The sequence below is a fragment of the Eretmochelys imbricata genome, chromosome 26, assembly GCF_965152235.1.
Source record: "Eretmochelys imbricata isolate rEreImb1 chromosome 26, rEreImb1.hap1, whole genome shotgun sequence".
NCBI lineage: Eukaryota > Metazoa > Chordata > Testudines > Cheloniidae > Eretmochelys > Eretmochelys imbricata.
In genome coordinates, this window is record NC_135597.1 from 1,794,119 (window position 1) to 1,910,693 (window position 116,575).

The 116,575-nt window shown below is 52.7% G+C and overlaps 1 protein-coding gene across 4 annotated transcripts; it reads left to right on the forward strand.

The window, feature by feature from the left end:
• Positions 1-38,286: 38,286 nt before the first annotated feature.
• FGFR1 (fibroblast growth factor receptor 1) lies at positions 38,287-92,999 on the forward strand. 4 transcript variants are annotated; one of them, XM_077805590.1, is made up of 19 exons: positions 38,287-38,377; positions 41,733-41,743; positions 47,776-47,779; positions 58,314-58,565; positions 62,282-62,371; positions 64,093-64,265; positions 69,909-70,032; positions 74,825-75,015; positions 77,163-77,307; positions 80,216-80,412; positions 82,388-82,533; positions 83,549-83,670; positions 84,802-84,912; positions 86,030-86,220; positions 87,107-87,229; positions 87,990-88,060; positions 89,222-89,359; positions 91,049-91,154; positions 92,823-92,999. In XM_077805590.1, exons 1-19 carry the CDS (start codon positions 38,287-38,289, stop codon positions 92,997-92,999), a joined length of 2,463 nt encoding a protein of 820 aa, XP_077661716.1. The 4 variants fall into 4 exon arrangements, with proteins under 4 accessions (XP_077661716.1, XP_077661717.1, XP_077661715.1 ...); XM_077805591.1 differs by having other exon boundaries at positions 62,282-62,365; positions 64,090-64,265; XM_077805589.1 differs by lacking the exons at positions 41,733-41,743; positions 47,776-47,779 and having other exon boundaries at positions 58,302-58,565; positions 62,282-62,365; positions 64,090-64,265.
• The last annotated feature ends 23,576 nt before the right edge of the window (positions 93,000-116,575 follow it).

Sequence of the window (116,575 nt, forward strand, 5' to 3'; positions counted from 1 at the left end):
CGCTGGGCCTGCCAGCCTCTCAGGAAAGGCAGCCCCGATGACAAGTCAAGGCTACGGTCACCAAAAGAAACGTTCAGCATTCCTGGGCTGGCTGGCCTGGCTATCGAGTGACAGACAGCAGCTCGTCTGTCATTCCCAGGTGCAGCCGATCCTGGGCACTTGCTGCAGAGCCTGTTCCTGGGCTGCAGCTTGGGTTACGTTGGACAAGGGAACGCACGGTCCCTGGAGCATGGCACCTGAAATGCTCTGACTCCAGCCGATGGAAGGAAGCCAGGTGGCAGCAGGGCACCCAGCGGCAGGCTGCGAGCCAGGAAAGAGAGCATTCAGTAGCACAGTGGGTCCCGCTCTGGGGAAGGCAGCTCCTGAGTCCAGGCATGGCCGGGAGAGTCTCCCCAGCAATGGGCCCAGGATGCAGACTCATGTGCGTGGCTGGTGGAGGGGCGTGGGAGCCTGTGAGGGAGACATTCTTCCCCAGCGTGTTGGAAATAAATCACCGAGCTCCCTGGCAGCATCTGCCATGGCTGAGCCCCTCAGCTGTTGGCTGTGAGATGCCACGTATCACAGCAGTGTCTGCCATCTGGTCTGATAGGGACCCCTTGTCTCTAGAGCGGCTGGGAAGGAGGGGCCATCCCCAGTGATGGGCAGACCTCCAGGGGCTCAGCTGGTGTAAGGGGCAGGCTAAACTGCGAAGCAAGGGGAGGGAAAAGAAGAAAAGCAAAGAGAGACTTGCCAAGAGGGCGGAGGAAGAGAGAAAGAAACACGCTAATAGCAAAATCAACAGCTCCTCCACAGCTATAACCTGGGCACACTCTGCCAGCCTGGCTTTCAGGATGACAGGCTGAACTACCCCCCCGGCCCTGAGCCCCCCCTTTGCAGCTGGGCACCCTAATGCCAGTGTTGCCACTGCCCCTCTTGGCCCCTGAGGGCTCCACAATGGGCTCTCTGGCCTCAGACACAACCCTCCTTGGGGCTGGTTTATTACAAAACAAAACAAAAACTAGTGCCAAGATTCCATAAGGAAATTCCCAGGCATTGTCCATTTCTCACCCTCTGCACCTAGTCCTTAACGTCGCACGGCATCTGGTCCATGGCATAGCACGGACCACACTCCAGCAGCTCTCCCCCACGTTCAGCTTCAGTCAGAGAGCAGCCAACCCAGCCCTTCCCAACAGGAACAGCACCAACCTCACCTCTGGCAGTTCATCCTCCCCAGGGGAGCATCCCTCATGCCCCCTGTTCCATCTCAGACGGGACCCCAGGTGGGCCCTGCCACTGTTCCCCGGCCTTCAGCCCTCTCTGGGCCTCTGGCTCCAGCTCAGAGACATCAGCGGATAAGCCTCTCTGCTGCTCGCCTGCCTTCAGCCCTGTCTCGGGGAGGTTAACTAGCAAACCCCTGTACTGCTCTCAGACTTGCACCACATACCTCCTTCCGCTTTCTTCCCAGACCTCACCTCCTCCTCTCTGACTCATCCTGATCCTTTATAGCTGCAGGTGCTGCCCATCCTCTTAACTGGCCAAACTGGCAGCACCTGTTCTGGCATGGGGGAGCCGGACCTGCTTCATTTAAATGGGTCAGCCACCCCGTAACAGGGACCTTCCTATCCCCCCGCACAGCCCCAGACCCGTTCATCCCCATATGCAGGGCAGGCTGCCCCCAAAGCTGGTGGAGTGTTCGTTTCCCTGGCATTCTCCTTCGGGAGAAAAATCAGCTAAAATTCACTCACCCTTGTTTTGCAAACCCCCAAACTAGTGAGATCAATTTGCAAAACCCCATCTTCATGCACCCTGGCCTGGCTCCTTTTCCAGCTCTGGCTCCACCTCATCGATTCGCCATTGTGGTCCAAATGCCTCCTGGAAACCCGACTTGCTTCCCTTGGTCTCTGCATTTCTCTGTCCCTCAGATCAAGCCATAAAATCCAGAACCAGAATGGGCTGCATGGGTTGCCCAGAGCCAGCGGATTTAGTTCAGACCCATATTAACTGTGCACTCGTCTAGGGCTCAATCCCGCTTCCATTGAAAACGGTGGCAAAGCTCCCATTGACTCCCAGGGTGCAGGACAGAGGCTGCAAACCTCAGACTCTGTAAAGCACATTGTAGGAAAGGCTTTATGCAGCAGCAGCTGTCGGGGATCCTGCGGAGTGGGGCGACTGGCCTGGCATTCAGCAGTAGAGGAGGCAAATGGCCATGCCATACTTGGAAAAAAAGAGGGCAGCTAATTCCCAGGCCCAGTCCAGGGTGGTGCTGAGCACCCAGAGTTCTGAGATTTGGAAGCTGATCTGCAGCATTAGCGATGATCCCCTGCCTTCCCATCACCCACTGTGCTGGCAGGAGCATGCATTCGGGGAGGGCTCAGCACAGCACTGGCCAAGATCTGGCCCCTAAGTGGCAAGAATGGGGCAGGGGCTGGGTGGGGGACACAGGAGGCTGAGGGGGGCAGCAGGCGCAGTTGACATATCAAAGCAGATTCCAGTCGGGAGGGGGCAGGTTTAGTCATCAGCTGCAGTTTGCTTCACATTCCTCCTCCTCCCGTTTCCAGCATGTGGGAGGCATCTTCGTTCCGGCCTCACCAGGGTCATGTGGGTTTGGCAAAACAAACGGGCAAACTCTCTGCTCTCCTCTCTAAATACAGCGGGCTCTTTGGTGCTGTCTAGACAGGAAGGGAGGCTGTGACCGGGAGAAAACTCTCATTGTCAAATGGGCCAGGCAGCCAGTGCTGGGAACCCAGAGAAAATCAGCTACCAATATTTACAGATGTGCCTGATAAGTTCCCTTTTAAAGGGGACATAGACAGCGAGAGAGGCTGATCAGAGTGCCACACGGCCGGGTGCAGCAGAGCCTGGGGCAGGGAGAGCCGGCGAACCTTGGGGAAGTGGAATGGAACAGAGCTCAGCCTGTGAGGACGGAAAGCAGTGAGGGACAAGGCAGGGCTGAGCCCCCGGGGACAAGGCAGGGCTGAGGGGGGAGCAGGGGAGCTCCTGTAATGCGGGACAGGGCTGAGCCAGAGCTTCAGAGTGAGTGTGAGCACTGGGGACGTCACAGTGCAGCAGTAGGTCCTGCCACCCCCTTCCATTAAGTGCCCTGCTCCCGGTCTTAATTTTTCATGAAAGAGGGGCCAGGGCTAAAGCAATTTTTTTTACTTTCACAACTGATGTGGCAAGCCCAGAGGTGCGGGGCTATGAACTGCCAGGCCCAGAGGTGCGGGGCTCTGAACTGCCAGGCTCAGAGGTCAGGGGCTCAGCCCTGGCAAGCCCTGGCACAAATTAAGCACTGGCTGCTTCCATTGTTTTCTCTCTCTCTCTCCCACTTTCCCCTCTGTCTTTCAATTCCATCTTCCCTCCTGTGCCTCGGTTTTCAGGACTTGTCTGTGACTGGAGGCCGGCTCTGAATTCTGACACTGGGGGCTGGGCAGTTGGTCTCATACCATGGCCTTGTCCACCAGGGACACACGAGGGCTCTGGGGCTCCTGGTCACACCCCCACACTTTCCCTTTAACTTCATTTGAGAACTGCCGAAGTGTCCAGCATTAAGCTCCTGGCTTCCAAACCCAAATGTCCCCTTACTTATTAGTTACCAGCAGGGCTCTACAATCAATGGAGAGGAGGCTCAAAGCCGGAGCCACCCGGTGACCTCCATGCCCTTGGGATCAGCTCCTCTTTTGCCAGTTGCTAATGTGCATTGAAATCTACATTTGCCGTGGGGGAGAGGTCAGATCGATTGGCCTCTGCTTGAGAACATCAGGGGCCTGTTGAATCCCCAGCGGGCCAGGAGCCTTTGTAGCAAACACAAGTGGCTCAGTAACGAAGCAGCAGAAGGAAAACCAGAAGGTGCCAGCGAGCGGCAGGTCCCCCGGCTGCTGCCGCCCTGCCTGAGTCAGCTCTTTTCACTGCAGTCATTTTCATTACTGATCCTCTTTGCAGCAGAATGCATCTGGTGACCCTTCCTGATCTGAGACAGGACCGTGTTCCCCACTCCCCTGCCTGAGCTCTGCTGCCCTAGGATCAGCTCTCCTGTATAGCCACAGCGTGGCCAGGAGCACTGGCCTGGCTCTCCGCAGCACGCTGCCAGGTTTGAGACATGCTACAGGGAGCCATGGACACGGGGCACGTCCCTGGGGTGATGCCCGGCCTTCACTGCTCCTGTGTATCCCACCCTGGGAGCCAGGCTGCTGACAGCAGGGTCACTTCCCGTTTCATCCCCAGTGGGACCCTGTGTGCTGTACTGCCCACTGGGCAACGAGGACGGATGGTACATAAGACCTGCCCAGACTCCTCCATCCCTGCCAGGTGGTGAGAGCCATTGGGAGGAGGGGTCCATGCAGCTTCCTTCTCCCCCTTGTCAGCTGCCTCCATCTGCAGTGCAAGGTTCCCCAGCTCACCTGGCGGCTCCTGTAACGCTGCAGGGGTGCAGCTGAGCCAGGAGAGGGGGCGCAGCAGGGGAGAATGGCTCATCCAAGCCCGGCAGGCCCCACCGGAGTTCCCATCTGTGCGGTACCAGGGAGCTGTGACTGTTTTCCAGCCACAGCAGGAGACTCACATTATGGGGATGCTACGGCTCCCCCCCACACCAATGCACCCTCCCTCTATCCGTCCTTCTCCAGTGCTTCCCGCTCGCCAGCTCCGTCGCACAGGTGACAGCTAAGGTGCTGTTACACAATGCACCAGACGGGTCGCGGGGAAACGTCCTTTCCGAGCCCTGGGCCAGTCCTGAACCCTGGAGCACGAGTTTCGATTGCTCTTAGCTCATGCACCATAAACCTCCTATCATCCAGCCCCTTTTAGACTCCAGCACTGGACTCTCTGTCTTCCTGGGGCTCCCGTCATCTCCCTGAGCTACTTTACGTTTACCTGCCATCAGCTTGGCCCAGCGACCCCTCCTGTGGGACCGGCAGGTCTCTGCTCTCCGCAGCGAACTTTGCTTCTGCTCTGGCCAGGCTCTCCAGTAGCTTCCTGGCAGAGACAAGCGTCCGCAGCTTCTTGCCAGCACATTACGCTCCATTGTGCAGCCCTGGCCTCGGGAAAACCCGTGACCTCCCCCGAATACCGGCAGCACCAGCAGCAGAGCAGACAGGCGGGCACTGCCAGGGGCCCATCAGGCTCCTGAGTCTCACACATCCGCTTTCCAAACCGTGGGAGCCTAGCAGCAAGTGGCCCAAAGGGCTCCAGAACTTTTCTGCTCCTCGGGCCTGATCTAGAGCCCACTGAAGCCGCTGTGGGTTTTGGATCAGGCCCTTACCCCTTGCTGCAAGGCTTGTCTGGACGCTCTGCCGGCTGGTGGGAGGATGTTGTCCAGGGGACTCCCCTCCACATCAGTAACTTTAAAAGCCTCGGAGACAGGATCGTGGAAATGGGGAGTGAGTGTCAGGCAGGGGCAAGATTTACAGACCAGGACTAGGATCTTGAATCTGAGGCAAGAAGGTGAATGTAACGTGGCTACCCCATGAAGAATCTGCATCCCTGAGTGGTTCCATCAGTCCCGCTCCCAGCCTCTCTCTCCAATGGCCTGGGGCTGCCCCTGCTGGCAGGCTGTTCTGCATACAAAACACACTGCACAGTGCAGTCCGTCCCGTATGGCAGTAGATCCAGGGACATGATCCACTAGGTTCCTGTCTAACCTGGAGCCCGGAAAGCATCCCAAAGGCCCAGTAATATTGAAACCAATTCCTAGGCACAAAGGGTCACCTGCCCTCCTTGTCAGACTTCAGAGCTGTTCTCTGTTTGCTTTGTGTTGCTTTCATTTTAGGTCCTTAAAGGAGAATGACCTCCTTCCTGGTGTTTTTGTTGCTTGGTTGTGGCTTTTCACCGTGAATATCAGAGGGTTGCTTGATAGAAGAAAGAAAGCCAGCTCTAGGTAGTGGGAGAGAAACCATAGCCCATGCATGGGTAATGACACATAATTATAGTCTTTCTCCTGATGAAAGAAGCTGCCGTGGAACTCCTCAGTGACAGTGTGCAGAAAATGCTGTTATCAGATTATCTGCGTGGTGGAATCTCTGCAATGACAAGAAAGCAGAAAGTTGAGATCCTCTGGATTCCAGAGATAAACGCCAGGTCCAGGGCCCCTCCTGAGTGGAACGGCAGCCAGCCCTGCTAATGCCAAGCCTCTGGGAATGTGGAGCCAAAGGGAGCGTGGCTGCAGGAGTGGGCAGGATTCTTGGAGTGTTAGGTGTCCCTTGGCTTCCTCGAGTGGAAGGGATTGCTCTGAGCAGCCCGGGTTTTTCTTTTCTCTTGGCAAGTTGCGCAGTCCTAAAAGAATCTGACAGGTTTCAGAGTAGCAGCCGTGTTAGCCTGTATCCACAAAAAGAAAAGGAGGACTTGTGGCACCTTAGAGAGGAACCAATTTATTTGAGCATAAGCTTTCGTGAGCTACTGCTCACTTCATTCAGTGGATGCATCCGATGAAGTGAGCTGTAGCTCATGAAAGCTTATGCTCAGATAAATTTGTTCCTCTCTAAGGTGCCACAGTCCTCCTTTTCTTTTTAAAAGAATCTGAGTGCCTTAGTCCAAATTCTAGCCCAGTAAACACAGTTCTGCAAACCTGCTGCTCTTTAAAGACAAGGCCAAGAGGAACTCGGTTCTTAATGATATGGGAAGAAGCTTCCCCAAACTGGCTGAGCTGAGCAAACGGCAGATAAGAGCAGCCTAATATCACAAGGAGAAACAGATGTTCGGTCGGACCAACGACCCTGCCATCCCAGCCTGCTGCCAGCCTGGTACGCGCTTTGTGCTGCCTTTCCCAGTGGAGAGTCCCCGAGCAAACCGAGCGCAGCCAACAAGCCCGGGTCAGAGCTGCATGTGATGGCAGCTGGCCTGCACCTTCCGGGGGTGCCCAGGGAGGCTGGGACCTGCAGGGACTCTCTGCACAGCTCAGCTCTGCACTAGAGAGGGCAGCTGCAGGCCTAATGGGCTGGGCTTGGCCTGGCGGCCACACTTGGTCACTGCATCAATAGCTGTTAGGGAACTGGGATCTGGTCCCACCCTCCTGGGCCCTGCTTTCCTTGACAGCTCTGGGATAAGCGTTCGGGTCTGTTCCACAGCCCATGGAAGTCAATGGAAAGACTCCCCCTGGCTACGCTTCATCGCCTGAGAACTGGAAGCAGGCCTGAAACAGCGCTGTGTGCTTCTGCAGTGCTTGCTACATGCATCTCACCAGCCTGGCCAAGCTCTATCCCCCCAGCAGCTGGTGAAACCGAAGCACAAAGAGGGGAAAGTATGTGCCCAAGGTCACACAGCGAGTAGGTGGCAAAGCCAGCATTAGCTCTTCTGATTCCCACTTTGAACCCACGGGAATCCCATGGCTCCTGGTAGTGTCTGAGAGCTGCCCCAAGACGCACCGGACAGCAGTTTGCTAAATTACCCGGCTCTCAGTGAGAGCTCTTAGCAACATCTCAAGTCCCAGTCAGCAGAGTTTGAACCACCCCTGAAGTAGCCTGAGAGCCCTGGAGCTGCTGTGCATGAACTTTGTTCCCTGTGCCCCCCAGCCAACCACTGAAAAGCTCTTATGCAAAGCCCCCCTCTACCTGTGTCCCCCCAAGGGTCATTTATTAATATAAGATGAGAGAAACGTCCCAGGACTGGAAAAGCAATGGGAGTTCAGATCCACGGGCCAGTCTATCCAACCTCGAAAATTCCGAGGGTGTTTAGTGTAAACGACTTTGGTCGGCTTCATCAGCTTATTCACCTGGCTCCCCAGGAGCAGTGTGGCAAGTTCCTTTCCATCTCCACTTTTATTAATGCCTGTTCTGTATGAGCAAGTCACGGTGTCGCAGGATACGGGAGAAGGCGGCTTTGCATAAAAGCTTCCGAGTTAATCAAAGTGGGAGCCTGTGTTTACACGCTGCTCATTTCCAGAGCAAATGCAATCTATTTATAATCCAACGCATGGAGCCTTTTCCTACTTGTGCGGGGGGAGGATTGCATCTGAGACCAGGGAAACATCCAGGTTTTTTTTGCTCCTTATACCATCACATAATGCAAGAAAAGATCCTGGAGCCTGAACTTAGCTGGGGAGTCTGATCATGAGCAAGGCAGGGTAGAAGCCAGTTAATTCTCCTGCAGCTAGACTGGCTTCTCCTGGGGAGGAGTCACAGGATCAGCTGTGTGCTCCATTGAGGGGCCGGTGCCGGACTGCCCCTTAGAGCCTAGTGTACAGCTCTTCTTCCAATGCAGCCCCTCCCACACAGCAAACATCCTCCCCAGGTGAACGGCTCTTTCCATTTCAATCTCAGTAGTTCTCCCCCAGCCAGGGCAGGTCTCTCTCTCCCTCATGCATAGCAAAGTACAGTCAGCAGGAGGCAGCTCGGTGGCTTTCAGAGCAACTCAGCCGCAGAGCAGATGCCTCAAAGGAGACAGTCAGGGCAGCATCACTGCAGAGCCTGAACTGTGAGGTGAGGTACAGAGCAAGGATCTGTCTACAGGACAGACGCGACAGCCACCACGTAGCACAGTGACACGGGGGGTTCTGTTTCTGGGATTATTCCACCCCCTCGAGTGGTGAGAGCTAGATTGATGGAGGAATTCTTCTGTCAACTTATACCCTATACCAAGGCTTAACTTCGTCTCTCGGGGGGGAGACATAGCTAGGGCAACCTACGCTTTAGGTGTAGACCAGGCCTTCATGGGAATGGCATGGTGGACAGGAAAACTCGGGGTATAAAGAGAGGAGCAGGGGGAGGGTCTGGACATGAAAGTGCAGGGTGTGGCAGTAGGAGGGGGCAAGTCTGGCTAGCCTTCTCTGCTCTTCTTTACAAAGCAGAGGAATCACCAGCCTGGATCAGAGCCGAGGTCCCTCTAGCCCTGTATCTGGACTGTGACAGTGGCCAGAACCAGGCACCTCAGAGGAAGGTGTGAGAACCGGGCAGATGTGGGATAATCAGCTCCCCCGCAAGAAAGTGAAGTTTGTTTCCGAAGATACCCCAAAACATTTCTTCAGCCTGCAGTGTGGCTCTGGGAGGCCTGCGTTTCCCCCAGCGGGCCTGCAGTTTCCCCAAGGTCAGCAGACAGCAGGTGCTGAGCAGGCCTGGCACAGCCCTTGCAGCAAAAGACCATTTTGCTGGCACTGGACAAAATCCAGTCCAGGTGCCTACGTTCTGCTTCCTTGAGTTCCACCACCCATATTCTTCATTTCCTGTCCTAATGCACAGTTGTGTTCAACCCCAAAGCTGGCTGTGGTTTAGTGGTGAGTAAAGGGATCCCTGCGGAGAGAGAGGTGAATTCTGTGCTGAGCTACGTACCCTCCAACTCCACGGACTTCACTTCAGAGTCAGTGCAGAACTTGCTCCATAGCTATTTCCGATCCTGCCTTCGCTCACGTATCTGGGCAGAGTTCCTCTGGGCGGTGTCCGCTGGCTCCCTTGACACCTTCGAGGGGCAGTGGGCGCTGTCCGGGGTTCTCTGCTCAGTGTCCCCATCAGGTTCCCTTTGCTTGACCCTGTGACCTTCACACCTGCCCTGTTACATTTTTGGTTGTCCCCCGTAATTATTTGAGTTCCGGGACTTTGTGGATCCTCCCATAAGGCTGGGGGAGGGTCCTTCAGCTTGTGCCTGCCCACTTCCCGGAAGCCCGTCGGACCAGCGTGAATGCCGAAGATCCTTTGGGTCCTTCTGAATGGGGGCAGGCTCCTGCACATTCACAGTGCTCGGCGGGAGGGCAGACAGGCTCTTTGGTGAAGGAGCCACCTGCTTTTCCCTCACTAGCAGTGACAGGTGACAGTCTCCATTCGTGTGGCACTCACCGCCTCAAGACTTGGACAACAGACAGAGCTGTTAGTTGCGTTGGAATGTGCCGTGTCCTGCGGGGGGGTTGATTTAGCAGCCCCCGACAGTGGATTGATCAGAGACAGCTGGAGAGGGGCACCTGTCCAGATTCCGCTACGCGGACTCCTCTGGTGTAGTGCCTTACTCCGCTCTAAATTCGGTGGGACTATGCGCAGAGCACGGTGCCCTGCATGCAAACAAGGGCCTCGAATCTGCCCTCGCGCTAAGCCTCTGTGCATGCCCAGTGTCCACGAGATGCTTCCAGTGTCCGGCTGAGTGGAGTGTGAGTGCAGCTAATGAAAAGTGCTGGGTGTCTCTGCTGAGTGCGTCTGGAACATTACAGCCCCGCCAAGAGCAACTGGGACGGCATGACACTCAGGCATCAGGCTCGGCTTCCAGATGAGAGAGAGAAGGGGATGTCAAGCAAACAGAATTGATTCTCTTCTGCAAATCAATCAGAGGCCAGAAGTCAAATGTGCCTCATGCCGAAAATACACTGCAGTGAATGATTGTCCCCAAGGAGGCGTTCCGCAGAGCGCATTTCTAAGGGTGCACTGTTAACCTCGGAGCAAATTAAAGAGACTCTTTGTGGCCTGAGGGCTGAGGAGCTGAGACAAGTGTTCAGACCCCTCAAAGCTGATTATCTGTTACAGTAAATTACAGTCAGGTTCATGGGAGAGCTGCCCGGCTCCTGGTGCTGGCTCTCGTTCCGAGGGCTGGAAGTTGCTGAGATGTTCACGCAGGTTGCATGGATCCCAGCAGGTCCTGGATGCCACGCACCTCAGTCCTCGTGCAATCTCACTGTAAGGTTTGAGATACTTTCCGTTAGAATTCTGGGAGAATAATCTGGAGGCAGAGCAATCAGGGAGTGACCAGCAATCCCACGTCCGACTGTTCTGCAAAGGCACCAGGCATGTGCCTCTCACCCGGGAGACCCCACGGGGCTGGTTTGCAGAAGAGACTGGTGCCCATTTAGGCACCACCTTTAATAACCAGATTTTTTATAGCGCTCCATGCGATGGGTGAATGGCGGGTGCTGGGCGCTGCTGGAAAACTGGCCCTTACTTCATGCCGAAATGGGAGCCAAGCTCCTTTGAAAGTCTGCCCCAGGTGCCAGCTGCCAGCCACAGGGAGCAGCAGCAGGTCGCTTGTGTCAGGCTAATGTGTCTCTTCTGGGCACGGCCTCTCTTTGTCTATCTCCCTCCCTGACTGCCAGCTCCTCAGTCTGTTACCTGAGTAGGACACTGGCACAGCCTCCTCCGACGTCTCTGCCAACAACCCTCCATGACACGCTGAGGCCCCGTGGTAGCAGGGACGCATGTGTAGGCGGGTGGAGGGCGCTTACCCTGCCGTTGCCCGCACATGCTCTGCGGTCTCAGGAGGACTCTGGGACCACCACGCAAGGCTGCCAACCCAGTGCTTTTCACTGGCATGACAGTCACTAAAGAAGCCGAAGGAGGAGCCCAGCCATTCCCCAGGTGCTGGAGCCCCACTCAGAGGCGCTGTATATTCGGGGGAAGCTCCCAGTGAAGGTTATTCCCAAGCAGTCCCTGTTTTTATGTGATGGCTTCAACAGGCAGCCATTTCCATCTGCCTCCAGCATGGGCCTCCACCACCTTCCGAAGTCACCGAAGCCCCTGAGCCATCACTCAGGTAACACGGTGCAGTGGAGATTTCAGCTGAAAACTTGGGAGGCCAATTTAGCAGCAGGCCTGATGGCTTGTACCTGAATTCACTCACCGCCACAAAGGGTGCGGCTAGTGCTGCAACCTGGATCTTTCCTGCTGGTGCACTCTAAAGGCAGCACCAGAGGCTGTGGATAACTATGTAGGTCTGGGGTAGATTTCTAGTTGCAAGCACAGGGTAATGAAACCTAACTGTCCCTTGGAGCTGCTGTGCAGCTGTGAAACATTCAGGGGAATGCTTGTTTCTCCTGGTTTCTGCCTGGGGCAGGTACTGGACAGACCCAAATGCAATGAGAAAGGCAGATCTGGATAGGAGCGAAAGTGGTGGTCCCAGGGAGCTCACCGGAAAGCCAGTTTGCATGAGATTTCCAAATGGCTCCACAGTCTTGAGATGCTGGAATTGTTCAGAGGAACACCCTGAACCACAGCGGCCTCCTGCCAGTGGCTGTCACCTCTGCTCAGAGGAGTACCGTTCTCTTTGTGAAATCAATGTAGAGTCTCACTGGGGACTGATCCATGTCTACAACTCACCAGAGCAGGCAGGTCTCATCCCCATCCTTCCCTCGCAGGATCTGCCATTCAGATCAGAGCTTGGTGTCACCTTGTCACAACACATTATGCACGTGCTTGATCCGAGGTGCAGAGACTTCCACGGAATAAACAAAGTGGGCTGCAGGTCTGCCTTGCGCAATGGCCTCTGGAGAGCGTGGATCGCAGGGGTCACCAAAGCAGCTCCTCTTACCCGCCCTGCCTGCCCCAGATGAGTCCCTTCACACCTAGTCACTGCCTTTATGGATCATGCACACCAAGCACTGCTCAGGAGGAGAAAACAGCAGGGTAACGAGTGGCTCCCCTCTAGGTCCCTCAGAGTACATTAACTGTTGGTCTGGCTGCAAACACCACAGTGTAACTGTCTGGCCCAATTGTTCTCTGCAGACAATAAAATACCACGTGATGTCTTAATGAGCTCCTTGGTATTTGACAATTGCAGGGTAGCTGGCCTCTCTCCTGTGGTGGGGGCATTTGCACCTCGGCTCCCTGCACTTCCTTCCACGTCTCCTTAACTAAGCGCTTTGAAGAGGTCCATTGCTCAGGATCTGGAATACACAATGAGCTGCCCACACCTCTCTGGCCACGTCCCCTTCCTGCCTCAGCCCAGCTCCCCACCGCCTTGAACAGCCTCATCCAGCTTGATCTGGCCGATGGTACACCCTGAAATAACAGCAGCAGAGGGACAGAGAAGCTACGAAGGTGGGGGGAGGGAGAGAGATTTCCTTCGTGGAGCACAGTCTGAGATTTCAAAATTCAGGCTCATCCCAAGCTGGGATGAAAAGTTGCTATCTTGGAATTTTTCAGGAAACAAAATATTCCAAAGTATTTCATTTCAACCTTACCAAAAGGATAAGGGCGGAACACTTTGTTGGACTTGATCATTTTGACATTTATATTGTTATATTATATTATATTATCAAAATGAAATGAAGCATTTTGATAATTTCCCATGAAAATGTCAATGAAATTGCTACATGCCTGCAAAACGCTTCAGTTCCCTTGACACAGCATTTTCCGATGGAAACCTGCTCCACTGGAGAAGAAAAATTCCAACCAGCTCTCTATTGCTAGGCTGAGGGAGCGCCAAGCAAAGCCTCCGGGATTGATAGGGGCTTATTGAATCCATGTGCTGGTTCAGGTAGCCAAGGGGAGGGGATGTCTAAGTTTTCCAGAGACACCTGACCCATCCCTACCCCCAGTGTCTATCAGAGCCCAGTAATGAAAGATCATTGCTGCTCCACCAGCACAGCACTGGGGGCCCTGGTTCTGAGGGTGAAGGCCAAATCTGTGGGAGTTTGCATGGGGATGAGAGGAGGTTTTCCTCGCCAGAGGTGGTGGCAAGGGAGATTGGTCTCCTCTGACTGGAGACATGCCAAAGCTGCTGTTTCCTGTTTCCACTCAGTGATCGGGCAACTCAGGGTCCTGAGCCAACCAGACTCCTGCCCTACATCCACATCCTGGAAGGCAATGTCTCCTAACTTCTGTGGCTTCTCTGGGCCGTGTGTGAGCCAGATGTGTCTCGGGATGAATCAGAAAGTGTTTGAGCCCCTGATCGCTTGTGGATCAGCCCAGACAAGTACTCACTCTGCAGAGAGGCGGATTCACCCCAGCTTAGAGACAGGGACCACACCCTGCTCTGGGTTACACTCTGGGGCGCTTCAAAGTCAGTGCTGTCATGCCACACTCACAGCAGTGTGACTGAGAACAGACTCAGGGCCAGGGATCCTTGCAAAGGCCCCCATGCTAACTGGGTATTGAATTCAAATCCACAGCTGTTGCTGAAACATGCACTGCCTTTAGCTGGCTCTGGGCTGCTCACTGTGGTAGCAAAGAGATTTGGTTCATTGCTCAACCCTCAGATATTGTTATTGCCTAGTCACAAGCCTTGGATCTCAGTGTATGTTCTGTTCCTTCAGTGGTTTATTCTCCTGTCCCCTCCGGTTTGGCTTCCAGGGTTTGGTATCATTGACAGGGCCCATTAAATCAGTTTCCTAGTCTCCCAGCTGCCAAAATGGCCAATCCTCTCAATGCTGGGTCTGTGGGTTAACCCACAATGAATCATGTGGGTACCCTGGTTGGACTTCTCCATCTCTTCTTCCATGGGCAGCCAAAATGATGCCCTCACTGCTCAGTGGAGATGGCATCTGATGGATCGGTTTCCCTTAATTATCAGCAGATAAACAGCTAAGTGGCTGCAGCTGGGGGATGTTGTTATGCTTTTGAGATGCAGCCAAGGGGGAAAAAATGGGTTTTGGTCGATGCTCAATACAGAGCAAATGTCGGTGTGAGGTTGTAGCTTTGGAAGCAACACACCAGCAGCACAAATCAGGAATCCAGAGCCTAGGTCTTGCCAATACAAAGGGTTTGCCCTGGCACAGCTACACCACATGCCAGGCTGCCACTCCCTCCTGCTGCGTAATGTAGAATCATCGAATCCTAGAAGATCAGGGTTGGAAGGGACCTCAGGAGGTCATCTAGTCGAACCCCCTGCTCAAAGCAGGACCAATCCCCAACTAAATCATCCCAGCCAGCTTTGTCAAGCCTGACCTTAAAAAAACGTCAAGTGATGTTTAAAAATGTACCAGTGACATGATGTAAAACGCAGCGACATGATGTAAAACGCAGACATGCTGCTGCCTCAGATACCTGCTGGGTTCCCCTGGAAGCTTGGCAGAGTGAGAAGGAAACGCCCCGCTCCAGAAGAGTAGAGCATGCTTTCAAATGCAGCCACACCCAGTGCTCCATGTACCTGCCCAGGGCCATGATGCCCCAAAACAGGCAAAGTACCAGCACCAATTCCAAGAGGCAGCTGCAAGCTGGGAGTACCCTCTCCTGCAGCAGGCCTGCCCAGGAGCCCTGTGAGGTAGGGGTCAGTGCTGCTTGGAGGTGACTTGTCTGGAGAGAGCTGCTTTTCTTTCAAAGGCTTTAAGTAACTCTGTCATGGCCCCTGCACTCAAACACCCAGGCAAGTGGCTGTATCAGGGATCACAGCTGCAGAGTACTGCAGCCTCCTGTTCAGCTCATGGCTTTGGGTCCTGGAGATCCCAGAAGGGGCCACGTAGCCAGTGGGCTCCCAGCAGCACCCAAAGTGAAGATGAGTGCAGGAGTGCCTGGAGCTCGGCTACCCAGACCCCTCCGATTGCTCTATTGAGTTAGAGCGGAGAAGCAGCAGAGGGCTCTTTCTGGAAACCGCTGCCATTCGTTTCTAAATCATGCCCGGCAGCTAATGTTTTATTCTTGGTGTTGCTGACTATCAAATGTCACGTCTCCCGAGGGAAGCCAGTGGCTTGTGCGTCTCCTTGCCAGTCTCTGCAGCCTCTCTGTTCCCCTTGGGGAGGAGGGGTTAGGGCTCTGCTCTCATTCATTGCTAGCTTAGGGACCCAGCATTCTTCTTTTAAAATGTGTTTGACTTGCTGTTGGTTTATACAAAATCCTGCCTTGCTCTAAACTCCCAGCTCTGCCAGGGAACTTGGCTCTGAAATCCGTTAACCTTGGAACAGCTTCACTCAGTCACATGCTAGTTACTCAGGGGTTCCAGCTCAAGGAGACACGGCAAATCACCAAGTTATAATGATACAGGGCACCGGGGGGGGGGGCGATCTCTGAGCACTTTACAAATGTCCATCAGCAAAGCTGGTGATGGAGAGACGTACGAGCCCCATTTTACAGATGGAGAAACTGAGGCACAGAGAGGTTAACTGACTTGGTCATAGTCACACAGTGAGTCAATGAGGAATCAGGACTGAAACAGGAATCCTGATGGCCAGCCTCCTGCTCTCAATATGAAACCAGATTCTGCCCCACACTGCTGAGATGTCCAGTAGTTATTGTCTCCCTTTCCCTACTTTTGTTTATTAGTTTTATGTACACACGGAGAGAGTCACATGTGTATTCAGATACAGATACTTTTGTACACTTGCAAGGACATGCCAGACACTGCACATGCAGCCACACGTATGCACACACACAGGGACAAACATGCACACAAACACCTGCACATGGACTTTCTCACACACACACACTGGAGGGCTGCAGAGCGTCCTTGCCTTTCCCTGGCTGCCAGGAGCTTGCAATTCCCCAAGCTGGCCAGATGTCTCTGGACAGCTCCACACCCTGATGTGCTCTGGCCTTTTCAGGGAGAGCAGAAGCTGACAATGTCTTTGTCAGTCAGAGCTTTCAGGGGCAGCTCTTTGTCCTTCAGCTTTTATTCCCTGACACCCCCACTCCAAACCTAAACGAGAGTCGCTGGCTTTTGTTTTTTAAATTCTGAATTAGGGACTGAAGAGAGCCTCTTTGAGGGGGCTGCAGATCTTTAACTAGGCAACTTAAGATCAGGAAAAAACAGCTCTATTGTCCTGCAATTCTCATCCTCACCCAGCTACAGACTGAATCTTTTATGGTTCTCCACTTCCAGAGCTGTGGGTTCCTAATATAAGGAAGCTGGGAACAAGGAGGAGCTGTACTGGGCTGGCTAGTGCAGGCTTAGGGTAGGAAATCTTCCAGCCCGGGGCTATCTCACTCTGTGTCTCACATAGCACTGAGTACGTTGGTGAGGTAATAATAATCAATTAGTCTGATTAATTTAATAAATGACATGATTAATAATGAGTAGGCAGTTAATTAATTTAATAATTATTGCTAGGTGCTGTATGCACCCACACAATATAAATATGGTCCCTGCCCTGAGGAGTATGCAATCAGAGGCCTCAATCCTGCAAAGATTTACCCACTTGCTGAAACTTCACCCGCTGTGCGTCGCCCCATAGCCATTGACAGAGTAGTCACAGTGCACACAGTTAAATCTGGCATGGATCCAGACCTACATTATTGTTAGTTACTGTTATTATTTAGTGAGTGCTCCAAAATGTGCTGGATGCTTTACAGAAGATAGAGTAAGACAAGGACCTAGCTCAAAATATACCAGTCAGCATCCTCCACCTGCAGAGAACCCTGCAAGATGCCTCGACGTCAGTGTTGCCAACCCTGAGCATTCTAAACTAACGAGTCAGGTGCCAATGATCATGAGATTGAAATTACTAGAATTTTACAAAATAATATGTTACATTATTTTTATTTACCTCTCGACTTCACATTTTCAGGCTTTTCTCTGCAATCAGGAGGGTTCGAAAGTTACTCTGAAAAAGAGAAGAAAGCTGCGATTCTCATGGAACCACCTATTCCAGAAGCCAGTGCTTTAACGAAATCCTTCGTGCTCTGATGTAGGGGTGGAGAGTTCTGCTTATGGGGGTTCTGACCCCCGTGTAGTTATGGGAAGACAAACCCCTTCAAGTTCACAGGTAGAGGCTGAACCCCTCTCAGGATTTCCTTGCTGTAATCTCTACACTGGCTAAAATAAATTTGTTAGTCTCTCAGGTGCACAAGTCCTCCTTTTCTTTTTGCAAATACAGACTAATACGGCTGCTACTCTGAAACCTAGCAAACATACAGATCATCTGCCCCCACCCTGTCAGTCCCCTCCTTCCTTACGGCTTATTCATTGTGCTCACAAGCAACCCTACAATAACAAACCAGTGTGCCCATGTGCAATGGAGGACAGAGGGAGGAGTGGGGGAGTGGCAGACTAGTCCACTAAGGCGTTCATTTCCAAGATCCCCAGGGAACAATTTCAAGGGAGGGAGATGCTAATTTTGAAATGCAAAGAATAACTTTTCCTAGAGCCCATTTTACTCTGCAAAACAAAGGACAAAATATACTAGCTGTGTGTGTCTGTGTGAGTGTGCATGTTTGTGCTTGTGTGTATGACTGTGTGTTTGCCCATGCATACTGGGTGAGGTTTAGCATCATTTCAGCCCTGATCTTCAGAATCTTTCACACTGTATAATGGAAAAATGATTGCAGACAGGCAGCCACGCAGGAGTGGGGAAGAGGGGCAGGCCTTTGTCTGTAAAGCCCATTCCCAGATGGGCTCCAAAACTCCATTGTTCCTTCTGCCAGCAAAACAAAACCCTGCAAAGTGCCAGCCTCTCTCTTTCTCTGCCTCTTTTCTCCTTTCAAGGCAGCTCCATAGTGTCCCTCCCTCCTCCTGACAGGCCAAAGGAATGTCTCTTCAGGCACCTCCCTGCCACTTTCCTAAGCAGCCCTATTAGCCAGCAAGTTCCTGATAACCCAGCACAGCAGTTCCTGCCTGTCGCAGCCCCACACAGCCAGGATGGAGAGGACACTTTCAGGGCAGCCCCAGAGAAGGGAGCCAAGGGATTCATCATAAGCAGATTCAGCATTCTGGAGACTTCAACTGGGATGAAAGCAACTCTGAAAGCAGCTCTTCCTCCCCCCTGTGTGCGAAGAGTAGGGAAGCTGACAAGGGTTTCTCTGAAGTCACCCTGAGTGCACTAACATTGCACTGCATTGAAGGTGCTAGTTACCTTGGGCAAGGGGATTCACAATGCCTCATGGGCATATGCTCTGCATTATTCGTCAGGACCCCTTCGACCTGGGCTCCCCCCTACAAGGCCTCCTTCCTCACTGTATGTGATTTGTGATATGTGATATTGTGATATGACAGGTAGCACCTCTTCCCTCTCTGCCAAGGCAAACGGCTCCTGGACAATCGAACAGGTTTCTCTAGGGGGCCTGACACACTGGAATTGGTTGATCTTTAGCCTCCCAAATGGAAACAAGGCCCTGACTTCACCAGTTTCATCATGTCTCTTGAGGTCTGTGCAGCTAGGCAGTTAATTTCCCTTCTCGCATCGAGGAGTGAGTATAGGGGCACAGGAAGGGCTATCCTGGATCAGAGCCATGATCCATCTTTGGTGTAATAGCTACCAAAGCAAACCACCTTCCCATCTCATCTAACCTTCTGCACTTGAGCCGATCCTGCATCAAACCCTGACAATTACTTCACCCAAAGCCCAGTGGACCCAATGGAAAGACTCCAGCAGACCCCATCTGACTTTGAATCAGGCCCAAAGGCTTCCATTTCCCAAAGCACCCACATGATTTGGGAGCCTAAGTCCCATTTTCAAAACTGACTTAGACACCTAGGGACACATTTTCAAAGGCACTTAAGGATGCAGAGAGGCGCCAAGTGGGATTTTCAAAAACACCCAGGTGCCCAACTCACACTGATTTCAATGGGAAGCACCAGTGCAAACATGAGGAATTTTAGTTTTGTTTTATTTTATTTTATTTTATTGGCAGAGGGTGTGTGAAGATCTGTATCAACCCCCCAAATCTCTGCCATGTCAGAGGCTGCGGGCATAGGCGCCAACTCCATGGGTGCTCTGGGGCTGGAAGGTGCCAGCCCAGTGTCTCCTGCCCACAGCAGGACAGACATGGGCAGCAGCCTCCACCAACACAACTCAACCTAGCCCTGGGGCCAGAGGGGAGCTTAGACTCCAAGCCTGCTCACTCCCAGCAGAGGCTGCCAACAAGGGCCAGGACTGAGTGACGTCCACGTGTTCCCCGGGTAGGGTGACCAGACAGCCAGTGTGAAAAGCAGGACAGGTGGGGGTGATGGACACCTATATAAGACAAAGCCCTGAATATCAGGGCTGTCCCTATAAAATCGGGACATCTGTTCCCCTGTCCCTGGGGAGGCCAGCTCACTTCACCCCCAGGCCAGCAGATGGTAACAGCTCTATCTATCTCCTGCTTTTGAGCCGGGGATGCTGGGTGAGGGACTCCATCCCGCCCGGTGCCAGCACTGGGGGCAAACCCCTGGCCTGGAGCTGCCCAGGAGGGGCGGATTCTTGTTCCCATTGTCAGCAGGTTCCAAAAGTCTTTAACTGAACCCCCCAAATTTCCTTGTCATCCCCCCAAGGCTGCTGCCTCGTTAATCCAGCCAGGCAGAAAACCGTCTCCTTCCAGGGAAACAATAGCAACAGAGGTGTGAGCCCTGCTCTACTCTCTCCCGGTCACAGGGAGCTGTTAAGGCTGAAATGCAGGCAGAGCCATGCCAGGGCTGACATTATTAGGGACAGGACAAAAGCTCAGCAGGACCATTGACTTGGCAGGCCACTGGGGCTGCTGCTGCAAAAAGACAACAGTAAAATACAAGAACCCCCTGCCTGGGACAATGGGCGCCCTTGACACCCCCACGACTGGGGTCCTGCCCACCCACTCTCCAGAGCAGGCCTCCCTGCTGAGGTGGCTGAGTCTTGGGGACCTGGAGGAGCGCTCCCCGGTAGCCTGGTCTATAGATTATGAATACAAATCCCCAGTTATCACTTTGAGGGTTGACAGGTTCTTCTCCCAAGATCAGGCCCAGTATTGAAAAAATTATTCTCGAGTTGGGAACCCCGATGTGCACAGGTGCAAGACTCACCCTATAGGAATTCTTTTATATTGACAAATAAATCATTTATTAATGCATTTAGCAAAGTCATGCACACTCTCACTCAGTAAGGTGGATAGAGATAATACTGAACGTACATCTGAACATCCACACGCACACCATCCCTTACAGAACAACCTGAAATGTTAGCCATCATCTTCCTAATCACCGTCACCCTCCTCATCTTCACCAGTGGCCATCATTCTGGCCCCTCCCAAGGGCTACATCTCTCTCCTACTGCCCCGGGTTGGGATGCCACTTTTATAATATGTTATGCTGATGTTACCATGTCTAATGCATATTTAATAGGAGTTTCTCCCCTCTTCCTTATTTGTATTTCCTCCCCTTACCAATGTTAAGGTGTCCTTCTATAGGTTAGTGTCTTTATGATTTTAACTCATGATCATATACGTTAATTCATTGCGATGGCGCTCTTGCAGTCGGATGATGCGTCCCAAACCTTCCAGAAGCTGGTGTCAGTTCTTGTTCTGTGCTTGGCTGATGTCCTTATGGACAAAATTCCACCCTACACTTGACTTCCAGTTCCCCAAAACGTATGGGTTACCTAAGTTATCTATGCCAAGTTCATAGACCTCAAGCCTCATGCTAACTGCTGAAGCCAATGTCTTACAGGATACAGGCCTGTAGGTTCCTTGCATTACTGCTGAATAAAGTAAAGCAGGATAGAATGGAAAGCAATGACTATAACAGAGGTAAGCTGGCCCACTGGGCTACACCCTGCACTCCAGCTCCGGCGTGCTGAGCTCTTTGACTACTTGTACTGAGCTTATCATGGCCCTAGTCACCAGTCTAGCGAGGAGGGCACTTGAACACAGCTGCCATGCCAGAACCGATGAGGTATTTAATTCCTAGGGATCTGGGGGGCAGAGGCTGGGGGAGGAAGGATGTTGGCTGTAAGAGTATGTCTACACTGCAAGAAAACACCCTGGCTGGCCTGTGTCAGCTAACGCAGTGGGGCTCAAATGGCAGCCTAGCTGTTCTGAAATCCTGGGAGAGGGAGGGTCTCAGAACCCCGGGGCTCCAGCCCAAGCCCAAATGTCTACACTGCTGTTCTTAGCCCCGCAGCCCCAGTCAACTGACCCAGGCTCTGAGACTCCATGCCACGGGGTTTTTATTGCAGAGTGGACTTACCCTAACTTACCCAAACTCTTTCATCCGTTAGGGTCTGGCAGTCCTATGCTGCAGAACCAAACTGCAGGAGGCCCCTGGGCCTTCACTCTCCTCCCTTCTTGTTGCAAAGAGCTCTCGTTTTCCCTGCTTGGCTAGCCGTCTCCCTGCTCTAATATATTTTCTTCCTTCAGTGCTGCTGCTTTGGCGGCTAACCTGGGCTGCATTCTTCACAATTATCTGCCTTAAAAGAATTCATCGGGAGCCAAATAGAAACAGACAAAATGAGGATAACAAAATGCAGCTTGGAAACCAAAACAAAAAACAAATCCCTCCTGCTCACCAGCCTGTTTATAACCAGGCTCACTGCCTGGGTGCGTATTTCACTGAGATCAGAGAGGAACCGTGAGCTGAGATGCAGCATGGAGCTCTCCGAAAGGCAGCAAGCTGGAGAGACCGAATCACAACTACACTGGGATCAGGAGGGGGACCTGAGTCAGAGCTCCCTCACCATAACCCGTTCATGCAGTCACCAAATTTAAAGCCAAAAGGGACCATTGTGATCATCTAATCTGACCTCCTGCAGAACACTGGGCAGAGAACCTCGCCCAGTGATCCCTGTGTCCAGCCCCTATCTTGTGACTGAGCTAGGGCATATTTTTCATAAACTATTCCCTGCACAATTCCCTAATTGATGCGATCAGCTGCAACACTCCACATGGATAGAAGAGTCTTGGGAGGACTGTAACCTTCTCTCCACTCCAGGCATCAACCAATATTTATTGATCACCCCTGGAAAAACCTATTAAATAGCGATTGGCATCAAAAGTAAGCAGTTGCCGGAGCTGGCAATGGGCTGCTCTCGTTCCAAAGATGGACACCTAGCATTTGGTTCAGATATAGTTGTGGTGATTGATGCCTCTAATTCAGCCTGTCTTGTTCCACTTCATAACTTAATCATTTGCACATTGTCTCTTCCAGCTCTTCCACAGTGAGCCAGGAGATGTCTTCATTCTGGCCTATACTGCACTGGAGTCTCGTCCAGGACTACCTCACTGTTTAGGCTCCCTGAATCTAAATCAAACCTCCTTGCGCAGTCTACATTATCCTAGGTGAACCTTGCCTGGGGACAGCTCTCTCTCTCTTTAGAAGCTGCTTAGTGGGGGATTACTGGGCCTAAGAATTCTGAAGCCAAGTAGGGTTTTCGGCAGATTAATTTGCATGACAATAGACCCTGCATGCTACTCCAGCTACAGCTACCTCTTAGCAGAGCTGGTGTCTGAGGCCTCCGGAAAAGCCAAAGGCTGGACTGTTGCTTGAGCCTGCAGACATTTTCCCAAGTGCTTTACAGCTTAGAACTTTCACCATGTTTCTCCTCTAGACCTCACCGAAGTGTTGACATGAGACAGATGGGGTGAATGGTTTCAGCTGTCAGTTGTTTTTTGGACTGTTCAGTGGTTTGTGGCACAGATTATTTGGGGCTGACAATCCTTTCCAAGCCCATCAGAGTGGAAGATACAGGCTTGATTTTCAGAAAGAGCCATGGGTGCTCATCACTTCCACAAGCCACATATGCATAAGGGGAATAAATGTTACCTATCTGTGCAATAACGAAGAAAGACATTTGCCTATAGCTTTTGATGGAAACAAAGATGCCAAGAGAGCAAACCTCAGATAGTTTGTTCAAATCACCAGAACCCCCAGATAATAGCAGTTTGGTATATTTTTGTCTATCAGGAGCAAAAGGCAGAAAAATCTGAATAGATGGCATGAGGCAACTCTTGCAAATCAAAGCAAATTCTGAAACTTGAGGATTTAGGTCTTGATCTTGTGGTCAGATCCATGTATAACACTCAGGTCATAAGGGTCTGACCACACAAACATAATGACAGGATCCTGGTTTTAGGTGGTACATCATAAAACCATACTAAGATGTTTGTGAGCTGGAAGTATCAAACATAGGAAAGAGGAATGCTGCTAGCCCATTTCTCCCAGAAAAGACAGAGGGGCGTGATTTTAATTCAGAGGGTCTTTCTACTGGAAAACAAACTAATCACAATAAAATCAGATTTTCCCCTCGCCTTTGCCTCTGAATTCTCTCTCTTTTTTTGTTTGTTACTTAACTCCAGAAATCTTTAGGCAGTTTGCATGAATTAACAAATAGTGGGGAAGCGAGCGTGTGTGTTGGAGGGGGAAGACAATATCACCAACCCTGACTGTTCAAAAATCGTGAGTCAAGCCCTAAATAATCATACATTGTCTTTAAAATCCTGAGATTTCAAAAGTAAAATCAGCAATGCTGGGTTCTGTGGTTTTGCCAGCTGGTTTCCCTGAGCCTTTATCTCACACTCAGTTCAGGTTTGCTCTGCAACCGCCAGGGCTAGAAATTTACCTAAAAGAGAAATAAGTCAATCAATCTGAGATTCTCACTTGATCTTGGCAGCTGGGGCTTTAAGAATCACACCAAATATAAGGAGATTATCATGCGGCAACAGTTGGCAACACTGATTTCTGACGAGTTCTGCTCTTCTGACATGTTGCATGTCTGTTGCTTGGTTATTTTATTTGTTGTATGTCCGGCAGCCCTGTGCCTGTCAGCGCACATTGGCTGAGCCTTGGCTCGTCCATAAAGCTCATTGCAGGATCGGGGCCTTAGATTGTAAGCGCTTCAGGGCAAAAACCGGCTCCTGTTACTACATATCTAGCACAATGGGGTCCCGGATCCTGATCTCGGGGACTCTGAGAGCTACCATAACACACATAAATAATCGGGCTATGAAACACCCCCCCACCCACCCACAATAAACTGTACTGTTTGGAATCAGCCTATAGAAACCACGCAGGTTTATTTGGAAGGGAACACGCAAATAAAATGTAAACCCGAGAGGTGGCCAAAGGCCCAGCTCTGCTGGGGGAGGAGGGACGTTCCCCAGCCGCCTGCGCCCCACAGCCAAGATTTTGCCATGAGCTCCGTGCGGAAGGAGGAGCCGCATTTCGGGGGCTCGGAGCTCAGATCCAAATACCGAGGGGTTTGTTCGCCCATCCAGCGGCCCCGCACGCACTTGGAAGAGCCTCCCGGGCAAAGTCCCGAGCCCTTGCCGCTCCTGTCTATCCCGAGAAGCCGGAGCCTGAGATTCCTTCTCCCGCCGGAGGCAGGGACGCTTCCCGACCCAGGACAGGCTAGCCCGGGGCAGTCAGCCCAGCAGGCTGCTGGCGGGGGAGAGGAGGAGGGCGGCGTGGGAACACGGAGAAGGGCCGGAGCGGGAGGGCCTGAGCGAAGCGAGGAGGAGGAGCTGGGAAGCAGGGGGGTGTGGAGGACGGAGGAGGGGCTGGCGGAGAGGGCGGGACTCAGCCCTGCTCTGCAGCGCGCAGTGGGGGACTGGGCACCGGGCAGCAGCCGGAGGAGGGAGGCGCGTCGCTCCGGAGCGCACGGAGGGAACCCGGGGAGCGCAGCGCATCCACCGCAGCTCGTCCGGGCACCTGGGCTTCCAGCCCCCGAGATCGGCGGAGTCTAGGGGCGTCGCGGCCACTTGTGTCTTCCCCGGGGGCCGAGCCCCTTCCCGGATCTACAGCGCACGGGGGCCCCCTTGGTGAGATGGAGCCGGGGCTGTGAGCTGGGGCGGCTCGGGAGGTCTGCGCGCCTCCAGCCCCGGCCAGGGCTCTGCGCCTATTGTTCCCAGCAGCCGGCGCCGCTGGGGGATTGTGTCCCCGCGGCAGCTCCGGGGGCACCGAGCGGGACCGGCCCCGCCTGGAGCGGCCGCTCCCCCACTGGACCCCGCGGACTCTGCCCAGCCGGACCGGTGAGTAGCTGCTGGAGGGGGCGTCCCACGCGGCTTCCCACCCGCCCCCCATGCCCGGGAGGCGCCATCGCAGCTGCGGGCAAACTTTCCCCAAACTTTGGGACTCGCTCCTGGGGGGAGGGGGCGTGGGCGGACGGGGGGCGGGCGCCTCTGGGGTCTGGCCCCGTGGGGGCGGGGCTGCTGAGCGAGACCGGAGTGGGTCAGAGGGGGCGCCCCGCTCAGGGCTGGGGGCCTGGCCGTGAAACGCTGCGGAGAGCGCCCAGGGCTCTACCCCGGCCCGCCCTGCTCCCCGCGGGAGGGTCAGTGTCCGCCGTGGGGCGGTGATGGAGCCTGGAATGCACCCACTGCTTCCAGTCCCCGCGCCAGCCTGGGGCATGGGGCCCCGGGAGGGAGCCGCCAGACCTTGCTCAGCCGTGGCTGGGGCAGAGCCGCGGGGGCTGGTTCCGGCCCCGTCCCGGCCTGCGGTGCCAGGTGCCCGGGGAGCAGGGCGCTGGGAGCCCGCAGCAGCCTCCGGCTCTGTGCTCGGCACAGTTCGCAGCGCCCCTGGCACGGGCCCGACCCTGGGGGCGGCCCAGCCCCGAGCAAACTTACCGGTGCGCGCGGGCGCCTGCAGGATCGGGCCCTGCGACTGCTTCTGCCCCAGCGGTGCCCCGGCCGCAGGGAGCCCCGACGTGGATGTGTCCGGGTAGCACCCACCGGGGGGAGTTGGGGGCACTTCTTGGTGCTGTGCCTGGCCCAGCCTGGCAACCAGACCTCCCCAAAGGAGGGAAACTGCTGAGTCCCATGGGCAGAGCGAACCCGGGGGACCCGCGCTCCTTTATAGAACAGGAGAGCCCCTGTGCTGGGGGAACATAAGAGCGGCCATACTAGGGCAGGCCAAGGGTCCATCTAGCTCGGGATCCTGCCTGCCAGCCGTGGCTGGGGGCAGGCGCTTCAGAGGGATGAACAGAACAGGGCGATTTATCGGCTGATCCGCCCCCTGCCATCCAGTCCCAGCTTCTGGCGGTCGGAGGGGAAGGACACCTTGAGCAGGGGGCTGAATTCTCCATTTCTGCAGCAGGGCTTTAGAGGCAGCCCTGTGCTGGAGTTTGCAGGGAGGGATTTCTTTCTCTAGGCCACGGGGAAAGGTGGCTTCAGAGTTCTTGCAGGGCAGGCGCCACCGGGGTCAGGCCACTGCCTGGTTTTCGAGGAGCCCTGGAGAGCCTGTGACTGCAAATGAAGAGGGGGAAGTTGTTTCTTGACCTTGTGTAAACTCTCTGGATAGTTGGCACCTGGTAAATGTTTCTCATATTGATTATTGCGAGCTTAATGGCAGGCATGCCGCTGCCGGGCTAGTTCAGCGATCCCAGGCAAGCGGCTAAGGAATTCCTGTCTGAATTGAACAAAACCCAGCAGCAGCCTCCTGAGACGGTGTGGGCAGATTCAGAGCATTGAACCGGGCGTTCTCCTAGACCTTCACTGGATGGGCTGCTGCTCCCCACATGCTCCCCGAAGGAGCGTGCATTGTGTCACTGCCCTGCAGTCCTGCTTTGCTTTTTTCCATTCTCCCATTATAACCGAGCGAGTGAGGCCAGTTTTAGGGGTTCGGCTTGATGCGAGATTCTTGGGATTTATGGAACTGTTTTCTCCCTGGGACCTTAAGAGCGTTGCCTTAACACATAAAATAAGGCCTGCCTTTTAAAAGAGGAGGGTTTTCTGAGCCAAAAAGGCTTCTTAAGGTACAAAGTTTAGTGCGGGAGGAAAATCTCTTCTGCATTGAAAATATTCCCTCTGGTTTCAAGCCTGTTGATTTTGTCTCCGTAATGGAATAGCACTTTCTCTAGATATGGTCATTAAGCTAAATGTTTCCTTACTCTTCCTTAGCAGATGTACTCTGCATAGTTGAATGTCTGAGGAAAGTTTTTAATACCTGGCACACCTAGACAATTTAGCCAAAAGTTTCTCCAGCCTTGCTTTACTATTCTATATTTAGGGCTGATATAAAGCATCCCCATAAAACACTGCTGTGTAGTTTTCCAGTCCTGCTAATCAGTGGCACCCCAGCGATATCCCTTCTATCTGAATCATTTTTGCAGGCATGCAGTGTGCTAATGCCCTGTAATGCAGATGCCCGCCTGGGCTTCTCATGCCTACTAATGTCTTATTTACACAGTTCTCCTTGCTAAAGCGGAAGTTTGTTGGAGCCTGTATTGGCCCTCTGGGGAGGCACTGGCTGGAGTATCTCATTAAGGTGGTCCTGCTGTAGATCTCGCCCCTTATGTTAGACGGTTTGTTAGCGAGTCTAAAAAATTTTTGGCTGTGCTCTGTCCTCCCTCCTGTAACACACTAAGCTGCACAAAGCAAATGAGGTCCCTGTTTGTCCTTGGTCACGAATGAGAAATGGCCAGAAGTAAACTCTTCATTGAGACTCTCCAAGCTCTGCATGCAGCTGTATCTCACGGCTGATCTTAAGTGAACTTGTTTTCTTGAGGCCTGGCCTTACTTAATGGATCCTGTGTGCCCCAGGTTGGGACACTGAATCTGCAGTTTCCATCCCTCGACTGCCAACACAGTCAGTCTCTCTTTCAGAAACAAAGCTACAAGAAATTCCTGGATGTTCCCTTGATAGTGCTGCGGCTTCTCTGCCTGCTCCAAATGGACGACATTTCATTTTAAAATGCACTGCTAAAAATGTATAAAATGATAGCTGCTGGAACTAGGGGTGCGGGGGGTGCTGTTGCACCCCTGGCTTGAAATGGTTTCCATTATACACAGGGTTTACAGTTTGGTTCAATGGCTCTCAGCACCCCCACTATACAAATTATTCCAGCACCCCTGAATGATAGGGGCCTTTCCCTTAGCTTCCGACAAGGGGTTTGTCTGTATGTCTGTAGAAAGGATGTTTGTGCTGGTGCAAACCTCCAGTGATGAGGTGCCAGTGTAAAGTGAGGTTTGAGCCCCGCAGTGAGATCTGCCACACCAGAGTAGCTACGTTGATGTAAAAACCACTGATGTAGACAGGCCCTTCATACAGAGAACTCGCCCCATGGGAAAGCTTTGCACTTGCCTTTGCTGTGAGAGCATGAACGAACGGTTTGGCATTTTTGAAATGCACCTTTTAAGATGTTTGGACATTTCTGGAGTTGAGTGAATAACTCTTAACAAGTTAAAACAATGCTGCCAACTCTCGCCATTTCAGCACAGTTCATGATATTTGGTGCTTTTCTTCAAGCCCTGCTCCAGCACACATGCAATTGCATGGGAAAATTTGTTTTGGGGGTTTTTAAGGTAAGTTACTAGCCTCACTGGTTACCTAGAATATTTTATAAACACAAGCCCTAAAGGCTCCAAAACCAAGGAAATTCAGAAGAACCCAAGGGTTTGGGTTTTTTTGGTTTTTTTTTAATCTCATGATTTTGACTCATAATTTTTGAATGCTTGAGTTGGGAATACTGCAGATAATATAGTCAACAAATTTTGATGTTTTATTCACAAATTCATCATGAGTGGATGATGAGATTCTATAATTATTCTTTACTCCAAGTTATTCACAAATTTCTTCAGAAAATAATCAGGTTGTAAATGCTCCTTATTTGCATTGTGTGTCCGGTTTGCTTCTCATAGAATCATAGAATCATAGAATACCAGGGTTGGAAGGGACCCCTGAAGGTCATCTAGTCCAACCCCCTGCTCGAAGCAGGACCAATTTTTTGCTTCTGTGATATTGTTTGTGTTCTCTGATTGGACGACGTATATAATTAACCAACACCGTGCAAAATTTGAATGTTATAGTCAATTGTGATGCTTGCAATTTATGCTGTGTTGGTTCGTGGTATAAATCATCCAATCAAGGAATGCAAACAAAACCATTTGACTTACGTATCTAACCAATGCAGCTCAAAATCTGAATTTTATATTCAATTGTGGTGGGTGGAATTTGTACTGTGTTAGGTACTGAAATCACATAACAGTGTTCCTGTTCTCTGATTGGATGAGTTAGGTAACTAGCTTGCCACAAATTGGTACTGGAAAGCTGCAGTTGTTACAGTTGAATATGCGGTTTCCTTTTGGTGATTTGAACCTTAAGATGTACTCGATTGGACTGTTTGCACTACTAAAATGTGTGTGCGTGGAAAGGGTTTGTTTTTTAGAGTCCTGAATACATAGGACAGTCAAAATTTGCTTTCCTAGTCAGGCAGATGCAGAGTTACTTTCTCCCTCACTATTCTTGCAGCTCTAACAAGTTCTCTATGCAAATCACAGTGTGGGGGAGGTGGGGCTGGGGGAGAAGAGGGAGACGGTATCCTGCCAAGTCTTGGCTTTGGTGGGGGATCAGGAGAACAGGTCCTCACATATTTCTTTGGCTAGTGGCCATTTTCCCCACACATGAGCACTTCCTCCCTTAATCTCAGGGGTGGCTGGCATGCACTGGTGCCTTCCCATTGTCTTGCTTGGAGAGGATTAAAATAAATCAAGATAGTCTCTGCCCTGGAATGGTAAAGGACAGAGCGAGGTTATTCCCATGCTCTGCACCACCAGCTCTTGTCCACAGGAACTACAAATCTGTCAGCGTCTGTCTCCACCGTATTCACGACTCCGATTCCGCTTTAAAATAAGGAACCAGGCTGCTCTCACCAAGCTGGGAAGGGAGCCCTTCATGCTTTCAGGAGAGCTGGTGACTTTATTGTTCCCTTCAGAACCTTGCGTATTTAGCTGTTTAAAAATTTGCCCTGAAGTAGAACCCGTTTTGCTTGCAGTCCCAGCCTGCTGCGTCCATGATGCATGTTCTTACAGCATTGTAGCTTCCAGCCTGCTGAAAAGGACAGTTGGGTTTTGACCAGCTCACAGAGGCTCTAGTCCTTGGTAATTCAACTTCCTCCTCTGCTTTCCAGGACTTGGTGGTCTTCTTCCTTCTCTTTTGTGGGTGTTTGTCTTTATCTCTAGTAGGAAAATATTTGCTGGAATTGAGTGAGTTCATCTTTTCCCCTTCTCTAGCAATCTTTCATCTGGGGAGCTGACTGCATTTTGCAATCATTCAGCTCTCTTGTCAAGCAGGTAAATATGATCAGACCTGTTTCACCGAATGGGGCCTACAGAGATTACAGCCCATATCCTCTAAAGAGCCCTTTGATTTTGAGTACCCAACTTGAGATCCCCGGGGCCTGATTCTCTTCAGATGCAATGAGCACCCACAAGCCCAGCTGAGGTCACTGAGCACCCACAGCTCTGCACAACTCTGGAAACCAGGCCCCAGGCATCTTTCACTGAGCTCCCAAAACCGAGGCTACATCTGAAAATGTTGGCTTCAGATTTTGCTGTGGGCAAGTTGGTAGCAGAGCTGGGAACAGACGCCGGGGGCCAGCTGGGCATGCACTCTGACTCTGAGTCCTCTGTCCTGTCCATTAGACAGCACGCCCTGTTCGGGGTAACTTCTGAAATGTTAAAAGTATCCCAGTGTTGTGAAACTGTTCCCTCCCTTCTCTGTCCTGATCCCATATTTCCACTGAGGTGATGAAAGGCAATCAGTTAGATTTTTGCTAGATGGCTGCATCAGACTTGGTGCCTGGAGCAAATTTAGGAAAGTCTTAAAGAAGCTACTGACTGAGATCTTAGTTTACTCATTAGGAATATGCTTTTTATAATCCCCTCCATATTGCTGAAGCCCCTAAGCTGTGAGCCCTTGCAATGTGCTCCTGGAAATGTACACGTGACTTACGGAGACGTTTACTGCATGGAAGGATTAAATGCTGTATGCTGCACACTCGGGCATGTATTTTTCCAAGTCTGTGTCTGCTTTAAACATTACTGTTTTCTCCCCTAGACGCTATTAGAATTGTTTTCTCTTGATTTCAGCAAATACTCAGTTCCTGGCCTGTGTGCAGTCCGGCGTGCGGAGGGATGCGGGCGGGGGGAGGGGTTAATTCTGTCCCGGCACTTTGTGGCACTTCCTTAGTTTGCAGTGAGGTTGACGCTTTATTTATCTTGAGACTCAAGTGAAAAACATGCAGCTTACCCTAAGGCCACGCATATTTTCAAGCTGGGTACGTGCTTCCTTCCAGTGTTTGGTAAGTGGTTATCCAGTCACCTGCTTGCCTTTGGGGGGTGGACTTTGCACCCGGTACCTCAACTATGTCCCTGCCACACTGTTCTCTTGGGGATGGGAGACCCCGTCTCCCATCACAGCCCTTTGGTCCATGCTTTCCATCGCCTGTTGCGAGGTCTGCCCTTTGCAGCTGTCAGCCTTCCAGGTGGAGATGGGAAGGGATTCACTTCGGAGGCACTGGTCCCTGATCCTCAGCTGGGTGTAGGGGTCACCGTTGGGTGAATTAAGTTATTGCCCAGAGCCCTTTACACCACTGGCAGTTCCTGCTGGCCTGTGGAGGGCGGTTCTGGAGCCAGGACTCTGACCAAGGTAGCTGCCATGGTAGTGCTCGGTGCTGAGCTGCTGGCCAGTCCTAGTCTTTGAGTGAAGCTTCCAGTTTTGATTCATGCCCATATTACGGGCCGGTTTTCAATATGGCTCAGCACCCAGCAGCTCCTATGGTTCTTGCTGGGGAAGGAGGAGTCCCCATTGCTTTCAAAGGGGGCGGCTGGGTGTAAAACATCTAGCCCTGTGGCTTTCCCTTATGACCAGTGGTGTGCTGTGACCTGAACTGTGGACGGACTCCTTTAAAGCCGCAGTGAGAGCAGAATCTGCCCACCATCCCACCAGCCTTCCCTTTCTACTGCTGAGCGTTTTCTTCCCCAGCACACTCGCCCCTCCGGGCTGGCTTGGTTTCAGGTACTGACCCAATAGAGAATCCCACATGTCAGATATTGAAATCTCCAGCAACCCGTTGTTACCCCCATGTTCCCTAGGGTTGCCAGGCATCCGGTTTTCGACCAGAACACCCAGTCGAAAGGGACCCTGGTGGCTCTGGTCAGCACTCTGTTAGAAGTCTGGTTGAGGGGGCTAGCAGACTTCCTACCCGGCTGGGGATGTGGCCAGTATGTCCCTCCGGCTTATAGGCATAGGGGTGGCCATGGGGGCTCCAGGTGCTACCCTGAGCACCGGCTCTGCAGCTCCCATTGGCTGGGAATCGTGGCCAATGGGTGATGTGGGGGGCAGTGCCTGTGGACGGGGGCAGAGCAGAGCAGGGACATGCTAGCTGCTTCCCTGGAGCTTCCTGAAGTAAGCGCTGCCCAGAGCCTCCACCCGGAACTCCCGCCTGCACCTCAACCCCCAGTCCTGAGCCCCCTCCTGCACCCAAACTCTCCTGAACCCTTCACCCCGCATGCCCTCCTGTGCCCGAACCCCCTGCCCCAGTCCAGAGCTCCCTCCTGCACTCCAAACCCCTTGGCCACAGCCCAGAGCCCTCTCCTGCACCCCAAACTTCTCATTCCTGGCCCCACCCCAGAGTCTGCACCCCCACCTGGAGCCCTCACCCCCTCCTGCACCCCAACCCCCTTCCCCAGCCCAGTGAAAATGAGCGAGTGAGGGTGGGGGAGAGCGAGCAATGGAGGGGCGGGGCCTTGAAGATGGGGCAGGGGGCGGGGCAAGGGTGTTCGGTTTTCTGCGATTAGAAGGTTGGCAACCCAAAGTTGCTCCCCCCACAACCCCTCCACGCTGCTTTACAAAGGGCATGTGGCTCTAAAGCCACTGGTAGGAACAGTGACTGGAAAACCACAGCGAGCAGAGAAGGGATCTGGCCACAGCCCTTTGGAGAGGATCCCCCCACGCCACCCTTGTGCTGATCTGTAGCAGGCACAGGCTGAGGCCGCTCTCTGGTGCTTGGTGGCCTTTCTAGATCACCCTGGTCCCAGCACATGTGTTCTTGGACTTGCTTCTTCTAGTGACAATTCGATTGTCCTTTTTAGGCCTCCCATGGGCAAGTTCCAGGTTTGGTTAGACCAAACGCAACCCTACCGTAGTGGCTGGGTTGAGCCCAGCCCACAGGAGTTTGAGGACACGCTGACCTGGGAGTTGAGTTAGAAGTTGCATCCCTGTCGAGTCCCGAAGCAGCCTTAGGTTTTATCTGCAACATTAAATTGTGATCACTAGATTCCCTGACTGAAAAGGCCTGGAAACCAGCGTGTCTTTGGGGGACAGTGGGACACGGTGACCGTTAGCATATGCAAGGGTAAAATACCGCTTGATTCCTTACGAGAAATAGTACACAGCTAGAGGGGCTGTGAGCAGAGTGTGGGCCTTGATTGGATACCCTCTGACTCTTTCCTTTGGAACCAGGGGCACATGCCCTAAGGGTGAGCAAACAGGAATGGGTAAAGTCAGAATCCTCCGTAGCCCTGAAATGTCCAGAAAAAATGCACGTTCGCTCTGGGTTTGCAGCCAAGAATTGACATGCACTTCGTGTGCTGAGCCTGCTCTCTTGAGATTTCGAGGAGGTTAGATAAAACTCTAGGTGCTTGGATGCTTTCTCAGATACCGTCGTGAGGAAGAGCATTGTAGAAAACTTGACAGCTAGGTCTAAGCTGGGAACCTTTTGAAGTTTGCCCATCTGTTGTGTATATGTGAGCAAAGGGTGTAGGAGTAGATCATGCCTTTGTGGGGCCTCCAAGCAATGAGAGGATGTGTGAGCCGCGTTACCAGCGTGTGACCCTGAGTGGAGGGGTGTGTGTGTGAATGTGCGGTGTGCGTGATTCTGCCGGGGAGGGTGTGCACAGGTAAACTGTGTGTGCATGCTCAGTGTCTGATTCTGCTTGAGTGAGGGCATCCTGGTGTGGGAGGGCACATGGTTGCACACGCGATCTGTCCGCTGTTTTAAATAGACGTGTGGGTGTAATTGGGCCTGGTCATAATTGTAGCCTCTGCAGCCAGGTCTCTAAGGGGCACTTAGGTATGGTTTCTCTCTTAGCATTTCCATTTTTAGTTGTTGAAATCTTCCCCTGAAAAATAAAAACTCTGCAGAGTGCCCCGGGAAGGATAGGGGCATAGAACTGTGGGTAGCACTAGGTTCCACAGGCTGGAAGGAGCTGACGGGCAGCCCTGTTCATGTTCCGGCCCTTGGGAATGAACCATTTTCGGTTCAGATTTATAGAAAAGCTGTGCAAACACCGAGAAGAGTCACATCTTTGTTTGTATAGGTACAAATGCTCTCCCGGCTTCCTCACCTCATGTGCCCAGGGCCTCGGCACGGAACAGACCTGGGGCACGTGAAGGGTGGGGCAAGGCAGAAGAGCCGCCCAGACATGGAGGGACGTGTCAGTAGAATATAGGCGCTTCTGTAGCAAAGCTCTGTTCCTGCCGATGATGGGCCTGCAACTCAGGACAAGCCCTTCCAATAGGGGGAGTTTTAGCTTTAAAAAGGAACGTGCCAGGCCGGTAAGTCCCAGTCTTGCTCCTCCCTGTAAACTCCTTGGCTCTGGCTGCCTAATTGCTTTTCAGTGCTGATTTTGGTTGCACTGGATGGGCTGTTTGGTTAGGCGCCAGTGGAAGAGGTTCCTGTCCTTCATTCTCCCTGTTTGCCTGTTTCTGCTCTGCTGACGGGCTGCTTCTTTCCAACACTTAACGGAGCGTCAGTGGGTCACTTCCCTTCCCATTCTCTGATCTGCGTTGTCACTGTTTCTCTGTCACTTTTTCCAGCATCAGCCAGGGGACAGATCACTGCTGATGACTGATTCTGGTGATTCTCCATGGAAGTATTCGGTCCTGGTTAGCTGAGGAAGCAGCTCCCCTTGACTCAGCTGGAATGAGCCGTCTCGGAGGTGCATTAGGGGAAGAATTTTGTGGGGCTTTGTGCCAGCACTGACTCACTTTGCGTGAGCTGCTGCTTCAAGCTGTGCTGCCTTCTCCCTGCGCGGGCCCTGGCAAAGCGCGGCACTCAGGAGAGGCCTTCGCGAGGACAGTCCACATTAGGACATGTTCCGGGCAGCGTGTGCGCTCGATAAACAAAACCACTTGGAGACGGAAAATAATTTCCAGAAATACCAAAGACTTCTTTTTCCACAAAGAATTCCCTCCCTCTCCTAACCCCGGGTAAATTGTTAACATTCAAGAAACTATTTTAAGACTCGCTGCCTGGCGCCTGAGCATGCCGGTGCGCGGAGATAAAGCCGGTGTTTGTCTGTCGGGTGCCGGTGTTTGCCAGTATCAACACACTGCCCTTAAACCCGAGCCACTTTGCAAAGCAGGACTGCCTTTGAGAGCCGTTTTCAGGGTTTTGGTGGCACAAAAGCAGTGAGCCCCGAGCTGAAGAATCTTTTTAAAGTTCAACTAGGAAAACTACAGCTTCCATTCAGGTTATTTTCCACTGCCTTGTGGCTCTTCAGAAGAGCATCGATATCATCATCCGGATAATAACACACAGTTCTACACCGACAGCACATCCCAGCCCCAGATCTCAAGTCACTTTGCAATCATTAACGAAGTCTCACATTCCCATCCACCATGCTGGTAGGTAAGATATAGAGAGGCGACTTGACCCACTACGGAATGGCAGCCACATCTGGGGCCAAACATAGCCGCTGTTTAACCAAGCACAGTAGAATGACCTGATGTTTTAGGACAGGAAGTGAAGAATCTTATGGCCAACTAAAAGGCAGGGGGGCGGTTCTGAAGGCAGAATGTAATTAGCTGAGTAGGTCTCTAACATGCTGGGTCTGTCACAGTGCCCCTGGGACCATTAATGACTGAGCGGTGAGGGGACCGTGTCTTTTATGCCATTGCAAAGTCAAGGGTAGTGCTTAGAAGGCAGGGCTTAGCCCTCTGTTTTAACCCCGTTGTGGAGGGTGTTGGCCAGGGACGGCTGAGTGGGTCTGTGCTTTGGAGTCTAGGATGGGGCCCAGTCATGGGTCTCTGAGCTGCCTGCAGGAAGACTTGGCACTGAAGGCAGGGCTAAATAGAGGGCATGGCAATGGGCCAGGAACCTGAGTGCTGACACCCCACACACTTAAACTGGGGTGGTGCAGCCCATGGAGACTACAGGTCCCAGAACACACTGCAGCCAGGCTGCTCATCTCAGGGTGGGACACTGCAAGCTGGGAATGATCAGACTCCAAGCATTAAGGCTGAGGGCTGTTGAGGAGCTCCGTGGGCTGCCTTTGGCTATTCCCCCTTAGTGAGCCACCCCTCTGAAAGCTATTGACACCACCAGCTACAGGCTAGTTCTTAACTGTGGGGCGCTTGGCATCCACTCCCCTAAGGGGAGGTGGGGGTGGACTCAGCCATCCACTCTCTTAAGGGGGGGTGGGGGTGGACTCAGCCATTGAATGCTCCCAATTCACTCTCAGTCACAGAGGATACAATCTTTGGCCAAACGCAGCCCTTGGCCCAGCCCTTCCTGACCTCACTGGGAGCTGCTCTCGTTCACGGGAGGGCTGAACTGGGTCTCGTTGGAACACAGTGACTGAACCTGTGTCGAGCCGCACAGCTTCACAGCTGCCCAGATGCAGCAGGACTGCGCTCAGCTTTATCCAGGCAAATTTCCACTTCCCCTGGTGTCTTCAGTCTTGACCCCAACTGCTGGTTTCAGTTTGGTGGGTTTATGTGTGTGTTTCACTTTTAGAATCAAAACGTGTTTTTTAGCCCTTATCAGTCCAGACTGTCCTGCCCATCTCTGTGCTGCAGGGTGGGAGATCGAGAGATCTTCTGCACATGGTATCCTTAAGTTAGGAGCAAAAAGCTAATGGATGCAAATTAACCTGCTGGTTCCAGAAGTCTGGGTTTTCCAATTCCAGTGATCTGGAGACTAAACCATGGAAGTCAGGTCCTGAAGCTCTCTGCTTCTTCACAACAAGCTAGGCATGTCACTCAGTGGAGATCAAATGCCATTTATTGGAAGAGTGCACATCGGTCGGGGGTGAATTGGAAGGGCAGCTGGGTCATACTGCAAAACCTGTGTTCACAGAGCTCAACGCGGCAGAATCTCTTCCGTCTAAACAGAAGCAGGGATGTAAAGTTTGTTTGGTTTTGGTTAATGGGAAGCTTTGGATAAGAGGAGTTCAGATAAATTTGGTTCTGTTGTGTTACGTGTGTTTGAGCGCTCGTGCACACATCCCTCTCCTCCCCCCCCCCACCCCCCTTATGTTCCTGATTAGAGCTGGAGACTATTGAAGGACAGTTACTGTTCTGTTTTTTTCAAGCCCTGCTGCAGCACACATGGAATTGCATGGGAATATCTGCTTTCATTGCGTTACTGTTGGGTGGTGCTGGAGGGGTCACTTGTGTTGCACCCCAGTGGTGGGTGCAGATATATCTGGGTCAGTTTCTGAAGCTCCTGAATCGCTTTGAGATGAGAGATGCTATAGAAGCAAAAGATCTTGTGAGACTGTGACATAGGCCAGGCCTTTTAAAACTTGTGTGCTTCAAAATAAGCAATGAAAAATGAAAAGCCAAAACTTTTCAGTTAGCAAATGCCGAAACTGGACATTTTGACAGGTTTTTCGGACCTTTTGCCAAGGTTTGTTTGAGTCGGGAGGTTTGTCCAGACCCACCCTTTCTGCAAACAGTTTCGGTTTTGGCGAACTGGCATTTTTCTTTGGAAAATTCCCAAGCAGCTCTGGTGCTGAGCCTCAGCAGCTTTATTGCAGCCCAGGGGAAATGCACTTCTGAGAACTGGGTGGCTGCGTTGAGGTGCTGAAATGTGGCTTTGGGTGCTTCGCTTTAGGCACCCAAATTTGGAAGTGCAGCCAGACCCTAGGTTCCCAGTGGAGTCCAGACTGAAACGTCACTGTTTATAGATTAGCTGTGAAGGTCACACACACAGAGTGACTTTATTAGTGCGCTGTGGAGCTGTTCTCTTTTGTGGCATATGTCACCCACTGACAAAAAGAGCTGCAAACACTTGTATTTTAAATCAAAGAGAGGGCTAGAAATAGCAGCGACTTGTCCCCATAGATTTGAACACAAACAGTTTTTTAAAAAAAAATCCACGTCGGGTGCTGTTTAATCTGAGAGAGGATTTCCCATGTTCTCGGCTTGTCGCTGCGCATGGACCTGCGTTACTCCTGATCTAACTCTTCTTGTTTCCTGGTTGGCAGTTGGAAGGCACTGGAAGTTTGAAAGAGCGAGCCCCAGCTAGCAAGCAGGCAGTCTAGACTGGAGTCCCCATGGAGTTCTGGAGCCCGGTTGCCAACCAGTAGCAGTAGAACTGGGATGTTTACCTGGAGGTGCCTCCTCTTTTGGGCTGTGCTGGTCACAGCCACGCTGTGCAGTGCAAGGCCAGCACCAACCCTGCCAGACCAAGGTAAGAGGAACCACACCCTTCTGCTCTTCTCATGTCTCGAGTCTCTCTGGCCGGCGTCAAGAGCTCCTGCTGCTAGTGAATAGAAATGTGACAGAAAGAGCCCTTTTAAGGGCAGGTCGTGGGGATAAGAGGCACGTCTGTTCTCAGCCCCTTTTCTTTGAGTTGCTGCTCCTGAATTGTTATAAGATGTTGGGTGTCTCTGACTTTCTTATGAAACAAGCACAGCCTGTTTTGAAGTCCTGCAGCAGGAACGCTCTCCGCGAATATGTTGGCTGTTGCAGTGAACGGTTTGTGCTTGTGCTAGGGGAAGACAGGCTTACCTGAGCCGAGAAGCTGCAAGAGAAGCTGCAAAAGCGTCTCAGCAGCCGCCAGCTGCCGCTGGCTGGGAAACGGGAAGTATTGCCAAAGGAACACTGCCATTTGAAGCAAACAACATAAGGGAATGTTTCTTAAAAAGGGGAAAAAATCAAAAGAAACTTTTTGAAAAAAAAGGCCATTTTTCATCTGGAAAAAAAAACGTGTGCAATGAAAAATGTTGACCAGGTTGTTTCAAAGCTGATAGGGGTTCCCCTTTGTCTGCGGGAGAGCTGATTCTGTTTCATGGCAATCATTTCCCTCATTCTGATGAGCTGTAGCTGGAGATCAGTGTGGTGACTTCCCCCATTATCTAACAAGACAGGTACCGGCCTTGCCTTGGCTAGTTGTTCTGAAGGATGCTGGGTAGTCTGCGTTGAATGTCGGGGAGACTGTGTCGTGGCGTTGGAATAACTCATGGTAAACGGCTCACTGACTTGTGGTCATGGCACCGCTGGGGATGGAGGGGTTCAGCAGGGGAATGCACTAGCCTGCCCTCACCTGAGAACTGCGTTAGAGCTCTGGTCTGGGTCCTGAGTGACATGAATGGTGGGTGATCGGTCTGGTCTCAACTGGCCATGAGTGTGCGTGATGAAAGCACCGTTCCAAAAAGGAGCGGACCGTGGAGATGTTGGGGAACTGGGGAACGTTGCCCATCGCTTGTTTGTCTGTCATATGTCCGCGGGTTGGCTGAGTTCCTGGCTTTGGCAGAAGCCCCTGGTGCTCCTGGTGCTGCCTCGGGCCCGAGTTCTGATGGTTGTTCAGGTCTCCCAAGCTTTGCCCACACACTCACTGTGGTAGCAGAGCGAGTGCTAACTCGGCCCGTTGCTGCAGCACGGGCTTCCCACAGCTGAAGTGGCTTTTTCCTGGGGCTAGAGACCAGGTCCCCCAAACTCAAGCTTCCCACTTGTCTCTAGTCACCATTTGTTACTAAAGGGTATCTGATGGGTTTGGCTCCCAGGCAACTCTGCTATTACCAGTCACAGCCCCTCCCCTGCTCTTTGCCAGTAGCTATGAACAAGACCCAAGGGAACCTGCCTCTCCCCGGCTAGGCTGGGAGGCTTGTGTTTCCCTTCTCCCCCTGTAATTTTCTGTAAGCCGGTGGCATGTTGAGGTGTAATGGCCACGTATTTAATGGGCCTGGACCAATGCCAGCCTGGGCGCTGCAGGCAGCCCCCCAAAATCGAGTAACGCTAGGGCATTTCAAAGCCTGGGTTTTCCCCACGGCGAGGCAGAGAATAAACAGATCAGTCACCAACGCGCAGGCGTTCTGACTTACTGCAGCTTGGCGTGAACTACACAAGAATGTTCTGTGGGGCATTTCTGTCTTTAGGACTCATTGTTCCCCCTCTCCACCCGTCCTCTTCCTCCCTCCCAAACCCCAAAGTATTGTGTGCTTGGCATCCATTTTATGTGCCTACCATGGGGGCTAATTGTTCCACACATGCCCCAGGATAAAGAGCAGAAGTCCCAGTGCTGATGTCTCTCTGCAGTGATTGGTGGGTTTGTCTGTCTGCAGCTGATGGCTGGGAGGGGAGGAACAGGGCTGTAACCAGATGGTGGCTGCTGTTTGCGGGAGAGTATCCAGCACTCCCACTCCCTAGGGGAACACAGCAGTGCTGGAATGGTCAGGACGACATGAAGTGTATGGTACCACAAGTGAGCTGTGTTGGTGAATAAGGCTGGGATTTTCTCACTGAATTTCAATGGGATTTGGGTGCCTAACCCCCTTTGGCTGCTTTGCAAATCCAAGCCTAAAGCATGAACAGCCGTGGTGCACTGGCTACCGTACCGATTTTGGCACCAATGTGTCCCAGTGATGGGAGCTCTAGAGTGCTACAGAGAGATACAACTGTCGTGCATGGTAATGGCCTCACCTTTCCCTACAGGGTGATGCAAGCCCAGGAGCCGGCATCCTGGCACTCCCGTCCCCGTACTGCCTTCCAGACAGTAGTAACTGGCTCTGGAGCCAGAGGCCACCGTTGCTGCTCAGCACAGAGCCCAGAGGTGCCACAAAACATGAGAAACTTTGAGCTCTCCTCTTGGCATTTTAACTTCCTTTGCTTCTTTTTTTTCCTCTCCAATATGCAGTTGTCTTGAATAAACAGGGTTCTGCTTAGAAAGCCACCCATCCCTGGAGATGTTTCCTAGAGAGCTTTGGAATATGATTGAAACTCCCCCAGGCGTGTGAAGGGTGGTGCAGGACTGGCTCTCCTTAGTCCCAGAGAGTGACTCCATGGGGCGTGGAGACCGTGACAGTACATGGGATGTAGCTTGCCGGTTTTGGAGTGATGGGGCTGTGTTTAGCTTCTGAGAGCTTAGTGAGGATTCCAGGGAAGACTCCCCTTCCCCTTTCCCTGCCCCCAGTCTGCTCCGTTGTCTTCAGATGTTCTTGAGCTGCAGTTCAGTCAGAGCAAGCAGCTAGAAAATGAGCACTGAGCTTTAGCGTTTCCCAGCACCCCCTGCACTGCTACATTGACACAGCCATGGTGAGGAACCCTGCTGGGGGCAGAGTCTGTCGTTTGGCACCCACTAGGAGGCTGTTCACAGAGAAAACCGTTCTCTGTCCATGTGGACTCCATGCTGGGAAGTGGTTGTACCTAGCCTGGTCCTGCTCCCAGTGTGGATGGACCCTCAAATATCCAGTAGGAGAGGGTCAATAAGATCCGCATGTACACACATTTTACCTGCCTTTTGCACTGCTCTCTGCCAGGAGGGGGTTTGTACAGCCTGAGCAGGATTGTTTGGAAGCCCGCTCTCCCCCAGGCTGGCGTCACATCCAGGGTCTCTGTGTCCTTCGTTGCTGTCTAACCGGAGAGGTGTGTTCAGGCAGTGTAGGATAGCTCTCGGGCAGAGGGAGGGCCTAAGGGCACAAGTAGGCAAATCGTGGCTGCAGCGGGAGCTGCTGAGTGCTCAGTGTTGTGGATAACCAGGCTGCTTATTTAGGTGCCAAAGGAGGACTTGGGAACCTAACTTTAGGCACCCATTTGAACAACACCAGCAGGTCCCTGGGTTCTATGCTGGGTCAGTGCTTCGTGCTGGGCAGGTCCCCTCCCGTCTGTGTGTCTGGAAGTTGGGCACAAGGATCCCTGCCTAGCGCCCAGTGGAGCTGAGACTGAGCTCAGTACATCTGTGGAATGCTTTGGAGCCGGTGGGGACTCACTGCCGCTGTCCCGTGCAAGGCCGTGGCGGCAGCTACCCGGTTCTCAGTTAACAGGCCAGGAAGGAGAATGGGTCCCGATCATTTCCTCCCTTTTTAGTTTGGGTTTTTGAAGCAGCTGCCCAGGCTGTGGGCACTGGTGGGTGGAGCTGGCTGGGCCTGCTGCGGGAGGAGACTCTTCCACTCTCGTTTCCTTCCTGTGCCCACAGGCCAGGTGCTGGGTTGCCTGCCCCACAGCCAATGACCTCTCGCCCTGCGGGAAGCAGCTGGGCAGGTCAGGGTGTGCCAGGCCCACCCGAGTGTTAATGGCAAGCGAATGGGCGACAGGGAGGCAACTGAATTGTTTCTCTTTTAACGAGTGCAGTGGTTTGCGGGCCTGGTAGGCGTCACCTGGGGAACAGCGAGTGACTGCACTTGGGTCCCATTCATTGCAAAAGCAGCAGCTTTTCTGGACTCCGGTTTTTATGTTTATAGGGTTTCAGTTCACATCTGTTTTAAAGGCATTGACACTCCCTTCTCAGAGATGTAATAATCCCCAGGGCTCGCACTGGGAGAGCAGCTTCTGCTTTAGCAGGAGAGGAAGGTTTTTAAGTCTCCAACCCTCCTCCTCGTTGAGTCTGGTGAAATTCTGCCCATGTCAGGGCTCCACCAGTTGTTGAAAAATCTGCAGCAAATAAAATCTTAATGGGCACTTACTGCCTTTTATAGTTCCCTAAATTTGGAGGTGGTAAAACATCTAGTTAAACGGGAAAGTCCAGGTATTTCCATGAGCAGACTCGGTCTCCCTCACAAAGCCAGTCTTTGTCTTCAGGTTAAATGAAAACCTGCAGAAACTCACAGAGGTTTATTTTCCCCCACGTGCTCGTGTCCTCATCCACCATTTACGCTCCTGGTCTGAGGTCTGTCTAATCCGTGTGTCCAGCGTATGCCTAAAGCTCCATCCTCACTCTCTGGGGTTTTGTACTGTGCCTGGCACTGTGGTATCAAGCACTGTCCAATTCAGAAGCACAGACCCAGGAACAGGATCCAGATCTCCGGAGTCCCAGTCCAGTGCCTGATCCTCCTGCCCATCCATCCTCTCTTGAGCATGCCCACAGGGGGCTAGAGGTCCATTGTTTTGCCTTTCCCCAGGGATATTTTGGGGTGTTTTTTCCCTTAGTATTTTAATCCTCTTTCCCTCTCCGACTCCTCCCTCCCTCCCTCTCGGGGTTTGTGCTTTCCTTAGGGCAGAGATTCTGCTAGTAGCATGTGAGTTGAACTTTGCAAGGAATCACGCTGCCCTTTCCCCTCACCCCCCTGAGGCCCTGTGCATTGCCCCACATGCCGGCCCGTGGAGATGAGTTGAGCGATGGGCCTCAGCTCCCCCAGAACTGCTAGATACCTGGGCCACCTGCTGCTGAGAGAGCTGACTATGCAAAGTGCTGGGTGCTGCTGGCTCGCTGCCGTGTTGCCTCTCAGGGTCCAGTTGGCCGGTCACTTTAAATCCAGCTGGACCAGTGCTGTGGGCTTTGCAGGGCATTGTGGCCGCCACTAGAACTGGGGCAGCACAAGTGCCCTGTGGCCTGCACTTCCATTGTATCCCCTCTCCCCTTGGTAGCAAGGAGGGAAGGCGTGTCCATTTTCTACTGCAGACACTAGCCCAGCTGGCTAAAAGGCTAAGCTCCCCCAGCTCCATCTGCAAGGGGTCTCTCGAAGGGGGGCAGGGAGCATGATCTTGTGGGTGTCTGCCAGTGGGAGAGGAAGCCAATCTTCCAGCCTCGTTGTCTGGCTCTTTCCTGGAAAGTTAAGGCTCCTTCGCTCTTCCCCACCCCCTGCTAGGGGGTGTTTTTGGCAGGGGGCAAGATCATCCTCGAACCCACAGCACAGAGGCCATGGATCATCTCCAGGCAGTCAGGCAGATGAAGCCCTTGCTGTGGGTGGTGGAGCCTCCACAGATACATTTCCTGTAATCCTTGTTCCTTAACTCTGCAGTTCCAGCTCCGTCGATGAGTGACCGGAGCGGCAGGATGGCAGGTGTATTGGGGCTTAGGTGAGGGACAGCTCTGGGGCAAGCCAACACCAGTGGGAGCCTGAGTCGCTGGGCTGTCTGCAGCGTGATGGGTCAGCTCCACAGCGCGTGCAATGGGAACTGGAACCGGGACCCGCAAGCCCCCTCCCCGCAGGGTCTGTGGCATTGCATGTTCTGGGATGGCGCCTCTGGAGTTCGTCCGCCCCCTCTGCCGGCAGTGCTTTCTGGGTGTTGTTCTCCCTCCGCATTTCTTTCCCACTAGTTCCACTCCCACGCTGCCAGCCAGAGCCCCAAAGTCAACAAGCTGGAAGGACTCTCACAGGGCAGTGGATGTTCGCTGACCAGCTGGAGTCAAGTGAGACTCCTGCAGGGTAGCTTATGGGCCTGTCCAGGGCTGGCGCCCTTCAGGGGCTGGCGAGTTGCTCCAGAGCAGTTGGGGATGTTTCTGTTGCTGCGGAATTGCCCTAGAACCCGGCAGGAGCTGCTCTTCGCTGGGCCTCTCTCTCCTCTCCATACTGGTGTAAATCGCAGGGGACACCAGGGACTTTTCGGAGTTGCCCTAGATATGCCCTGGGTCATAGAAAAGTGACTCCCAGCTCTAGCTCTCCTGCCGCTCCTTCTGACTGTGGTAGCTAGATGGGTTCCCCTTAGCCCCAAGGTCTGGCCGGGGAGGTGTCTCTGAGCCCAGCAGAGCTCAGCCAGCAGTTGCAGGAGGCCAGTCGAAGCAGGATGTAGCGAGTGATGGTTTGTGTCTGGTGCTGTGATTAATTGCTGAGCTCCGGGGGAAGAAGATGAGTGGGGGGAGCTATTATCGCGCAGTGCACGGCTAGAGGTCAGAGATCATATTTAGCAGCTGGGGCACTGTTTTTACAACACACAGGTCCCCCGAGGGAGGCAGAGGGATCAGATTTATCCCAGCAGCTCCTCACTGGAGTCTTATAAACAACAGAAAAAGTTCCTCTGCCCTGTGGCAAAGTCTCCTGCTCTTGGACTGATGGCAGTGGACCCCTCGGAGGGGCTGGGGTACCACAGCCACCCGCTCCGTGGGCTGCGCAGGGTCAGGGGAAGCACTTCAGAGCACTGGAAATGAACAGGAGAGGATTTATTGGGAAGGGACACCCCCAGCTATCTCAGCAGCTACCATCCTTCCAGAGAAAGCCTGCTCCCTCCAAGGCACACAGCTCACCATGTTCGTCGCTCTGGGGTCGAACTGTGCCCCCCTCTCCAATTTTAATGGCGGGGACAGCTGGCATCTTATGGCATTTGCCTGAAATCAAAGCATTTAAGATGCAGTGAAATCCAGTTAGTAGCTGGGCTGTGTCTCACCCCTCTGCTCACCACGTTGAAACAGGTAGAGAAATAACAGGAAAATGAGCACCCAGGAGACAGACCCTGGGAAACAGCTTTCACCTGCTTCCCTTCCTCCAAATGTTCGCAGTGAGCAGAGTTCCTCTTCCCCAGCTCCTGTCCTGGACTCTCCCCTCCCTGCCTGCAGCCTGGACCCCACGCTCTCTTCTCCAGGCTGCCAATCCAACACTTCACTGAGAAAGAAGGAATGGAAAGTCCTGATAAAAGATGAAGGGTCCTGCTCTCTTAGCAAACCCATCCTGGATGGCAGAGCGGTGCTGCTGAAGACACCGCCTTTCGGTGCCCCTGTCCCAAAGCAGCCTGGCCTGGCCAGAGCTGGTGAGAGGGGAAGTCTGGGCAAGCTTGTTAATGGACTTAGTGCAGGTGGCTTCTCTTGTGCTCCCAAGGGACTGAGAATATAAAACATAAGCTGTCTTGGGCTGGAGGGTTTCCAGGGAGTTCACTCAGCTCCTCCTCCCAGACTCCTGGTGCTTTGCCACCCGGTGGCTGTGGCTGTGAGTCAGTGCCCCGGCTCCTCTCTGCCCACAAGGGGCAGTGAGTCAGAGATGCAAGGGAGGAGATTCATGGTGTGTGTCATGGACCAAAAGGCACCTGCTATGAGCAATTAATTTTAAACCATTATAAATTGTAACAGCAAGTAGCAGAGCATCCTCCCGGCTCCCAGAAGAGCCCGGAAAGAAGTCACAGTTCCCTGCTTTCTATGGGGCTGCATCTGAGCAAAGCCCAGGGACAGAGCTGTAAGTGGAGCGGGTGCCCTGCGTTTGGAAGTGGATTGGAATTGCCTCAAGGGTTTTAAATCACTGATTTCCACCTCCGCCTCCTTCCTTGTTACGGCTTGGCCTGTTCCTTTGGGCTAATTCCATTGTTCAGCTGGCGATGGGAACCAGGGATTTGGGGTGGGTTTTCTAGATTCTGAAGCCTGGATGAAACCCTATCTCTGCCTTGGTTGCGTGGGCTCCACATGGGGAAATTTCCCCCCTGCCCCATCTCCCTTCCACAGGCCTCTTGGCTTAATGATCAGCCTTGAATTACTCCCTTTTTAAGCCTGTCCAGATGCACTGGGAAACTGCTCCGATCTGTTTGTTATGTAAAGTTCCACCATTTGCAAGTGTCAGTTGCATGGTTCCTTCCCTTCTGAATGTCCCTCAGGTGTCAGCAGGCCCAGTGACTTTTGCATCCTCACCCTATTCAGGAGGGGAGAGCTGGGGCCCTTCTGGAGCTAAGTGTTTCACAGACACTGTGTTGTTGGGAACAGGCAGGTCTTCAAGGTCTCTGTAGTGTCTCAGGAGGGCTGGCATCCCTCCTTCAGCAACATTCCTGACACCGGATCCCCACCTGTCTGTGCACTGCAGGTGGGACAGGTTGCTGCAGCCCTTCGCCCAATATAAACATCAGGAGAACAAAGGCTTACTGGGATACCCCCTCCAAGGCTGCACATTTCCAGTTCCCGCCAGGTAAAGCGCTAGGCCCGGAGTTAATGTTTCACAGAAAAGCCAGGAATGATTGCCCTAAAAGGATCCATCTCAGGGCTCTTTAATGCTGCTCCTGCTTGCCAGGACCATAGCAAGTGCACAAAGGGAAGAGGAGTGAAAGCGGCTCAGCCAGGGGTTGCTGTGTCCATCTGAGAGCTCAGTGCAAGCTTTTATTTTGAGTAGCCTTCCTTCTCCAAAGGGTCCCAGTGGATGGAGGGATCTCGAGGAGGATGCTCGCATCCCAGGGGAATAGCACAGGTTTATTCTGGCTGGCTTTGCAAAGACACTGTGATGCCCATTAATTAAATGCTGCTTTGTCTCATACAAAATGTAGGAATCCCAGGAGGACAAGTGTATTAACTTCCTTCCCCCAGGGATTGTGGAGTCACCACTGTTATGAGGCACGTTGATTTTATGAATGTTTATAAACTTCCATCAAACTCTCTTCTTCTGGGCCTAATGTGCCAACAGGTGCCACATTCTTCCCCAGAGGTGGCAGCATTTCAGTGGTGGGTGAGACCAATCCCCGCCTGGGACATCACCAAGCGGAGTGAATGAACATCCATGAATTGCTTTGAGGCCGTGGGTGGGGAAGATGCTGCAACAGGAAAGGGTGGGGAGTTATTTCTGCTGTTGGGGGCTGCACAGATAGGGTCTTTTCATACTTCAAGTGGTTTCCAGAGATAATGGATACATCCCAGAGGGCTTTCCACTGCTATGGAGGGGAAAGAGCTGCCATGGCGCCAAAGTTAAATGTGCTCGGGGTCCAATATCCCCCCGCCCTGGTTAGCAATCACCCTCTCGACATTGGGCATGCGTGTCTCCTCCTCTCAAGAGGGAGCCACTTAGGTTTTGGTTCCTCCTGAGACTCCGTCCCTGGGACCCAGGGGCTCGTGATCCCCAGGAGACAGAAGCTCCAGGTGGTGAATGGAGCCCTCGCATCAGGAAGAATGACGGCTGAAGTATCCCAGTCCAGCTCAGTAAACCAAAGGCTCTCAGGCGGGCGATGCGCCTCTCCCCAGTGGTGTTGTCCAAGGGAGGTGGAGACTGATGGGGGAGAGGCTGCATTCCTTCCTTCCAACCTGACCAGGCAGCAGTTTGGGTTCGCACTGCAGTATGGGAACAGGGAGGCCATGTGAATGCGGACAAGGCACATGGCAGGGCTGGGGCTGCAGAAAGGCATCAGGAGGAATCTCAGCTATTCCACCCCCCGCTAGTTCCGTGCATGACCCGGCCAGTTACAGAAGGAGGCACTGGATTTGCCCTGTGATTTTGGGGGCGCAGGAGACTGACACGTTTCCCTCCTCCACCCCCAACGCTGGTGGAGATTTGGGAATTCAGAGAGGAGCTACGGCTGTGCTGGTGTCGGGCTGAGAGGGGCTGGAGAGTCTCAGCAGAGGGATCGTCTCTGGAGAGGGGGTGAGAAGGAGCGGAGGGGCGGCTCCAATCCAAGGCATCAGGAGAGCTCTGAGGGGCGCTGAATACCAGCTGAAGCTGCACAGCCCCTTGCCGTGTCGCCAGGACGTAGGGAGGCTGTTCAGACTGACCAGTCTCTGCGGACCAGAGTCCCCACTGGAAAGGGGTTTGGGGCCAGAGCCCTCAGCCTGCCTGGGTTCACACAGACTCCAACCCCCCTTGCACCTGGCACTGCAGTGGGATCCCAGGGCCAGCCCCTGCACTGGGGCAGTCAGTGGAGTCTCACCAGGCCTCTGGGCTCCAGCCTGACTCTGCCTTTGCCAGGCCAGCTGAGCCCGAGAGGCAGGCCTCTCGCCAGTGCGTTTGCCGGGGAGGGGAGGGAGGTCAGCGTAGCTAACTCTAAAGGTGTAACTCCCCCTGCCCACGGCCACAAGGGACAAGCTTGCCCCTGCTGGCTCCTCACAGCTTTCCCCTCCGCCGCTCCGACAGCACCAGAGTCAAGGGAGGCTAGTTCAGAGCAGGGTGCAGCGCCACGGAGCCGTGACTCCTGTACTGAGCCGTGTGTGCACTCCACACTGAGCCATTGCTGTGCACAGAGGAGGGCTGCTGCCCCTGGGGCCTGTGTATTTCCCTCCCCCACCCCTACGAGAACGGGCCTCAGCTTTCAAGGCTTCTCCTCTTGTGAGCGACAATAGCTCCTGTGGTTGTGCTCTGCGCAAGGGAAGCTGTTTCTCCTCATCACAGTTTGGCAGGGGCCGGGCCTAGGTGATGGCCGGGGAGTTGGAGTTGAAAGATGTCTGTGCATGGAGCCGCCCTCCGCCCGCTGCAGTATTGCAGCCAGGGATCTACTGGCAATCATAACAACAGAAACGTGCCGGGGGGGGTTGTGTTGTGGACCGGTGCTGGACCCCCTCCCCAGCACGCCCACAGGCAGCCTTAAGGAATGGCCAAAAAAAAAGAGAGAGAAACTTTTGAAATCAGAAAGAAGCCAATCCCCACCTCCCCTGGTAAGCACTTCCTGTTGGGATTAGCAGAGCTGGTGGGCATGCACTTTTTCTTCAGGAAATACCTTTAGTAGGCCCTGGTGGGGGTCTCCATGGCAACCGGCGAGAGGACCTGCTGATCTAAGCCATTCAGTTCTTTATTGTTCCCTGCATCTCTTTGTTGGCTGCTTTATTGCAATCACTCTGGCAAACACAGCAGTTTGCACCGGTTTTGTGAGGGCTGAATGCGGAATTTCTCCATTCCGATGGCCTACTCTGGCCCAGGGCCATTTGCATGCAAAATCCTTAAAAACAATTAAAACAAAATTAAAAAAAAAGAGCTGGATTAAGAGTCTGGCTGAATACTGAAGGGCTAAAGGTTAATCTACGCTACTCCCTTCCCTCAGCTCTCCTACCCTGTACCTCTCCCGCGGCTCTGTCCTCTTTAACCCTGAGAAGAGTTTTCTCCCCTTGCTCTTTTTAAGACTGGGGGCGATGAACATTTTACTTGCTAGGAAATTGTTTCTCTCTCCTCCCCTTCACCCTCCCCCCTGAAGGAGGCCAACTCTTCGGAAAGCTAACGACAGCTATATGAACTTAGTGACATTTACCATCTGGCTTGAACTTGCCAGACTAAACTCCGTTCTTAGTTCCCTTTCAGAGTAATAAAAGCTGCGGAGAGCTGGGGACGTTACATCATGCGTATACTTTTCAGACTGGTTTCAAAGCAATTACACATTCCACCTGGGCCAGAATTGCCCCTCCTCTAGCCAGAGATGTCAGGTTTCCCTACAGGCTGTCAGTCCCTCACTAGCAGCCACTAGCCCAGGAATGATGCACCCTCCCTCCAGAAGCTCAAGTTACATCCTCAGACTTGGAATTCAAAAAAGGAAAAGTTTAACGTGAAGGATCTGGCGTTCTTCTTTCTCTCTCTTGGTCTAGCCCACTGAAGGGCTGCTCTGCAGTTGAGTTTGTACAGTTACCGTCAATAATCTCACAGCTTGCAGCTTTTTCATGAAAAAACTTATTTTAAGTGTTACCTCTATATTTAGCCCTGGTGTGACCACTGCTGGAATCCTGTGTTCAGTTCTGGTGCCCACAATTCAAGGAGGATGTTGATAAATTGGAGAGGGGGCAGAGAAGAGCCACGAGAATGATTAAAGGATTGAAAAACATGCCTTATAGCGATAGTCTCATGGAGCTCCATCTATTTAGCTTAACAAAGAGAAGGTTACGGGGCGCGTTGATCATAGCCTGAGGGTAGCTACTTGGGTAACAAACATTTAATAAAGGGCTCTTCAATCTAGAAACATAGAACATGAGCCAATAGCTAGAAGCTGAAGCTAGACAAATTTAGACTGAAATAAAGTGCACATTTTTAATGATGAGAGTAATGAACCTGTGGAACAATTTACCAAGGGCAGCGGCAGATTCTCCATCCCTGGCGATTGTTAAAACTAGTTGGATGTTTTTTCTAAAAGCTCTGTCCTAGGAATTATTTCAGGGAAGTTCTATGACCTGGGTTATGCAGGAGGCCAGACTAGGTGATCACAACAATCCCCTCTGGCTTTGGAATCTAGGAAATACAGCTCAAGGCTGGGTACTTCAGATAGCAGTTTGTGTGACAATACATTTGGACTCTTATAGTTCGTGCCTTTTCAGCCAAGGGTCTCCAAGCACTTCTAAAGGAGTTAACTGAGCCTATGAGACAGGGAAGGGCCTGGTTGATTCCCCCCTGGGGCATAAGGCATCAGCAGCCTACCAGTGCACATTAACCCTGCGCAGGGATTGTAGGACAGGAAGTGCAAAGCACTCTGACTGAAACTACAGGGCAATTAAGGAGGCAGAATTTATTTGCCAATCACGGAGTTTGGTTAGGATAGCGGGTAATGCCCACGCTGACAGAAAGCGCCATAAGCCAGACCACTTCCTGCAGCTCCTAGGCCATCTCCCACCCAAGGTCTGTGACCAAGCCAGTCCTTGCTTAGCTTGTGGGAGAGCTAAAAGGGACATGACTGGCTGTGCGTTAACCATGCAGTCACGGTGTGGGGGTTGCAGGCTGCGGGTCTCCTGCGTGAAGCGTTTCTTTCCCGAAGGGGCACTGATATTCAGGAAGTGTCTTGACAAATCCCTGGACTCCCAGACCTCAGATTAGGGAGTGTCGGCTCTAAGTGGAGTTGCTGTGGCAAACAGCTGGTGCTTGAGAGCTGAGGCCCATGTGGAGCCCCTGAGTCTATGCGTAGCACTGCCCCAGTGAAGAGAGACCTGATGAATGTGGGGTGGGTAGCTTTTCTCTGACTGGTGTTGCACAATAGCACCTCCAGGTCTCCCCACTCTCCTGAGGGCAGTGACTTCCCATCTTTTCTGCCCCCACCTATGCAAAGGGAGAGGAATGCCACACTGCAGCCTTATGTCGCTTAAAATGTTTTTTAACTCTGATATTCCTTCTGTTCCGCCCAGCTCTTCCCGAATGTCTGGTGCTGAGAAGCCCTGCCTCTTGCCCCGAGTTATGGTGCAGGAGTGACTACCGTTGGGTCCATTATGGGGGGACTCCTTCTCTGCTGCCGGGAGCTGCCCAGGTTGCCTGTTCAGTGCCTCCCTGCACAAAGGGAGAAAGACAAAGGTTTGGGAAGAATAGCGGGGAGTTTATCTGGCTTATTAAGCCCTTGCTAGAGTGGGCAGCTTGTTCTGGGACTGATCTGGTGCCGGAGGAGAAGCTGAACAGCGCCCAGTGCAATCTAGCAGCCGGTGGCTTTGTCCCCCTCTGGAGGAGCTGCACCTGTTGGCTTGTTTTAAGTTACAAAGTAGTAGTGTGTATGAAAGAGACGTTTCAGCCCGACAGAGCCCAGTGATCAAACAGGCTCAGTTTAATTAACATGCACCAAAGACAAACCAGCATCACCGCTCACATAGCAGGCAGGCCTCTCCCAAGAGGAGGGGGTGGGGAGCTGTGGGCTCAGAGACTTCTGTGGGACTTGCGAGCCAAATGTTCTCATGGGCTGTCTGCTCCTGTAATTCAGCTCCCGCTGATAGTTTGCTGCCTAGGGCCCGATCGCCAGCCTCTTACAGGAATAGTTACTAGTCAGGGAAAGCTTTCAGGAGTTGGTTTTTTGCCCAACCTACAGCAGGGATGGGACTGCAGGGGACAGAGCAGAAACCCAGTCAAATGTGTTTCCAACTTTTGTCACCAATGCCAAAAGCATCTGTCTGTCCCCTGAGTTGGACCCTGGTCTGCCTCTGCTCCATGCCCCCTTCCAGGGGCTGCGGAGTCGCCCAAAGGTTCTGAGTGCCAGGCAGCCAGACATCCCCGTGTGACATACTCCAGCGATTCCCAGTATGAACAACTGTCCCTCCCGTACCCTGACCGCTCCTCTACCCCGGCCCGGAGGCTGTAGAGTGCACACACAAAATGCAGGCCAGCAGTTCCTAAGACACCCGAGCCCGCCTCCTTTTAAAGGTACTCCATCCGTCTGCCCCGGAAGGGCCAAGCTGCGGTTGTTTTCAGCATGGCAGGCATTCTGCTGGGATGCCGCCGGCTTGTCCAAAGCAGTTGCATCCACCTCTCGGATTAGCTGCTGCACCTAGACTGCGCTTCCAGAGCTGTGAAGGGGACATGAGTGAATAAGCTGCCATCAGAATTAAGCTAACCTGATGCCAGAACTCTCCTCCCCCCACCCCTCCTTGTGCCTCCAATGGAACCGCATGACCTTGCTGGATTATCTGGATGCTGGGTCTCTAACCCATCCCCTCTCCTTCCATAGGGGTTAGCTACCCTGGACATGCTCATTAGCCTGTGAATTCATTTTCCAAGCGTTCCCACCAGGCCTTGTTTTCAGCTCTGCTCCTAAGTGCAGAGATGTGCTCTGGGTTACCAGCTGCCTGCCTTGCCTCCTGACTCCCCTTGCTCATCGACTCCAACTCAGAGAGAACCCCTGCCCATCCCCTCCAGCACCTCTGCACTTTGAGCCCGCGTGGTCATACAGTTAATGTAAAACAGCCTTTGACTTTAAGGAGATGGGGGGAGGGGCTTTGTTGTCTTAGAAACGAGATCTAGCCCCCACTCCCATGCTAATGGCTAACCTCCTCCCAGTTCTAGCCCCTCCCAGAGAGAAAGAAAAACAAGAGCCTGAAATTAAAAAAGCAGCCTCGGCCCCGTTAGAATATGAAGCTTCGAAACCGCCATCGGGATCCCTGCCTGGAGAGCAATGGGTCCTCATCAGCCCTGTGCCCATGTTCATGCATCAAACACCCCTGTGAAAAATAGCATCCCTGGGGTTCTGCATGCAATTGACCCAGGATACTAGATAAAGCAGATTGATTGTAAATTGTCCTGAAGTTTTGTTCTCCCCCAGATTCCTCCCCCCACACCCCGAGCAATCTTCTCACCAGTTCTATAGGTCCAGCTGAGACATGTGTAAGGATTTGCAGACTATCGTAGACTATCATAGAATTGCTAGCAAGCTTTCTTGAAATTCTTTCCAGGCCAGTTTTATAGGCAATTCCTTGCCCTGGTCCCCAGCACAAACACAGTGCAGAGGATTTGTACTAGCTCTGGCCTGTTGAACAGGAATGTTTTCTTCCTGGCTAGAGTTGCTTTTTACGGTCCCAGAGTTTGTTTAATGGAAGAGGACACCTCCAACATGAACTGGGAATCTGAAGGGTCTAATAATCCCTGTTCTAAATCTCTCAGTAGTGCAGCGACCAGATAATTGCCCAATAACTGTGGTTGGCAATATTGGAGCAGTCCATGGCACTTCTGGGTGTGACTCCAAACTTCAAAGACTGATTTATATCAAAGCTTTTGACTTCCTCACATCCCTGGATGCACAGAGCACTGGCTGGGCTTAGACTGAAATGCTAGCAGGACTTTCACAGACAAAGAAAAACCTCACAGGCTGAGTAACATCAGCAATAAGCAAGGCACAAAAGCAAAGCAAGGTGGCCTGGCTTGCAGAGGGGATGAGTGCTCACAGCTCCTCTGTGGCTTCAGTGACAGACATAAAAAACCAGGCCACAAGCCTTCACCAAGTGATCCTTTCCTAAAAGAAATAACTGCATGAGATGGATATGATTTAAACTGTACCCTGCTTACCCCGCTTGGAGAACAGATGCTAACACAGTTTCAGGGCGAAAAAGATAACAGGGGAAAGTGTCTTCTTATTATTAGTGTTACTATCGCACGTAGGAGTCCTGGCCATGGACCCATTGTGCTGGGCGCTGTACAAACACAGAACAAAAGGACAGTCCCTTCCCCAAAGAGCTTATAATCTAAGACAAGAGATGAGCAATCACACGGACCAACAGGGGAGTACAGGAAACAATGAGACAGTGTTGGTTAACGTGATGGACTGTGGTCTCAGCTCACCAACAGCCTTGGCTTGTCAGGTTTTTTTATAGACATTGTGGGAAAGGAGGTTTTAAGGAGGCTTTTGAAGGTGGATCGTGAGATAGCTTTAGGGAGCAATTTATAAGCATCCGAGGCAGAGTGAAAGAAAGCACAAGGCTGCTTGTTTGAAAGTTTAGCGAGTGGGTGATGGAGGACGGAATCATGGGCTGATCAGAGGCAGGAGAGTAGACATCTCAGTAGAGAGTGAGAGAGGACAAGTGTGGGGGATAATTGTACATGCCCTTGAAAGTGAGGGCAAAGCAGCTTATGTCTGATGCGATGGAGTGAGGCGTTTTCGTGAGATGGGATCATTTTCTGGAGTGATTTCTTTTGTTGTTGGTCTGTTGTTTGTTATTGGAAAGGAGGGAAAAGCACAACATTATACTGCAGAGCCCTTTGTGTCTGAGCACACAGCTGGGTTGGAAATCTGCTTTGTAAGGTGTCTGCGACTAATAATTTGAAACACAAAATGCCAGAGCTACTAGAAATGAACATTTCATGAGGTTGTACAAGATCAAGGAAAGCAAAATGGCTTTCTCTGATTCCTCAAAGGGTTGTTGTCAGTCTAAAACTCCCATATTAAAAAACATTTTATTTGTGTTATTGATAAACTTCTGAGGCAATTGGCACCCTGCCCTTGGTGGTTTGGGTTGACAGCACTGCTGGGGGGACGGTGAATTTTCCTCCTAACAGTTCATTCAAGTTTTTCTTTAAAATCACGAAAACATTTTGGCTGTTTTTTCTTAAACATTTCCCCCCAAAGCATCTCATATGTGTAAGAAATAAAGAAATGCCTAAAAAACAACAACAACAACAAAAAATAAGACAGGTTCTATAGCAGAGAAAAGTGAAGTTCCTCCAAATGGATCTTTCATTTTTAAATACTAAAATATTATTTGTATTACAGTTGCCCTTCAGAGACTAGGTCCTTGTTGTCCAAGGTGCTGTACATAAATATAGTGGCAGTCCATGCCCTGAAGTTGCACTGTTTAAAGGTGTGATTTTTAAACCAATGCAAGCCTCTTTAGGGGGCGGGGGGTGTTAGCTAAAGTAATTAGAAATTCATTTCCGCTAAACTGAAATAAGTGTCCACACACAGAGTGCCACCAGCGTGGTAGTTTAAAAACTTATTTAAGTTAAACTGGTGTAACTTTGTGGATGGGGCAAAACCATGTTGCAATGCAGGATAACACCCCAGAGTAGCATGGGAAGAAAACTGCACTTAGCAATCAATATCTCGGCAAGCTTTTTTCAGTGTTGTTTTGTGCTTACGTTGCTGGAATTGTTTGCCCAGGTTTTTGTGTGTGTTTGATGGCTGCAGGGTATGAAGTGCCCAGCCCCAGGGGTTCTGGGCAGGTAAGTCATCTCTTGTAAATGACTTACCTATACCTGTGGAGCAGACGGAGCCATGCTTGTAGGGGTCAGACGCTGTAGCCCGAGTCTCCAGCTCTGGGAACAAGTGGTTTTCTGAGCATGATGCTGGGATAATGCCAATGCTCAGAGTGCGCCCACTGGTGTCTCTTTATGTGTTCCTCTCTGGGGGAGGGGAAGGGGCACTGCTGTGTGTTTCTAGCAGTATCTACCAGAAAGCTCTTGCCCATTTGATGGATGAGTGCACTGATAAATTAGCCTAGCGCTGGGGCTGGGAGTATGTAATGCCACTCAGGCATTGGGGAGGCTGTGGGAAGTCTGATACACGGAGGAAATCCAGTTGACGTTTTGCTCTTGGATTCAATATCACGCTGGTGGAAAAAGCCTCCAAATTGAATTGGAACCTGAACAGGGCTGATGGGAATGGGAGCAGGCGAGAGGGGCGTGCTCTCATCCTTTCCAACACAGGATGTGAGCTGAACCAAGCCTGTGGAGCCGTGGACACCTATGCCATGCCCCAGAGAGACACCCTGGCTTTCACAAAGTGTCCTGCTCTCCCTGGCACTGCCAGGTATTGCACCAAGCTAAAGCAGTGATTTGTTTGGCATCGGAGGGTGGGTATCTCCTTTGACATCCTCCTCCCCCCCCCTTGTTCCTGGCCCTGCAACTCCCAAGTACTTCCAGCCATGATGCCTTGAGCAGCTGTAGGGAGAGGGATTGAACCTCTGCAGGGGTAAAGACTTCTCTGCTGGAGGCCATCGTGACAGTTCACCTTGTAGGCAACTAGTGTCTTTAGAAGCTATGTCTCCCATTGAGACTCTGCTCCCCGAGGCAGAGCTCGGGGTCTGGGAGAGTGCACGAGTCGGTCTCTGTGTATTTCAGCTGACACTGCTTTAAAATGATAGGTAGGTAGAATGAGCTGCTTCCAGACTGGACTCATCTCAAGTGGCTTTGAAGGGTTGCGAGACATTTAAATCCCTGCTTGGAGCCAGGAGGTGCAGAGTAGGTGGTTTGAATGTGAAACCTCTGGAGGGCTCTGTCTGTTCTCATACACTCGGAGGTTGCAGCCTTGCTCCTCAGCTACACCTTTGTATCAGGTGTTCTCTAAAGCAGGAACCGGAGAGGAATCCTGGAACAGTGATCCTGCAAGACCGAGCGGTTTAAAAGGCAGTGCCCGGGGCCCAGCCCCCCAGCCCACACCTGCTCAGACAGGCTCTAATGTAGTTGGGAGACAACAGATCAAGTAGAGTTGGAGAGTCTTGGAGTGAAGAGAAAGGATCTTTGTGTTGCTAAACCAAATGTTGCATTTGATGGCAGCTGCAATTCTCCCATCGTAATAGAGTTGGAAACTTGGAATACTCCAGCCAGCACCTGTTCAACTGGAGGCTCACCTGAGCTGACCCGGCCCAGCCAGGATGCTGTTACAAAGGCAATTATCACTTTAGCCTCTGCCTTAATGCAGTTCCCTTAATTGATCCTCCTCCTCCTCCTCCCCCTTCCTTAAAATGCTTTAAGCAAAGTGGTAATCAGGCAGCATGAAACCTGGCCTGCTTTGCTGGCTGTCTTCTCTGAGCTTTGCAGGAAGCGAGAAATCGGGCAGAGCGTGGTGTTCCCAAGGGCAGCCTCTGCATGTGCTCTTAGGGGGGTGGGGGGAGAGTCATGCGCAAGCCAAGATTTTCAGACGTGTGTGGCAATTTTGGGTGTCCAACTGAAGACCCCCTTAAAGGGGCCTGATTTTCAGAAAGAGCCCAGCACCCACCCTCTGAAAACCAGGCCTCTTTGAGACTTCTCAAGTTGAGCCCCCAAATTCACTTCTGAAAACCTTGGCCAAAGTATTTTCTGACCCTCAGGGGCTGGGCTGAATGATGCTTGGTAAAAGGTCAAAGGGCGCATGAACAGCCTCAACTTCCTTGCTAATGTCTGGGTTATAAAATGAAGGTGAAATGCTTAATCCTGCTGCAGTTGCTTTTAACCTCTGCCTCTTCTTCCCCTCTCCGCCCTGCTCTCTGGGCTGCGTGGCAGGCCTGCTAGCTGCCGTGCTTTTCAGGCTAACAGGTAGGTGAGCTGAATTGCCCTTCGCACCATGCCGTCTTCAAGTCAGGATGCCGTCACCTGCCTGCAAGCATGGCGCCCCGTTGCAGCAGTTGTTAGCTGCTTCCTGCGCCCATCGTCGCAGCTGAATTAAAAGGCAACGGCCCGTCACACTGTGCCCCAACACTGCTTCTCCAGAGAGCCACATGTGGAAAGCGGAGACCTGCGTGCCTGAGCAGGGCTTGGCCTGCAGAGTCGCTGCAGGAGGGTGGTGCAGGAGACTCCCCGTGGGACGCGCAAACCCCAATAAACATCCGTTCACAGCGTGGTTTCCTTTTGTCTCTATTTTCTTTCTCTCTCTCCTAACTCTTCCAGTTCTGCCCAAAGCGAAAATTGAAGTGGAGTCGCATTCGGCTCACCCTGGCGACCTCCTCCTATTGCGCTGCCGGCTACGGGACGATGTCCAGAGCATCAACTGGGTGCGAGATGGGGTCCAGCTGGCAGAGAACAACCGGACGCGCATCACTGGGGAGGAGGTAGAGGTCAGGGACGCTGTGCCTGAGGACTCAGGGCTCTATGCCTGCATGACCAACAGCCCCTCAGGGAGCGAGACCACCTACTTCTCCGTTAATGTCTCAGGTTCGTAGCAGCCCTGGGACTGGGCACAAAGGGAAGGGGGGCCCAGTTGCCTGACTGCAGGGCAGGAAGCAGATTACCTGTGTGGGAACCAGATGTAAATCTTGCGTGCACACACCTGCAGATTGTCTTATCTTTCTTCTGGTAGCTGGTGGGCTGTTTTGGTCTGTGGGGTACTGGTCAGCCTGAAGCTTTACAAAGGCTTGATGTGCAGCCAGCACCAGAGCACCCTCATGCGCCCTCCCTGCCATGTGTCCTGGAGCAGTTCTAGGAATCAGCTGATGCATTCGCTGTGCCGCAGCGCTGCACATCCATCCGTCCGGGATGCACATTTGTAGCATGTTGGACTTCTCATCCCCCTCCTTTCACTGGTTGTGCTGCCTGCCGCAGCAGAGGTGGGCCGATGTGGCAGCTTCTTCTGCTCATGCTGCAGCAGCTGTTCCCCTGGGGCTGATCCTGGAGTGGTATGACTGGGGATACGAGCACTAGGGTAACGGAAATGTGTAACACCCACCCAAGGACTCTTTCCAGTGCTGGCTGCAGGAGGCTCCCTGGAATTGTTTGGAGCAAAGGTGTTGCACAGCAGGGTGTATATGGGGGGATTCAGAGCAGTTGCTGGGCTGGCTGGCTGGACATGGGAGGCGAGGCCCTAGGGACAGGTTAGCTGCTAAGAAATGTCTGGGGAGTTGTGAGTGGGTTTGCAAACCCCGTCTTGCAGGCCGAGAGGGCGGCGTGCACCTGTGCATCTGTCTCATGACCTTGGCCTGCTGTAGCCATGTCACGTAGCTGTTTTGAGCCCTGGAAGGTGTGGGAGAAAACTGCCACGGGGTTGTCTCAGGTCAGGGGCAGAAAAAGCCAGCTAGGTTTGACTGTGCCAGCTGCACATTTTGCTGGCTGCTCTGAGCGCGGGGTCACCATGGGGTCTGGTGCACAGGGTTCATCAGGACGCCACTTGCGGAGGGGAACACCAGGGAGGCAAATGGGAGTCCATCCTCCGGAAGAACAACAGGCGCTGGGTTTTACTGCCGACCCTGGAACAATCGGGCCGTGTTCTGAAGAGGAAGGCTGGGAGCATTAGCAGCTGTTCCCAAGCAGCCAGCCAGCAGAGCAGGGAAGGTGCAAGAGAGAAGGGAGGAGGTGGGTAACTGGGCATTTAGGAATCAAATGAGAACGTCTCAGCAATGCTGGGAGCTGCCTAACGAGTGACCCAGGGGCCCAGCCTTTGACTCCCTGAGAGTTCCAGCCTGGCCCAGTTGGCTGCTCCCTGCTGGCAGGTGTATCCCATACAAATGGGGGCAGAACTGTTTATTTAGCCGTCGGATCGGTGACTAGGTCACGGCCCTTTCACCATCCAGAGGACTGGGCGTGGGCGGCCCGGCCCTGCAGAGCCTGTCGTTACAGCTCTCTGAGGTGTTTTGGCCCCGTCCATCCTGGGCACGCACCCATGCTAGCACTAGCCATGGTCCGGCACAGCATTTTCCGGCCCGGGGGGCTGGGGGGTAGCTAGCCCATCTTCAGGCTGATTTCAGTGACTGGTGAGGGAGGCAGATGGTTTTCTAACAACCTCACTAACTAAAAACTTCCCATAGATTTACCCCCATTAGAGAGTCTGGATTGGGCTTTCTTAGCCTGTCCCCACCTTGGGTGTGGATGCAGTGTCACAGCCATGCCTGCCCATCACCCTGTTTGGAAAACAGTTTCAGACATGCTTACAAGCATTAGCCAGGCTCGGATCTAGATTCATTACGAGGCGGGCTGGGCAGTGTCGAGGTCCCATGGTGCCAGATAAATCCGATCGCCGGTGAAGAGGAACTGGGTGGGAACTGGTGGCAGAGTGGCTAGAACTAGCGCCTGATGGTGGTTAGGAAGCTGAGCTGCTGCATAGGGAGGGGCTCATGCAGTCTGTACCTACGCGCCTGCAGAACCTCAGCTCTCACGCAAAGGTGCGTCGTGTCTCTAGCCGTTGTGTCAAGAGAAATGCTTAGAAATGTGACCTGACCGTAACTGCTAGAGCATTGTCTGCCTGAGCCTGCAGACAGACTGACCTGATCGCTCCCAGGGGGGTGAGCTGCGGTGCATCTCACTGTCAATTTAAATGTCAATGCTATTAACCATTTCCCTGCTGATCGTTGTAGCAGACACGTCCAGCTAGTGCTTATGCCACAACCTCAACTCCCCTCCCTGGGGCTGAAACCCTCAGCTAATCCCCACTCTTCTGTTTCGTCCCCCCAGCTCCCTTCTGATGATGTAGTGCTGTGTTCCAATGCCACAGTGCCTGGTACACTGAAAGCAGAAGTTGGACATTACATTGAACTGAGTATGAAAATCGGCAAGGCCAGGCTCCTGGCACTGATTGCGCCATTTACTGAACTCCTTAGTTGATTTAAAATCCCTGTGTTCGAACTGAAATGCAGCTGCTGTGGAGCACCGGGCCTCCTGCACGGTGGCGTGCACCGCGGCGTCTAGGGCCTGCCCCACGGAGTTAGGCCAGGTTTGCTGCCGAGTCCTGGGGGCCGTTGGTTGTGTGTGGGCGGGTGGGAACTCTCAGCCCCTGGTCCTGTCTTGGTTAGGGCTGTTCTGGGATGTGGTTGCAAGGCCAAGGAGAGAGAGGGAGGGGCCAGGCAGGGGCCAGACTTCCTCCATTTCTCCCTGAGTGCCAAAGGAGCACAGGTCTGAGCGAGGGGGCAGATTCCTTCCGAGTAGACAACTGCCCAGAGTGCTCCGCTTCCTCTCCCCTGGCCCCAGAACCCCTGTACTCAAGTCCCTCCCAGGGCCGAAGGGATGGCTTGTTTTGACCCTCCTGGTTTCCACTGTCCACATGAGCGTCCCACTCCACGCTCCTCCGTGCCTGGTGTTGGAGTCTCACTCTGCTACATGAAAGCCTGCAAAAGGGGGTGGGCCAGCGAGAAGCCAAGGTGGCTTCTTCTGTGCTGCTCATTATCCGCCTGGCAAGTCTGAACCCCGTCGGTGATTGGAGAGCTCTCCTTGCCTGAGCTCTGGTTCCTGCGCTGTCTGCCCCCTTCATGTGATGACACAGCGTGGATGAGGGTGCAGGCAGCAAATCACGTTGCCATGACTTGCTGGTCCCCAGCGTGTGGAATGTACCAGTGAGCATCTGTCTGGGAGGGGCATGCTGGGAAGCCCTCCCTTCCCATTGTCCCCTGGGCGGGGGGGAACGGGGAGCTGTTACATACAGTTCGTAAACCCTGCCTTTTAATTCTGCCCATCGGAGCTATTCTGCAAGTTGCTCTGGGGCTGTTTGTATTAGTGGGAACCCCCTTTGGTGCTTAGACGAGGGGGTTGAATGGCTCCTAGGCAGCCCAGTGACTAGTTCCCCTTGTGCAGGACGCTAGCCCAGCCACTCCATGGGGAGTTTCACTGGCGATATAGACTCAGGGGCGTAGCGGTTTGGAGCTGTGTCTTTGCGCAGTCTGATGAGTTCAGTTATCCCCACACAGTATTGTAACTCCACAGGACCCATCAGCTGATTAAACCCGTAGATGACACTGGGTGAGTAGGGCCAGTGGGTTAGCTGGCCTCCTATGTGAGGGGCTGTTCTCTTGCAGCTGAGCTGGCACGTGGGGGAGGAAGGGTAAAAGCCACACACGGGAAGGGATGTGGCCCTGTGCAGCTCTGCTTGGTTCTTCTTCCTGCAGGATGGTAAGTGAGGCAGCTGGAAGCAAAACTGAAACCCAGCCATCTCTTCTCTTCTCTTGCAGACGCTCTTCCATCCGCTGAGGATGACGACGACGACGACGACTCCTCCTCAGAGGAGAAGGAGGCAGATAACACCAAACCGAACCGTACGCATGAGACACGATTTTATACCTAACGCAGCCTCACGCTGACACTGCCCTCCCCTGGCTGCTGCCTCTCTGGCGGGGGAGGGCCGAGGGGCTTGGCCCCTAAAACTCGGGTGCTGCATCCCATGGAGTGGTGTCTCCTTTTTATTTTGTGTCATTCACTAAAGCAACTTAGAGTTTTTATGAGGGGCCTAGCCCGTTGCGGGGCCTCACCCAGCACTGCCAGGGCCTAGCAGGTGATGGCCCAGGCTGCCAGCAGCCATAGCGAACAGCTGTGAGCTGCATGCTATTATCTTCTGCTCTCCCTGCAAATTCCCCAAAGTGCCCTCACTGCCCCCGCCTGCAGGTGGAAACGCTCCTGCCTCCAGGCTTCAGCTTGTCATTCATTCACCCAGACCATTATCCGCTTTGGAAATGTCAAGGTCACCTGGGCTGCTGGAGCTGCATGAGACAAAAGGAGTGTCAGCGTGTGAATGCCTCTGAAGGAGCTGGCCTTGTGCACATGAGCGGCTGGGCTTGGAGCCATGCGCATACATCTAAATAACACTCAGAGCCTGACAAAAGGCCAGCAGCTTGCTCTGGGAAGTGACTCCTGCTCCAGCCAGTCCCACCTGGAGAACGTAAGGGCTGGGGGAGGGCAGAGCCAGGTAAACCTCTAGCTTCCTGGTGTTGCCAATATCCCTGTTAGGGGCGTGTCTAGCTGGAGAAATTTACTGGCATAATTATACTGGGAGAAGGATTCTGCTGGAGTTATTCTGGTATAACTCATTGGTATAATTTTCCAGAATGAGTGTCCACCTGGGGAGTGATAGTTCCCTAACTATAGTGGTCTAATTATCCCAGTAAATTTCTCCAGGTAGACAAGCCCTTAGTCTTGATGAGGGTGCTGCTAAAATACTGTGTGTCTCCTTCCCTGGCCTGAAACGTGTTCATGATCTATCTGGTTGGGGTAGGATATCTTGTCTACAATCAAGCGTAGCTCCGGGTTCCCGGCCCACCTGACCGCAGGGTTAAACCAGTGAGGATACTCCTCAGTATTTTTAAAAGTCCTGCCCCTTCCCTGTCCCCCAAACCCTCCTACTGCAATCACACTCAGATTAGCAGATGCAGATTCTGCCTCCAAGCTCGCAAGGCAAATCCAGCCAGGGAAGAGTCCCGGTCCCATCTGAATAGCAGAATTGGGGCTGGAAAGGAGCATATCCCCGGGTGCAGGACAGGCATCTCTGGTGACGGTGTGACACAAGTGATCAAAGATTTTGTAGGCTACTGGAGCCATGATCTCGCTCTGTGACAGGCTGCTGGCTGGGGCCGGGGTTGCACTGCAGACAGCCGATGACCTGTTAACGGGGCCTGGGTGCTGATCCAGCTGAGAGGGGCTCTAGAAAGAACGGATACTAGGGCAGGTGGCAGCTCTTGAACCTCCCTGGGTTTGTCTTGAGCTCTCCCTTTGGCTGTGTTGGCCCCTCCGCTCCTTGACAGGCATTTTTACAACAAACCCCTTTGCAGCCACCAGACGCTGTTCTTCTGCTAAGCCAGGAGCGGGGGCTGGGGCAGAGGGATGTCCTCTTTCTCAGTGTGCCCCGATTGCACTGGGGGTGCTGTGCAGCCTGCAGGGGGAGTTCGAAACCCACATAGCCCGTTGTGAGGTCCCAGTGCCAGCGGCTGAGCCCCAGGTCCCTCCTGTCGGCGTCCTCCCCCGTGCTGACTCGCGTCTCTCTGCTCAGTGGCTGTGGCTCCCTACTGGACATACCCCGAGAAGATGGAGAAGAAGCTCCATGCTGTCCCAGCTGCCAAAACGGTGAAGTTCAAATGCCCGTCGAGCGGGACGCCCAGCCCCACGCTGCGCTGGCTGAAGAACGGCAAGGAGTTCAAGCCTGACCACCGCATCGGTGGATACAAGGTGAGCAGGGATGGGGGTGCTTTGCAGATAGGGGTATGGATTGGTCTGGAGCATGGGGGCAGTGGGGTTTTCTCTGTCAGAAGCTAATGGGCTTTGGGCCTATTCACTGCCGTGTTGGCTGCACAGAGAACGCCCAAGACCCAAGGAGCACCAAGTTCCAGCCCCAGGCTTCTAGTATCATGGTGCAAGGAGGTGCACAGAGTGGGCAGTGCTGAATGCCCCCCTGGGGGCTCTTGTTCTTCTCGAGCCAGCCTTTCTCTTTAGGGCCAGGCTCTCAGCTGGGGTAAACTGGCCTCATTTCACTGCCTGCAGCACAGCTCCATACCCTGCAATGGAGCTCGGCCAGCCTACACTCGCTGAGGATTGGGCCCAAGTATCCTGTTCTGGATAAAGCAGCAGCATTTCTCTTGTATGTCCAGGTAGACTGGGAGGGGAGGTTCTCTCAATGTCGGTCGCCCAACAGCCTGCAGGATTATAAAGTGTATGTGTGTGGGGGGGGATGTCCCAGGCAGGCATTTCTCTAACTTTTTAAAATGATTTGTCTCCCCTTTGCTGTTTATAATAATCCCTTGGGAACCTGAATACAAAATGCCTCCTTCTTGAAAATGTATTGGATTCTATTCCCACTGGATACATGTGCATAGGTTTGTTATTGTAGGGTTCCTTGTGAATAAGCTTTGCGCAGGGTGGTGGTGATGTGGAATACCTTGTGAGCACGGGGCTGCTTGTGCACTGGGCTATCTGCAGCGGGGAGTGTGTGTGCTAGGCTGTCACTGCAGGGTGGAGTATTGTGGGAGTGGTGCTGGGGTGGGCTGGTTGGGTTGTGAGCGCTGGGCTTCTGGTTCAAATAATTCTTATTGAAAAGTGTATTGAGGTGGAGGAAGGATGGACATGTGGTGGAGGCACTGGGCCTCTGGAGCTTTGGGTTCAACTCCCTGTCTCTGCAACAGGCTCCCTGTATGACCTTGGGCAAGTCACTTAACCTCTCTTTGTTTCTCAGTTCCCCACCTCTGAAATGGGGATAACAAGCCTTCTCCATCTCCCAGGGGTATGGTGGGGCCGCATCTCCCAAGCTACAGGAAGGGGAGCCAGATAAGAACCTAGACTGAAATCATTGCTTTGGGGGGAAAAGTGAATGGGTGTTGCAGATTAGCGTGCACCGGGAAGGCTGCTCATTTGGGCTGCAGTCTCCCAGCAGGGACAGATGAGCCCCTGTAACATTCAGGTTACAAAATAGACCGGCGAGGGTGGCCTGCTGATGGGTCAAACTTGCGCTAGTATGCGTTATCAGGGAGGGGATGGAAGAAAGGCCGAAATGAGTCTCTCTTGCCCAGCTTTGACATCGGGGTTTTTTGCTCCCCTGCTGTACTGATCTGCACACAAACTGCCTCAGATTCCCCCCACTCATTTTTGACACTCCGGGGAACTCTCTGGGCCCTTCCCACGGCTGGGCTGTTACAGGACAAGCCCAGTTGCTGCAGAGGAGGGGGGGATGACTTTATTACTGGGCAACAATATGGCCAGCAGAAGCAGTAGGGGCCCCAGGCTGACAGGTTTCTTGGGGCCAGCTCTAGGGCCATAATTCACTCCCTGATACTTGGCTCCCTTAGGAAGAGCAGGACAGGCCACTTTGCTCCGACGAGGGTCTGTTGTTTGCCAGGGATGTCCTGTCCTGGGAGTGAACTGAAGCAGGTGAATGGAGCCTTAGACTCTGGAGCTCTCCAAGGAGTGTGGGGCTGATACCTCCCTGTTTCCTTTCCCTTGTAACAAAGCTGTTGTTCGAGGATCTGAGTTCAAACCAAAGCAGGAGAGGACCTGGGAGCATTATGCAGCCTCCCTGGATGGTCAGCGCTGGAGTCGAATAGCCAAAAGAGAAAGAGCACTTGCTGCTCCGATTTCTTTCTAGCAGTCGCTATTGTACGCTATTGGAGGGCACAGTTTACCCTCTGATTGCTAGGGGAGCATTTCCATGTTGTCTTTAAAGCTACTGTGCGTGGCGTGGTTGCATGTCTGGCGAAGCGAAAGGCATTCTGGCAGCTGGTGCAGGCGTTCTGCTGTCTGGTGTTGACACCCCTCCTTTGGTTGCCCAGAGAACAACGTGTTTCAGTGTTGAATGATTCAGGAGTGCGGTGCTGCCCCACAGCTCCATTGCATAGACTCCTGCATCAATAAAACTCCTCCTGAAATAGCCAGAGGGAAGAACTGTCCTTTTTTCCTTCTCTTTTTAAAACTGAAGTGTTGGTCAAGGCCTCTCAGGAGGAATCAATAGTGGCTTTAATGAGACACAATCCATGATTCATGCATCAAATAATTACCCTCATTTCTCCTGAATCAAACCAGTCTGAAGAAGGTTCTATGCCATTTTCAGATGATAATTACTTTTTCCTGTCAAAGTGAAATCGAGCTCCATTGATACACTCTTGTTTTTCTTAGTCATTTGTAGCAACTGCGTTTTGGCTTTGCCTGGCTGAGTTGGCCCGTGTATTGGGCCTTGAAAAGCTTCTAGAGCAGCTGGGTGGTTTTGTGTGCTATTGAATGAGTCTTTCACTGCTGGAGACCTGAGCTCTCCTAAGAAGGCAAGTTTGGTGGGTCTCATCCAAGTCATTCCTATAAAATCATAAGGCAGTTTGGCAAACAGCTCTGCCTCTGGTAGAGACAGGATCAGGGACTGGCCCTGAGTGCCTGCAGGATTGAGGGCCATCAGGAGAGCAATGCGGCGGTCAGGATTGGAATAGCAAGGGGGGGCTGTGGGTCAGAGTTTAGGAGGCTCCACAGAGCTGTGTATCAGACTACAACATCAGGAGGTGAGGAGGGGCTTCGGGAGAGCTGGGGAGGGGGACCAGGACTAGCATTGCAGAGGTTGCTGCAGACTGCACCGGGGAAGATGAGTTTTGAGCAATAGCTGGTTTTGACCATGTATCCAAGAGACAAAGATTCCCACCTGTGTCAGCTCCTCCAGAGCACAGTGGAGCTCCCCGTTTGGGGCTCCAGGGAAGGAAACAGATAAGCCATAAATCTGTTGTGAGAGGTGGTTTCTCTGTGCTGACTAGCACCTGGCATCAGCTGCAGAGACACAAGCAAGGAAGTTGTATGGCCAATATGATAACCTGGCGGCAGCGGCTGCTACCTTGAGTAGTGTGTTTCCCTGTGATTGGGGATAGGAGCCTCAGGTCTCCCAGGAGACCTTGCCCTCTCCTGTGAGAGAGACTCTCTGAGTCAGCCCTCTGCTCTCTGCTCCCCTCCAACTAGCAGTTTCATTATTCTCTGGCCACTGACTCATGCACTTTATTGTGCAAATGAAATCCAGCTATTGGCCCATGTCCCATTAGGGTCCAGCAAGGCGCTGACATAAACACCAGGAAATCAGCCACATCATGACTCACTTTATTACATGCTGGGGTGGAGCTATCCGCTCAGAGTCCCCTGGCTGGTCCTAAGGAATCAAAGGCGAGAGGGAGACTGGCCTTTCAGGCAGAGAATGGGCATGGCATGAACACCAGGAGAGTCTCCTTGGCATTTGTTAGTAATATTTCATCCCTGTAACATCCTGGAATTACACGCTTTCAGTTCGACCCTCCTGGTGCTCGTGGAACTCGGAAGAAAACCACTTCGCCAATGACACCACCTTGCCCTCCCCGCTCCTCCAGTATTAGGTTTGTCATTATTACTGTTTCTGAGATCAGGGCCCCATTGTGCCAGGTGCAGCACATGCATGCACATAATAAGAGAGTGCTCCTACCCTTCCTGACCATTTACATAGACGAGACACAGGGTGGGAGAAAGGAAGTACTAGTAGCCCTTTTTACAGATGGAAAACTGAGGCATAGGGTAGCTCAGGATCACCCAGAGCCAGGAATAAGAACCCCAGCTTTCTGAGCTCCCCCCGGTGTCCTTAACCCAAGGGCAGTCTTCCTCTCAAGCATCACTTTTAAAGCCACTGGCCCCCCCATGTTCAAATCCCAGCAGGGCTGGCTCAGCCTTGCACCATTTGGAGAGAACCCCATCGTGCCAGGAGGTTTTGATCCCTGGGCAGTTCCTGGTGCAGGGGAGGGGAGTGTCTCTTGTAAATGATTTGAATGCTAGATGCCTGAGCACTTTACATAGCAATGGGGTGGTGCTTCATCTCCTGGCTGGTCTCCCTGGACCCTGCCCTCCTAGGCCAGTGCTGGCTGCCTTTCAGTGGTGCTGTTCACATAAAGTCTGTGACGTACCTGGGGGCAAAAGACACAGCTGTATAAATTGTGACTCACAACAGTTGTAAGCAGAAAGGCTTCAGGACAGAACCATAGGCACGTAAGGCTCAGTGCATTGACACCCAAATGCTCTGCATTGTGTCCTTGTGCTGTGGGAAGCTCCCCGGCCTGTTGCTGTGAGCTGACTCTGACAGTGGCTGTAATTGGAAGGTGTAGGCCTGGGCACACAATGCAGTGCCCAGATGGGGAGGTGGGATAATGGGGCTGGAATCCAGCTGGGAGCCAGGAATGCAGCAGCACCTGCATGAAGCTGGTATCAGAGACGTTCTCGAAAGAAGAAGCTGCTTCTTGGGATCCTGCTTTCATCCAGCGTTGACAAAGGTGGTTTTATTCAGGAGTGAACATGGCCATGTTGAGTAGGGGGAGCTCAGCTTCCAGGGCCCAGGAAACCGTAGTGGAGATGCTAGTCCAGCATGGGTCATCCACACTAAAACCCCTTGCTGTCACCCCCCACCCTCTCCAAGCCAAACAGCCGAGATCTGGGATGCTTTGGGGCAGGGAGGGCAGGAAACAGTTTTGGGGCTCCAAGATGCTGAGCTGTTTGGAGCTTGCTACAGTGTTGTGAATTGCATGGGGTAGAGTCTGGCCTACCGTCCTATGAAGCCCCCTGGGAACATCAGCTGGAGGACCCTTGCTCACCTGCATGCTTTTTAATCCCTGTTTCCACTCAAGGGCTCATGTGACAGAGAGCCCCCTGCAGTCAGGTGTGGAGGTGCTGGCCCTGGGGGCGAGGGTGGGAAGAGGACTGCCCACAAAGGGGGATAAAGTCAGGGGATTTGGTGGGGTGACTCAGGGATGTGCCCCGAGATCCAGGCTTGTGTATATAAAATGGTCTCGCTCTGTCCTGTCTGCTGAACTGGGCATTGTATCCTGCGTGGGAGTGGGGATTGGCTAGGCAGGAGCGCTTATCCGAGTTACCTGGCTGTAGCACAGGCAGGGGCAGCCTTTTCTGAGAGACACGTGACCGTTTGGACCGGTGAGATTCTGCTCCCGTGAGGCTGCGGGTGGGAGGGCAGGCTGGGGCTGCCCGGAGAGGAGTTTCCTGCAGTCAGTGCCAGCCCATCAAACTCCATTGACATCATGTTTCCAGATGCAGATGGCTCTGTGTCGAGTCTGTCCTGGGACGGCTGGGAGTGATTACCGTCCCCCTGTAGCAACGGGTAAAGATGACCTTGAACCAAGATTTATGGCCTGCCTAGAACACGAGTCCCAGGGGTCAGAGATGGCTTTGACGTGCTCTGGAATTAGAGGGCATGTGTTCTATCAAACGCAGCCCTGGCATGGTCAGGGGCCGCTGATTCCTCACCATACCGTTTGGAAAACGCAGATGATAAAGCTGTGTGCCGATAACCACACTGAACTGGCTTTGTCATCTCTCCTGCCTCCTTAGGTCCGCTACGCAACCTGGAGCATCATTATGGACTCGGTGGTGCCGTCCGATAAAGGCAACTACACCTGCATCGTGGAGAACAAATACGGGAGCATCAACCACACCTACCAGCTTGACGTAGTGGGTGAGGAAGGCTGAGCTGGGCAGAGGGTTAAGAAGGGAAATTGGAAACGTATGTCCCTGGGAAACCAGTGATGCAAACCAGTGATAAAGGTTGCACAAGGGGCCATGGTTGTGCAGAGGAGGGGGCTCCCCTGAGGTCCTGTTATGTTCAGCAGAGCCTCTCTGGCAAGCAGACTGCCTGCATTTTCAACAGCTTGTTGGCCACTGGAACGATTCTGCTCCATTTCTGCTGTCGCCGTGCGCACCCCGCTCCGCAGCCCGGGGATGCTCTTGTTGTGCTCTGGGTGGGGATTGCGGAGGCTGACTCGAAGACTGGGGAAGCAGTGGCGATGCTGGGAACCTGAGCTCTGGGACTGAGGCCCCAGTTGGGAGAAAGGTGTTCTGGGTCCAGGACCAGAGAAACCGTAGCGCATCCCTGTGAAAAGGAATTGCTCAAAGCTCCATAATTAGCTCTAGGCACCTCGCTGTATGTGGCGTTCGGAATCGGTGACCGTTGTCTAATTTCAGCCCACCTCTCAGGTGAGGTGTCAGCTGGTTGCTGTCTCTTCTTTGGGCCCAAAGGTCGTGGGAAGAGCTCCCACGTTAGGCCTTGAGCTGATACCCCAAACAGACACTGGAGGGCAGTCCTGGGGTGGGGTGGAGTTCTGCACCGCTGCTTGGCCTGAGGCAGTCCCTTCTGGCCGGCTGCAGGCCAAGAAGAGGTTGGGTGTTGTGGCACTTCCCCAAAGCAGGCAGGGGTGTTCCAGCCTGGCTGTGAGTTATACCCACGCACAGCCTCACAGTCGGCGAGCTCCCAGTGGCTGGCTCACCTCTGGAAGGGGAACGCAAACCCCACTCTGGCTCATCCAGGAAGGCGCGCAGACGCCTCCAGTGGGGGCTCCCATCAGGGTGAAGAGGAACCTGCGGGCCTCACAGTGCTCTGAGCCAAATGCAAAGCCCTTTTCGTCAGCTCAGCTTCCCCTCCACAAGCCCCTTGCCTGCATGTGTCTGTTCCCTCACATTGCAGTTCAGTCCGTGACCTCCCCCAGGGTCTACGCCTGCAGGTGGGCAAGAGAGATTGTTTGTGGACTTGTTACTTGGGTGGCACTCGGATACTGCACTGCCAGGAGCTGCATAAGCACCACGACAGCTGGATGGCCCCTGCTTCGCCCCTTTAATTGTCACTTGCCCCAGCGATAATCAGACTCATCTCTTTTGTCTCCCGAGAGCTCAGCTTGTCCCCCCGGGGGATGGGAAGGGTGGGCCTGGCCTCAGAGCTGGTGGCTTGGTTTTTGATTTTGGATTTTTAAATTTTAGTTAAAATAATTTTGTCGTCCAGACGGAACCTTTTTTTTTTTTTTTTTTAAATCACCTTATTAGCCTTAATTCCCAGCTGGGAAGGCTGGTCTGTGCAGTTGCACATGTGGAGCTGCTCTAAATGCCAGTAAATGAACCATTAAAAATGTGATTTAATTTGATTACACTGAGCAAACTGAAGGGAGTAGTCAGCAGTGGGAACAAAGGGGTTTCTTAATGCTCACTCACCACAGTGGCAGGCTCTTTGTTAATCGGCTAGGTCCTCATTGGGTTTGTTTGACCTTTGACCTCGGATGAATAGGTAGCCATGTTTATCCCCCTCCCCCACGTTTTCACCTGTCTGTGCCCCCTCCCCGCTTTGCAAACACTCAGTTTCTGGTTGTGCTGGGGAGGGTGATCCGCCCCATTCACCACACAGTGCACCAGTGGCTGTTCCAACCCGAAACCTCCCCTTCTCTGGAGAAGCAGCATCCTCCAGCTTCTGCTGGGCCCAGGAGCAAACCAGGGGTTCTCTCAGTCCTTTGCTTGGCTTCAGGCCCAGGAGGGCGTTGCAGGGAGAGTTGTCTGTGTGGGGCTGCAATGCCCTCTTGTCCATCCTTGGGAAGGAAAGTTTCTTCCCTGCTTGATTGCATGGCCCCATTTCCCTTCGCCCTTTTGTTGTAAGACTAATGGAATGGAACTGCCCTCTGCGGCTAAAGTCACTAATCAGAACTGGTTGGGTGGCTTTTTTATTTCAGTTTCATTAGGGGCTTTTGGGGCACCTGTTGTTGGAAATCGCTTTGGAGGTTAGTGGCTAGCCCTGCCCCTAGGAGCCCCATGTGAATCCTTCCGTGCAATGCCCAAGCTCAGGAAGGCTTGGTCACCAAGTATCCAGACCCGGCCTCGTGCACTGACACCTACAATGCAGCATAGTGGCTCTTCCATTTCATTCTGGCTACCGATGGGAAAAGGGACCCGATTCCAGCCAGGTTGATTCAGCGATGGCAAGTGGCAGGAAATCCCAGACGCCCAGCGCTGAGTGCAGTGAGATCTCAGCTGGAATATCGCCAGCCAGACCCCAGGCAGATTCTGTCATCTTCTGACTCCCGTCTGGTCCAAAGCTAGAGATCATTTGCCCACCTTCGACTTTCAAGGGGACACATCTGATGGCACTGCTCGTCCTGCTCCATTGGAGGGACTGTTCCTTGCAGGCCTGGCTATCAAGGCAATGAGCAGACACGGAGTCATGAAGTCAGCCACCACCGCTCTTGCTGCTCAGAACTGCTAGTGCTTGATGGGTTTCACCTCCGCTGTCCTGCTGTTCCCTTGCTGGAGGAGAGGCAAAGCCTGGGCTCTGACTTGGGTTGCAGGCAAAGGGCCAGAGTCAGAGGGAACATCTGCGGTGGTAGTAGCTGCATGTTAGTGAGCGTGGTTTGCACACTAGAGGATGGGTGGTGAAAGCAGAGTATGCAGAGGAGAGCAGGCCCTGAATATTTCCAGTGTCCGCACTCCCACTTGTTGAACTGGTTTACCAGCATTTACCTTGTATCCCATTAAAATCAGGCCCATAGTCTCATCCATCCCCTTTCCTCCAAGAAGCTTCACTGCACAGAGGCAACTATTTCCTCTGCACAGTATCCATACGTGGTATGTATCTCCTTCCGAGATACACCTGTATTCCCTGCCAGCCTCGTTCTCCTGCCCTTGGGAAGCCATGACCGCCTCCCCCTCCTTTCTGGCACCAGGCAAAGTGGCAATTGCTAGAGATCAGAGAGCAGCATGAGAGTTCACTATGAATTAAAAACCACTCTTCCCTTTTCACCCTTCCTCAGGTGGAAATTCAACTGTGGAGGGAGCCACAGTGAGCCAGGCTCGCTTCCTGATGCTACCTGCAGCATCTCAAGGCACCTGCTAGGGTGGCTGCTGCATTGGTTAGGGGCACAGGCCTGTCCTTGACAGCTCCCCCTAGAGCTGGGGCTCTCAATCATCAGCTTTGTCCTTTCTTTCCCCCCTTGTCAGAGAAACCAGCTGTCGTCTGGCCTCTTCCTAACTCCCTCCTCAGTGATCAGCCCTGGCTGTAACCCTCTAGCTCGGCCTCAAGCAGCTCTCGGGACAGGAAGCAGGCTGAGGCCTTCTTGCATCGTCAGAGAGGGGGCGTGGTGAGGCACCGCAGAAAGTATGCTGCGTAATTCAAGGTGGATGTGAGTGCGAGCAGAGGGGAGCTCTTGACAGGGGCTGCGCCAGTCCTGTGATACTTACTTCGGGAACTGGAGTATGAATTTAGGCTACAGCGGGCCGCTTGTCAAGGTTCCTTAGTGAGAGGAATTAGAGGGGAAGACAGCCGGTGAAGCTTTCCCTTCGTATTTTTAACAAGTGACTGGCTGGGATGAAAAAGATCCGGTCTCTTGCCGTGAAAAAATAACCCCTTAATCCCTGCGTTGTCACCTCTCAAGTGAAGATGTGAAGGCAGTGGCTGGTGGCAGGGCCTTTCTCTGCCGCTGCCATGTGCCTAACTCTTTGTTTCTGGGACGCTGCATTCGCTTCAAATCCACATTTGTCTTGTTCATGCTTGCTTGCTTTCCGACCCTGAGCAGCACGAGAGAACGAGGGGCTGGGACTGCATCCCTGCCCACATACAGGCTTGAGTTAGGGCCTACTTCGTGCTCTGGCCGAGCGTAGGAGTTTTGTTCTTGAGGCTGGGGACAGGCCTGTGTTTTCAGTAGCTCCATGTTGCTCCACTTGGATTGTTGGCCCATAGAGTGAGGTCATGGGTCATGCTGCTCCCAGGGCTCTGGGCTGGCCTCTTGTCCTGTTACCGTGTTCTGTCTGTCTGTCTTACGGTTTTATACATCACCTGGGCATCTGACCACCTTCCATGTAAAATCAATAGCAAAGTCGAGTGGGCATCAGGGGTGTCTGGTACTTCTGATTCTGCCTTCTCTCACTTTGCACACACAGAAGAGGTGTCAAGAAGTAGCTTCCTAGGTAGATTTAAATGCCCTGCTTCCACCAGTAGCCAGACACCAGGTCGAACCTGCCTGATAATTAACCAGATCCCTATGGGCTCAGTCCAGTGGGCAGCAAGCTATTCCAAGATGGCGGGAGAGGAAGCGAAAGAAGGAATGATGCTAAATACTCTACGCCCCCACTGCTGTGCTGTCACACAGGAGCCCTCCCCTCACTGAGCTCTCGAGCAGGCTCTGGGTGGAGTGCGTTGCATGGGGATGGGGGCGGGATACACGTTTGGGACAGGGGGTGGACAGAGACCTACCAATGATGTGTTAAGACTAGTCTTTTTATGTAGAATCCCAGCCACAAGTCCTCATCAAGTAATGGAGTCTACAGGGCTACAAGCAGCACTGAAAAAATGTAGGCAAGAAAAGATAATTTCTTGAGCAAAGTGTATGTGTGTGAGGTTGAGAGCAACATCTGGGTCACCCAGAGCTGCTCTTTAGTGGCCCGCTGGATGTGGCGCCCTGGTTTTGTGAGACCATCCCCTCTCTTGCCATGTCTTGCAGAGAGATCACCTCACAGGCCCATCCTCCAAGCTGGGCTGCCTGCTAACAAGACCGTGGCCCTGGGCAGCAATGTGGAGTTTGTCTGCAAAGTTTACAGCGACCCACAGCCCCACATCCAGTGGCTGAAGCACATTGAGGTCAATGGCAGCAAAATCGGACCCGATAACTTACCCTACGTGCAGATCCTGAAGGTAACGTCCCATTCTGGGTGGGCCTGTTGGGTTTCCTTTGCAGGACGAGCTGGGAATGGAGCTGGTGAGGTGGAAGTGACTTGTGGGAGGAAGCCATTTGGGATGAAACTGGCATATCAGGAATGGGCAGGGCGATGATGTTTGCTACCATTCAGACTGACCAGCTGAGCCAAGACAGTGGGACATGCAGAGCCTTCTCCTGTTCTCTCCTCCCTGCAAAGCCTGAAGTAGAGGATAGTGGGTGGTTAGGACAGGAAGGTGCTGGTCTTTTCAGCAGAATGTTGATATGACATGCCCTCCCCGAAGCACCAAGTTGGACTAAATACACTGGTGTAGAGTGACCTGGGGAGCAGAGAGTGGGGTTGTCTTAACTGGCCCAGGAACAGGCTGGCAGTGAAGCATTCAATGGCCCTGGGATCTGCATGCTCAGAGATGCAGTGGGCTGGGGGAGGATCACTCCTATTCCGTGCATTGTTATTTTTAAAATCGCCAATGTAGAAAGCGAGATAGTAGCTCAGGTGAGCCCTGCTCCCTTAGCCTCCACCACAGGCCTGGAACCCCACTTCAAGGGAGCCAAGTTGTTGCACAGCAGAGAGCAGAAGCACATGCTTGCACACGCCTCTCTACTGTGTTGTACCTAATACCTGTCAGTGCCACTTACAGCAACCCACTGTGCCCTTTATCCAGTGGTTTCATGGCCACCCTAGTGCCCCACCCTGAATCTGTTCCTTGTCAAACGGGGCATGTTCATTCATCTGGGAGCTCTGGGGGTGCCCATGTGTTAATTCAAAGGTTGTGCTGTTGCTGACTTTCTGCACTGGTCACCAAATTGTCATGACTTCAGGTTTGCCATAAGCCAGTGCATTGATCAGCTGTTTCAATGCACAAGCCCTTCTTCGTTAAACCTACAAGCACCTCCGGGCTGTGTGTGTCTGGCTTGTTGTCAGACCCTTTGCACTTCTGCAGACAGACACCACCAGTGCTTGATATGGGGGATGGGGCGCAGAGGACTTGAGCTGGTCGCCCCTTGATTCAGCGTTTGGGCAAGTCACTGATGATGTGATTGATGTTGATCTCAGGGCTGCGATGTCCAACTGTGTCAATGTGACTCCTGTGTTGTTGGTTTGTTCTAGCACTCAGGAGTTAATAGCTCTGATGCGGAGGTGCTGACCCTGTATAATGTGACAGAGGCCGAGAGCGGGGAGTATATTTGTAAGGTTTCCAATTATATTGGCGAGGCTAACCAGTCTGCGTGGCTCACTGTCACCAGACCCATGGCAAAAGGTAAACTGAAGAACACCAACTGGGATCTTACTTGGACAGTCAGTCCCTAGCGGTGGAAAACAAAACTCTGGGCTCTCTTGTTTCTGCTATATTTCTGGTGCCACAAGCCATGGAAAAATACTCGCAGTGGCCAGTTTAGTTTTGTGCTCTGTGTCGCTTGCCCGCCCTCCCCTCCTGGATGTTTCTCCCCTGCGCGCTCTCACTGTATTAGCAAAACACATTGGATAGGTGCATCTAAACCACCCCAGCATCTTCCTTGTGAAACACAAGCTGTCACTTCTCGCTGCAGCTGTGTCTTTTCCAGCGCATCTGGGCTTGGGGTCTTCGCTAAGTTAGATCCCCTCCAAAATAAAGAAGTGATTCAGCCCTATTTTGCTCATGGCTCCTCGCTTTCAAACCTCGATCTATGCACCAGATCTGACTGTGACAATACAGTGTTGTGTTCTCCCCTCTGTCTCACAGTCTGTCATCTCCCTACCCAAACCCCACTCCTTCAGCTATGTTGTCTTCCATCATGTTTCTCTGCAATCCCATCGCCTCCCCTTGTGCAGTTGTGTTGCATGAAACTAAGCGGGCCCCTTCTTCCTGAGGTCCATTTTTCCATGCAGCCCATCACCAGCATGTTCAGATGGGCCGGAAATTCAGTTTGGTGAAGGGTTTTAACAAACATCTCCTTAGGCCAGCCTGGATCAAAGGTCGTCCTAAGGGTCTCTTTAACAGGTCTACAGTGGTCTCTCTCTGCTACCCGGGGGTCTGGCAAATGAGACACCAGGGCACGTTCCTCCCCCATCCTCCACCTTGGTTCCTAGAAGATCTCATGTCGTTTGCTTGTCCGTTTTTTGCTTCCATTTGTTTTCTTCTAGACGGCTGGAGTTAACACAACAGACAAAGAAATGGAAGTCCTTCACTTAAGGAATGTCTCATTTGAGGATGCTGGGGAGTATACATGTTTGGCGGGTAATTCTATTGGGATCTCCCATCACTCTGCATGGTTGACAGTTCTCGAAGGTACATACTCCTCCTTCTGCTGTCTTTCCCCACCTCATTTCTGTGTCCAATGAACTATGCATTGCAGCCTGGGAGAGAGCTTGGGCTTTCCCTTTCCTCCCTGCCCTGGGGAAAGCACAGAGCTTGCCAGTCAATTCTTCCACACCTAGACACCCGGCTTCCCCAGCAAGGGCAGTGCTCTCAGCCACTCTGCCCTGGTGACAAGTTAGGACTCAACCCATCCCCAGGGTGTCTCATGCTGCACCTCCCTGTGCGGCTCTTGCTGGTCAGAATCCAAATCAAGGGGGTAATTTATGCTGCACTTGGGTCTGTCTCCCATGCTGGAGCTGGCAGGAGCGTGTGCCCTCTCCACTTGGTGCCAGGGCCCTGCCTCTCCCCACCTTGGGGACGGTTCAGAATTGGTGGCCATGCCCACCCGCTCTCTCCCTGGACGAGGCAATGCATATCTCTGATTTACGTGTAACCGGTGGGTCAGTCCAGCTAGAACAGGCTGGTTCCGTCCTCTCAGGCAATGCCAGTGTTTCCCGTTCCCTGGGCCCCCACGCCGGCTGACCAAAGCGCCGATGCATTAGCCCAGGGTGATAGCAGTGTTTCTAGGAAGCACCCAGGCCTCTGGCTGCCCTGGAAGTCTCAGTGCAAGCGGCTGCCCCTCGGTTTCAATAGAAGAGGCGGTGGTGTCGCAGTGCCCCATGGCAGCACGTGGAGGGGGTTTGGGGGCGGGGATTGCAGCTGTGGAGGCAGAGGAGCTCTCTGGCCCCTCTTGTCAGCCCGGGGGCTGGTTCTGAAGCCATCATGAATGGAAGCGCTGCTCAGTCTGACGCTGGGCCTTTGATAGGGAGGTTAAAGAAGAGGACCATGGAGGAGGTTCCTGGTCCCCTTTGTCCCCCGAGCCCTCACAAATAGAACTAAGTCAAAAAAGAATAAATTGGGGAAAGTGGTGGGTCAGCTACAACCCCCATGCCTCATGCTGCTGTCTCCCCTTCCCTGGGGCGGTTTGAGCGTCAGTAGCCCTGGCCTTGCCCTGAGGAGGAACCTGGTCCCTGGGTGCTGGGGTTGCAGTGACGGGTGCCGTGCTATTTCCTCTGCATGAGCCCTCTACGGGCAGCTTGTGCTGCTGCCTTGGCATGGGTCTGGCTCACCCATGCCCTGTCCCTTTCCCTGACAAGGCCTGATAACTGGCAGCTGCAGGAAGTTTTTGGGGTGCGCCTGGTGGTGCTTTTCATACAAAAACTTTCTCCGTTATCAGCCACTTCTCCCTTGTCAGACCTGCCCCGTTCAGAGCTCTGGGATCTGAACAAGAGATGGTGGCTGCTTCTCTCCAGTGGGGTATAGCATGAAAGGCTTGGACTCCCTCTAATGCCTTCTCTGAGGCTCTCTGCTCTTTTGGGGCGGGGGGGAGGGCTGGGCTGGGGGAACTTGTGTCTTAATGAACTGCAACTCCAGTGTCCTCACCGACCCGTCTGTGGCGCCGTGCATAATACACCGCACCAGCTGGCTGCAACTGCGCTGAAACTGTTCCTGAACTTCCACCGCTCTCGCTGTGACTCAGCTGGGGGTTTGCTAGTAAAGAGGGGTCCTGCTGCAGTTCAGAAGGGAGGCAAACCCCCAGGGGAGGGAACAGGTTTTGTCTCCTGATGAAAAGAAACTCTCTTTAAGGGGCTGCTAGTGGCCATTTGAAAAAAAAACACCCCAAGTCCCTGTGGTAACTTTTTTTTAATGCCTGTGACTCCTGTTCAAACTATTTGCAGTCTCACAAGGACAGCATTTTATTTTGGCCTGTCCCCTTTGTCCCCATGTTGTTCCTGATAATTCCCCCCTAGAAATCTACAGTCCCAGTTCAGAGTGGGTAGGAAAATCCTCAAAGGTGCATGTCCCTGAATCCCCTCCCGCTCTTACCCACCATGAACAGAAAGGGGGCATCCCCAAGCCAGGCCTGGGCCATGCAGAGATGACGTGCTGTGCCCCTCTGTCCATGCTGCTTTGCAACAGCTGCATGGGTTAAAATGATGTTGATACCATCCCAGAAGGTCCCAAGGGCACCCAGCCTCTTTTGCTCTCCCAGCTATCTGTGGAAGGCTCTGCAGCTGCGCCTGCTCAGTCTTGTGATGGCCTAACGAGCACAGCTGGGCCTGATTCCAGATCATCTGGTTCTGAGCCTTGGCTCCGATTCCTGACCTGCCTTGAGCCGTGGCTCTGGCATTCAGACTCTGATTCTGACTCCTGTCCTGACTGCCCCTGACCCAGTCTCCTGACACTAGCCAGGGAGCCATGGGAAGTCCCAGAAGTTCTCAGCCCAATATATCTACCCACTTGTATGTATGTTTTACTTCTCATTTAACCCCGGCTCCTTGGAGGAGGTTACAGCCCTGCCTCCTCTTGCTACTCCACTCCCAGACACTTCCATTTGTGACCTTTCTGGGTGGAGGGGCTGCAGTGCCTGGCCATTTGGTCTCAGGTTCCCTCAGCTGAGGTTTCCCACCAGCCAACATCTGCTTATGGCGTGGTGGGACTGGGGGGGATACGTGACCTTTTACATAAAGGTTTGTGCTTGTTCTTCGTGTCTCTCCAAGCTTTGGTTGGCTGAGGACCTGCGTGGCGAGGCCACTTGATAACACCACACGGTCACTTGTATGCACAGGGATGCTGGGGCACCGAGGAGGTGTCTGGCCTCGGCTGGTCCCTGCTGTATGTTGGGTTGTGTGTTCTGTTTTGTTTAGACAGGGCTCAGACCCCGAGATAGCTGGAGCCAGGAGGTTTGCCTGGCTTGGACTCAGCTGTGCTTAAAGCCTCTCGGGCCAGGAGGGGAGGCATGTCTCATCCCAATCTTTGTGGGCAGGTGTCGTTCCCCCCATTCTAACACACCCCGCAAAGGATTTGCAGTACTAATGCCTTGTTCACACTGACCCAGCTATTGAAGACAGGCCGGCCATGATGACCTCGCCGCTGTACCTGGAGATCATTATTTACTGCACGGGGGCCTTTCTCATCTCCTGCATGGTCGTGACCGTCATCATCTACAAGATGAAGAGCACCACCAAGAAGACAGACTTCAACAGCCAGCTGGCTGTGCACAAGCTGGCCAAGAGCATCCCACTGCGCAGACAGGTAACAGAAAGTAGATAGGGGGTTTGTCTGCATGTACTGCCTCTCCTCCGAGACCCTGCTGCCTGCCCAGCAATGCTGCCCTGACAGCCCATCCTGTCTGAGCTAGCCCAGGCCACTGGCACAAACAGCCAGGGGAGGTTCATGTCTTTCTGAGGGTCAGGAGGAGGAACAGAGGGAGGGGAACATGTTATTTGAGCAGCGGGGGCTGAAGTGCAATCTGGATTGCTTGCAAAGCAGAGCCTCAGTGTAGGGGGTGTGGGTGGGCTTGTTAAGAGGGTTGCAGGTGGATTGGGTTAAACGCCAAGCTGATCTCTTGCCATGTTTCTATGCTATTTATAAAGTGCCTGTCCAGTGCTGTACAAAACCTCTTTAAAACCCCCAGTTCTCTAAGTCAACAGACAACAACCCCTCCTATACACTCACATGCATGCCTCTGGGCGCTCGCTAGAGAGACAGGGCAGGTGGGTAATGTCTTTTATTGGCCCTGCTTCTGTGGGTGAGAGACACGCTTTCATATCCCATAGCTCTCCATCAGATGTCCGCTTAACGTCTTCACTTGACCCAAGTCCGAAACTCCCAGCCATGCCTCTGGTTGGGCCCAGTTCTGTCTTCCCCAGGGGTAAGCCTGGTTGGTGTGATGACAGATCTTCTCCTGGTCCAGCTAGACTGCTGCGATCCAGAGATCTGCAGTTCCCAGCGCCGCACCTGGCCAGGATCTCCGGGGTCTGGTTGATTATGGTCCATGGGGAAAGTGTGTTGATGCAGCAGTGTGGAATTTCTTAGCTTGGGCCAGAGGGGGAAGAAGAATAAGCCAGAAAAGCCAGTGGGGGGGCGGGGGGAGGGGAGGGCAGCGACATGAGATGGGCACAGGGGTAGGGGTAAGTGGGCAGACTGTAATGATAGTTTTAAAAAAAAATTCCCCCAGCCCAAAAATATCTGTTCTCTGCATCGCTGAGCAGGTGCCTCTGTGAACCTTCCCCATGTCTCTTGGCGTTTACGACAGGTCGGTAAGGGTCATGGGGGGATCTGGAAGTCATGGCAATTTAATATTTGACAGGGGAGTGTGGCCTACACACTGAGTGGCTGGAAGGGCTCCATGGGCTGTAGATTTTACGATACCAGCAGAGCATAGAGGAAGTTAATTAGAAATAATTTAGTCCCGCTCCATGTTGGAGTAATGCCAATGGGGCCATGGTAGCAGCTGGATCCATACAGAACGCCGTGTTCTTCTTGCATGCAAACTGTGGGGGTTCTACACTGGGTTATCTTTTTGGAGGGTGTCCTTGGTCTTTTCCTCAGTTTCATGTCACAAGCAAATGGCTTGTAATCGAGTCTGAAACTCCCTGCTAAACCCTCACTGATGCCACTCCCAGATCAGCTGAAAGGGTTGCTGCGGAGCAGGGAGAGCCGTTGCCTCCAGGGGCCGAGCGTGCTGGTCCTCCAGCACTAGGGAATGAGCGACCAAGCCTAGGAATCAGACCAGTTCGGATGGTGCAGTACAGGGCACAAGATGAGGTGTGACTCAGTCGGTCTGAGAGCCGATGTTCTTGTCCCATCTGCTGCACCTGGGGAAGAGGGAAAAGGGGCCCAGGTCTGTGTCCATGTCCAGTCTACGGCAAAAGGAGTAGTTGGGTACAGTAGGGAAGTGGGAGCCAGGACTCCTGTCTTCTGTCCCTGGCTCTGCCACCTGAGGCAAGTCACAGCATCTGTAACCTGGGGATAACGATTCCAGCCTCCTCCCAGGGGGATTGTGAGGCATAACTGGTGTTTGTAAAGCCCTTTGAGGGGCCTAGAGAAGGGCCAGGCCACTGCATGCTGCAGCAGATTCAGTACCCGGGAGACAGGGCTCCCTCCGCCTCCAGCAGGTAACTAAAGCACTTTGGTCAGCAGCTCCTCTCCTTATCGGAACAAAGCATGTCCCTGCCCCAGGTGCTTCCTGAAGGTAACCCACTGTCCCTTGGCTCTCCCATTGCAGGTGTCAGCAGACTCCAGCTCCTCCATGAATTCAGGGGTGATGCTTGTCAGGCCCTCGCGGCTCTCCTCTAGTGGCACCCCCATGCTGGCAGGTGTCTCGGAATACGAGCTTCCTGAAGACCCTCGGTGGGAGCTCCCCCGGGACAGGTGACGCACTCTCTTGCGCCGGGCTCCACAGAGAGGCAACCCCGGCCTTTCCGTAGCTAGCTGGCTCCTGCATCTGATCGCAATTCCTCCACAGCCTGATCCAAATGCTACTGAAGTCAAAGGAAAGGCTCCTGCTGGGGTCAGCAGGAGCTGGATCAGGCCGTTAGCAGATCAAGTCCCATAATTATGCTAATGGAGAGGAGGACTCATGGCTGGTGCGTTCCTCCCTGAAACAGCCATTCGGGAGCTTTGCCCTCAGGGTGAGCATGTGCTCCCAGGGGCCGATGTGCGTCTCCCTCCTACCCTTGCTGCTTCCAGACCAGCAGCAGGGAGCATTGCACATCTCCATGTGCCTGTTCTGCTGTGTCACATCTGAAATGGATTTCAAATAGCCAAGAGAAATGACTGCTGGGTTTGTGCCTTCCTGTGTGATAACCCCCTCCATGAAACCTCTGCCCCTCTTGCTCCCCCAGCCGCTGAAGGTGCTCAGAATATTCCCATCCCTGCAGAGAGATCAACCTCACACTCAAATCTATGGATGGTGAGGCCTTCCTGGAACATGAATCGATCTCTCTCCAGCAGCCTCAGCTGTGTAATGACCAGCTGTGGCTGCACTGCATTGATTACAAGCTTCTGAAGTTGCTGTTTTCTAATTGTATAACTTTCCATTAGAATACATCCTGATATGCAAAAAAATCCATGTGCCCTGAGCTGTGCTCGGCTTCTTAGCCCACAGATAGACTCCTTCAGCCTGCAAAGGGCATTACATGTGTTCCTGCTTACGGCCTTGCTGGAGTCTGTGCTAAAGTCACTGGGGCAGTGTCCTCTCCCATTCCCATGCACGCTCATGATGTTGGCCCTGCCTTTCCTAGGGGAGCATGAATTCCCATCAGGAACTTGCCTCCTTTCTGCAGAGTTACCTCTTGTGTCCTGTTCTGTGTGAGTGTATTTGTCTCTGCAGACATGAGCTGCATCCTTCCTCCTCTGGTTTACTTTCTTCTCTCCTCTCATCTAGGCTCATCCTGGGTAAGCCTCTGGGTGAAGGCTGCTTTGGGCAGGTGGTTCTCGCTGAAGCCATTGGCCTGGACAAGGACAAGCCAAACCGCGTGACTAAAGTGGCAGTCAAGATGCTGAAGTGTAAGTAGGGGCCATAGGCACTGCAGGGTTTTCCCCAGCTTTGCAGCTGCCTTTCTGAGTCGGTCTCAGCTCAGGCTAGCATCAATCCTGCTGACTTTGGGAAATGTACCTTGGGGAGGAGAGGCAGGGGGAGTGTGCATGTTTGCTGGAGGCCTGGCCTGGCCAGCCCTGTGTTCCAGAAGGGCCTCGTCTTTCTCCCACTGAAACCAATGGAAGTTGTTGGATTGGGCCCCAACTGAGCAAGTTTGTCGTTAACAGCATCGGTTGGGCTTTTTTCAAGAAGAGCTTCTAACTCTGCGCGCCCAGCGGCTGTCATAGGCCTATAGCTGCTGGAATCCCACAGCAGATAGCTTGAGGCCTGGAGCGTAGCCATGGCCAAGGGCTGCACAGCCAAGGAATAGCCTTTCACGCCCAGTTTGCACTCCCCTCGAGCCAGCATTCACTTATCCAGAGCCTCTGCAGTTCAGCCCTGCAGTGGTACGTGCTGCCCAGGGAGAGCGGGGCTCTCCCCAGCAGCTGCTCTGATGGAATCACCCTGCACAATCTAATAGCTTTTCCAACAGTCTCTGTTTTGAGTGACAAAAGGGGCAATAAAAACTGGTTGTGGAAGGGACCCGCAAATAAAGGCAGAGAAGAATTATACTCTGTTTCCGGGGATGCTGTGGGTGGTTCCTTAAGGCCGGAGAATGCCTGTTAGGAAAGTCTCTTGTACAGATTTCACTCTATTTGATTTAGCTCGTTAATTTATGCCATGCTTGTCACTGCTATCTGACCGCCTTTCTCTCTTGAGCTCGGTCTCTGCCACTCCACCTGGAAGGCAGCTGGGGAGAAATACCCAACTCCCCAAACCAGCCCCGTCCTGGAAAGGGAGATGAACCTGAGAATGCTGGTTTAGCTGTGAATACTGCACCACTTCCTGGGGCGAAATCGTTCCGATGGGGCTACTGCGAGATATGCTTGTACATACACAGTGCGAGTGCTCTGCATCTCTGTGAAGGAGGAGGACAAAGAAAACCAAGTCTGTAAATCTAAAGCTGCCTAATGGATGCTGCTGCAGACCTAGTTCTAGGCCTCACTTTAGCTTAACCCAGCCTGATCAAACATGACCTGTGCCTTTCTTTCTGTTTTAAGCTGATGCTACGGAAAAGGACTTATCTGACCTGATATCTGAGATGGAGATGATGAAAATGATTGGCAAGCACAAGAACATCATCAACCTCCTGGGAGCCTGCACTCAGGATGGTAAGTTCTCTGTGCATGGCTGAGACTCCAACAAACTGCTTCTCTGCTAGGACAGCAAGAATGCTGGGGGTAGCCTGGGGCTCCAGGGTGAGGTTCTAGAGGTGGAAAGATACAGGGACTTTAATCCAGATGAGTTTTGAAAATGGTTGGCCATCCCAGAGCTGTCTGAAAGGGCCAGTGCCCAGTGAATGGCAGGGATGGTGTCCCTAGCCTGTTTGCCAGAAGCTGGGAATGTACGACAGGGGATGGATCACTTGATGATTCCCTGTTCTGTTCCTTCCCTCTGGGGCACCTGGCACTTGCCACTGTCGGAAGACAGGACATTGGGCTAGATGGACCTTTCGTCTGACCCAGTATGGCCGTTCTTATGAAGACCAGAGGGAGTGTGTGGCTGACAGGGAGGCACCTCTCCTGGCAAACGCTAGCAGGGTCAGAGTTGTCTGGCCATTTCTAGAGTCTCTCTGTGTTTGGGCCTGAAGGAATGGAAGGGATGCCGGGCCAGAAAGCCTCTGTGAGGTATATGTGCAGGCGTGGGTGTATGGATGCGCACACACAGAGCTCACTTTATATTGGCTGTGGGGAGGAGTGGAACAGGGCGGTTTGTTTTCACATGGCCGGAGCTGGTCACAGAGCCCTGGGGTTGGATGAGTCACATCACACCCAGCCTGCATGTGGGCCTGGGTTTGTTTTTGTTGTGTGATTTTCTGGCTTGGAGTGCGGCTGACTCAACACAGAGCAGGAGCAGGGCCAGTTCTTCCCCTCACACGTCAGAGGAGCAGCTTCTGACTTGCCAAAGAAGTGGTATGTGTACATGTGTGAGAGTGTGCGGGGGGGCGTGTACGTACACACGCAAGATGCCTGAGCTCTGTTCTGAGCAGAGACCTTGATTCCTTGCTGTGGGTCAGCTCCTGCAGCTCCCCTGTATGAAACCCCCGCCCAAGCCCACAGGCGCCCCTCAGACAGACACTTGGCAGTCATGGGGCTCTGTGCCCCGGAGGCTCTGAAGGGCTTGTGCACGTGCACAATACACAGCTTAAATGCCCATGCAGCCACGTGTCCTGTGCATCCAAGCCCGGAGCCTGAGATGCTCAGCTTTGTCCCCTCCCGTTTGCCTTAGGTCCACTCTATGTGATTGTGGAGTATGCGTCCAAAGGCAACCTGCGGGAGTACCTGCAGGCCCGGCGGCCCCCCGGCATGGAGTACTGCTACAACCCGACCCATCTCCCCGAGGAGCAGCTCTCCTTTAAGGACCTGGTGTCCTGCGCGTACCAAGTGGCCAGGGGGATGGAATACCTGGCATCCAAAAAGGTGAGCAGTGGTCGCGAGCTCCGTACCTGGGGGAGCACTTGCAGAACCCCCGTCCCTCTCCAGGCTGGGGAACACAGAGGAGTGATGATTGGGCACCTCTAGGGGCCTGACCCAGTCAATGGAGGCCGGGTTCCCAGTCTGAATCCTCCCCAAGTCATGAAAACAGCCCCTGTGACTGAAAATTCAGGTGGTGCTTGGCTAGTCTGAGTCAAATGAGTTTGGGGCTCTCGATCCAAGGATCCCCAAACCCACCCCTGCAGCTGTCGCTAACTGGACCCTTTGCTGCTGAAAGGCCGAGGGAGCCTTGAAGACCGAACTCCCTTCTCCCCTCAGAGGCCTGTTCCTGAACAGAGCTGAGGACTTTGCCTGGGGCCCGTCAATGCCGCCGTACTGTCTGTCTGGGCTCTGTGGACAAGCAGCAATCTTAGCTGTTCAGGGCTGCGGATCTGGCCTCTTTCCCCAACATATTGAAAATTAAAATTCGAGCAATACAATGGCACTGAGTCCATCTCCGCACACCCCTGGCTGGAGCGAAGGAGGTAATTACTGAACTGAAACCCCCGTTACCCGCTTTCTGTCTGGAATCATGACATGTTGATAATGCTTGAAAGGTCACTGTAACAATGCTGGAGCAGCCGCGGCCAACTGCACGTACATCAGCAGTAAGCGAAAGAGTCTCTAGAGATTCCCAGCTCGCCTTGGCCAGGAAGGGATTAGGGCTTGGCACCTGGTTCCCCCGGTGCTGGCCGTGTTTCGTGCTCTGGGATCGTGGCTGTGGCCCTTTGAAGGCTGGCGGGTAGTTCAGTGCAAGGCAAGGTCTTTGCTAACACGCCAGCCAATGCAGCAGCGAAAACCCCCGGCCTAACGGGGTCTCCATTCTCTTCAGTGCATCCACAGAGACCTGGCTGCCAGGAACGTCCTGGTGACGGAAGACAACGTGATGAAGATCGCAGACTTCGGCCTGGCCCGGGACATCCACCACATCGATTACTACAAGAAGACGACGAATGTGAGTGGTGCAGTGGGGGAAGAGGAACGAGCTGAAGCTCCGCTTGAGAGCTAGCAGGTTTTTCCTGAGGCCTCTGCCAATATTTATAGCTTGGCTGGAGACTTTCTAGGGCGGTGTCTGTACTGAAGTCCCGAGCCCTGTGAGCACGGGCTGCCGTATGCAGAGAGAGAGATTCTCCTCGGCCCTGTAACAGCAGAGTGATGTCTGCCCGGTGGGCAGCATGCCCTCTGCTCCCTTTGTTCTCCCCACGGCCTGCCCTCGCCCTCGGCCGCCCACCCCGCTCAGTTGCCATGGCAACAAGAAGGCCATGTTCCTAAGGCGGATGAAGTCTCGGGGCCGGGAGAGAGCAGGGCCCGAGTTTCTCCTCCTGGTGCCAAGGTCCCGAACACGGGTGATCATGGAACGCTCCCTGGCCTTTCGCGCAAGAGTGGCGGCACTAACTAGTTAGGAGAAAGGGCTTAGACAGCTACCATTTTCCCCCCGCAGGGGAGGCTGCATTTTGGTGGGTGATCGTCCATAAAGCCCTCAGGGATGGAGCACTGGGCATCCTCTGTCCTTTTTACCCAGGCCGAAGGTCCCTCTTTGCCAAAGAGAATTGCCCAGCGTAGGTGTCATGATTTCCTTGATGGCAGTGCCCAGGGTGCCGTGAACCGCGGCTGGGTGTCGCAGTTACAGAGGGGAGGCTAACATATTGTACAGAATCAAGCCTGCTTCTCCTCTGGAGGCTGAATTCAGGTGTGGGGGCTTTCCTGCCTTCCAGGGTCGCTTACCAGTGAAGTGGATGGCACCGGAGGCCTTGTTCGACCGAATATACACCCATCAGAGCGACGTGTGAGTACCCCACCGCTCCTGCCAGCCATGAGGAGATATCTGTGTCTTAGCATGCATGCCTAGGCACAATTCAAAGGATAGACTAGGTTAGGGCCAGCTGGGTCTTGGGAGGGGCTGTCCCAAAATCACTGTTCCGGGGAACTGTTTTTCCTCTCCCCTCTCTCATGGATAACACCCGCCTCTCTCCAACGTGCTGAGCGTTCTCCACTGCAAACACAGATGTGCAGCTGGACTCTGAATGAAGCTCCATGTTGCTGACCCATCCACACTGCTCTCCCAGCCCATCAGCTGTATCGCATTGTGTTGGGACTCTGTCTGCATTTCTCCCCTTCCTATTTAGCCATCGGCCTGCCAGGTGGCATTCAAGCAGCCTCTCCATAAGCCTCCTTTGTGTTGGGTATTTTCCCAAAGGTGAAAAGCATCAGATGGGAGTCATCTTAATCTAATGAAACAATAATTGTCATAAGCAGACACAATATTTTGAGTCTAAATGATCTGGCAGCAGGGCTTGTTTGTCTTCCAAATGCCTCTGAATTAGAGCTGCCAATCTGAGCTCTTCACTTTCCTGCAAAGATCTTTTAAATCATCGGAAGCTTTTAAACTCTCTCCTGTCCGATGCCTTCTGATGATGAATGCTTGGAGGCTACATTCTGTTCTCAGCTGCACGGCTGTGAGGCCATCGAAGCCAGCCCACTTGTACTAGTGGAACTAGAAGCTGAATTTGGCACCTGGGCTAAGGTTTTTCACAAGTGCCCAGTGATTTTGGATGACCTGAGACATCTTGCTGATTTTCACAACATGGGCGCTCAGCGTTTTCTCAAGAACAGGCCCCTTTTAAGATATGTCAAGTTGGACACCCAAAATCACTAATCACTTATGCAAACCTTGGCCTTGGTGTCCTAACAAGGGGCAAGGTGTAGTGCACTAGGACAGTGACTTACTTCCACTGTGACGGATGGACCCCGTGTGTTGTGTTCTCAGTGGGTAGCAGTGGTGTTGTTCTTGTGAACTAATGATACACACTAGTGGCACAGGCATTCTCCCCTCTCCATGTCTGCCGCTGCCCAGAGGAGCTGTGTGTCAGGCAGAGGGATGGGTTGCAGGGCAGTGTTGTGGTGGGAGCTGTGCCTGTTTGATACCGTGTTTTTGTGTTTGGAGCAGGTGGTCCTTTGGCGTGCTGCTGTGGGAGATCTTCACGCTGGGCGGCTCGCCATACCCTGGGGTGCCCGTTGAGGAGCTCTTCAAGTTGTTGAAAGAAGGCCACAGAATGGACAAGCCCAGCAACTGCACCAATGAGCTGTAAGTGCAGCTCTCTGCCAGGGAGCAAAGCCGGGGTGGGGAAGGAGGTGCAGAGTCCTGACTGATGTTGCCTGTCTCCTTCCCCAGCTTTGTGCCAGAACCCTCGCTGACAGATGAGTGTCACAGGAAATTGATCTGGGCTTGTCAGCACATGACAGTTAATCCAGAATAAAGTAGGGTGTGAATTTAAAGCAAATTAACTGTTCCCAGATTAACTCCATGTGTGGACACCCTTATTCAGGAATTAGAGTGCCTCAGTGGATTAAGCTAATTCGGAATAAGGGCATCTACACACGGAGTTAATTAGGACTAACTCCCCATGTGTAGACAAGCCGTTAGAGCCCACTGGCAAGCCTTGGGTTCTTGATTCACACCAGAACTCTGAGCTGTGTGGTTCTGAGGAAGGAGAGGCTCTAGGCTGCTGCAGGCGTTTGATTTAGATTAACTTTGTTCCTCTGGCTGCCCCAGTGCGGAAGCAGCTTTCGGCCCAGCATCCTCATTGCTAGTCATATCGGCTGGTGGTTCGTTAGCTAGACATGTCCTTAAAATAAACAGCCTTGGGAAAACAAGGAGGAGAGGAGGGGAATCTTTTCTAGAACTCAGAGTTAGAAGATTAGCCTCCAGGAACATGCTGATGATGGAAGTCCCCTCCCTGACTCCTCGTCTCAACTTTGAGTGTCTCCAGCGAAGGCCATTCCTTCCCCTCTCCTGGCAGCCTGTGCCATTCCTAACCTGTTCACAGATCACTGCTTTTCTTCCTCCTGTAAAACCTACATTTCTCCTGCTGCCACTTGGGCTCTTTTCATCCTCTGTGTGATGCTTGTTGGCGGATCTGGGGACAGAGCTCTATCTTCGTCCCTGCCCCTGCCTGGCTTGTTCCAGCTCCTCTTCCTAACCTGTGTCCTTTCTATACTGCTCCTTGCTGGATTCCCACCCATTTGTTTTGTGTCCCTTCCTCCAGCCCAAGGATCCTGGGGCTGCAGCAAAGCCAGAGCTCAGCAAAACAGCCAAGTGTTTTATGGTGGAGATTGGCAGAGACCATATTTAAAGTCAGCTTCCTCAGCTGTGCAAGCCGCACCGCCGAGAGCTGAGTGTCAAGGGCACGTCTTGGGCAATGGCAGATGTTCCGGGTTATTTTCCCAGCAGTTCCCAGCCCTGCAGAAATCTCAGCTGAATCTGTTTGCAGTAATCAACATCTTCCTTTGTTATTCCTCAGCAAGCGAGAATCCCAGCTTGACCCCAGAGCAGGGACTAACTTAGCCTTTAGTTATATCTTCCTCTTAGAACAAGTGACAACGTCCTTCCTAGGGTGCCCAGCCTGGGGTGGGTTGGGGTGTCATCTTCTTTTAATGAAAAGGATTAACGCTAATCCTGAGAAATAACATCTTCTCTGATTCTGTCCTGGCCCAAGGTGCGGCCCGCTGGCTCACTGCACCCTGGGTGGCCCACAGAGTCCCTGACGCACCCCCACAAAGGAGACAGCAGCTCTCCATTTTGATCTGTGTGAGGAGCCGGAAGCCCTGAGGGTTGCAGCTTTGTGGTGGGCTGGTTGCACCCTGCTCCGTTTCACTCAAGTTTGGGGCTGCTGCTGGCCCAGCTGCTGTACTCTGGGCTCCAGCAGACAGACTAGCAAGCTCGGAATTGTCTCCAGGAGGCTTGTTCAGCCTCCTCTTACTCCTCTGTTTCCAGATACATGATGATGCGAGATTGCTGGCACGCAGTCCCATCCCAGAGACCCACCTTTAAGCAGCTGGTAGAAGACTTGGATAGGATTGTGGCCATGACCTCCAACCAGGTAAGACATGAAGCAAATAATTAAGCAATCAATTTGCAAGCCTCTAGAAGATAATAAGGTGATAAGTAACGGTCAGCATGGATTTGTCAAAAACAATCGTGTCAAACCAACCTGATAGCTTTCTTTGACAGGGTAACAAGCCTTGTGGATAGCGGGGAAGTGGTAGATGTGGCATATCTTGACTTTAGTAAGGCTTTTGATACTGTCTCGCATGACCTTCTCAAAAACAAACTAGAGAAATGCAACCTAGATGGAGTTACTATAAGGTGGGTGCAAAATTGTTTGGAAAACCGTTCCCAGAGAGTAGTTATCAGTGTTTCGCAGTCATGCTGGATGGGCATATCGAGTGGGGTCCCGCACGGATCAGTTCTGGGTCTGGTTCTGTTCAATATTTTCATCAATGATTTAGATAATGGTATAGAGAGTACACTTCTAAAGTTTGCGGATGATACCAAGCTGGGAGGGGTTACATGTGCTTTGGAGGATAGGATTATAATTCAAAATGATCTGGACAAACTGGAGAAATGGTCTGAAGTAAATAGGATGAAATTCAATAAGGACAAATGCAAAGTACTCCACTTAGGCAGGAACAATCAGTTGCACACATACACATGGGAAATGACTGCCTAGGAAGGAGTACTGCAGAAAGGGATCTGGGGGTCATAGTGGACCACAAGCTAAATATGCGTCAACAGTGTAACACTGTTGCAAAAAAAGCAACCATCATTCTGGGATATATTAGCAGGAGTGTTGTAAGCAAGACACGAGAAGTAATTCTTCTGCTCTACTTCCTGCTGCTTAGGCCTCAGCTGGAGTATTGTGTCCAGTTTTGGACGCCACATTTCAGGAAAGATGTGGACAAATTGGAGAAAGTCCAGAGAAGAGCAACAAAAATGATTTAAGGTCTAGAAAACATGACCTGTGAGGGAAGATTGAAAAAACTGGGTTTGTTTAGTTTGGAGAAGAGAAGACTGAGAGAGACATTATAACAGTTTTCAAGTACATAAAAGGTTTTTACAAGGAGGAGGGAGAAAAAGTGTTCTTCTTAACCTCTGAGGATAGGACAAGAAGCAATGGGCTTAAATTGCAGCAAGGGAGGTTTAAGTTGGACATTAGGAAAAACTTCTTAACTGTCAGGGTGGTTAAGCACTGGAATAAATTGCTGGGAAGTTTGTGGAATCTCCATCATTGGGGATTTTTAAGAGCAGGTTGGACAAACACCTGTCAGGAATGGTCTAGATAATACTTAGTCCTGCCATGAGTGCAGGGGACTGGACTAGATGACCTCTCGAGGTCCCTTTCAGTCCTATGATTCTATGCCTGTTCCAGAATCAAACTCTCCCATAGAACCTCTTTACGGGGAGACTTTCAAATTCAGAGTCTCTGCATCGTTTACCCCAACTTGGCATCCTCAGTCCAGAAGTGAGTGAGCTGGAGTTGTTGGCTCCATGCGGTGTGGTCGCTGGTGCCTGTGGTTATCATTGGGAGTTCCATGTACATGCCTCCCCTGCCCACCAGGGCAAAGGTTCCCTCGCATGTGGGGAAACTGAGGTTCCTGGCTCGGCTCTGCTTGTTTCTTTAGTGTAGTGTGCTCACTGCATGGCCTCTTCTAACCTGGGTTCTGGATTCTCGGTCTGAGCTGTGTCCCTGGGATTTTGTCCCCTCCAGGAATACCTGGATCTTTCCATGCCGCTGGATCAGTATTCTCCCAGTTTCCCAGACACCCGCAGCTCCACCTGTTCCTCGGGGGAGGACTCAGTTTTTTCCCACGATCCTCTTCCAGACGAACCTTGTCTTCCCAAGTACCCGCATCAGCACGCCAACGGTGGACTTAAACGACGCTGAGGCTGGGACTTCCATGCAACAGACTGACAACTCTGTGTGTGTGCGTGTGTGTTTGCATGCGTCTCTGCTATCCAGGCTGCTGCCAGGAAGCTGTCTGTGCAGCTATCCATCACTTTTAGCTATTGCGTAAAGGATTTCAAAGACACATCTCCCATAACCAAATTCACCGATGTCTCATGCCAGCTTCACCAGCCACCTTAGCTGTGAACTGTCTGCATCTGAAAGGTTTGTTTTTTATTTCCTTTCCATGAAACCTGTGCTTGAATAGTTGCAGTGGACTAAAACTGAACCCCACTCTTTGGCCAGTGCCCAGATAGAGAACCAGCTGCAGGCTCCCTCTCCTGGAACCAGCCAATAATGTGCGTTCCTTTCTTTGCAAGGGATTGACAGACTGACAGTCCCAAGGAGGAGGACATGGAAACCTGGGCTATCCTTGTGTTCTTTTATACTTGCAAACCCACGCGATCCAAACTTCGACAGCTCAATAAGCTAATGCCAGCACTGAGTGCAGCTCCACCAGCGGTGAAGAAGTGCAGGCTGGGAAATCTTAATGCGTCGGAAGCATCTCCGTCTTGGATGGTGCGGGAACCCTAGCTGGATGGTTATTGCAATGTGAGATGGTTTGAAGACTGGCCAATGGCTTATTAATTCCAATACTAATTTGCTTTGCTGACCAAACACATGGTACAGACGCAGCATATACCCCGGCTCAGCACTGATAGTGGAGGAAGCAGCCAAATATACCAGTGCTAAAAACAAACAAAAAGAAATCTTGTGTACATAGCTACAAATATGTATAAATATGAATATATATTTACATGTCTTTTTAAAAAGGGTTGTTACCAGAGATATACCAGTTTGGTAGTAAGTTACTAGTGGCTGGTAGAGATCAGTTGCTATAAAAAAAAGTTCATATATTTTGCTACTTTTGCTGTTTTTATTTTTTTAAATTATGTTCTAAATCCTATTTCAGTTTAGGTCCCTCAATAAAAATCGCTGCTGCTTCAGTTTTATATGGGGTTGTATTAAACCGTACTAATGACAATGTTTGCTGCCTTTCGGGAATATGTTGTCATTGTATAAATGGCCTTTTCTCCCTTCTCACACCTCGACCCCCATGTAAATCCCTCTGTTGGCATCTGGTGCTGGGTTCTGGATCTGAGGGGCCCTTCTGGACTCGGGCACAGCTTGTGAAACACTCGGATCACCATATTGGTGTGTGAGTGTGTGATAGTGACGTGCTGGAGAGCCACTGTGATCTGTATTTTAAACAGAGGGCTTAGGACACTGCCAGTGACAGAGCTGGGACTCTGCCCGTGTGGGGAGGGGCAAAGCGCCTTTCCCAGCAATAGCCATAGGCGTTTGTAGGAAGCGTGAATAACCCTTTGTCATATCTGAGTTGGTTCCCTGCTGTGTGCCTTGCATGGGCATCTGGAGAGAGCAGGGAATACTGAATCAGCATCCATGGTGTTTAGCCACCTCCGATCCTGCTTCGCAATGTACATTCCAGCCGCGCTCCAAGCCTGCTTCAGTCTTCCCATCCCTGTCTCTGAATCAGCTCCCCATTGCTCCTGCCATGCACTCTGGTCTAGAGTGTGGAGTGCAGGGGCCGGTGAGCCCCTGTCTCTCCTCCACCTGGCGAGGTGCTCTCCTTCCTCGAACGAACTCCTTGAGTGCCTTAAACGCACCTGGTACATCTGCACGGTGCGGATGAGGAGGTCTGCAGGGAGGAGCTCTGTAGATTCTTTCTTCCCAGTGGAAGGCCAAGGGAAGCTCCCTTCCAAAGTGGAATAAGAGGTGTCCTTGTTCTTGTTCCAGGGGAAGTTCCTTGTGGTGGCTCAGCAAGGACTGTTTGGCCAGTGGTTTTGTGTGTCTTTGAATGCTCTTTTTCCAGTGACACTTTCAGTTCTTAGAAACCTCAACCCTGCCTTGTATTGGAAGCCCTGGCTGTGGTTAGCATGGAGATAAACCTGGGCTGCTTAGCTTGGGCTGTGGAAGGGAACAGTGCATTTTTGTTGGGTTTTTTTTTTTTTTTTACATGAGGCCATATCCTTAACTGGCTTTTCCTTGTGCTAGACCTGCACTTCACTGAACTCCACGTTACCTGTGTTCAGCAAACTCTCCCTCTTAGCTGCGGCCATTGAAGGCCGAGTCCAGATTCCCCACCCTCTCGCCCCCTGGAGCAGTTCCTCCGGGGGAAAGGTGCCTTTGTGCTGTGGCAGACACCCAGGAGCAGGAGCCCTTCCCTTCCACCCACAGGCATTTCAAACTCCAGAGCCAGGATGCTGTTACTTGAAAAGTTTATTTTGCCTTTGTACGGAGAAATATTATTGTTCTAAGCTCTTCTGTAATGAATCTGGAATTCTTGTAATTATTAAAGACTTTAACCAAGAGTTTTTGATAACAGCCTTGCAGTTTATACCAACTCTGGTGGGAGGCATCTCTCTGGGAGGCTTGTGCACTCTCTAATTCCTTGTGAACCGGGAGGTGGGGCAGGAGGAGGGGACGGGTACAGGCACAGCTACTGTTGGCATTGCACAAGTTGCAGAAGGTGAAAGGGCTGCTCCTTTGGATTTCAAGTACTCTTGAGTATATACGGCCATCTCCTTTACCTGGCTTTGGGATAAAGTAAATTGGGAGGGAATCTGTATGGCTGCTCTGAGCACTTCAGCCTGATATGGGGCCTTCCCAGCATTTCCTAATTCTCAGACAGCTAGGAGAGCATGGAGCAAAGACTTCAGGGTTCCGGAAGGTCCTAATGGACCCCTGGGGGAAGGTTTTGTGGCTAGGCCACAGGACACCTGCGTTCTGCTGCTGGCCTGCTGGGTGTCATAACAGCTCAGCCAAGGACTCGGTAGCTGTCGCCTCCTGCTTTGGAGTTGGCTGGGGATCAACAGGGAGGCAGCTCTGACCTGAGCCAACCGAAAACAGCATTCAATCTTAAAGGACCGTGTGGTAAGCGGGTTAAAATTAGTATTTGGGGGCAAGGAATGTATCCTCGTCTGTCTGTACAGCACCCAGCAGAGCCATGAGCCTGATTGGGCCTGTGGGCACTACTGAAGCATAAGAGATACCAACGGATTTCTACAGCACTTCTGCTCGGCTTAGGGCTCCGCTTGGCCTAGCAGCTGCTGGCTTGGCAGTGGCCCCTTGCTCTGCCATTGGAGTGCAGCTTGACTACGGTTTGAAAAGCACTGGATGGCGGCTGCTTGAGAACTATCAGCATCTGCCTGGTGACTCTGAGTGCTGCACAGAAAACCTTTGTCAGGAGATAGCTGGGTTACGCCTAGGCAGCAGGAGACACGGTGCGAACTTCTATGAGGTAAGCCACAAAGATACTCAAGCCCAGCCTGGGGCTGAGTTCAGTTTAGGACCTCGTGCCAAAAGCTTGTGCCAAAAGCCCGTCTTGGTTTGTTCGTGGACTATCTGCACAAACTTCTTGCTAACCTTTCCCCTTGCTGGAACATTGTGAATCCTCTAGCTTTGCTCTTTGTGGTGTGTTTTGAGTTTCAGCATGGTTTCTTTTCTGTGTCCCTGACTGGCTGAGCCTATGCTGTGGGATCATTGCCCAACTCTGCAGAAGGAAATTTTCCCTTGGCGCAAGGGTGGAAAGTTAACCTAACTTTGAACCAACTGGAGAAATCCAGGGCAGAGACAGGTGATCCTGGTTCTCCTAGCCTGCGTGCAGGTGACTGGTAGGCATTGGCTTAGGATGATTTCACCCTAGATCCTTCCCTAGGCCATTGGGAACAGTCTTGTGATTTTATACTTTACTTTATAATTGATTTTATACTTACATGTTATGTGCCAGTTTTAGGAGGGAAAATTCTAGTGTGGGGTCAAAAATTACCAGGTTTTTTTTGTGGGGAAACTTCTTGTTAAAAAATTGGTTTTTCAAAATTTCCCCAGAATTTTTTTTCACTGCTTCATTCATTGGAAAACCTCAACACGGTGGCCATTATTTATCTTAGTCAGAAAAACACATTTAATCCAAAAAATATTTTGATGGAAAAACATTGCCTACCTGTGTCTAGAGAGTTCCCCTTGGGTTGGAGTTCTGTGGTACTGCAGAAAAAAGCTCTGTCTTCTCCTGTCATCTGCCCCGGGCTCTCACACAGTGTGAGACATGGTTATAGCCCCATTTTACAAGGAGATTAAATCAGTGCTCTTCTGGTGCACCAGAAAGGAGGCAGAGTCCCCCTGCTGTTCTGGTGAGCCTCACCCCTGCCATTGAGACCAGATCTGACCAGGTAGTGTGGGGACCTGCGTTGTTCACGCACATTTTCTAGCTTTAAAGCCCCTCTCCCACCCCACCATTGCAAAACAAAATCTCTGTCAATTGACAAACCTACACCAAACAGAACATGGGTCAGAACTCCTGGGTTCCATTTCTGGGTCTGTCAGGACACTTTATTCTCTCTGCCTCAGTTTACCCGTTGTAAAACAAGGCTAACACAGTGTCTCTCCACAGGAGCAGTGGTAGGCTTTGTCCATGTTTGCACTCCTCCCGAGCTTTTCATCCCAGGGCCTTCGAACTCTGCACAAAGGATGAATTTTATTTCCTTTTGTTTTTCCTCCATCAGAGAGTTTGATGCTAGACGTGCTGCAGCAAATGGAGGAATTAGCTATGGGCTGTAACCAGATGTTTTGGCAACAACCATGTGTGCTGCCTTCCTCTTATGAAATAACTTCATCCTCAGGACAGCTGGGCTTGAGTTTAAATACTAAAATGTGACCAATTGAGCGTGGAATTTTAACTGCGTCCCTGCCGGAACCTCAGGCACAAGCCTCTGACTTACTGAGCTCTGTGCTCCTCTCCCCGGACTGAGCCACAGGTTGGGCTCCGAGCAGCGTCAGCTGGTCACTCAAATCAGTTCCCTTCTACCTGCGTGGTTTTAGTATTGTGTGAACATTGGAAACAGAAAATAAACACACAGTGATGTTGGACGAAACCCCCTCAATCTCTGCTCTGTCATGTTCCTGCCCAAGCATAGCTGCATGAATGCTGGAATGTATTTGCCAATCTCCACCTTCCTCTTCAAGGCATTCCTGACTTTTGCACAGAGAAGATGCGTGATCTGCTGTGACCTTCCTGCTCTGGGTTCCTCGAGACCAGGAAATCGGCCTGGCCACTGGACCATTCTTCCTCGCCTAGGAATAAGGAGTCGCGTGTTGGGAGGACAAACTCCATTAATGGCTCTGAGTGTTCAGGTCCACAAGGTAAACCATGGCTTGGCAGTCACATTCAGGAGCAATGAGTCTTTTGTATTGTTCTGGGTAAATCCTGGCTGGGTTGAAGGATCTCACCTGCTCTCCACCTCTAGCTCTTTCCCCTTTACGCCTGCCCCAATGACCCCATTGTCTCCCACCTCCAAACCTCCCTCCTGGTGGGACTGCCCCTGTGAGGGAGTTGACATCGAAGCTGATGCGCCAAGTTGGAAGAGAAGCCAAATGAGTCAAGTGAAGGTCAGCGGTGGAGGCAAAGATAGGAGAAGATGACCAGAGGACAAAAAGGAAAGGGTAGCATGGTAGGGAAAGAGATTCTGGAGTGAAGGGATGACAGCAGAGAAGAGTTAACTCCTAGGCAATGCAGTTAGTATATTTGGGTTCCCCTGGTAGCTCCCCAGGAAGTGCCCATGTCATCTGTGCATAGCACAGAGAGGGACTGATTGAATGAATCTGTAGCATGTCCCAAAGGGAGCTCTCCTCTGCCAGGCATCCTGCTCGGAGAGGCTGCTGTGTCCTGGCAGCTGGAGACAAACCTCACTTTTCCTGAATATTCCTCTCTAGACAAGTTTTCTGCCAGGAGCAGAGGAGCATTTTCTGGCTTTGCCAGGCAGACTGGGAAGGATGGAGGCTGGCACCAGGCTGGCACTACCGGGGCACTACACGCCATGTGATGAACGAGGGACCCAGTAACTTGCCCTTTGAGGGTAAGCATGTGGAGTTACTCCAGAGCATCCTGCAGTCCTGGATCCCCTTGATAGTCCTGGCGTTCTGTCCAAAGTCTTGTCCTCACCCTCTGCCATTTTGTCCCAGCCAGGGGTAAGCTCTTTCTCCCCCCGCTGGTCAGAAAAACGTTTGGCTAGGTCAGCCCTGGGAAATGGTTACCGCATTGCTGCTGTGTGTTCACTGGCTTGTCTGCTGGGGCTGCAGATTGTGGTAAATGTGACACAACCTCCGTGGCTGAGGGATAGAAAGACACCGTCACTCTGCTGACTTCTCCGGGAGCAGAGGACACGTTTGCAAGTTTGGCGGTACCTGGGTAAGCTGTGGAAATCCGCAATGGCCTTCCTCCATGCTGAGGCTATCATTTGAATGGGGATTGAGTTCAGGGCTCCCTGCCACCCTGCTCTCATAGCCAGCTCTCCTGAAGCCACTGGGACTGCAGGGAAGAATTAGGGCTAGTTTTTGTACACAGGCTGCAAAGTTGCTGGCAGACACCCCAAATCCAGCCTAGATTCCAGCTCGAGGGGGCCCAAACCTCTCCTGTGATGCTCATTTAAATTCCATCTGCTTCGATTCTATACTTGAGATTTCCCTGCCTCTTGCTTTGCCTTCTCCTGCAAGGATGAATACGGTGCCAGCCCTGATTCGCTCAGCGTTACCACAGCCTGTTTGGATTTAAAGTTGACCCCACTGCCTTGAGAAATTGTTCAACGCCTGAGAAATGCATTTCAGCTGTTGAGAGTCTTGAGGTGATAAAAACCTAGAAAATGGTCTTAAAATGGGGCCTGGGCTTCCAAAGCACTGGGCCCTGCAGGGCCTGAGTGCCTGCCACTCACATCTGGCCACTTACGGAACTGCTGTCACCAGGTTCAGGGCAGCATTGCTGAGTCATGAGTCACTCATCAGCTGGGACCAGGCTGGTGATCCTGCTGAGCTGGAAAATTCAGAATGCTTTCTGCAGCTCAAAAGCTGAGCTCCACCCTCCCCTGGCTTCAGCTTTGAAAGGTTGAAATGCGATAAGGTGCTTGCACACAGAGCCCAGGACAAGGAGCTGCTGGGGTGGATGGAAAGAATAAGACAGCTGGGCTCAGAAGGGCGATGCTTTTTGGGGCAGGGGGTGCTGCTGTGCTGCCCTGATGTCCCCAGTGTGGGCATGGGCTGAGAGCTGGTGAAAGGTGTCAGCCTGACAGAGACTGCAGTCCTGGCGTTCTGGGTGGTTGGAACTGGGCTCGGCAGAGGTTGGGCTCCCTACGCTTCCCCACTTGGTCTTCACCATAAGCTCCTTTGAGGGTGACCATCACTCAGATACTTGTCCATAAATCACTGAGCAAACCATTGGTGCTGTACAAATAGCAAGGTGTCTCCATCTCACCGAGCAGGATACAGGGATGGAGGAGGGCGCAAAGCGTCTTTATTTAGCAACTTTTGTCTCAAATTGTGACGTGACTCCGTTTAATGTTTAAAATGGCTGGCCGGGGCTGTGGAATTCAGCTCTGATTCCTAAGGAACCCCCATCAAACAGGAACTGAAGGAGGCTCCGCTGTCCTGGCCCAACCGGCTGCCTTGGAGATTTCAAGACCATCTCCTTCAAATGAATGATCCACTAAAGCCAAACCCACGGCATCCTGCTGTGGATCGAGAAAAAAGCCCGTTTCATGGCTAATCCTGTCCCTTCAGCAGCACATGCCCAGTGTGGAGCTGCAAAAGGAGGTTTTGGCAGTTGTATTCATTCTCCCCTGGTGAGCATGTCACAGTCCCTCTGGCCCAGCTGATCACAGACCATAGAAGTTGTTTGTTACAGGACACAGTTGTAGAGACATGGCTCTTTTGCTCCCGTGGTAGCACCTCATGCATTTAGTGCTGGAGGGCCCTGGTTCAATCCCTGGTGTGTTGGCCAGACTGTCACATGTCAGACCCCTGGAAGAGACTGGCTGAACTGGCTGCCTGCCTTCAAACGTGGAGTCCAGCCATGGCTCTAGACTGAGAAACGCTGCCCGAGCGGTAGGCTGTGCGTCATCGAACGGCAGTGTGCTCCTGCAGTGCAGGTGTGTGCTACCAGCTAAGCAAACCTAGGGACCTGTATGTTGAAAAGGAATCCTGCTGGTGCTCTGACTCCGGCACTGCTCCGTGCGGAGGGTTTCATCTTCTGCTTGTCAGCTTGGGTCTTCAGTTCTGGTGCAGGAGGTGTGTTAGCCCCTTTATCAGGTGCCCGACCCAATGGACACGTGAGCAGCTCTCATTGAACTTTTCCTGGCCTGCCGGTGGCTCCAGGCTGTCTCTCTCGCCCCCTTTTCCAACCCGTTCTGTTTCCTTTGTGATTCGCTAGCCCTTTTCAAAGCATCTGTTTGTTGCTATTTCCTTGTGTAAATTAAATTGATCAGCTCCATCCCCCCCTTCCCCCGCCCACCTTAAATTAGTTAAAGCTTTTAATCAAGTGATTTATATCTGGCTCACAGTGCTAGATTACACTGTACAGCTCTTAGAGCTGCAGGGGGACGGGAACGGCGGAGCGGGGATGTGCATAAATCATTGTTCTCCATCGGAGCCGCTTGGCAGGGCGATTTGGAGATGTAAGTCATGTTTACATCATCAGAACCTGCTGCTATCACCATCACCAGATCATTCATCAGAGGTTACCAAGAGGGCAATTAAATATGTTAATAGAGGACTGACTTCAGCCGTGCCACTTGCTTAGGCTAAAAGCTCAGCAGGGGGAATAACCACCTGATTTGCAGGCACTGAATAAGTTCTTTGATCCCTGCCCCATCAATCTGAGAGGGCTGGCTATTTCTCCAGGCTGGAAAACAGTGTTTTCACTATTAACTCAGCTTTAACAAACACACATGGAAAGGGAGAGTGGCGCTGATCCCTCCTTTTGTCTGGCAGGCCCTTGGTACCTGAGGTTTGGTCTTTAAGGCTGTGGCTTCTCAGGGTTCGTCTACACTTGGAGCTGGAGCCCGTGCTGGAGCTGCAGGAGACGCACCCAGGCTAGCTTTGTCGGAGCTAGTGTGCTGAAAACAGCGTGTGCTGCAGCACTGCGACCTGAGCTAGCCACCTGGACACTATCCCATCCAGGACGCTCGGCACATACTGGCTGGCTCGCTGCTCCGGCTATTCACGCTGCCATGGCTACATTCTATCTTTCGCGCACTAGCTCGGGCAGATCTAGTGCAGGTATGTCTCCTCCAGCTGGAATTCACCCTCCAGCTCCAAAAGCAAACGTACCCCGAGAATAGAGATTTTAAGGCCAGAGGGAGAACATGGCAACTAGTATGACCTCCTTCTGCGCGCAGGCCAGAGAACCTGACCCTGTGATTTCTGCATCTAGCCCATATATGGTGGTTGAGCTAGAGAGGGATTTGTTGAAAGACATCCACTCTCGCTTGAAAGACTACAAATGATGGAGAATCTACTGCACTCTGTTGGTAGATTGTCGCAGTGGCTCATTACCCTCACTGTTAAAAATCCCTTGTCCGCGCTGCGTTGTGAATAAGAAGAGATGTGTGAAGAGTGGGGGGACATGGATGCAACCAACTCAGTGCAATTTTTACATGCGTTCTACGTTTGCAATATCCGCTTTCCCTAGCTGCCCCTCGACCAACCCATTGCTCGCTGGCTAGTTGCTTGTAGGCCATGGCACAGGTGGGGTGTGAGGAAGCAGAACTCAGGTGCCTTGTGCCTGTTGTCATGAAGTCCCAGGTCTCCGGAGGCTAAGAGTGGAAATGGGGTCTCCCCTGCAGATAATTCCCCAGGGGCAGGAGAGCCCACCTGTGGCTCGCTTTTACCTGCCCTGCTGTTATCACGGAGGGGCCGATGAGCTGTTCCATTAGAAAGGCTTTGCCCTTGGGCAGGACCCTTCACCCCGGGGTTTCCACTCACTTTAAGGCCATGCAGCCTGGTGACACCCCTACGGGGCGTGTACGAACTCTTCCAGCCACGGCAGCGAGGGCAAAGCTGAAGCACAGGCTGTTCAAGTGACCGGCCCTAGAGCCGGCGTGGAATCGGGGCCAGAGCCGGACATGGAACATGAGCGCCCTGAGTCCCAGTTCTCTGCTCTTCCCCCCAGCCCACCGTCCTTGGGAGGGCTGCAGCCCACTCCCAGCGAGCAGCACGGTTCCTTGCTGCCTGCGCCCTGCTTGCAGGGCTTCTGCTGCTGCCTGCCTGCCCCGGTTCATCTAGCACAGCAGCGGCCGGGCTTCAGCTCCATTTTCCCTTCCGAAAGTGGAGGAGGGGGAGGCAGCCCTGCCCCCAGCTGATCGGCCAGTCACTGAAGATCAATGGGCAGCACTTCCACATCCCGTCGCCCCATCCCTGACCCTGCCTCCGGGTGCCACTGGTAAGACGCTTCCTGAGTGGGAAGCTGGGCCCAGCCTGCGTCCCGCCTGCTTTCCACATGCCCACAGCTCACGGCAAACAGCCGGTTCCCTGGGCTCAGCGGGGCCGGACACGGGCAGGGGAGCTGCGTGCGATTTTCCTTGTGCTTTGCTGGCGTGGACCCGAGCACGCTGGGACATGGTGGCTCCCCCGCGCTGAGAGAGAGCAGCCTCAGCACTCGGTGTTCGTGACGTGGTGCAGGGGAAGGGATGAGGCGTGAGCGAGCCGCAGCGACCTGAGCCAGGGGACGGGAGCAGCAGGAGCCCTCCCTGCGCCCCGCATTTGGGCTGGTTTATTTAGTGACAAGCTTTTATCCTAGCTGAGCCCTCCCACCTGCTCACTTCCCTGGCGGGCTAGGGCCTGGGAGCTGAGGCCGAGGTGACTTGTCCAAGGTCACCCAGAGAGCTGAGCCCAGATCTCGGGCAGCTCGGCCTGACCCTCCAGACCATCCTGCCCCTCTGTGGCAAAGGGTCCCTGTTCTAGATCCCAGCAGCTCCGGCAGCACCACGGAGTCCCTGTGGGAGTGAGGGGATGAGGCCCCTCAGGAGTGCAGCTCCCTGCTCCAGAGAACGGTGTAACTCGCCTAGGGGAAACACTGAGCCTCCTGCAGTTGAACGTGGGACCAGAGTCTTCTCAGGGAGCCAGTGTCCCAGCGCCGCTTGTGTTTACACAGACTTTAAACGTGTGTCAGTGTAGCCCCAGGCTGTGCGGAATGGAGCCTGTTTTTGTATGCAGCAACCTTACCTCCATGGCCTCTGTTTTTCTCCAAACCCGGGGCCTGGGAGCTCTCGGCACCCTGGACACCATCCTCGAGCACACACAGTACCTTCTCCACAGGATGGCTTCTCTTGGCCTTCACCTTGCCCCTCTGAGCCCCTCCATGACAGCTCTGCCTTTGGGCCCACAGTGGCCATGAGCCCTGCACTGCGATGGTGTGTGGCAAATACTGCAGTCACACTGGACCCAGGCAGTCTCTGGCTGGGTCACTTAGCTCTGGATTGGCCTGGAAGAGCAGAGAATTAGGAGAGCCCCTTGACCATCCCCTTCCCAGTGCCAGGCGATGGGCAAGGAGGGAGGTGTGGAATTAACCTTTTGTGTGTTACACTTTCTTGCCAGCAGGACTTACCTCCTGGGGCCCTTTGGAGGTGACCATTGGTCAGAGCTCAGAGCCCTGCCACGCTCAGTGAGTCATCTCCCTGGCACCGCCGGCCATGTTCAGAGCCTCAGACGGTACAGGTCAGGAATGCACCACTTAATGGCAGCAGACATCCCTTCCAAAACCTCCCGGCAGGCCTCAGTGCCCCCTTCCACTCAGTGGCAGCCTCCGTTCTGAGCAATGGGCTCTCCCTGCTGACGTGCTGGGCTCTGGGACAGAGGATGGAATCAGCAGTAACTGGAACTCAGCTGGAAGGACCCAATTGTGCCCCAGCTAAGCCATGGCCCCAGACCAGGACGGTCCCTACAGTTTGTTCCCCAGGGCTTTGTCTTGCCTAGTTTTAAATGTCTCTGGCACGGGGGTGCAGAACCCCAGTGAGCCAGCTGCCTGGGGTGCATGCTCCGGCATCTCTTAGCAGGGCGAGAACTTACAATGAATGCCCATGGACGGGCTGGTGGCAGGTCTCCACCCCATGGCTGACAATGCCCTCACTTTGGTACTGGGATATTTAACCCCTGCCTCTTCCTGAGTTTTAGGTGAGGTAGCTGCAGCCCATCCCTCTCCCCTCAGCATTGTTAACTGGAAGCCAGTGTGGCTGACCTGCCTTTTTCATTGCAATTGAGTTTAGGAGTCTGACTGGTCATACGTAATTGCCTTGAAAAATGACTGCAGCAAAAGATCCCAGTGAATTGGGGTAGCTGTCTGGGTGGATTATCCGAGCGGATGGCAGGACGTGCTTTTCACTGGGGGGAGAGGGGTTACTCTGCCCAGGACTGTACGTTCTGGTTTCTTTCTTTCAATCTCACAGATTTTCTCTCTCTCCTTTTAAAGCCCTCTGTCCGCACTGGGCCCAGACAATCTCTTGGCCCTGGCCCAGGGTCTTGCTTGTTTAGTCAGCTCTGAATTGCACATTGTCTCGCTGCCAATTACGTTAGGAAACTTTGCTTGTAATTTTACCTTGACACTCAGGATCCAGAATCTAATTCTAGAAGAACAATTTAACTGGCGAGACAGGAGCAAAGCCCGGGCTATTCATTCCTTGGGCCTTTCCATCCCTGTGCGCCCCCTCGGCCCAATAGAAAGCTGAAGTCTTGTTGCTCTGCCGATTGTGTGATGCTGTTAAAGCCAGATAAGTCACTTAAGCTTCCCATCCCAGCCATCTGAGCTAGGGCAGCCTAAGTAGATCAGAGGGAGAAAGCTGGGCCCAGAAGGCAATCCATCTCCGTTGCAGTCCAGTTTGTTTAGTTTACTCTCGGGTTTGCAGTAACCCAAACAAATATAGAGCTTGCTCCTAGCAGCTGTTCAGGTGGCAGAGCAGGGAGGTAGGGGGAATGACCTGCTGATGTGGGAGCATGTAATTCAGCAGAAATTGTTTGATAATTGTAACCTCCCAAAGTCCCTGTACTGGCACTCCTGATTTAGGCCAGGTCTGCGCATGCGGTTCTCATAAAAGTTGCTGCTTGGCTTAGTAACCAAGAGGGGACAGCCCCGGTACTAATGAGAGGGGCAGGGGTAGCCACCCAACGCAGCCTCCCAGTCCCTCCGCACCCGAGCACACACAGGGACAAGTGCACGGGTCTGGCATTCCATGTGCCCCCAAGGCGCCCGCCACTGGCAGTGCGGGATGGGCCTGGTCCTGCTGGGCTGGGCACAGAGTGTTCTTTGCGTCTTTCAGCCCCTTCCAGCCGGTGTTTGTGATACCCTGCATTGATCCAGCCTGAGGGAAATGACATTGCGCTCACATGTGCCTTTCTCCCCAGCTGACTGAGCCCTGCGGGCATGGCTACAAACAAGCCACCGCCTGACAATCAAAGACTGCTGCGCTTGTCCTTGGCTCATTCCAGCGTGGAGGACCCCTTCAAAACAGCCTGTGTTTGCTTCTACTTGGCAAAACACTTTGCTCAGTCTGTGAGGGGATGTGCCAACCTCCCTGTGTCCCCTGCCCATCCCCTTAGCCATACGCAGCAACTGCAGGACAGGGGGATCTCCTGCATGCTGCAGAGGCCCAGCATGTTAATACAAGGTCAGTGTGGGGTTGCTTCCCACACGCCAGGCTGAAGGGGGTGAAACCAAGTAAACTGGCAGCCATGTTTGACTAGGAGAATCTGCCTTCAGTGTCCAGGGATTGCAGTAAGTGTGGGATGGGAAGGCGCATCCCATGTCCGAGGGGACACCTCAGACGCAGCTTGGGCCAGGACAGCTCTCCCATCGGGGCGCTGCTGCGTGCTAAGTGTTAATGGTCAGTAAATGCCCCATGCGTGCAGATACTCATCTGCTGCACCACACTAAAGGGCCTAAGAATTCTCTGGGGGTTCTAAGGGATGAGCTGCCGCGTGGCCAGCAGGGGAGTTGTGACCACAACTCGTGTGTGTGTTTTTCTAAGTCAGTGAACCATGTGCGAGGCTCTGCAGGCTCTCTCCTCTGCCTGCAGAGCCCCCATGACAACCCCCAGCCTTGGGTCATCACCTCTGCCTCGCAGCCGCCCTGGTGACGCCGTGTAAAATGCTCCAGGGCCCCTGCACTCGGGTCCGGAGCGGGATCACAGAGGCTGAGCCAGGGCAGCGTTCCAGCCATAAATTACTTCCTCAGAGGAAATCATTTTGCCACTGGAGAGCCAGAGGGCTGCTGATACAGATAATGCAGGAAGCTGGGCAGGAGTGAGGCTGTGGCTCCAGCCCAGTGCTAATGGATGGCAGTCAGCCACAGGAGCTGAGAGCTGCCTGCCCTGGCCCACATGCCTCCAAGGTGAAACTGACCACAGGCTGGTGCATAATGAAAGGGGAGATCTTAGATTCCTGCTTAGAGGTGAAAGCCCCTTCATCGTGCACTTCGCCTTCTGCAACGGGCTTTGCTACAGGTTATAACATGGGCAAAGAGTGCACTGGGTGTGTCTGTGTACAATGCACGTTAGCGTGTCAATGTGTCTGTGTGTGTGTGTGCAATGCACCTATGGGCAATGCACGTGTGCCCCTGGATGTACGCGTACCTGTGCATGCTGGTCTTTGTCTCAGCACGTGCACAGCGAAGGGCAACGTGACTTTTTGGAGCCGTGGTGCTGCGTATGTGACAGCAGTGCCGGTGGATCCAGCCCAGCTGCTGCAAGAACCCTGGCCTGGGTGACCAGGCTGTGGGCTCCCTGATTCTCCACCACATGCAAAGAACAATCAAGCCCTTTTGAAGCAGGAGCTTGGCAGCGCAGGGGCTCTGAGTGTTATTCAGCAGGCTCTCCCACTGTACATCACTCAGATTGACAGCTCAAGCGCCGGACTCCATCAAATGCAAACTGTCAGCTCAATTTCATCCAGACAAAACATCAGCTATGAAACATGACAGCTGCAGGTAATTCCAGCTCCTGCCAAAGCCCAGCTGCTTCCCACGCAGATCAGAACGGAGCCTGACCCTCCCCTGGGTACTCCGCAGTTGGGCTGCCCCATCACACACGCTGGCATGAAGCTTGCACAGGTGAGAACATATCACACAAAAGCTAATCGAGCCCTGGAAAACTAAATGATGTCAAGCAGGCCCATGCTGCTCACACGGGGGTCTGAGTCCAAGTGCTGACTTTGCCCTCTGGGATGGGAGAGGGGACTTCAGTCTCCGTGGTCCATGCAGTCCTTAGCCTCTGTGCTCAGGCTGCCAACCACCTAGCAATGGGAGTCCACGTCCCAAAAGTGACCATCCATTAGGAAGTGGAGTGAGACACCCAGTGCACGTCACCCAGGCCAGCAAGCAGGGGTGGGATGGTACTTGCCTGGTCTGCAGGCCCTAGCCTCCTGCTCAGGCCCCCACGTTATCAGAGGCTTGGCAATGGATGCAGAGCTTGCAACGGGTGGAGTTTATTGTCCCAGGCAGGGGCCCCTGTGTGATGTTGCCCAAGACCCCAAACTCTGGCACTAGCCAGTCCTCAGCAATGCTATTTTAACAAACCGTCCTGCCCCTTGGGGAAGTGCCCCTGTACCACACGCCTTAGGACCTCAGTCTGAATTGCAGCTGTGGACCAATCACAGCCCAAGGCTCCTGGCACTGCCGTGGGAGAGAATCAACAGAAAATGCCAAGGACTGAAAGCTTTAGGAAATGCTTTGCACCACCTCAGAAGCTAAGAGCGTTGAGGAGCAGCTGGTTGGCAGGGGTGCGCTTAGGAGCCCCAGGGTGCATTTAAGCTCCGGCCACAGTTCTAACTAGTGGCAGACACTCTGCATACCATGTGCAATTGCTGCTCCACGCCCAGGAACGCCAGGTTCTTCCGCAGTGCGCTCGATACAAAAGCTGCCCCAGGAGCTCCGCTAACAATGTCTTAAAGATACTTGAATAACTGATCACAATCCAATTAGGGTTGGTATTTCTAATGCCCACTGGGTGCTCTGCTCCCACAAAGCTGTGCTCTTAAAGCATTTTAATTAGCCAGTCATTAGCTGGTCACATGATAAATGAGGGTGATTGTGGATGCCGTGTGCCCTGGCCTAGGGTGGTGCCACGTACCTTTTGAACAGTGGCCTGTGCCAGCTGAGTCAATTGAGAGATGCTGGTTTACATCAGCTGGGGAGAGAATTGCAGTACTCCTGACACTTCCCAGCCCCTTGTCACCAGAGGATCTCGGGGCACTTTCCAGACGTGCAGCAGTGTCTTTTCCCCACGTCGCAGGTGGGGGACGCGGGCAGATGGAGGCTAAGGCATCACTCCACCGGGTTACACAGAAGGTCCGGGGCTGACTGAGCCCCTGACTCGCGGGCCTGTGCTCTGACCGTTAGGTGAGGCTGTCTCCCACACCTGCCGCTGCCTCTCTTGTCAGGTTCCCCCCCCACATTATCTCTTGCAAATCCATAGGGGTGCCCCCTCCCATTGTGCCCCTGGTTTAGCTGCTCCCCAGCTCCCAAGAACAGCGTAATGCCAGAGCCTGTGTGGGGAGGGCGCGTGGGGGGTGTGCTCTATTTGACTCTGCCGGCTGTGGGTCTCGGCTGCCAAGTGGGGCCTAGACGCACGCACAGAGCCTCCCAACTCTCGCTCTATGGCAGGAAGGGAGGGTCGTGCTGCAGGAACTCACAGCCACTCCCTGGGATCCTCCTGGCAAGGCAGGATTTCCCCAGCTGGCCACAGGGAGCACCGGGGCTCCTAGAGCCTTGAGGCTCCAGAAGCGCTGCCTGGCAGCAGGCCTCTGGCCCAGCTTTTGAGTCCTGCAGAGGCAGAAGGGCCTGTGGCTTAACACTGGAGTTTGTTAGCAGGGGCTGGGGGCAGGCCCAGGCTGTGCTCGGGCTCATGAGTGATGGCAGCTGTGTCCAAGGGCCAGGTGCAAAGAGGCGTGAGCTGGACAAGACCCAAGGAGGGGACAGTCACCGTGGGCCATGTGCTCCTAGCTTGCACTGAAGTAGGCGACCCTAGCAGACTGCATCATCTGGGTCTGCGGCCCCCTGCAGCGAGAGGCAAAGCTGCCTCTCCCCCAGCCTGGCAGCTTTGCGAGGGGCATTACTTGGACTTGCCAGCCCTCCTGGCCTCACGTGTTAACGCTGCCTCTGGCTTTTCGGTCTGCTGTGTGGCAAGGAAACTCGTGCACCAGGGCAGATGAATGGAGAGGCAGGAAGAAGGCCAGGAGCCAGGAGGTAATCCTGAGTGTTCATATGAGTACCAGGCTATGGGGAGCCCCCATTAGTCAGGTGCTATTAATGCAGACTGGAGGGGAGCCCAGGATGGTCTAGGGCATAGGGCACTGGCCTTGGAACTGGGGGACGATTCGATTCCCAGTTTGCCACTCATCTGCTGTCTGACCTAGGGCAAGTCATTTCCCCTCACAGTACTTGGTCCCCTCCCACCCTGGTCTCCTTAGACTCTTCGGGTTAGGGCAGTTCTCTCCATGTGTGTTCTCACTTACCCGGTGAGGCAGGAGGGCGAGCCCCGAGGGGCTCTTGCTTCTGGCTCCAAGTGGTCATGACCTTCTCTGGGGACAGTGTCTGGTGGGCATTGGACTAGGGCAGTACACCTGTCAAACCGTAATGCAGGTGTTCTGAGGCAAGCTCAGGGAGGACAGAAACCTCCCGTGGTCTGTGGAGCAGAAGGGTAAAAGCTCGCTTGATCTTGATTTTCAGTATGGATATAAGGAATGAATACAGCGGCTAGCGCAATGGGCCCTGGTCTTGGCTGGGGTCTCTATTGTAAGGCAGGTGAGTCACCATGGGGGTGGCTAAACCCTTCATGGGAATACATTGGCCAGTGCTCTAGGGACAATGGTTTTGATGATTTAGTTGGGGATTGGTCCTGCTTTGAGCAGGGGGTTGGACTAGATGACCTCCTGAGGTCTCTTCCAACCCTAATATTCGATGATTCAATGATTCGAGTGTTCTTTTTCTGTCCCCTCTCTCTGGTCTGTCCCTGCAGAACGACAAGCTACCACTCCCTGGGCTGGGTGGTGAGTATTGCTGTGAAACCATGGGCTGGTAGCACAAAAGGACTTAGGTGGTTTTTTTTCTTGGTTGCAGTTTCCTCAGGCTCAGACAGGCTGGAGACAACAAATCGCCTTGTTCCAGGGATCCCGAGGACTCAGGACTCATCACCCAGGTTTTATTTTATTGGCAAACAATCACACTACTCGTGAGTTGATGGGGCTCAAGTGTAGGGGGTAGATAGAGGGTTATACCACAAATCCAAAGAATATGAATGTTTGTGACTTAATATTCATAATGAACTGTATACTGATGCCTGCGTCTTCCATTCTGTGTGTCACACGCTCTGCGATTGGGAAGGTTCTTTTCAGAACCAGTCCCTCTACGTATCGTACTTTGTTCACATGCTGTTTGTGTACAACAAATATCGTTACTTTCTTCCCTCTCTGCTTGTTGTCTCTCACCAGTTCTTTTGTCGTCACTCCTGCTGCACTTGAGTGAGTTTTACAGCTTATCTTCTCCCTTGTCCTTAGTAACTGAGGCCTACTTTACGCTGTGTTCCTGCACAAAGGGCTGGGAGACTAGCATGCGGTAGATAAAGTGCTTTCTCGATGTCCCCATGACAGGCGCAGATCAGCTTTGGAGAAAACAGCGTGCTCCCTTGTCACCGCCAACACACATGCATGGTGCCGGATGGGGCGATCGGGGGACAGAGGCCTTTCCCTTTGGCTTCTGTTGCCTTTTCTGGTGGGTAACAAAGGTGATTGCTGCTGGTATCGACCAGCTTGAGACTGGGTAAGTCCCAGTTACGAACCCCTAGCAGCAGCCATCAAAACTCCTTGGGAAGACTGAAAAGGAGTTAACTAAGGCTAGTCTTTATGCTGGCCTGTAGCTAGAAATGTCTGTCTGTCAGAGCTCTTGGGAAGGGCCAGGCTGCTGTTAGAAGCCAGCCCAGTGCCTGAATCCTTCATTCAGGGGGCAGATGGGGCACCTGGACCTAAAGCTCAGGAGCAAACATTTACAGCCACGTTTCCAAAAGAGCTCGGGGTCAGTCTCTGCAGAATTCAGCACTTGGAATTGGGGCCACCAGGTCTTCACAAGTGTGCGTCAGCACCTGATAGCTCCCATTGTGACACTGATAGCTGCATTTTCAGCATCCGATGAGCTGGGCTGTCCTGTGAATCTGGCCCTGATTAGGGGCTGAGCTCTTTTTAGGGCCTGTTTTTCAGAGCTGCTGAGCCCTTATGACTCCAAGCGAAGTCAGGGAGAGCTTCAGTTGCTCAGCTTCTCTGGAAAGGAGGCCTTAACGTGATCTTTGGACTCACTGGGCACTATTTCTCTGGCCCCTCTCCAAGCAGGGCTTAGTCAGTGAGCTAGAATATCCAAGAACTGGTTATCTTGCAATGTCCTTACAAAGGGACTTTGCTTTCTCGACTACGGATAAATCTAGTCTTGACCAGTCCTTATGACTTTGTAACAGAAAGGGCTTAGCTAAGACAATATCAGCATCCCGTCTTTCTAACCCATAGGGCGCGTGCCGTTGTTTGAAGGATTTCTGTTCAACTAAAATAACCAGAATGCGGTGCGTGTAACTTGGAGCCAGGGCGCGCGAACAGCTGACCAAACATGCCCCATTCACAGGCTGAGACATGATCACCAATCTTAGGGCAAACTGCCAGCCACCGGGAAATTCAAAGCAGGATAGGCTGATGGAGAGAGAGGCAGGGTGGCCCAGTGGCTAGGACACAAGACTGGCCCTCCGGAGACCTAGATCCTATTCCCAGCGCTGCTGCTGGGTGGTCTGGGTGTCATTTCCCCTCTTTTGGGCACGGAGCTTCTCTCACCGTGCAGCACCCAGCACAAGGTGGACCCAATCTCAGTTGAGGCCCGTTATGTGCTGTCATCATAATGATCACCAGCCTGACTAGGGGTGGGCTGTTAACTCTGATCTGCAGGGAAGTTTCGTAGTTGTTTGTTAGATGCTGTAATTGGTGGGCCAAAAATGAGCTGATTATAATCATCTAGTATCTGTACCTAGGGACCCCAGTCGGGGTCAGTGCCCCATTGTGCTGGGTGCTGTACAAACAAGCAGTGAAGAGCGCAGACTCTAGGATTCTGAGGAGATGCAGCAGTTAGATGAAAGAGACGAGGGAGGGAGGTGATGGAAGGAGCAATAAACATCATCATCTGGGTGCATTCTCTTCCATGTGGAAGCACAAAGAGCCGCCGATGAGTTGTGGGAGAACTGAAAATCCATTGTGGAGAGACTCCTTCTCCAAGTGTCATTCCTGCCTTGGTTTAGATTCCTTTGGGTTTTTTGGTCTCCTTTCTTTGTAGCTGTTCTTGGAGTCAGAAGTGGGAGCGGGAGGGGCATATATAAGTCATACCCAAGCCCCCAAATCTTCAGTCTAGTCCAAATGGCACAGACTAGCTCCTAGTCTTTCTATGGGATGGGCTTAACCTGGGGCCAGACTGTGACTTCATTTGTATCCAGGGCTACTCACTGTGTCATTCGGAGGAAGGTAGTGAAGTCAGGTGGGGAAATAAGTAACAAAGGCTCCCAGTTTCCATGGAAGCCTCCCCAGGACACAGTGTTGAGTGGGGAGGATGAAGATTTCGGAGAACTATCTGGCAGAGAGAACTCTCCCCAGTGGGGCCAGCAGCACTTCAGGAAACAAATTGTTATGCAGAGGAAGTTTCCCCAGAACTCGGGATTTCAGCACGGCCGTGGATCATGCTCTTTGGCAGTGCTGCCAGCTGACGGGGTCTGCGCATCCGGCACAGCTCATCTCAGCATGAGGAGAGAGACCACGGCTGTCAATCCAAGGAGGTTTGGATGCCAGGCGGTGACAGGGAGCTGCCCTGGAGCATGGCCGAGGAGCCTGTTAGTCAGGAATTCACGTACTCTGCAGAGCAGGGAACGTGACACCATGGCAAGCAGGGGGGGAACATTTTGGAATGTACATCTCTGGCATTTTGAAAGACGCTCCAGCCTGTCTGAGCCAAGGGGGCAGCCAAATGCCCGCTGCCCATGATGCTTGTGGCTCATCCTCCGAGGGGAGCCGATGGCCCAGAACACTCCTTCCCTGGCCTTTTCCCAGCTCATTTAATGCTAAGGGACGAGAACCAGCCCTCTCGCTGCCTGGGACATGGTGGCCGAACAGCGCAGAACCTTGGCGAGTGAAGAGCCACCCACCCCACCTGAGAGACTCTGGGGAAAGTTTTCTTTAGTTTCAAGCCCTTCTGTTGCTATTCAGCCTCCCATCCATTGGGTGGCCTTTGGGATCCCAATGGGGAGTTCCCCCGCGTTTGAGAGGTGGTTACAGGTCAGGCCCATCTCTCCTAGGGATATTTGCCTGGAAACAAGATTGGTTAAGAGTTCCATTCCCCGCTCCACCCCACCCACCTCTGAGGGCAGGGTCCTGTTTGTGGTGTTGCAACTGCTGGCTGAGGAATGTATTGTGCTCTCTTCTGCCCGTAGATGGCAGGCTCTTGAGGACAAAGACTTGTTTGGCATAGATCACCCAGTCTGCAGGGCTGAGCCCCACCCGATGACAATCCCTCCGCCTCCAATTCAGCAAGGTACAGAATCAAGGGTTTAACTTCAAGCACATGAAAATCAATCCCATTGAAATCCCATTGAAATCAATCCCATTGAAATCACTGCGTCTACCACTGCACATGCGTAAGTGCTCTGCTGGGTCGGGGCCCCAGAGAGGAGCAACGCATAGTGACTTACCAGAAGGTAGACATGGCTTTTGGCTGGTGCATGGGCTACATTTGGCTGAGTGTTGTCTGCTCCTTTCCTTGGCTGGGAAGGGACTGTTCCACTGAATGTTCCATAGGTTTGCTGTAGAATGCTCAGCAAATTCTCTTGTATTTTTTCCTGTTCCTCATTCTGTATGTCTTTCCCAGTTCTTTTTCTCAGAACTTCTTGGCTACAGAGCCCTCATTCTGGTTTATTTTAAGCTGCTGTAAGCCCCAGTCCCTCTTTCATCATGTCATTATGAATTCATAACAGAAACAAAAGCCTGCTAGGAACGTAATGCTTTATTAATACAAAGAGCTATAAATCCCAGCCTTGTGTGGGCCTCGCTAAATCAATTCCTTTCTGGCAGAATGCTAATCAATTATAAAAATGCTGATCCTGGGGAGCAAGGAACAAGGATGGGTGATGGATGAAACATATTTTCCTAAATTACCAAAGCTCTAGAAAAACCTGCAGAAACTCTGGGGTGGATACTCGCAGCGGTAATACTCTAGGTGATCACTCCCTTGTAACACAGCCATGCACCACCATGAGGGAAGGATGGAGAGTGCCAAGGAAAGATGGATAGGAAGAGACAGACATCTCTCTTGCATGGGGTGGAGCTCGAGTGCCGAGGCACTCGTGATATAAAATGTAAACGGCTAGAAAGGGACAGCTGGAGGGACAGTATGGGCAGGGCTGCTTGGTAAGGTGATATCTGTGCAACTCCCCCCATCTGCCAGGGTCTTTATCCATCTCCCTAGGGCTTGTAGTGACCCATGTAAAACCTCACCCACCTTTAAAACATGCTAGATCTCTAACATCCCCCAGTACTGGCACTGCAGGCAAAGGGCCCGAGTCCGGTCCCTACCATTGCTCAGGCTGGGCGGCACCTTATTCCCAGTGGCCCAACTGGAACAGTTTGTGGAGTGTGGTACGACTCAGTCGGAGGAAGGGTATCAGAATATGGTATCGGAATGTGGGGAACTATTAGGAAAGGGATGGATAATAAGACAGTAAATATCACAATGCCACAATATAAATATATGGTGCACCCATCCCTTGAATACTGCAAGCAGGTCTCATCACCCCATCTCAACAAAGATGTATTAGAATTGGAAAAGGTACAGAGAAGGATGACAAAAAGATTCGGATTATGGAACAGCTTCCATATGCAGAGAATAAAAAGACTTGCACTGTTCAGTTTGGAAAAGAGACGACTAAGGGGGGAGATGTTAGAGGTCTGTAAAATCATGGATGGTGTGGAGAAAGGGAGTAAGGTGGTGTTATTTACCTCTTCGCATAACACAAGAACCAGGGGACACCCAATGAAATTAGCAGGCAGCAGGTTTAAAACAAATGGAAGGAAGTATTTTTTCACACAACGCACTGCCTGTGGAACTCATTGCCAGGGGATGTTGGGAAGGCCAAACATATAAGTGGGATCAAAAAAGAATGAGATAAGTTCCTGTAGGATAGGTCCATCAATGGCTGTTAGTCACAATGGTGATATTTACGTTGGTGACACCAGCCCCTTGTCCCCTCCCTCTGTTCTGCCTGCTGCTTCCATGGCTGTGAGCAGGCAGGGCCAGCACAGTGTCACGAACCCAGTTCTCCAGGGCTAGATGCAGTGCACTCATGGGCACGGGCGAGCGGAAGCAGCTCTAGCAGCCTGGTACCACACAAGCGGATGCATGGTGCACGCACCCTGCATGCTCCCCTGGCGCAGATGTGAGCTGAGGCCCTCATGGGCCATATGCTGCATCTCTCAGGTGAGTGCCAAGGAGTCTGCATGAGCTGATCCCAGCTAGAAGCTGCTCTGACACGGCCATCTACATAATAATAACTAATGAACACACTGGGAATTATGATGAAGTCGCTAAGAGACTGAGTTAATCATGTGCAACCTTGTAGCAAGAACATCAATAAAATCAATCCCCTCCCTATCCCACCCAGCAGCCCAAACACGTGGGGTAG

Bases quoted from the DNA above. Each gene is read 5' to 3' on its own strand.
- FGFR1 (XM_077805590.1), top strand. From the start codon at position 38,287: ATGTTTACCTGGAGGTGCCTCCTCTTTTGGGCTGTGCTGGTCACAGCC. The intron at 62,372-64,092 runs ATGAGACACGAT...TCTGCTCAGTGG, and splicing joins CACCAAACCGAACCGTACGC to CTGTGGCTCCCTACTGGACA. The intron at 77,308-80,215 runs GTACATACTCCT...ACACTGACCCAG, and splicing joins ATGGTTGACAGTTCTCGAAG to CTATTGAAGACAGGCCGGCC.